The 114,434-nt window shown below is 60.2% G+C and overlaps 9 protein-coding genes across 31 annotated transcripts; 3 read left to right on the top strand and 6 right to left on the bottom strand.

Annotated features, from left to right (window-relative positions):
* The first annotated feature begins 1,617 nt into the window (after nt 1-1,617).
* NUDT18 (nudix hydrolase 18) lies at nt 1,618-4,220 on the top strand. Of its 2 annotated transcripts, XM_066983467.1 has the most exons (4): nt 1,618-1,964; nt 2,056-2,269; nt 3,272-3,873; nt 3,970-4,220. In XM_066983467.1, the coding sequence occupies exons 1-3, from the start codon at nt 1,812-1,814 to the stop codon at nt 3,865-3,867; spliced, it is 963 nt and encodes a 320-aa protein (XP_066839568.1). In that variant the 5' UTR covers nt 1,618-1,811; the 3' UTR covers nt 3,868-3,873; nt 3,970-4,220. The 2 variants fall into 2 exon arrangements, with proteins under 2 accessions (XP_066839568.1, XP_066839567.1); XM_066983466.1 differs by having other exon boundaries at nt 1,620-1,964; nt 3,272-4,220.
* Nucleotides 4,221-4,320: 100 nt separating this feature from the next.
* Nucleotides 4,321-10,282, bottom strand: FHIP2B (FHF complex subunit HOOK interacting protein 2B). 4 transcript variants are annotated; one of them, XM_066983461.1, is made up of 17 exons: nt 10,123-10,282; nt 9,944-10,022; nt 9,095-9,264; nt 8,485-8,589; nt 8,056-8,178; nt 7,797-7,952; nt 7,515-7,711; nt 7,321-7,429; nt 7,169-7,245; nt 6,799-6,988; nt 6,540-6,709; nt 6,319-6,453; nt 6,124-6,214; nt 5,883-6,026; nt 5,262-5,402; nt 5,073-5,173; nt 4,321-4,960 (listed from the first exon to the last, which is right to left on the bottom strand). In XM_066983461.1, the coding sequence occupies exons 1-17, from the start codon at nt 10,165-10,167 to the stop codon at nt 4,855-4,857; spliced, it is 2,139 nt and encodes a 712-aa protein (XP_066839562.1). In that variant the 5' UTR covers nt 10,168-10,282; the 3' UTR covers nt 4,321-4,854. The 4 variants fall into 4 exon arrangements, with proteins under 4 accessions (XP_066839562.1, XP_066839564.1, XP_066839563.1 ...); XM_066983463.1 differs by having other exon boundaries at nt 5,262-5,381; XM_066983462.1 differs by having other exon boundaries at nt 8,056-8,175.
* A 1,436-nt stretch (nt 10,283-11,718) lies between these two features.
* Nucleotides 11,719-20,191, bottom strand: LOC136786987 (actin filament-associated protein 1-like). 4 transcript variants are annotated; one of them, XM_066983471.1, is made up of 17 exons: nt 20,043-20,191; nt 16,087-16,215; nt 15,936-16,010; nt 15,753-15,829; nt 15,427-15,517; nt 15,097-15,332; nt 14,826-15,005; nt 14,014-14,097; nt 13,770-13,851; nt 13,453-13,670; nt 13,231-13,361; nt 13,013-13,124; nt 12,809-12,905; nt 12,546-12,674; nt 12,296-12,456; nt 12,046-12,156; nt 11,719-11,931 (listed from the first exon to the last, which is right to left on the bottom strand). In XM_066983471.1, exons 1-17 carry the CDS (start codon nt 20,056-20,058, stop codon nt 11,905-11,907), a joined length of 1,956 nt encoding a protein of 651 aa, XP_066839572.1. In that variant the 5' UTR covers nt 20,059-20,191; the 3' UTR covers nt 11,719-11,904. The 4 variants fall into 4 exon arrangements, with proteins under 4 accessions (XP_066839572.1, XP_066839573.1, XP_066839574.1 ...); XM_066983472.1 differs by having other exon boundaries at nt 12,809-12,902; XM_066983473.1 differs by having other exon boundaries at nt 13,770-13,824.
* A 1,247-nt stretch (nt 20,192-21,438) lies between these two features.
* DMTN (dematin actin binding protein) lies at nt 21,439-31,152 on the bottom strand. 6 transcript variants are annotated; one of them, XM_066983475.1, is made up of 17 exons: nt 31,053-31,152; nt 25,471-25,528; nt 25,194-25,250; nt 24,638-24,712; nt 24,362-24,517; nt 24,208-24,252; nt 23,976-24,084; nt 23,801-23,857; nt 23,558-23,710; nt 23,339-23,448; nt 23,120-23,225; nt 22,933-22,997; nt 22,795-22,843; nt 22,134-22,189; nt 21,928-21,987; nt 21,761-21,841; nt 21,439-21,653 (listed from the first exon to the last, which is right to left on the bottom strand). In XM_066983475.1, exons 3-17 carry the CDS (start codon nt 25,209-25,211, stop codon nt 21,540-21,542), a joined length of 1,254 nt encoding a protein of 417 aa, XP_066839576.1. In that variant the 5' UTR covers nt 25,212-25,250; nt 25,471-25,528; nt 31,053-31,152; the 3' UTR covers nt 21,439-21,539. The 6 variants fall into 6 exon arrangements, 5 of the variants coding, with proteins under 5 accessions (XP_066839576.1, XP_066839580.1, XP_066839577.1 ...); XM_066983479.1 differs by lacking the exon at nt 31,053-31,152 and adding an exon at nt 29,933-30,031; XM_066983476.1 differs by lacking the exon at nt 31,053-31,152 and adding an exon at nt 29,385-29,530.
* Nucleotides 31,153-33,349: 2,197 nt separating this feature from the next.
* FGF17 (fibroblast growth factor 17) lies at nt 33,350-37,009 on the bottom strand. Its single transcript, XM_066983300.1, has 6 exons — nt 36,965-37,009; nt 36,671-36,774; nt 36,502-36,538; nt 34,762-34,939; nt 33,749-33,855; nt 33,350-33,646 (listed from the first exon to the last, which is right to left on the bottom strand). The coding sequence occupies exons 1-6, from the start codon at nt 37,007-37,009 to the stop codon at nt 33,350-33,352; spliced, it is 768 nt and encodes a 255-aa protein (XP_066839401.1).
* Nucleotides 37,010-38,664: 1,655 nt separating this feature from the next.
* On the bottom strand, nt 38,665-42,192 carry NPM2 (nucleophosmin/nucleoplasmin 2). 10 transcript variants are annotated; one of them, XM_048047367.2, is made up of 10 exons: nt 41,723-42,178; nt 40,498-40,561; nt 40,304-40,389; nt 40,084-40,203; nt 39,901-39,994; nt 39,705-39,829; nt 39,466-39,491; nt 39,343-39,379; nt 39,126-39,190; nt 38,919-38,988 (listed from the first exon to the last, which is right to left on the bottom strand). In XM_048047367.2, the coding sequence occupies exons 1-9, from the start codon at nt 41,729-41,731 to the stop codon at nt 39,146-39,148; spliced, it is 606 nt and encodes a 201-aa protein (XP_047903324.2). In that variant the 5' UTR covers nt 41,732-42,178; the 3' UTR covers nt 38,919-38,988; nt 39,126-39,145. The 10 variants fall into 10 exon arrangements, with proteins under 10 accessions (XP_066839665.1, XP_066839666.1, XP_066839664.1 ...); XM_048047366.2 differs by having other exon boundaries at nt 39,466-39,494; nt 41,723-42,176; XM_066983564.1 differs by lacking the exon at nt 39,466-39,491 and having other exon boundaries at nt 38,665-38,988; nt 41,237-42,192.
* Nucleotides 42,193-42,330: 138 nt separating this feature from the next.
* On the top strand, nt 42,331-44,996 carry PBDC1 (polysaccharide biosynthesis domain containing 1). Its single transcript, XM_066983355.1, has 6 exons — nt 42,331-42,423; nt 42,536-42,601; nt 43,352-43,411; nt 43,545-43,685; nt 43,761-43,872; nt 44,079-44,996. The coding sequence occupies exons 1-6, from the start codon at nt 42,409-42,411 to the stop codon at nt 44,198-44,200; spliced, it is 516 nt and encodes a 171-aa protein (XP_066839456.1). The 5' UTR covers nt 42,331-42,408; the 3' UTR covers nt 44,201-44,996.
* On the bottom strand, nt 44,671-91,772 carry XPO7 (exportin 7). 2 transcript variants are annotated; one of them, XM_066983353.1, is made up of 28 exons: nt 91,617-91,772; nt 76,213-76,359; nt 74,548-74,641; nt 73,549-73,715; nt 71,586-71,678; nt 68,358-68,462; nt 65,769-65,934; nt 65,122-65,195; nt 63,598-63,717; nt 63,224-63,370; nt 62,257-62,429; nt 60,982-61,175; nt 59,783-59,888; nt 58,350-58,485; nt 57,307-57,380; nt 56,114-56,194; nt 55,538-55,601; nt 54,245-54,353; nt 53,925-54,031; nt 53,365-53,453; nt 52,541-52,648; nt 51,336-51,418; nt 50,560-50,774; nt 49,300-49,438; nt 48,774-48,934; nt 46,832-46,930; nt 46,393-46,520; nt 44,671-46,243 (listed from the first exon to the last, which is right to left on the bottom strand). In XM_066983353.1, the coding sequence occupies exons 1-28, from the start codon at nt 91,632-91,634 to the stop codon at nt 46,150-46,152; spliced, it is 3,291 nt and encodes a 1,096-aa protein (XP_066839454.1). In that variant the 5' UTR covers nt 91,635-91,772; the 3' UTR covers nt 44,671-46,149. The 2 variants fall into 2 exon arrangements, with proteins under 2 accessions (XP_066839454.1, XP_066839455.1); XM_066983354.1 differs by having other exon boundaries at nt 71,613-71,678.
* A 2,969-nt stretch (nt 91,773-94,741) lies between these two features.
* On the top strand, nt 94,742-101,570 carry DOK2 (docking protein 2). Its single transcript, XM_048047364.2, is given in 6 exon segments — nt 94,742-95,081; nt 96,540-96,836; nt 98,878-98,986; nt 99,315-99,496; nt 99,570-99,746; nt 99,749-101,570. Coding segments are annotated over 6 exon segments (1,671 nt in total). The 5' UTR covers nt 94,742-94,814; the 3' UTR covers nt 100,388-101,570.
* The last annotated feature ends 12,864 nt before the right edge of the window (nt 101,571-114,434 follow it).

Below are 114,434 nucleotides of genomic sequence, written 5' to 3'. Positions count from 1 at the left end.
CGCGGTGAGTCCGGCGCATGCGCGGGGGGCCGGGGGGCTGCACCCCGCGCCCTGCCCCCGCTGCGCCCCCGCTGCGCCCCGCAGCCTTTCCCCGTGGCACCCCGCCGGCCCCATAAACCACCCCTGGCTGCCCCCTGCGAGCCCCTCCATCCTTTCCCGTTGCACCCCGCGATCCCTTCGACCCTTCCCCGTTGCACCCTGGGGTCCCCTCAGCCCCTCCCCGTTGCACCCCGGGGTTCCCCTCGACCCCTTCCTATTGCACCCTGACGCCTCCTCAAACCACCCCCGTTGCACCCTGCAGTTCCCAGAGCCCAGCCCTAATTGCACCCTGCGATCCCCTTGGCCCTTCCCCATTGCAACCTGAAATCCCCTCGACCCTTCCCCGCTGCACCCCACAATCCCTTTGACACCCCCCCCTTTGCACCCTGCGATCCCCATAACCCACCCCTAATTGCACCCTGCAATCCCCTCGACCCTTCCCCATTGCACCCCACAATCCCTTTGACCCCTCCCCATTGCACCCTGGGGTCCCCATAACCCGCCCCTAATTTGCACCCCACAATCCCCTCGCCCCTTCCCCATCGCACCCCGCAATCCCTTTGACCCTTCCCCATCGCACCCTGCAATCCCTCAACCCCCCCCATTGCACCCTGGGGTCCCCTCGCCCCTTCCCCATTGCACCCCGCAATCCCTTTGACCCTTCCCCATTGCTCCCTGCGGACCCCGTAACCCCCCCCTAACTGCCCCCTGCCATCCCCTTGCCCCTTCCCCTCGCCCCCCCGCTCCCCCCAGCGACCCCCCTGCTGCCGTGCCCCCCTCTGCCCCCCCATCTCCCCCCCCCCCCGGGCACCCTGCAGCCCAGCAGCCCCCCGTGCGCCCTGCAGCCCAGCTCGCCCCCCTGCCCCCCGCCGTCCCCCGATCCCTTTCCCCCATGCGCCCCGCACCCCGACCACCCCTTCCCCTATAGCCCCCTGCAGTCTAGCACGCCCTGGCCCCCGCAGCCTGGCGATTTTTCCCCATCCTACAGCCCCCCCAGCTCCCCCCCGCTGAGCGAGCCCTTTTGCTACCTCCCCCAGTCCAGCAGGCCCCTTTCCCCCCCCGCCACCCCCCAGTCCGGCAGACCCGTCCCCCCCAGCGTCCCCCAGTCGAGCAGACCCTTTCCCCCCTACCCCCTGCAGTCCAGCAAGCCCCTCGCCCTGCTCCGCTTCCCCCGCGTCCTGCAGTCCAGCCAGCCCTTCCCCTACCGCCCCCCCCCGCGCATCCCCAAATCCAGCGAGCTCTTCCCCTGCAGCCCCCCCTGCGCCCCGCAATCCGGCCGCCCCTTCCCCTCCTGCGCCCCCCCCTGCCTCCCCCAATCCAGCAAGCCTTTCCCTTACCGCACCCCCCCGGCCGCCCCCAAGCCCAGCGACCCCTTCCCTTTTTATTTCCCCCCGCACGCCCTGCAGTCGAGCCAGCCCTTCCCCTGCTGCGCCCCGCCGGGCGTCCCGCAGTCCAGCAGCCCCTTCCCCTATCGCACCCCGCCGTGTCCCCCAAGAACCCCCGAACCCTTCCCATATTACGCCCCCCCGGCCGCCCTGCAGCCCGGCAAGCCCTTCCCCTATTACACCCCCCTGCACGCCCCCCAGTCCAGCAAACCCTTCCCCTACAGCCCCCCCTTCTCCCCGTGCGCCCCGCAGGCTGAGCACCCGTCCCACACCCTGCAGCCCACCGAGACGCGGCACTGGGGGTGCCCGTCCCCCCCCCGGGCTCGGCTGCACGCCTGCCGGGTGCCCCCGCCGCCCCAAAACCCCGCAGCCCCTTGAGCGGGTGCCATGGGGGACGCGACGGAGGAGCTGGACGCGGTGCTCAGCGGCCGAGGCTGGGATTTGGGGGGCGCCTACGACGGCACCCCGCAACCCGGCGGCCCCGTCCGGCTGGGGAGCAGCGCCTGCTACGTGGTCCTGGCTGTGCTCTTCAACGACGAGGTGAGGCGGCACCCCAAAAAAAAAAAATAAGCCTCCCCCAATCCTATACGCCCCCTACAGCCCCCCCCCCCCCCCAACTTTTGCCCCGCAGGACGGGGTGCTGCTGGTGCAGGAGGCGAAAGCGGGGTGCCGCGGGACGTGGTACTTGCCCGCGGGGCGCATGGAGCCCGGCGAGAGCGTGGTGGCGGCGCTGCGCCGCGAGGTGAAGGAGGAGACGGGGCTGGAGTGCGAGCCCCTCACCCTGCTGGCGCTGGAGGAGAGGGGGCCCGCCTGGCTCCGCTTCGTCTTCCTCGCCCGCCCCACCGGTGGGTGACGGGGAGGGCGCGGGGGGGGGGGGGGGGGGGAAAAAGGGGGGTGGTCTTGGGGGGGTGTCGGGGAGGGGGCGGCTCGCGTGGTGCAGCCCCCACGGTGGGTGGCGGGGTCCCCTGGCGGCCCCGCGCCCGGGTGTTGGGGTCCCCTGTTGTCATGGCGCCAGGTCCTGGCATCCCCAAAAAGCCGCAGGTATCGGGGTCCCCAAGAAGCCCCGTTATGGGGTATTAGGGTCCCAAAGAAGCCCCGTTATGGGGTATCGGGGTCCCCAAGGAGCCCCAGGATGGGGTATTAGGGTCCCAAAGAAGCCCCGTTATGGGGTATCGGGATCCCCAAGAAGCCCCAGGATGGGGTATTAGGGTCCTCTATCAGCCCCATGATGGGGTATCGGGGTCCCCAAGAAGCCCTGTGTTGGGGTATTAGGGTCCCCAAGAAGCCCCGTGATGGGACATCTGGGCCCCCAAGAAGCCCCATGATGGGGCATCAGGGTCCCCTACCAGCCCCATGATGGGGTAACAGGGTCCCCAAGAATCCCCATGATGGGATATTAGGATCCCCAAGAAGCCCCATGTTGGGGTATTAGGGTCCCCAGCCGGTCCTGTGCCAGGACATCAGTGCCACCAGCACCATCTCCAGCTTCTGCCATCCCCTAAAAACCCCATGATGGGGGTATTAGGGGGTGCGGGGTGTTAGGGGGTACGGGGTATTAGGGCATTATTGATGCCAGGCCATCAGCGCCAGCATCGCCAGCTCCTGGCAGCCCCCCCAGAAGCCCCACGACGGGAACCTCAGCACCATGGCTTGGGGTCGGTGCCCCAATGCACCCCAAAAAAAAGCAGGGACTGGCATCCCTGGCCGTCCCCGTGCTGGGACACCAGTGTCCCTGGGTGGCTCCGCGCACGGTGGCGCACCGGGGGACCCCCCCAACCTCCCCGTGCCGGGTCACCGGAGCCCCCCACCACCCCCGTGCCGGGACACCGCTGTCTCTCCCCCCGCAGGAGGGACCCTGAAGACCCTGGAGGAGGCGGACGAGGAGTCCCTGCAGGCCAGGTGGTGGGACGGGGCGCTGTCCTCCCTGCCCCTGCGCGCCCCCGACATCCTGCCCCTGCTGGACCTGGCCGCCCGCTACCGCCGCAGCCCCCCGCACCCCCCGACGCTGCCGCAGGAGCTGCCCTGCGCCCACCTCTGCTTGAGGCTCCTGGTGGCCTTCGCCAGCGGCACCGGGCACCTTTGGGTGCTGCTGAGCACGGCCGGCCCCCCCCGGCTGCCCGTGGTGGTGTGCGGCACCCATCCTGCCCAAATCCGCCGGGGGCTTCGCCTGCCCGTGCTGCGGCTGCTGGGGGGGTGCCTGCCCCCGGACCCCCCCGTCGGGCCTATGGGGCTGCTGGGGTTGCAGCACCGGGCCGGGGGTCCCGGGGGGGCTGACGGGGTTTGCTTGAATGTTCTGCTGAGCATCCCGCCCCGCGGCCCCGGGGACGGCCCCCCCGAATTGTGTGACCCCGCTTTCCGCTGGTGGCGGGTGGAGGAGGAGGGCTTGAAGGGCCGCATCCTGCAGCGGCTCCGCACAGCGGGCACGGTGCCCATCCGCAGCTAGCGGCGGGTGAGCCCCAGCACCCAGGGGTGCCGGTCGCAGCAATTTTTGGGGGTGCGGGACCCGCTCCCCGCTGCTCACACAGATTTGCTTTCCGCCAAGCAGGGCGGCAGCGGCGAGGTGCTGGGGATGGAGCGCGTTTGCCCTCCGGGTGCCAGCCCCAAAATGAGGACGGTGCTTGCGGTGGGGGGAGCGGAGCTGGAACTGCGGGGGGGGGGGGGGGCGAAGGCGAGAGCCCCACGCTGCGATGCACGGGGCTGGGGGGGTGCTTCGGGGCAGGATACGGCCCCGTGTCCCCCCCTCGTGGGGCAGAGAGCCAGCCCGAGTGGAAATAAAGCGGCCGCTGCTTCCTCGCACCCACCTGGCTCCTTGCTGGGAGTGGGGGGGTCCGGGGTGGGATTTGGGTGCCCCCCAGGTAGGAGCAGGGCGGGGGGGGGGTACAGACAGGACCAGAGCTCCCAGCTCAGGGCTTTATTGCGTCCCACGGCTCGGGGACGCGGTGCCAGCTGCACTCAGCTTGGCACGCACAAACCCAGCGCCCCCACGCACACCCTGCCCCTCATGCAAACGAGGGGCTGTAATTAGCCCTGGGGCCAGCACCCGCCTCGTTAGCCGGCCGCCCCTCGGGGAAGCCGTGTTCGTGCATCCAGTTCTTCCCAAAAAAACCCCACCGAGGGCTGCGGGGGCTCCTGGGCAGCTCCGACGCGGGGAGCAGGAACCCGACGAGGACGAGCAGCAGGGTGCACGCCGTGCCCCGAAGGGCCGCATCCTGCCCGGGGCTCAGCGCACCTCCGCTTCCGAAGGGCTCCCCGAATCCTCTCCCACGCCACGGGGCCGGGGTCCGGGGTGCCGCCGCCGTCCCCGTTTTGGGGTCGTGCCGCTCCGAGCGGGGCCGTGCCGGGGTCGGGGACCCCTCTCCGTCTGTCCCCAGCAGCCCCCGCAGCCCGGCCGAGGGAAGGGGGCTCCCGGCGGGGTCCGGGGCGCAGCGGCTCAGGGGGGGCCCTCGGGGGGGCCCTTGACCAAGGCGATGGCAGCCAGCTCCTTGCAGAACTCCTCCAGCACCACCACCCCCTTGAAGAGCGTCGCGTGCTCCATCCTGCGGGGAACGCCGGGAGCCCCGTGGGGTGCGCGCCCCGCTGGGGTCCATTTCTTCATGTCCCCCCCCCCCCCCCCCAAAAAAAAATCCCACCCCCCCTCCCTGCACTTACTGCTCGCCGGGTACCAGCCCCAGCAGCTGCTGGCGCACCAGGAGCAGCTTGGCCCTGAAGTTGGGCACGCGCTGGATCCTCTGCATCAGGTCCCCGATCACCTGGGCGCGGGGAGGAAGAGTCAGGCCCCCATTTCCTTGGTGTCCCCCCCCCAAAAAATAAAAAAAAGCACCCAGGGGGTGCCGTTACCCTGACGAGGACGGAGAAAAGCGAGCGGCAGCCGGGCGCCAGGCTGAGGTAGGGGTCCAGGAGGTACTCGTGGAGGTGGGGATGGGGGAAAGCGGCCAGGAGGGACAGCACCGAGGTCACCTGCAGGTTCAGGCTGTAGGGCTGGGGCGCGGGGGATGCTCAGCGGGTGCCGGCACGTGGCCGCCCCCCCCCCCATAGCATTTCCCAGGGGGTGCGAGCCCCCCCCCGGCCCTATAAACGGGAGCTGCAAACGGGGGAGATGCTCTCGGCTGCTTGATATGGGGTTTTGGGGTGCTGGGTCCGTGCTGGGTCCCTGCCGGGCTCGGGGGGGTGCAGGGCTGACACCGCGCACCCTGGGCGAGGCAAAGGCTGGCTGCCCACCCAGGGAGCCCCCCCCCCGTGGGGAAAAGCCCCCCCCAAGCACCGTGCCGAGGGGACACAGGGGGCTGCTGCGGGGTGGGGAGAGCAGCGAGAGGTTCCCCGGGGGGGATTTATGGGGTCGGGGGGGGCTCAAAGGAATATTGGTGGGAGCCGTCCTGCGGAGCCCGTGCGGCACCGGGGGGTGCGGCACCGGGGGGTGCTGCTGGTCCCCCCTCCCGGGGAGCCCCCAGGGTCCCGTACCTGGTCCAGGATCCGCGCCAGGCGGTCAAACAGCACCTTGAGGAAGCGCCCCTCGTAAAACTGCCCCTCGGGGGGGCAGGCATCGAGGGGCCGGGGGGCCGGGGGCCACCCCCACGAGGCCACCTTGCTGCGGCTCGCCTGGACCTGGCGGACGGGGAGGGAGCAGGGTGAGAGCAGAAAGGGGGGCAGGGGGGGAGCACCCCCCTGGCCCCGAGACCCCCCCCCCAAAAAAAACCCTCACCATGCCCAGAGCATCGTGCACGTAGGTGTCGTAGCCGCCTTCCTCCAGGCATGAGGAGGTCTTCGCCTCCTCGGGGACCAGGCAGAGGAAGCTGGAAGAAAGGGGAGCGGGCAGGGGAGGAGGGGGCGGCGCGGGGACAGGGGGACACGGCCTGGCCCCCCCCCCCTTTGTGGGGAGGCCTCCGCAGCGCCCTACCTGCTGACCACCTCGCTCACGTGCCCCTTCCCCGGGGGGATCGATCCCCCCCCCGGGGGCTTTTTCGCCATCCCGAAGCCGTTCTCGGGGAAGCCGTCGGTGAAGTAGGGATCCTCCTCGTCCTCCTCCAGGTCCCTGCGGGGCCGCCACGGGGGTGTCAATGGGGAGGGGGACACGGACATCACCGCCCGCCCCCCTCACCTTGCCCCGGCCCCGCTCACAGCCCGTCCTCATCGGGGTCCGGCTCCGGGGGTCCGCGCTCGTCGGGTACGGGGGGGCCGCGCTGGAGGTAGCCCCGCGCCTCCAGGTTCCTCAGCACCAGGCTCAGCACCACGTGCTCGTGGGGTGCCCGCAGGAGCTCCTCGAAGAGCCGCAGGCTGGCCAGGCTGATCTGCGGCACGGCCGGGGGGGGGGCAGGGGTCAGCAGCGTGCCCCCCACCCCCAAAACACCCCCTTCGCCCTCCCCAGGACGGGGCTGACCTCGTCGGAGAGGTGGTCGCAGCGGTCGATGAGGTGGGCGCGCAGAGGGCTGGGGGGGTCGCCGGGGGTCTCGGGGCGCCGCTCGGGGCCCAGCAGGAAGAGCACGAGGCGGTGCAGCAGGGGGGGCGCGCGGAGCTGCCGCACCGTGCCCGTCAGCACGGCCGTGGCGCTGAGGACAGCAAGCTCCGACCTGGGGGGACAGCGTGGGGTGCCGCGAGAGGGGTCCGTGACGTCCCACAGTGGGGGGGGGGAAAAAAGGGGGTGTGGGCAGGGGGAGCCCCATCACCGTGGCCCCAAAGGGGTTTTTTTTCCCTATAAACTGCCCCCTCCCGGGCTGATTTCGCCCCTTGCTGCAGGCTCGGGTACTCACATCTGCAGCAGCTGCGGCTGCAGGACGCCCTGGAAGAATTTTTCCTCCACGGCCTCGGCGACGGCGCCCGCCACGAGCTGCGGGAGAGGGGCAGAGCCTGAGCCCTGGCGCGGGCACCCCGTGCTCGGCGGGTCCGTTTGGGTGCTCCGTACCGGGTGGGCACCGGCCACGAGCTCGTCCAGGTAATCCAGCCAGCAGAACAAAGCGACCAGGCTCTCCTTCCCCGGGAAGTCCCCGTCACCGCCGGCGTCCCCCTGCGACCTGCGGGGCGCGGAGGCTGCAGGAACGGGGGGCAAAACCCCCCGTGGGCAAGCGGTGGCCACCCTCGCCCGGCGCGTGCTGTTACCTCCAGCTGGCCCTCTCCACGGCGAGGACGTCGGTGGGGTCCGCGCAGGGTGGCACGGCGCCGTGCAGGTCGCAGAGGTGCTCGGCCAGCAGCTGGCACAGGGCGCTGCTCCGCACCAGGCAGGCTGCGGCCGCCTCCTGGGCGAGCCCCGCGAGCAGGAGCAAGTTTTCCCGAGCCTTCAGCGCGACCCTGCTCTTCTGCGAGGAGGAGGAAGAGGAGAGAGGTGGTGTCAGCAGCCCGGCTGTCCCTATCAGCCCCCCCTTGCCAGCCCTCACCCCCTACCTGGCTCTTGCACAGCCCCACCAAGGAGGTGACGAGGTTGCTGTCCCTCCGTGCCGGGGGGCAGCCGGTGGCAGCGCCCAGGGGATGCTCCGCACCCTCTCCTTCGGGGCTGCCGGGCGGCTCCGGAGCCTTCCTCCCGTTCAGGATGCTCTTACCCTGGAGAGGAAGAGGAGCGGAGGAGGAGCGCAGCCACGACCTTCCTCCCGAAGCACCGACGCTCGTCTCGGAGCCGACCCCGCGGGGACCCAGGGCTGCGCACCTCCAGGACGTAGGCCAGCAGGGTGGGATCCTGCTGGATCTTGGCGCAGAGCACTGCCGCGAACTGCGCCTCCTCCTTCTCCGTGCCCGAGCCCAGGGGGTGCCCGCTGAGCTGCAGCAGCTTCTGGGGAGGCAGGGAGCGGGTGCTGAGCTGCTCGGCCGTCCTGCCCCCGGCGCAGCCCCTCCCAGCACCGTTTGGCAGGGACCCATCCGGCACCGCCACCCCCTGGCGCTGGCAGGATCGGCCCCGGGTGGGGATCAGCATTTTAGGGTGACTCAGTGTCTGCAACAGCGCCGGGGCCGGTCCCGGCACGCAGCAGCACCGGCGGCACCGCCGAGCCCCTGCGCATGCGTTTTTGGGGGTGAACGCGGCGTTTCCCAGCCCCGGGGGGCACGGAGCAGCCCCCTACCCGCCCCGCACGGCGCTCACCTGCACCGGCCTGTGCACGTTGAGGTAGTGCAGGAGAGGGTGCTGCACCTGGCCCAGCACCCGGCTGAAGAAGAGGAGGACCTGCTGCCTCATCCCGGGGGGGTACTGGCACGGGGAACAGGAGGAGGTCGGCCACGGTCCTTACTCGCACCTTTGGGTGCCCCAAAGCACCCGCCGGGCTCCACAAACCCCCCCTCGGTGCGGGTTTATTGCTCCCCCAAAACGATGCAACGCCCCCAGGTCCCCCACCCGGGTTCCTCTCCCTTTAGAAATCACAAATTTTGATTGCCTCTCACGCAAATAAAGAAGCCAGCAGGATTGTTTCCACGTCCCCACGGCTCACAACGGGGAGTCAAAGCCCAGCACCCAGCCACGCCGACCCGCCCGGCTGCAGAAGGGCCAGCGCACCCCCCAACACGCCACAATTTGCCCAAATTTCAATAAAAACCTATTTATAGGAAGCCTCATCATTATTAGCAGTAAAATAACAGCAGAGCTGCTCCATTTAGGCAATAATTACTTAAAGAGGCGTCTCAAAGAGGCTCGTGGAAACGCCGTGCCGCGCGCCACCGCCTCGTGGCACCCATGGGTGGCCCCCCCAGCCGCCTACCTCCGCCTTGCCCAGCGTGCTGAGGGTCTCCAGGACCTTGTGCTGCAGCAGGTACTCGAGGCATGGCCCGGCCTCCCCCGCCGGCCGCTGCTTCTCCTCATACACCAGGATGTCCAGCATCTGCTTGAGGCGCCAGGGGATGTCGGTCCGCTTGGCGGGGGTGCTCTCGTCTGCGGGCACAGAGCGGGCGTCGGGGTGGGGGAGGCTTTTTGGGGTGCCCTCCCGGCCTCGAATTCTCTCCTCCAGAGCGGGAGCGACGCTAGATGGCAATGTGAGGAGGCTGGAGTCCCAGCAGCACCCGAGGCTGCTGCCTCGGCTCAGGGCCTAGCGAGCTGCCGCCGTCCTCCCGGTGTCGTGGGCAGCCCCGGGGAGCCTCCGGCACGGTGCCGGTGGGGAAGGGGCAGGCTCCTGCTGGGGCTGAAAGGCTCAAGGCTCTGCTTTGGTGCTCCCGGGGACCGAGGAGGACACGGCCTCCCTGGGATCCGGGACAGGGTGTCCCAGGCGGAGCCCTGCCACCCAGGCCAGCCACGGTGCACCGGGGTCGGCACCGTGCCCCGTTACCGCACGGCGACCCCTCCCTGGGCACGGGGACCTCACTTCCAGGTCTTCTGACCCTGATCTGGGGCGTGGGGACCCTCTCCCAGGGCGTGGGAACGCTGCTCCCACACCACGGGACCCTACCTTGGGGCGTGGAGAACTCGGCTTAGGGCGTGGGGACCCCAACTTTGGGCACCCGGACCCCGGTTTAGGGCAGGGGGACCTCAGCTTTTGGCACGGGGACCCCAGTTTAGGGCACGGCGACCCCAGTTTAGGGCACGGCGACCCCCCCCCCCAGAAGCCCCCACTCACCCGTAGCCTCCAGGTAGTAGCCGGTGATGCCCTTCCAGTGCTCGACGAACGCCTCCAGCAGGTCCACGCTGGGCTCCCGCTGCGCACACCGGGGCCGCGGTCAGGGGCGCACGGACCCCCACCCCCGCCCCCCCCGGCCCCGCTGCACGCCCCGGCCCCACCGCCCCGGCCCCGCTCACCGTTTCCACCGCCTGCTGCAGGAGAGCTCCTAGGCGGCTCAGCATGGCTGTGCCCGGCCCTATAACCGGTCCCTACAACCGGTCCCGGCACCGGATCCGGTGCGCCCCGGTGCGGCCCCGTTGCGCGCTGGCTCCGCCCGGCGCCGTGCGGGGAGGGCGGTGCGGGCACGGCGCCTCCCCCGGCTGGGATCGGGGCGGGGGGGAGGGAGGGGGGAGACCCGGAGAAGGGGGTCGAGTTGGGGGCTGGAGGGGTCGTTGGGGTTGGAGGGGTGGGAAGGTGTCCGGCACTAAAGCGGAGCAGGGTGGGGGTGGGGATGGAGCCCTGGGGTAGCCCCCCCTGTGCGCACCAGGATGGGGACAGCCCCCCCGTGCACACCGATATGCACAAGGGGACAGCCCCCCCGTGCACACCGATATGCACAAGGGGACAGCCCCCCCGTGCACACCAAGATGGGGACAGCCCCCCCCAGACACCCATATACACATGGGGACAGACCCCCCCCATGCGCACCAGGATGGGGACAGCCCCCTGTGCGCACCCATTTACACTTGGGGACAGCCCCCCCGTGCATGCCAGAATGGGGACAGCCCCCCCCTTCACATCAGGATGGAGAGAGCCCCCCCCGCACACCCGTATACACAAGGGGACAGCCCCTGTGCACACCCATTTACACGTGGGGACAGCCCCCCCCATGCACACCAGGATGGGGACAGTCCCCCCGTTCACATCAGGATGGAGAGAGCCCCCCCCGCACACCCGTATACACAAGGGGACAGCCCCTGTGCACACCCATTTACACATGGGGACAGCCCCCCCCTTCACATCAGGATGGAGAGAGCCCCCCCTGCACACCCATAAATGCAAGGGGACAGCCCCCCCGTGCACACCCAGATGGGGACAGCCCCCTGTGCACACCCATTTACACATGGGGACAGCCCCCCCGTTCACATCAGGATGGAGAGAGCCCCCCCTGCACACCGATAAATACAAGGGGACAGCCCCCCCGTGCACACCAGGATGGAGAGAGCCCCCTCGTTCACATCAGGATGGAGAGAGCCCCCCCTGCACACCCGTATACACAAGGGGACAACCCCCCCGTGCCCACCCCACAGAGGTGGCGCCCAGCCCTGCTGCGACACGCTCCTTTTTGCAGGGAGAGCAGCAGCGGGCCAGCCCTCTGGCACAGGCCGGCTCACCTCTTCCCGTGACACGGTCCGGGAGAAGCCAAGTTTTATGATTATTTAATCCTTTTTTTTTTGAAAAAAAAAAATAAAAAAATATGTTTCTATGATTAAAAACAAGCCACGACAAACACAGCTGCCTCCAAGCAGCCTGGCGCAGCTGCAGCCACTGAGCCGAGCCCAGGGCTCCTCCGGCCCCGCTGTGGGGCGAGGACCCCCGAGCAGCCCCCCCGTGCTCCGTGGCCACCCCGTTGCTCAGTCCTGGGGTGCATCCGTGCCCACCCATGCGAGAGGGGGGTCCCTGGGGGGGAATTGGGGGGGGCCCCTTTTGGACCGGACCCACAGCAGAGGCTGCGACTGGGAAATCTGCGCCCCGAACGCACCGGCACCGGAGAAACTGCAACCCCGCAGACGGAGAGTTTATGTTTGTGCGTATATATAAATCTATATAAAATATACCAAAAACGGGTACGTGTGGCGTTGATACTGGTGGCTAAAGAACTGGCTGGTCCTGCACGATCCACGTGCAGCACGACGTTGTGCTGGGAGGTGCCCGGCCCCGCAGCGAGGTCGGCGTGGCGGGGGCTGCCCCGGTGCCGGTCACTTCGCAGACTTCATCTCCCACTCCTGCGAGGTCCCGAAACGTGTGGGGGGGTCAGCCCCAAGTCTGCTGGGCCCCCCCCACGAAGGTCCCAGTGCTGTCTTTGTGCCCTCATCACCTTAACTCTGCCCGCCCCGCACCTTTCTCTGCTGCAGCACCTTTCCCTTCTCCACGCCGCCCGCGGAGGGCGAGCGCTTCAGGGCGCTCCTGGCGGACGCCGTGCGCCTCAAGAGCGGGGAGAGGAAGGAGCCCTGCTGGGAAAACCGAGCTGGGAGAGGTGAAAAGGCAGTGTCTGCTCCCCAAATCCCCTGCCGAGCAATGCACGGAGCCCCCGCCCTCCCCAGAGACCGCCGCCGTGGCCCGGCCGTCCCCCCCCCGCGGTCCCCCCACCTCGGAGGCAGCCGAGCTGGCGGTGGCGGCGATGTGGCCCTTCAGGGACTTGCCGATGGCCAGCAGGTTCATCTCGGAGCCGGCCTTCAGCCTGCTCTTCCCGCGGCAAGCCCTCTCCAGCTGCCCCACCTTCTCCTCCAGCTTGGGGAAGGCTCTCCTCCCTGAGGGGACAGCGGGACGCTGCCGGGCACGGGCACCCCGCGGCCCCAGTCGGGGCCGGGCGCCCGAGCAGAGCCCCCCGGGGTCCTACCGATGAGGAAATCCAAACCCTCCCGAGCCCCTTTCCTCTCGGGCAGCGTCAGGGTGCGCTGGGCCGGGGAGAAATCCCTGCGGCGGGGCTGCGGGCTGCCAGCCCTGCCCCGGCAAGCCGCCGCCGCCGCTGCGGGAGGAAGGATGGAGGAAGCACGGCGCGGCACCAAGCTGTCCCAGCACCCCAAGGCGAGGGACCACGGAGGGCATTTGAAGCCAGCCGGGGCCAAATCCTGCTGCTTCCCCCACCCGAACCCTTCTCACCTGGCTGCGAGGCCACGGTGCTGCTGCAAGCACCGGCGGGCAGCGCGGACACGGGTCTCTTGCGCTGCCCTTGCACGGCTCGGTCCAAGCTCTGCTGCTGCAGAAGGAAGCCTGAGAAAAATTCATGGGCAAGGGGCCAGCGGGGGCCTGTCCCCCTCATCCCGACCCCACAGCAGGAGTCCGAGGGCTCTAGGCAGACGTTACCAGCCGGTGCAGCCGCTCCGTGTTGGAGTAGACGCGCTCGGGGGCCGGGGGCTGCCCGGAGGGGTCGTCCATGTAGGCGTTGGGGGTCGGGAAGCGGCGCAGCAGCAGCCCGCTGCAAGCAGGAGAGGGGGACCTTAATTCCCCCGACCCCCCCCAGGCGCAGCAGCAGGAGGGTTGGGGCCGGCCGTGCCCCGTCCAGCATCTCAGCGTCTCCTCACCCCGCAGCAGGGGAGCTGCTGCCATCTCCCAGCCTGGGGGGCTCCGCCTGGGGGCTGTCAGCGGCCGGCTCCCGTCCTCCCCTGGCCCGCAGGGTTTTCAGCCAAGCCTCCCTCTCCTCCTCCGAATGGGTCTGGCGTGGGGCAGAGGGGCTGTGGGCAGGGGGTGCCCCCCCCTTTGCGGGCACCCTAGGGTGCCGAGGGGGGGGGGGGGGGGCTGCTCACCTGCAGCAGGGCGAGCTCCCGGCCCCGCTGAGCGATGCGGATGCGGAGGCGCTGGGGGGAGCCGGCGGCGGCCCCCGGGGTGACCTCGCAGCCGTCCAGCAGCAGGGCGCAGACGGGGCGCTGAGCGCCCCCGGGCTCGGGGAACATGCGCAGGGCTCCCTGCCGCACCGCGCACCACAGCCGCTGCCAGCGCCCGCGCAGCCGCACCGCCAGGAACCCTGCGGGATCACCACCCCCCCAAACCCCCCCAGTAATGTCAGCAGCACGGTCCCGGGCCCCGCAGCGCTGCGTGGGGACACCCCCCGGTGCCACCTCACCTCCTTTAGGGTCCTCTCCGGGGCTGCGGGCAGCCGCCTCCTGCTCCTCTTCCTCCTTTGAGCAGAGCCGGAGCGCGGCGGCCTGAGGATGGAGACGCGGAGAGCCCCATCCCGATGGGGTCGGAGCCCCCCCATCCCCACCCTAAAACAGCACAGCCCCCCCCCCCCCGGCACGTCCCGATGGGGACCGTGGGGTGGGGTTTTGGGGTGTCCGCGGTTTCCCGGGGGAAAACAGGCAGCTCACCCTGCCGAGCCTGCTGGGGGGCGATGCTGGGGGGCTGTGGGCCGCCAGCCCGCTGGGGGAGTTGCTGCTGACCTCCTCGATCACCTGCCGGGGGGAGAGGGTGGGCGCTGCAGCCCCCTGCTCCTGCACCCGAACACGGGGACGGGACGGGAAATGGGGATGGGAAGGGAGCTGGGGATGGGAACTGGGAAATGGGGATGGGAATGGGGAATGGGATGGGAACTGGGGGTGGGAGCTGGGATGAGATGGGAGCTGGAGATGGGATGGGAAATGGGGATGGGATTGGGATGGGTTGGGAGCTGGGGATGGGAAATGGGGATGGGATGAGAACTGAGAATGGGAATGGGATGGGTTGGGAGATAGGGATGGGAAGGGAGCTGGGGATGGGATGGGAAATGGGGATGGGATTTGAGCTGGGAATGAGACTGGAACTGGGAATGGGATGGAGCTGGGGATGGGATGGGAAATGGGGATGGGATGGGAACTGGGAATGGGATGGGAGCTGGGAATGAGACTGGAGCTGGGAATGGGATGGGAGCTGGGGATGGGATGGGAACTGGGGGTGGGACTGGAATTGGGAATGGGACAAGAGCTGGGAACGGGACAGGAGCTCGGGATGGGATGGGAACTGGGGATGGGACAGGAACTGGGAATAGGATGGGAACTGGAGATGGGACGGGAACTGGGAAGGGACACGACGCCCCCACCCACCCCGTGAGCATCCCAGCAGGGCTGCGCCCCCGTTTCTCCCCCCCCCCCGCCCCCCGCCCCCTGCCCACGCAGAGCTCTGCCAGGCTGCAACACCTCCAAACCTTCCTCCAGTCCTCCGCCTGCTGCCGGCTCGGGAAGCCGATGACCAGCGCCTCGCCCGCCGGCCCCGTCACCTTCAGCGCGTGCGGCAGCTTCTTGCTGCCCGTGCCCTTGGAGGCGACGCGGCAGCCCCGCAGCTCCAGCTCCAGCACCGGCTGCGGGTCGGCGGCACGCCTGAAACCCTGGGGGGGAGCAGGGGGGAGCGCACGGAGGGGTCAGCTACGGCACGGGGGACCCCCTCCCTCTCTCCGTGCCCCCCGTCCTGCCTCGCACCAGCAGCGCGTGCTCGCGGACGATGAAGAGCTGCTTGGCCCAGCGCCCCAGCCAGCGTTTCCTCCAGAGGAAGCCGCAGAGCTGAGCCTCGGGGCGGCCGGGGGGCTCGGCCCGGGGGGGGCCGGGGGCCGGTGGCCACCGCAGGTAGTGGGCACGGTCCTGGGCACGGTCCGGCGCGCCGTCCTCCTCGTCCTCCCCGTAAGACTCGTAGTGGCTGCTGTCGGTGTCGGCGCCGCCTGCGAGCCCAGGTAGGGCGGCCTCATCAGGGCACTGGGTGCATGGGGTGGGAAGGGGGGGGACGGGGGGGGACGGGGGGCGTCGGGTGCTCACCGGAGCCGCCGCGTCCCCTGGGGCCGAGGGGTTCGGCGTCTTCGTAGGAGTCGTCGGCCGGTGGGGATGGCGAGGCGCGAGGCGCCTTGCTCTGGGGAAAAGGAGGGTGCTGCGAGGGTGCTGCTTGGCCCCGGGGTGCCCACAGGACGGGTGGGTGCCCAAAAGATGGGCGGGTGCCCAAAAGATGGGCGGGGGGCTCGTGCTCTGCCCTCCCCGGAGCTGCCCCCCCAGCCCCGTACGAGCGAGGTTGCAGCGCGGGGACGACCCCCAGCTCCCCCTCTCCCCCCTGGAGACCCCCGCGCCCCCCCTTTGCTCCCCATCCGTACCCCACCGTGCGAGCTCTGGGTGCTGCCCGGGCGGCACTCGCATCCTCTCCCTCCCCTTGCATCCTGCGCCCTGGTTTCTGGGGGGGGGGAGGGACAGGATTACACGGGGGCGGCGAGGATCCGGGACCCCCAGCCGGGGCCGTGCGCGACGCAGGGGGACGTAGGGCGTGGGGTCGGACTCACCCGAGTTGTCCCGGCCCTGGGGGGTCCCCGAGGAAGGCGAGAGGCAGCGCATGATCATGTACTCTGCATCCTCTGCTGCGGGGGGAGAGCCGGGTCACGGCCCCGCGCCCCTCCCCGGCCCCGGCGCCCCCCCCCCCGCACCAACGCTCACACGGGGGGCTCTGCAGCCGGCACAGGAGCTCGGCCACCGACTTCTTCTTGGCTTGGGCCGCGGCGCTGAGGCTCTCCCGGTCCAGGATGAGCAGGAAGGAGCGCAGGTCGGAGAGCAGCCTGTCCAAATCTGCAGGGGACGGGGACGGGGACGGGGATGGGGAGGGGGACGGGGTCGGGGATGTGCCGTCGTGCCCTGCGGCCCCTCGGTGGCAGAGGCAGCAGCGGCGGCGGTGGTTACGTGCCCCGTGCCACCGGCTGTGCCCCTGCTCGGCACAATCCCCCTATTGATGGGCCCAGGGGAGGCCGGGGAGGGGGCCGGGAGCTGAAGGCCCCTCTGTGCGCACACAGAGCGGGTTTGTTCCAGGTCGGGCGAGGGGAGAGCAGCGGCCGGGGGCTGGCTGTGCCCGGGGCCGTGCCAGCAGCGCTGCCCCGTGCCCCCACCCCCCCAGCCCAAGGCGCTGCTCCGAGGAAGAGGAGGAGGCTGCCGAAGGCTGCTCGGGGCGTGCCAAAAATGCCGAGCGTTCACCCGCTGCGCCCTCCGGGGCCGGGGAGGGCGGGGAGCAGCAGGCTCAGTGCTGGGACCCCCAGCCCGTGCCGGGGTGGTGGCACGGCACGGGACAAGGGGCTGCTTTGTGCCTCCTCGCCCCGGCTGGAGCGCAAGGAGAGGGACCCCCAGCCCCAAAGGATGCCACCCCCCGTCATCCCGGCCGGCACCCCGCACCCCAAGCCCTCTGGCTGCAGATGCACACACCCCCCCCCCCCGACCCCCGCAGCCCCCCAGCTCCTCCCTGCCGTGCATCTGGAAGCGGTTTGCAGCCGCCTCCTCCGGCCGCCCCGGGCTGCGCTCCCTGCTCCCAGCTGGGATAAAGCATTGCAGAGCCACTGTCGAAACCCACTGCAGCCTGGCGCGGGGCCTGCCCGGCCTCTCCCCCTGCCTCCCCGCTCAGCCCCGAGCCTCCTCCTCGCATCCTCCTGCTCCGGGACAACCCCAGGAGGCCGCAGCCAGCCGGGACCTCGCACCCCCGCAGTGCCCCCTGGCACCCCCCGTGCCCCGCATCCATCCCCGTGGCTCCGGACGGATGCGCTGCAGCCCCGAGGAGAGCAGCAGCCCCCCGGGGAAGGCAGGGGAAGGAGGCAGCAGGTCCCACGCGTGTTGCAGGGGATGTGGGAGAAGCCCCCGTGGAGGCACGGGCACGGGGAGCCCCGTCCTCCCCTCCTGGCCTCGCCCCCTGCCCGGGGAGCCCGGTGTCCCCGGCCGGGGCGCACGCACGCCGTCCCTGCCCCGGGGGGGGGAGAGGAAACATCTGGCAGGGCAGCGAGGCTGAGCAATGCCGGAGCTGGGCCCAAACATCTGGATTGCCCTGGAAACTGGGGATGGAAAACGGGGGGGGACGGAGCTCGCAGCTCCCCGGGGTGCTGGGGGATGGAGGGGGGGAGGCCGGGGCAGGGGCTGGCCGGAGGGCGAGGTGGGGAGCGCAGCGGGGCTGGGGAAGGGCCCCGTGCCCGGTGTGCCTGGCTCTCCCTCTCCCTCCCTTTCTCCTCTCCTCCGCCCAGGCCGAATTCCTCGGCAATGACATCTCCGTCCACTCGCTCCCCCGGCCTCCATCCTCGTCCTCCACCCCCCTGACCTTCCTCTGCTCCCTCACCCCCCACCCCCCCCACCCCACCCCGGCCAACCCCGGTGCCCCCGGGGTTTCCGAGGGTGCCGTGCCCGGCGCTGCCGGTGCGCAGCGGGCAGGGGGTGGCGGGGGCTGCCCTCGGCGGTGCCCCCGTGCCAAACCCCCAGCTCCCGGGGCCGAGGGAAGGCAGCCGAGGTGCAAACCAGCTGCCTCAGCCTCCAGGGCGGGAGGAGAACGCCCCCCCCCCCCAAACGCAGAGCCGTCTCCTAGCACAGCGCCCTGCGCCCGCTGGCATCCCCGAGGAGGAGGAGGAGGAGGAGGAGGAGGAAGGGTCGCCCAAAGGATGCCACCCAGGGGATGGGGGCTGGCCCCCCGGCGCGCACCCTACGAGGGGTGTGGGGTGATGCTGGGGGGGGGGGGTTGAGGGGGGGGGAGCAGCGGCCCCGGAGCACCCCAGGGAGCGCGGAGAGCTGCGGGCGGCTCCGGCCAAGCGCGGGACGCGTGACTCAGAGGAGGCTGGAGGCGAGGCCGCCCTCAGCCTGGAGCTGCTCCCAGCCGCGGCGTGACCCCGTGCCGCGGGGGGGGGACTCGGGGACACGGCTCCAGGGTAAGGGGGTTCCTCCTCCCCCCCCCCCCCCCCCGCCGCTGCGCCCCCCACAGCGGGGGGAAAGAAGCCCACCCTGCGGTGGGAGCATGGCGCAGCCCGCCCCGTTTGGGGGCACCCCGGCTCCTCGCCCCATCGGGGGGCACCCCAATTCCCCCCCCCATACGCCCACCCCGCAGACACCCCCTCGCCCCTTCCCTCCCCAGCACCCGTCCCACGGCCCCAAGCACCACCTCTGTGCCCAGCACCCCCCCCCTTCCCCACGCCCCCCCCCTTTCCCTGCGCACCCACCCCCTGCGCCCTCTCGCACACCACTTCGCACGCACCCATCCCCTTGCTTCTCCCCCCCCACACCCCCGGGGGCACCCCCACGCCCGGGGACCCCCCCACACACGCCCGGGGACACCCCCACACGCCCAGGGACACCCCCACGCCCTGCTGCACCCTTTTGGCACCCTGCACCCTGCTCCACCCCCGGGCAGGCTCATGCACAGCCTCTGCCCTCTCCGTTACCCCTTTGCAAGCTCGCACCCCCCCAGCTTTGCACCCCCCCAGCTTTACACCCCCAGCTTCACACCCCCAGCTTGCCCCCCCCCCAGTTTTGCATCCCCAGATTTGCACTCCTTAGTTTTAAACCCCCAGATTTGCACCCCCTATTTTTGTACCCCCAGGTTTGCACCCCCCCGGCTTACACCCTCCAGGCTTGCACCCCCCCAAGGTTTGCACCCCCTAGTTCTGCATCCACAGCCTTGCACCGTCCAGGTTTGCACCCCCCCCGGGTTGCACCCCCACGGATCACCCCCCCCCCCCGCGGTTTGCACCCCCCTGGTTTTGCATCCCCAGGTTCACACCCCCTAGTTTTACATCCCCAGCTTTGCACCCTCCAGGCTTGCACCCCCCCCCGGGTTCACATCCCCTATTTTTGCACCCCCAGCTTTGCACCCTCGGGGTTGCACCCCGAAGGATCGCTCCCCCCCCCCCCCCGGTTCGCACCCCCCGAGTTTGCACCCCCCCCCCAGTTTTGCACCCTCCAGACTTGTTCCCCCCGGGGTTGCACCCCCAAGGTTCGCAACCCCCAAGGTTCGCACCCCCTACTTTTGCACCCCCAGCTTTGCACCCTCCCGGGTTGCACCCCCAGGATTTGCACCCCCGGGATTTGCACCCCCAAGATTTGCACCCCCAGCTTTGCACCCCCAAGATCTGCACCCCCATGATCTGCACCCCCAAGATCTGCACCCCCAAGATTTGCACCCCCAAGATTTGCACCCCCAGCTTTGCACCCCCGGGATTTGCACCCCTGGGATTTGCAACCCCAGGATTTGCGCCCCCAAGATCTGCACCCCCCGGATTTGCACCCCCACGATTTGCACCCCCACGATTTGCACCCCCAAGATCTGCACCCCCACGATTTGCACCCCCAAGATCTGCACCCCCAAGATTTGCACCCCCCAGGATTTGCACCCCCAGCTTTGCACCCCCACGATTTGCACCCCCAGGATTTGCACCCCCCAGATTTGCGCCCCCGGGATTTGCACCCCCAAGATCTGCACCCCCAGGATCTGCACCCCCAGGATCTGCACCCCCGGGATTTGTACCCCCAGCTTTGCACCCCCAAGATTTGCACCCCCCGGATTTGCACCCCCGGATTTGCACCCCCAAGATCTGCACCCCCAAGATCTGCACCCCCAGGATTTGCACCCCCCAGGATTTGCACCCCCCCCCCCCCGGTACCTCCGTGCCGCGCCATGGTGCGCGCAGCGCTCACATCGCGCCGGGTGCCGGGGCAGCGCCGACCCGGCTCGGCTCGGCTCGGCCGGGCTCGGCTCGCACCCGCCCCGAGGGCCCCCAGCGCTGCCGGGCCGGGGGGGGGGGAAGCGGGGGGAAGGCGGGGAAGGGCCCCCCCCGGCCTCCCGGAGCAGCACCGCCGCCTGCAGGGCCGGCGAGCAAAGCGGCGGGGCTGCGGGCGGAGTAAAGCCAGGTCACCTTTAATCGGAAGCGAAAAAAAACCCCGGGGGGGGGGCAAAATGAAATCCGAGAAAGTGACTCGCGGCGACCCCCCCCCCCCCCCTTTATCCCCCCCCCCCCCCCCCGGGGGAGAAAATCCCGGCTTTGGCTGCAGTCGGGGCTGTGCCGGGGGGGGGCGGTGAAAGGCAGCGAGGATGCGATTTTTCGCCCCCCCCCCCGAAATTTACATTCGTGACATCCCGACGAGGGCTAGCGGCTGGAAACGGGGATGGGGGGGCGTGGGGGGGGGGGGGGGGGGGGCCGGGGGGGGCGGGCTGTGCCCAAAAAAATTGTGTCCGAGGAGGGGGGGGGTGGGAGGGGATGGGCTGCTCAGCCCTGCCCGGGGCTCAGCGCCCGGCGTGCAGCACCCCAGTGCCCTGCTGCGACCCCCCCACTTCACACCCCCCCCCCATTTCACCCCCCCCCCCATTGCACCACCCCGTTTCATCCCCCGATGCACACCCCCCCCCCCCCCCTTGCAGGGCATCTGCACTCGCAAACACACAACCCAAGCTCAGGAGCTGCCCCCCCCCAGCCCTGCCGAGCCCCCCCCAGCCCTGCTGAGCCCCCCCCAGCCCTGCCGAGCCCCCCCAGCCCTGCTGAGCCCCCCCCTCTCTGCCAGCCCATCTTTGGGGGCCCGCACCCCCCCCATTTTTCCCCCCATCCATGCCCCCCCCCCCCCCCCAAGCTGGGTGCCAGCCAGGTTTTGGCAGTGTACGAGTGGTCACGGTGCACGGGGTGGGGGGGACCAGGGTGAAATGGGGGGGGGGGGTAAAATGAGCTGGGGGGGGGTTAAAATGAGTTTGGGGGGGGGACACCCCCACCACGAGCGCAGGGTCTGGCAGTGAGCCGCATCCTGCGGGCGCTCCCCATCCCTGGGGGGGGCGAGGATGGGGGGCACGGGGGGGGGCAGCAGAGCCAGGGGAGGGGGCACTGCCCCCGCCAGCGTGCCTGGGGGGGGGAGATGGGGGCAAATTCCCCCCCCCCCGAGCTTCCCCCCCCCCGCAGAACCGTGCCCCCAGCCCCATCAGCTCACTGCAAGCCGGGCACCAAGGGGGCTGCCGGGGTTTGGGGAGGGGGGGGGGGCAGGTCTGAGCCCCCAGCCCCCTTTTCCTGCAAAAGGGGGGGGGGTGAGAAGGGTGGTTGGGGGGGGGGGGGGGCGTAATAAAAACCGGCTGGGAGCCCTAAAGCGGAGAGAGGGCGCGACGCGGGCCGGGGGGGGGCTCAGAAGAGGAAGGCTTTCTTCTTCAGCTCGTTGCGCTTCCACAGGGCCAGCTTGGCGAACTCCTCGGGGGGCATCTCGAAGACCCGCAGGAAATCCTCGGGGGAGAGGTGCCGCTGCGGGACGGGGAAAGGGGGGGGGTCAGGGGGTGCCCAGACCCCCCCCCCCCCCCACACACACACCCCCTGTCTGCCCCCCCCCAGCGTCCAGGCTCAGCCCCTACCTCCAGCCGGGTCCTGTCGACGCCGGGCGGCAGCTTCACGCGGCCTCTGTTGGTCACCATCAGCATCTCGTAGGGGTAGATCTGGGGGGGGGGGGGGGGGAAAGGCCGTGAGACCCCCCCCCCCATTTGGCCTCGTGCCCCCCCCCCCCAGCCCCCAGCCCCCTCACCTTCTGCTCCAGCATGCTGGGCAGGGAGTTGCCTCTATCCATGCGCCCGCGCTGGCCGTTCTGCGGGGACGAAGCCAGCACCATCATCATCCTCACACCCACCCCCCCCAATGGGCACCAGCCCAGCTGCCCCCCCACCTCCATCCCTCCCCCCCCCCCCAGCCCCTCGGAGGTGTCCCCAGTGTCCCCCCCCCCCCCCCCCGTACATCACCCTCTCGCTGGCTCTGGGCGCTGGCAGCCGGGTGGGCGCTCACCTGCACGCCTGCGAAAGAGGGGAGCGGGGCTCAGCACCCCCCCCCCGTCTGCCCCCCCCCCATGTGACAACGAGTCCCCCCCACAGGTGGCTTCCAACCCTCTTCTGAGCGTGTGAACCCCCTGTCCCCGGGGATGTCCCTAGGAATGTCCCCCCCATGCCCAGGGATGTCCCCAGGGATGTCCCCAGGGATGTCCCCCCCATGCCCAGGGATGTCCCCCCATCCCCAAAGATGTCCCCTTGTCCCCAAGGGTGTCCCCCCATTCCCAGGGATGTCCTCATCGTCCCCAGGGGTGTCCCCATCGTTCCCAGGGATGTCCCCCCATCCCCAAGGGATGTCCCCCCCCTGTCCCCAGGGGTGTCCCCCTCCTGTCCCCAGGGACGTCCCCTCATTCCCAGAGATGTGCCCCCCATCCCCAAGGGATGTCCCCCCCTGTCTCCAGGTCTGTCCCTCCATCCCCAGAGATGTCACCCCTTCATCCCCAGAAACATCCCCCCTGTCCCCAGGGGTGTCCCCCTTCACCCCCAGGGATGTCCCCCCCCCCATCCCCAGGGATGTCCCCCCCCCAATCCCCAGGTGTCCCCCCCAGGGGTGTCCCCGTGCCGGCGCTCACCCGGGCTCCCCTTCTCGCTGCTCGCCGAGCTGAACTCCGCCGACTGCAGCTGGCAGGGGACACGAGGGGACAGCGTCAGAGGGGGTGCCACCGCCCGGCCCCCCCCACCCCACGCGGGGAGCCCCCCCCCACACTCACCCGGGTCAGGGTGCTGCGGCCGGAGGCGGGCAGCGAGGAGCTCTTGTAGCTGCCCGTGTGCAGCGCTGCGAGAGAGCAGGAGGTGGTCAGGGGGTGGTGGTGCTGGGGGGGGGCACGCTGGGGGGGGGCGCTGGGAAGGGAAAGGGACGGGGACAGAGCCTCTGGGTGCCGCCGCGCCCCCACGTACACGTGTGGAAGGGCGTCCGGTCCGGCAGCGAGCGGGTTTTCCTCCGGATGGGGAGAGATTTCTCCATCTCCTCCTTCAGGATCAGCTTCCCCAGGTTGGAGGTGACCTGGGGGAGAAGGGACGCGGGGAGGTGGTGGTGGTGGGGGGGGGGTGTCAAGGCTGGCACGTCCCCGGACCCACCCCCCCCACCCCCAGGACCCACCCCTGGTCTCCCCTCACCTTGCTCAGCTCCTGCTTCTGGAGCTCGCGCAGGTTCTTCATCTCCTCCGTCAGGTCCTCCTCTTCCTCCTCGCCTCTCTTGGAGGCCATCCGCCTCCTCCACTCCGTCTCTGGGGGAAAAGAGGGGGATTTTTGCCCGGCCCCAGCCCCGCCACCCCCTGGGGGGGTGGTCTCTTTTTGGGGTGGGGGGGGAATAAACCATCCCACCCCAGCACCTACCCACGACGGCCAGGGACGGGGGGCACGGCCAGTAGTCGGTCTCGATTTTGGCAGGCTGGTTGGGGTCCGGGGGCTGCGCCGCGGGGAACTTGGACGATTCGATGATCAGATCCTCTATGAGGTGCTTCCCGTGGTGGGGGCCGGAATGGGGCTCTGCGGGGCACACGGGGTTGGGGGGGGTGAGACAAAACCCCCGGGGTGGTGGTGGGGGTCCCGGTGCCGCGGGATGGGCGCCCCGCTCACCTTTCTGCCGGTAGATCGGGGGCTTCTTGTAGATGTTGAGCTCCGTCGTGTCGGTCTCTGCGCGGGGAAGGGAAAGGTCAGCGCCCCGGGAAGGTCCTCGCCCATCCCAGTCTGCCCAGTTGCCCCAGTAGGGGGGGTGCAGCGGGACTTGGGGAGGGCGCTGAGCGGTGCGTACCGGGCCGGTGGAAGTGCTGGACGCTGCTGCGGGGCGTGCTGGCCGCCTGGCGAGGGGAGGGCTGCGGGGTGCTGCCGGGGGTCCGGCTCTCCAGCCACTCCCGGATGGCCTGGGGGGGACATGGGGGGGAAAAACGGGGGGGGGGGGGGGGGGGCGAGGGGCTTGGCATCGCCCCCCCCCTCTGTGAGTGCGTCGTCCCCCCCCCCCCAGTGCGCACATCCCCGGTACTCACCTCGGGGGACGGAGGAGGAGAGATGGATTTGGGAGACAGGGAGCGCTGCAGGGGGCAAGAAGGGGGGGTTATGGGGTTATTCCCGCAGCCCGGGACCCCCAAACATCCTTTGGGGGGAGGGGGAAGGCTTTTCCCCGAGGGGGGGCACCCTCACCTCCCGGCTGCGGGGCAGCTCCACGTGCTCCATGAGCGAGTAGGTGAAGTGGGGCTCGTAGATCATCAGGTCGGGGCGCTCGATGTCCAGGATCGCCTTGTCCTTGGGGATGGCAGCCAGGTCCTTGTAGCCCAGGACCTCGTTGTCCATTTTGGCCTGGGAGGGAAAAAAAAAAAAAAAAAGCCTCGTTTTTGGGTAGGGAAGGGGAATACGGGGTGGAGGGGGGGGGACACGGGGGGCATTTCCCAGCAGAGCGCGGAGGGAGCCAGCTCTTACCACGATGCTGGAGGGCGATCCCGGGACGCTGGAGCCGCGCGAGGAGCAGACGCTCCCAGGGGAGGTCAGCGGTTGCTGGAAGGAAGGGATTTGGGATTTGGGATCTGGGATTTGGGATTTGGGATTTGGGATTTTGGATCTGGGATTTGGGATCTGGGATTTGGGATTTGGGATTTGGGATTTCGGATCTGGGATTTGGGATTTCGGATCTGGGATTTGGGCAAACCTGGGCGCGGGGAGGGCTCCGGGTTGTACCAGGGGCATGGCACAAGGGCGCGGGGACACCCCCGGTGCCCCCCCCCCAAAAAAAGGGGAGACACCCCCCGGGGATGGGGCTATTCCTGGCCGGGCCCTGGGGTCTCCTCGCCTCCAACCTGCAGGTTTAGGGCTTGGGGACCCTTGGGAGGGGACGGTGACGCGTTGCCACTAGATGGTGCTGCCAGGCTGGGAGGAGGAGGAAGGCAGGGGAGGAAGGCTGCCCTGTGCCGAGGTGTCCCTGAGGGGGGGTCCCCAAAAGCCGGCCCCCCCAGCCCCCTGCCCACGACCCCCCCCTTACCTTCTGCAGTCTTTCCATTCAGCTGCGCGCCGGAGGGGCCGGGTCAGTCACAGGGTCCTGCGGGGGGGGGGGAGGGCAGAGCAGAAATTTTGGGGACCCCCCCCAACCCCCCCACGGTGGGCACGCGGCGCCCCGGGGCGAGGTGCCCGTGGGCAGCGGGGCCGTGCCGCCCTCCCCGGGTTGGGGGGGGACACACGAAGGGGGTCCAGGTTTGTCCCGGGGCAGAGGGGAGGTGCTGGGGGGGGGGTGTTTGGGGGGTCAGGACCCCCCCGCTCACCTCTGTGGCTCCGCATCCCTCTGGGTGCCAACGCGGGGCTGGGGCTCGGGCGCTGCCTCTGCAAGGGGAGGGCGACGGGGCGCTGAGCGCGGAAGGGCCCCGGGCTCTCCGCTTGCGGGATCCAACCCCGGCGCTGGGCTCGCCAAAAAAATTCCACGGGCGCTTTCCCCAGCTCCTGCCCTGAGGGACAGCACCCAACGCCCCCCCCCCGAGGGACCCAGACGGGGCTCGTAGGGCGGCAGCGGCGCAGCCCCGGCACCCCGGCACCCCGACACCGTGCCGAGCGGCTGCCTTGCACCCAGCGTGGCCGCTGCTGACGAGGGCTGGCAAGCGGGGCAGAGGTAACGAAGGCTTTTGTGTCCCCCCCCGCGGCCTCGAGAAGGCTCCAGCGGCAGCGGGACACGCGCTGCGCTCAGCCCCTGCCCGCAGCCCCCCGGCTGGAAAAGCCCCGAAGGGGCAGGCGCTCGGCTTTAAACCCCGCAAAGCCCCCGGACAAAAGAGAAAATTCCCCATTTTTCTTTTTTTTTTCCCTCCCAACTTCTCCTTTCAGAGGGGAGAGCACCTGGAAAAAAATAAAACAAACCTCGTGCTGGCCGGGCTGCGGCAGCAGCACTCAGCCGAGCCCCGAAGTCCCCAAATCCCCCCTGGGGCAGCCCGTGCGTGGGGCTGGGGGGGTGCCGACCACCTCCAGACCCCCCCCCCCCCCCCCCAGGACCCCAGCCCCGTGGCTCAGGGCTCAGCAGGAGCAGCGATGGGGGCAACGTGACAACACCCTGCGCATCCTCCAGCTCCTCGGGGGGGGGGTCGAGCTGCCATAAAGGGGCTCCGGAGCCTCCCCACGAGCCTCCTTGGAGGTCACCCCATTACAACCAGCCCCCCCCGTTTCAGCACCAGTGGGACCCGACCCGCTCGCACCCAGCCCAGCACCTCGGTGGCTCTCCCGGGGGTGGGGGCTCAGGACCCCGGTGCCGGAGGCACCCCCGGGAGCGAGGCCGGGCATGGCACAAGGCGGCTTTGTGCCGGCGAGCGGCGGCCGCCCCGCGCACCCGTGAGCTCACACTTTCCATCCTCCGAGCCAGGGCGGGTTCGTTCCTCCGGCACAGCCCCCGACACCCCCCCACCACCCACCACCACCACCCCCAGGCCCCGCGTGGACCCCCGAGGGTGCCGCGGCAAGAGGAGGGGAACCGGGGGGGGGCCGGTGGGGAGGCCGAGGAGGCCGGAGGCGAGCAGATGGATGAGCTAGCAAACATCGGGAGGCAGAGGAAGGGTGGGTGCGGGGTGGATGCGGATGCTGGGGAGGAAGGAAAACAAGCCCGAGCCGAGGGGACGGGGAGAGACGCAGCCAGCGAGGCGGCTGAGGGTGCTGGGGCTGCGTGGGATCGGCCCCCCCCCGGGTTAAGGGACGTGGGGGGCACCTTATCTGCTGCGGGCAGGGAGGGAGCCACCGCCCCGGCTCTCCCCGTGGCAACCTCCCGTCTGCCCGGCAGGTCCCTGAGATAAGGGCCGGCACGGGGGACGATGCCTCTGGGGGGGATTTTGGTGGCCAACAGCCAGGAACGGGGTGCGGGGTGGTGGTGGTCGGGGGGGGGGGGGGACGGACACATGCGCCGAACCCCCCTGTGAGCACCTGGGGCGAGCGGGAAGAGGAAGAGCGAGGATGGACGGACAGACGGATGGATGGATGGATGGATGGACGGACGGACCGCGTGCAGGAGGAGGCTTGCAGGGGTGTGGGGGGGCCCCCCCGCAAAGCGGCACCCAGCCCAGGGGCTGCGGGGGGGGGCTGCTGCTGCGGCGTGGAGAGGTCGGCTCCCGGCCCCCCCCCCCCCGCCCCGAGGAAATCCGGATTTGACTTTTCACAGCCGCCAAAGCCATCAGCGCGCGGGCCCGGGCGAAGGGCCAGGCTGCACGGCCCCCCCCCCCCCAGCCTCCCCGAACGGGGTGGGGGGAGCAGTGAGGGACCCCCAGCCTTCCTCCCCTCTCCCTCCTCCTCCTCCTCTCCTCGTTTTCCTTCCCTTCCCACGGCACAGGGCGCAGGCACCCTGCGTTTTCCACGCTGCCACGGCCGAGGCTCGCAGCCAGCGGCACGGAGTGGGGGGGGGGGGCACCCGGTGGGGTCACAAGTTCCCCGAACAGACGGTTCCTGGGAACGGCTCCGGCGCTTCCCAGCCCAGCCCAGCCTCCTCCTCCTCCTCCTCCTCCTCCTTCGCTGCTCGCAAACAACCAGTGCGCGGCGAGGCACCGAGCATCCTCCCCGCGCCGGTGGCAACTCGATCGCCGCCCGGGCAGGGAGCGCACGGGGCGCGTGCCACCGGTGTCCGGTTCCTCCTTTGTCCTGCTTCTCGCCCTTTCTGTCCCCGCTGGGGCATCGCCCGCGAGCGGGGAGCTGTTTATGGGCAGCCGGGCACTGCCGTGCCGCTTCGCCCTGCCCGTCAGGTTGCAAGCCGCAGCCGGCACCCAGGGTTTTTCCATCCCCGGCGTGGCCACGGGTGCTGCGCCCTCCGTGCCTCAGTTTCCCTGGGTGGCAGGGGGGGTGACGAGCCACCTGCCCCATCCAGGAGACGAAAGGGGCGTCCCCACCTCCTCCCACCCCACAGTTCCTCCCTGACCCGGGCCAAACCAGCGGCTCTCCTGCCTCCAAACCTCGCCAACCCGCTCCAAAATCCCAAACCAGCCGCCAGTTTTTAATCCGGGATGCGCGGCGCCTGCCCAAATGCCCCCAAACCCTTGGGTTTTTGGAGTCTGGCTATAGGGATCCTGCCCCCCCCCCCTTGCCCCACAGGGCTCCGATGGCCACGCTGCAGCCCGCTGTGGGCAGAGGCTCACGTGGCACGTAATCTGGGATTAAAATGGGATTAGCCTGCTCATCCCGCACGCGGAGGGGCTGCCGGGGACCCAGTGGGGCCTGGGCTCACAGCGTGGCTCGGGGGATGCCCACGGGCCCCCGATGAACCCCAAAATCTCCCAGCACCGTGGGACACCCTGCAGCGGGTGCCCTGTGTCCCTGGGGACCCCGAGGCCACCGCAGCGTGGCACCTGCCCGGGATGATGCTGGGGGGCTCCCCGGGGCCGAGGTGGCAGCTGGTGGCCCCGGTTTTACCGGGCTTAGCCCTGCCTGACCACCGGCCCCGCACGCCCACGGCCCCCCAGCGGGGTTGGGGTGCCCCAAACAGGAGCCACCGTGGGGCCAGGGGGGGTGCCAAAATCTCAGGGTGTGCCCCAAGACGCCCACAAGACCCCAAACGCCACGGTGGGGACCATCAACCCCATCACATCCAGCACCCCTGGGAGCAGGGTATGAGTTGTACCCCCCCCCCCCAAAAATACAGCGCTGAGACCCCTCAAACTCACTGCACTGGTGGGGCTGGGAGCGTCCAGGCTCCTCCTCCCTCGGGGGACACGGTGCCAATGCCGCTGTCCCCAGGGAGGGACGGGGACGTCCCCTGTCCCCAAACCCCTTCTATGGGGATGTTCCGGGGGGGGGCACCACGGGATAAATCAGGTGCAGGTGCACCCTGGGGAGAGCCGCCCCCCCCGGGGAGGGGTATTCCCCCCCTGAGCCCGCGTCCCCATGTCACCGCCCTCCCGTCCCCACGGGCCCCCCTGGCGAGGGCAGCTCTGCCCCAAACAGGCATGGGGACACGGGGCAGGGCTGCAGCCCCCCCCGGAGAAGAGGGGGGGGGGGACAAAATATGGGGCTGCCCCCACCCCCACAGGGACCCCCCCCTCAGCGTGGGGTGTGGGGGGGGTCCCAGGAGGGCGAGCGGGGAGAGCAACAGCACGGGAACAGCGCTGGGCAAACCACGGGCGGTGGCCACTGACCCCGCTCAACGCAGCTCTCCCCCCCCCGGCAGAGGGTCCCTACCCGCATCTCCTCCTCCCCTCTCCCCACGGCTTGGGGGGCCACTCACCTAGGGCTGGGGCCACCTCATGCCTCCCGGGGGGGTGGGTGGGGACCCCCCCCGGCCTCCTCCTCCGCTCGCCGGGGCCGAGGCACGGCGCTGGGGCTCGCAGCCGAGAGCCCGCGAGCGGCCGCCGCTTATCGGGGCAGCCCAGGCGGCGACCGAGCAGCCCCCGGCGCGCTGATAACGGGAGCTCGGCACCGGGGTGGGTGCGTGGGTGGGTGCGTGGGGGGGGGTGGGCACCCGCCGCCGCTCCCCACCTCTGCTGCTGGCTCAGTCCCTTTCGGAACAAGAGGAGAATTAGCCGGCATCATGACGAAGCACTATTGGCGCTCGCTCGCGCGCCCGACGCTTCCCCGGCACAAAGAGGGAGGAAAGCGCACAGGAACCTGGCGTGCGCGGCCCCGCTCGCCGGCAGGAGCGAGCTGGGGGGCCCCGGGACCCCCCCCCCGGTGCAAAGCAGCACCCCCAGCCAAAAGGTTTTGCCCCCCCACCCCCCGCCCCGATCCCAGCTCCGAGCTCCCCGCGGCGCAGTGGGTGGTGCATCAGGATCGTACCTGCGGCTGCTGCCCCGAACCTGGGGGGGCTCCCAGGGTGGCAGCACCCCCCCCTTAATTGGAGGGGAACCTCTTGGAAACACAGCTCCGGGGCCAAGGGTGCTCAGCAGAGCCCTGGGAGGTGCTGAGCACCTGCCAAAAAATCAAACCCTGACCTCCACGGACCTGCCCCTGGGTGCCTCCGGGGGGGAGCCCAGCGGCGGGGCAGAGCCGCTCCCCTCCGCACCCCAATTCCCAGGGGGCACCATCCAGCCCCCGGCCCTGGCGCTGAGCGCTGGGGCTGGCCCAGCGCCGCAGGGTGTGCCGGGGCAGGGCAGGGAGGCCGCGGCCTCCTCCTGTCCTCCAGCAGGGAGATTTTGGGGGTGAACCCAGCCGCAGGAGCGGTGCCGCGGGGCGCAGGAGCCCCGGCAGCTATTCCCGGCTGTGTGTGGGAGAGAGCTGCCTGGAGACGGGGGCCTCCGCTGCCGGCTCCGCTCCCCGCGGGCACGCACGGCGCTGTTTGCTGCCTCAGTTTCCCTCCTGGCTCCCGAGAGGCCCGGCTGGATGAGCTCACGGGGGGGATGGATGCGTGCACGGGGCGGGGGGGGATGCGCGCACCGGGCTGCATGCAGGGGGCTGCGCGCAGGGGGAGCGTGCATGCACCCCCGGCGCCAAGGCCAGCATAATTTGGAGGCCAAATCCTCGCGGTCCCAGCCGCAGGATGCTGACGTGCCCCATCCCGGAGGTCCCCCCCCGGGGCCGTGCCCATCGCTAGCCGAGGCTGCGGCCGCCCCCCCCCGGCGCTAACCCAGTTTCTCAAGCATGAAGACAGCGCAGCGGCTGCTCGGCGCCTGCCTCCGGCACCCGGGCAGCAGCCTCGGCACCTGATCCGGCTGCGGCTCCTGCGGCAGCACGCCCAGCACCCATGGGTGCTGGGGGGGGGGGGGGGGGAGCGGGTTGATAACGCCCCTTTCCTGCACCCGGGCACCGCGCACCCACCGAAAACCGCGCGCGGCCACGCTCCGGAGAGCCCCCCACGGGGTCACCCCGCGGTGCCCTTCAACGCCGGCTCCTGCAGGGGGGCCGGGATGGGATTAAGGGGGGGGGCACGGGGGGGGGAAAGAGGAGAGCGGGGCCCTACCTTCAAGGGAGCCCACGGCCCGCCGCAGGCAGGTTCGCCCGTCCGCCGGGAGCCATGCCTGCGCCGAGCATCCCCTCCCTGCGCCGCACGGCGCGTTGCTACAGCGACCGCCTCCCGCCGCAACCCGCCGGAGCCGAGCGATGGAGAGGATGATGTGCGGGAGCCGCCTTCGGCCTCGCGGGAGCCGGACTGGCGAGGAGGATGCTCCCCCACCCCCCCACCCCCGTGCCCCTCCGTGGGGTGGCCACCCCGTGCCCCTGAGCCCAAGCCTTGCTCCCACGGGTTGGGGATGGAGAGGGGCACCCCTGGGTGCTCAGCGCCACGGGGTGCTGGTGGGGCCGGGGTGGCAGCAGCCTGGGTGTGGCGTGTCCTGCATCCCCCCCCCGTCCCCAGCGGGTGCCCCCGATTCCCCCATCGCCCCCTGGCCAAGCCCTGGGGAGAGCAAAGGCTTGGGAAAGGCAGGGCGCGTGGGCCGGGGGCTGGCGAGACATCCTCCAGTGCACTTTCTCCACCTCCGCCCCCCCCGCCCCGGGTCTCACCTCAAAAAACAAGAAAGAAACACAGTGTGGGGTTTTTTTTTTCTTCCCCGGCCATAATTAAAAAGGACTCACCCTTCCGAGCCCTTTCTATCCCGGGAGGTCGAGAAGAAAGAGAGGGGAGGAAGGGGAAAAACCCTGAAAGAAAGGAGAGGAAGGGCTCGGGAAGGAGAGGAGAAGGGGAGAAAAAGGGACGGGGAAAAATTAAAAGCGGAGATTACACAAAAGGGAACTCCTCTACCTTTGAAGCTTTGGCTAAATTGGGGAGGGGGCGGCGGGGGCAGGGAGGGTACAGACAGATCGGCCCCTTTCTCAAAGCCCTCTCCTTTCAAGAATGTCTCGAATTCCTGCGGAAACAAGGAGCCGCGGCTGTGGGGCCGAAGGAAACGGGAGGGGGAAAAAAAAAATAAAAAAATTAAACCGGCCGCCCGGCTAATTCCTGCCCGCCACACCTGGGCAGGCAGCGCCGGGCGCATTGTTCGGCCCTAATTGCTGGGTGTTGCATTTCTCTCCTGCTTTAAAGCTTCATTTAACTCAAACTGTTATAATTTTCTCCCCGCTCCCCCCTGGCCGTGCCCCCCTCCATGCCCGCATTACGCTCGCGGGGCTTTGTAGCGGCCAAGGGGGGAGACGTGGTTAAGGGATTACATCCTCCCCGCCGGCCGGCCGGGGCATTGTGAGAGGCAAAAGTAATTACGGGGAGGGGGGCACGGCACGGGCTGGGGGCCGGGGGGGGACACAGCCCCAGAATTGGGCACTGCGTCAAGGTGATGCTGCCCCGGCCGTCGGGATGCGGGGAACGGGGAGGCGGGGACGCGCCAGCTGCCATCGTGGTGCTCCGTGGGGACACGCGGGCTGTCCCCAAGCACCGTGGTGTGCACCCCAGGTGGCCCAGGGCACGGAGGGCTGGGTGCCCCCGTGCCAACGGGAGCGAAGCCCCTGCCCGTGCCGGGGTCACGCCGGAAGGAAAACTCACCGAGGCCGGGTCCGTCTAGACGCTGCTTTTATTTGCCTCGGGGCTTCCTCCTTTACACAAATGAACTCCAAAGTCTAAGCGTTTAGGCCTAAAACCGACTCAAAGGAAACAGCAGAGCTCGTAAAAACGCACAACCGAAAATACCAAAAAAATACATCTAAAGGCGTTTTCTGCCTGTGGCCTCGCAGGCACCTACGCACGTCCCTGTGCCGCTGGCACACCCCCGGTGCCACCGCGGTGGCCAGGAGAGGGGCACGGAGCTCCCCCTGCAATAAATAACACCGAGACCTCATGGCCACGGGGTACAAGTGCTGGCCCCCGGGGTCTGCGTGCCCGACACCCCTCCCAGAGCTGCTCGGGGCAGACGGACGGACCGGCACGCTGCAGGACCCCCGGTCACCCCGGTCACCTCGCAGGGTGACAGCCGGGTCACAGCCCGGGGCTGCGGGTGGCCTCGGCATCCCGCCGGCAGCAGGACGGGGTCGCAGACGTGGCCGGGGTCTCGGTGGCACGGGGAGAAGTCTCTAAAGGGGGGGGGGCGGAAGCCACCCCAGCCACCGAGGGCGATGGGCAGAGGCATTGGGTGGTGAATTTGGGGTGCCACGGGGTGCTGCAGGGGGCCACCGTACCCACAGCCCTCCACCCCTATCCGTGCCACCCAAGTACAAAAATAGAGCATCTTTAAAGCAAAAACAAAGAGAACCAGGGAGAAAACAGTGCTGGAGGGGGGGCAAGGAGAAGGGGCAAAGTCTGTGCTGGAGGCCAGGAGGAGGGCGGCAGGGGCACTACGTGCGGGCGCGGGGGGCGCGGGTGCGCCGGGTGCGGCGCGTCGGGGAGGACGAGCCCACAAACTCGAACTGCTTCTGCCGCTCGGCGTTGTTGGGGAAGGGCAGCTGCCCCCGGTACAGGCGCTTGATGAAGTGGGCTTCCCGCTGGTTCTGGCGGCTGCGGGAGGCTTTGCGGGGCCGGCCCTTGCGGGTGAAAGCCATGTACCAGCCCTCGTAGCGGGCGTTCTGGAAGGCCGTGTAGTTGTTCTCCAGCACGATCTCCGTGAAGACGCAGTCTTTGCTCTTGCCGTTGGGCTGCGCGAGGGAAAAGAGGGGCCGTGAGCTCCGGGAGGGATGGGGATGGCTCGGGGACAGCGGGGACCGGGGACACGCTGCCACCTCCCCGCCCGGACTCACTTTCCCCACGAGCTTGCCCCGCTTGCTCATGCAGATGTACTTCTCGCTCTCGGCTCCCTTGATGCGCACGCGGCTCCCGAAGGTGTCCGTCTCCACGATGAGCTTGGCTGCAAGGAGGAGGGCGCCGGGAGATGTCCTGCCAGGGCTGCAAACCACCCCAGGCACCCAAACCTCCCCATCCCCGTGCCCGGGGTGACATCAAAACCCCTTCTCCCCGTCCCCCGTTTCGCTCCCCCCATCCCTCGCCGCCCCTCGTGCCCAAGCCCCCGGGACGGAGCACGGCGGCGCTCGCCGGAGGCTGCCCCCCAGCCATGATGCTAAAGGGCTTTTGTTAAAACCCAGCAGAGTCAAACCGGGCGTTTGATGAAAGCCCCGTGGAGAGCAGCAGCCCCTTTCCACCCCCCCCCATTTCATTGTCGGGGATTCAATGGGTTTTCCAGGGCCAGACCGAGCCCAGCGCCCGGCGGGTTAATTATCCTCGTCCTCATTGTCTCACCCCGCGGCGGCTGCGAGGGCTGGGAGCTGACACCAAAACCCATGACCCCGGCAGGTCCCGCGCGTGAGGCCGGCAGAGAGAACTCAGGGAAAGCCCTGGGAAGGCGGCAGGGACCTGGCGGGGCTACAACGGGGCTGGGGAGCCCCGTAAAATACCCAGGGATGGCGCCAGGACTGGAAGGGCTCTGCCCGCTGCCCTCCACCCATCAATATTTCAGGTGCTGGTGCCGGGATCGGGTGGTGGCGGATCCATTTCTTCACCGTGAGAGAGCAGAAGCCCTAAATATCATGCTTATAGCCACATGACATTGGAAAGAAATAAGTGAATTTGGGAGTTTTGAGGTCAGAAATGGCCGATTTGGAGCCACGCTCCCATAGGAGGTTTTTTTGGGGGGTTATAAAACCAGCATCCAGCTGCGGTGTCCATCTCCCCAGCCGTTCCCTGAAGTCCCACGAGGGTATCTGTCCCCCGACAGGCACCCACCTTGCCCCCCCCGGGGATGGCACGGGCCCCTTACCGAATTTGTTGCCGTCCTCGGCGGTGGCGGAGATGCGCTTGCCGTTCACCTGCACGTGCTTGCCGCTGGTCCGGCTGTAGAGCTGGTACTCCCTGATCTGCCGCCGGCTCAGCTGGTCGCTCACGGCCCCCTGGTCCCTCACGTACTGGTTAAAATTAGGAGACGGTTGATTCTCCCCCTTTGTTTACAAAGGGAAAAATAAAATCAATTTGTTTTGGACAGCCCACGGCACGGGGACGGAGAGGGGGGACCTGGTGGGAGCGCCGGGGCGCCCGGCGGGGCTGTGCTGCCGGCACGGGACAAGCCCTCTACCCCTGTACAGGGTCTTGGAGGCGGCTCCGTCCAGGCTGGAGCCTTTTGGGGGTGCTGAGACCCCCCCCGAGCAGGTGCTTCAGGAGCAAGCGGGAAGAGGGGCAGGGAGAGGCATGGACCTCGCCTGGCACCCGCGCAGGGAGGACGCGGGGAGGACGCTCAGTGCGCAGCCGGGTGATCCCTGCCTGCCTTGGGGACGGGGTCAAGCCGCTGCCCCTGGTCGTGCCTCGAGCCCAGTGGGCGCTCACCAGCCTCTCCTCCCCGGGGAGCACCCCCTGCATCCGGATGGGTGCTGAGGACGGGCTGGGATGCAGGGACCATGCTTGGTCCCCAGGGCAAAGCGCCCCAGGACCATCCGCCTGTCCCAGGAGCTGCGGACAGAGCTGTCCCCTCTGGTCTGCCCCACGCCGGGGGGATAAAACACCGTGTGGACCCCAAACGGGGTCACGGTTTGTGCCAACGGGGCGGCGTAACACCCCCGAAATGAAGGGTTATTGGATGTAAAGGGGGTACGGCCACACATTTTGGGGTGCTGCCAGCTCTGTGAGCGCACCCAGGACCCACCTCTGCACCCCAGGGCCCTGCCCGCTCATCGGGGGCAGCAGCGGGACCATGGGGGCTCCGCTGCCCCCCCCCCCCAGGCCGGGCAGGGCCCCGGCTCCCCACCACCTTTGTGTGCGCCTCGGGGACTCATTTCCTGCCAGGATCCACTTTAAAGCCTTTGGGGCTGGCCGGGGAGGTGGTGGGCTGGGGGGGGCGGCCCCTCTCCATCAAAGGCGCTTCCCTTCCCCTCTCATTTTCAAAGAAATAAAAGCATTTACCTTGGGAAAAAGAAAAAAAAAAAATAAAAGGAAGGAAAAAAGGTCCCGAGCGCGTATTAAGGCTGCTGGGGATGGTTTTGTTCGGGCTCGGGAGAAGAGGGTGCTGATATGGAACAGTGCATTTTAATAGCCGCGGCCTTTCTGAAGCGCACAAAAAGGGACGGTGCGGCCCGGGAGGGGGGGAAAGGGGGAGAAGGGGAGGGGGGCACCGAGCCTTCAACCCCCCCCGCCACCCCGTTAACCCCCTCAGCTGGCATCGAGGGCAGAGTCTGGCCTGGAGAGCTGGAGCCCGAGCAAGAAATGTCCCCCCTGCTGCAGGGGGGCTCCCCGTGGCCTTGCCTCGGGGACATAGGGAAGGGTTCTGGCACCCATGGGTGACCCAACCCCGTTGGCATCCTCCAGCATCGCTGCCCTGCCCCGGGGCTGGCCCCTGTCACCCACCCGCGAGGGATGCCCCCAGAATGAGCGAAATTAATTAACGGCATCCCCTTCGCACAGCCCCGTGTCGCGGCGAGGCGAGACCCCGGCAGCAGGTAAAGGCGGCCAGGGCGAGCCGGGGTCCGGCCGCTACGGGGTCAGGAAAACATCCCGCGCGTCAGCCACCTACCTGGGTCTGACAGGAGAACATCAGGAGCTGGAAACATCTGCGTCGGGAGAGAAAGGGAGAGAAGCAGGGGGGGTTGCTCGGGGTTAGTTTGGGCGAGGAGCCGCGCCGGGCGATAAAACACCGATAAACCCGGCCCGCAAAGGAGCGCGACGACGCGCGCGGCGCTTACATGGAGAGGTTCTGCAGGCTGAGGGGCTGCATGGTGCTCGCCGAAACCCCCCGGGCGCGGGCACGAAACGCGGGCAGGGAGCCGGGCTGCCACCCTCCCGGCCGCTACGGCCCCGCCGGGGGGCTGCCAGTGCCCCCCTCCTCGCTCGGGTGGCCCCCGCGCTCGCCGTGCCTCGCGCGCCGGTGCCCAGGCGTGGGGAGCGGGGTTGGAGCCGGGGCATGGGGCAGGCGGCGGGGCTCAGCTCCTCTCCTCGCCCCCTCGGCGCGCCCCACGCCGTGCCCCCCGCGCCCCCACCCCATCAGCCTCCCATCCGGGGGGCAGCTCCTGCCTCGCCGGCATCTGCTGGGGCGGGGGGCTGCTAGTGGGAAAAGGGGCGGCGGGCTGGGCAGGGCTCCCCAAAAAGCAGGGCAGCACCCGGAGCCCTGCGCTCCACGCAGCCCCTGTCCCCTTGCCGTCCCCGCCGGTGGCGGCCTTTAAAGGTGGGGAGAGCCCGTGGCGAGGGGCTGAGCCTCCCTTGGGAGGCCGTCGGGGCTGCGGAGGGAAGGAGGATCGGAGCTGGAGGGGGCCCGGGAGGAGGAGGAGGAGGAGGAGGAGGAGGGGAAGGGGGGGAGGCTGAGCAGGGCTCGGGGGGCTTGGGGTGTCCCCATGGTGGGGGGCGGCGGAGCCCCACGGGGACGGGAGGAGATGGAGAGGAGGCGGGGGGGATGCTTTTGGGGCATGGCAATAGGGTCAGGGGGTGGGAAGAGCCCCCCCCCCTCGGGCCTGGGGGAGATGGGGAGGGATGCGCTCGCCTTGACGATGCTTTTTGGCACCCTGCTTCCACCAAGGTGCCCCCTCCGGCCGTCCCCCACGGAGAAAAATCACCACGAGGGGTTTTTAACCGGGCTGGTTTAGCACCGGGGGCCCTGCCACGGCCCCCCCCCCCAGCTCCCACTCCCAACCCCATGGAAGGGAGGGATGCGATTTCCCCCCCCCCCCCCCCCCCAAAAGCAAGGCTGCGGGGTCGGGTATCGGCTCCCCCCCGGGAGGCAGAGGATGCGCACCCCTCCACGCTCCATTTGCTGGGCCGCGGGGGTGCTAAGTGCTAATTACCCCCCCCCAGGCAGCCGGGGCAATGCCCCCAGGGGAAAAGAACCTCGGCGGGGGGGGGGTCCTGGGGGTGGCTGCACACCAGAAGGGGGTTCGATACAGGAACCGCTCCCCACCACGCTCGTGCCTCAGTTTCCCCAAGGAGCAAGGGCAACGCCGCAGCCCCCGGGGGGAGGAGGCGGTGGAGAGGGGGAGACCCCCGCAGCCCCCAGCCGCAGAGGGGCGGGGGGGGGGGCTCAATCAGTGCTAACGACCCCAATTAAACCTCCCCTGGTGCTCTCGCACCTCCCAGGCCAGGAATTCAGCCCAAAGCCCAATTTGCAGCCCCCAGCGAACACCAGCACCGCATATCCCAGGGTTTTTTTTTGGGGGGGTCCCAGCTGGGGAAGCGCCGACACCTCCCACCCCATGCGCCCAGCATCCCCGGACCCCCAGCCGTGGCGGGTGATCGATGGCCACGGGGCCGTCGTCACTCCCCTTGTCCCCTCCTGGGCTAGGGCAGGGGGGTCCTGGGGAGCTGTCATCACACCGGGGGGGGGACAGCTTGTGCAAGCAGCCCCCACCAGGAGGGGAAAGGCTGAAGAGGGCTGGGGAGGGCTGTCAAAGCCCCCCTGCGTGCGGCCACCCCCATGGAGAGCTGCTCGGGGCCGTGCCACCGCCGGCACCCCTTGTCCCCATCACTGGGGGGGGGCCTCCCCTTGTCCCCAGCACGGGGGGGGCTCCCCTTGTCCCTATCCCGGCCCCAGCCCCCCCGGCCCTGCCGCCCCCCACCTGGAGCAGCCCTAAAGCCTCCCTTTGTGGCGGGCTCGGCTCCCCTCTTGGGGCCAATCTGGCGGCACAGCGGTGCCCCGCGCGCTCCCGAGGGGCTCCGGCCCCCCCGCCAATACCTGCTGGCCGCAGCCCAAGGCCAGGTCAATGGGTTACAAAATCCTCCCCCCCCCGCTGCTAAATAATCCCCCTTTGTCCCCATTCACCCGCCACTTGTTACCCCACTTGCGGGGAGGGGGCTGCTGCAGGTCCCCCCCCACCCCAAACGGGACCCCCGAGGCTGTCGGGGAAGGACGCAGCGGGGTCCTCGGAGCCCTACACAGGGCTTGGGGTATCCAGGGTGGGGGACAGCCCCGCAGCCCCCCCCGTCCCAGCACGGAGAGCCAGGAGCGCAAAAGCAGATCCTTTATTGGGGGAGAACACAAAAAGCAGCAGGTTTCCGGCCTCTCCTGCGCCAGACCCTGGAAAGGAAAGGGAAAAAAGGTCTTAAACGCGGGCACCCCGGGCTGGCCCTGCTCCGGGGACCCCCTGAGCCCCCCCAGCAGGGACACGGCAGGGGGGGGGGGCACACAAGTGCCCGATCCCCCCCACCCCTCACCTGGCAGGGCGCAGCCCCCGTTACTTCTTCGCCGCTGCCTTCTTGCCCCGGCCGGCTCCTCGGCCCTGCAGGGGATGGGGCTGAGCGAGGGGAGCCCCCAGCCCCACGCTGCTCCCCCCCTTTTTGGGGTTCGGCAGCAGCCCCTTCCCCTCCCTGAGGGCCTCAGCGAGCCCTAACCCCGTGGGCCACCCCGAGGGCCACCCCGGCCAGCTCCTACCTTGCCGGGAAGGGGCTCCTCGGGGGCGGCGTTTTTCCTGCTCGGGGGAGACGAGGGGGGGGGCGCTGCGGTGAGGGGCACGGGGGATCCCCTGCCCCACGTCCCCCCCTCTGCCATACTCACTGCTCGTCCTCCTTCTCCAGCCTCCTCTTCTAGGAGAGAAGGAGACGGGAATGCGGAGAGCAGGGCCAGGGGAGCGTGGCGGGGGGGGGGGGGTCTTGCTGCCCACCCCACAACTCTCCCCCTTCGAGGGAAGGGGGAAGTTGTGCGGGTTTGGGGTCGGAGCACCCCACCCCCAGGGTCCCAGCCCTCCCCCCGTGGCTCGGGGACCCGTCTCCATGCCAGGGGCACCGTGCCCATACCTTGGCGGCGTTGCCCTTCCTGGCGGCTTGGCCCTTGGGGGGCTTCTCCGGGGACTCCTCCGCCAGCTCCTCCTCTTCATCCTCCTCCTCCTCCTCCTCTTCCTCCCAGGACAGGTCGGGCATCACTGCGGGAGAGCTGGGCTGAGCACCGGGCGCTGAGGCAGCGGCACCCCCGTGGCCCCCCCCCGGCACTTACGGGAGATGTGCTGCCCGCTGATGTAGACAGGGCCGGATCCTGCCCGCAGGTGGAAGGTGACCGGGGGCGTCAGCTCCACTCCCACCAGGGTGGCCTGCGAGAGAGCAGGGTGGCAGCACCCCCCCCGGCGCCAGCCCCTCCTGGGGGGGTGGGGGGGGCAGCCCCCCACCTGTGGGTGCTCACCATGGGCAGCACCGAGGGCTTGAGCGTGGCGAGCGGCACGGGGGCGCGGGGCTTGCCGTCCTCCGGCGGCACGATCTCCACCACGTGGAACTCGTCGCGAGCCTTCTCCCCCAGGCAGATCTGTGGGAGCAGGAGGAGCCCCCCCCCACGGAGCACCCCAGCACCGCCGGGCACCCCTGATCCAGCTGGGGGGGGACATGTAAAAGGGGGGGGCACCTACCGTGCGCAGGGCCAGCTGCTGCTCGCACTGCCACTCCTCGGGCACCTGGAAGGTGTAGGAGTCCCGCTCGCTGCTCAGCTCGCACCCTACAGACAAGGGGGGGTCAGGGGGAGCCCCCCCGTGGGGTGGGCAGGGGGCTCGGCCCTATTTAGGGACAAGGCGGGGGGGGGGGGCACACAGCGCAGGGACCTTACCCCAGATGAGGGACATGGGCTTCTCGGACTTGCTGTCGATGCTGTCCGTAAGAGACATCGCTCCCTGGGGACGCACAAGGTGGTGCTCAGAGGGGCTCCCCCACCTGGAAACCCCCCCCCCCCCCCCCCCCCAAACTGTGGGACCCCCCCCCAGCCCCACGCACCGGGGGCTCAGCCCCTTTTGCCCCCCACCCCAAGCAGGGGAAGCCTCCTGCTCCAGCACCCGGTGCTGCACAACCCACCCCAGGCACTCAGCAGGGACCAGAGCAGCCCCATAGGCCCCCCACCCAGCACTTATAGGGGCGGGGGGGGGGGCCGCAGCCTCCCCCCCCCCAATCACCACCCCCTCAATGGGGGCAGCAGCAGCCCCTGGGGAGGGGCAGGGCCCACCCGGGGCCATCAGCGCTCGCAGCTGTGCCGTGGGTAACGAGGGGGGGGCTCGTTAGGAGACGTCGCTGCCGCCCCCGGCTCGCTGTCATCATCCCGGGGGGGTCGCCCCCACCTCGGGGGACCGTGGTGGCACCGGCCTTGTACCCCGGGTGACACCAGCGTGGCACCCTGGGTGGCACCGGCCTTGTACCCCGGGTGGCCCCAGCGAGCGCCACGGGGTGCCCGGTGTCCCTGGGGAACGGGGAGGGGGTCACAGCCCCCCCCCCCGTCAGCGTCCCCAGCCACGGTGCTGGGGTTCGGGGGGGGTCCCCCAGCGTGTCACCAGTTGGCTTGGGGAGCTCTGTGTCACCCCGCAGCGTGTCACCGTGCCGCAGCTCCGTGTCACCCCGCACTGCCGCGTGCCACCTCCGTGCGCCCCGTGTCACCGTGCCCTGCCCCGTGTCACCGTGCCTTGTCCTGTGTCACTGTGCCCTGTCCTGTGCCATGCCCCGTGTCCCCGTGCCCTGTCCTGTGCCACCATGCCCCGTGTCACCGTGCCCTGTCCTGTGCCACCGTGCCCTGTCCTGTGCCACCGTGCCCCATGTCACCGTACCCTGTCCTGTGTCCCTGTGCCATGTCCTGTGCCACCATGCCCTGTGTCACCGTGTCCTGTCCTGTGTCCCCGTGCCCTGTCCTGTGTCACCGTGCCCTGTCCTGTGTCACTGTGTCCTGCCATGCGCCACCTCGTCCTGCCGAGTGTCACCGTGCCCTGCCAAATGCCACCGTGCCCTGCCGAGTGTCACCGTGCCCCGCCACGTGCCACCGTGCCCCACTAAGTGCCACCGTGCGGTGCCACCTCTGCCATGCGCCGCTGGGCCCCGTCCCTTGTCGCCGTGCCCTGTCCATTGCCACCTCACCCTGCCATGTGCCACCCGCCGAGTGGCACAGCGCCCTGCCAAGCGCCCTGTCCCTTGTCACTGCGCCCTGCCATGTGCCACCTTGCCCTGCCGGGTGTCCCCATGTCCCATACCTTGTCCCCAAACCCCATCCCCTGTCGCCAGACCCCATTCCCTGTCTCCATGTCCTATCCCTTGTCCCCATCCCCGGTCCCCATCCCCTGTTCTCAAACCCCATCCCCTGTCCCCTGTCCCCATTCCCTGTCCCCTGTCCCTGTTCCCTGTCCCCAGACCCCGTCCCCTGTCCCCATGTTCCATCCCCTGTCCCCATCCCCTGTCCCCTGTCCCCAAACCTCGTCCCCTGTCCCCAAACCCTGTCCCTAGACCCCATCCCCTGTCCCCTGTCCCTGTTCCCTGTCCCCAGACCCCATCCCCTGTCCCCTGTCCCCATCCCCTGTCCCCTGTCCCCACGCCCCATCCCTTGTCCCCAGACCCCATCCCCTGTCCCCATCCCCCGCCCCCGCCCCCTGCCCCCTGTCCCACTCCCCTGTCCCTGTCCCGGCCCCGTTCCCCCCGCCCCGGACGCAGCCCTTGGAGGGGGGGGGTGGGGGCGGGACCGCGGCTCCGTTTCCGCCGTGGCCGCGGGATGGCGGCGGCGCTGGTGGGGGCCGGGGGGGGGCCCGGGGGGGGGTTCGGGGCCGGGGGGGGGGGGGGGTTCGGGGCCGGTCCGGGGGTCCGGGTGCGGGGGGGCTGAGCCGCTTCTGCCCCCGCAGGGACCCGGCGAGGCCGCCGCGGCCGCTCACGCCCTGACGCTGCCGGCCGAGGCCTACGGGAACGACGTGAGGGGGGGCACCGGGACCGGGGGGGGGCACCGGGACCGGGGGGGGGCACCGGGACCGGGGGGGGCCACGGCGGGGTACGGGGACCCGGGGGGTACCGGGGCCGGGGGGGGGATTGGTACGGGGGGGGGAACGGGGAGGGGTCGGTACCGGGGGGGGAGGCGGTGCCAGGGGGGGTATTTGGGGGGGGGGGACCGGGGGGGCACCGGGACCGGGGGGGGCTCTGGGAGTGGGGGGGGACCGGAGGGGGTCGGGACTGGGGGGGGTATTGGGGGGGAGGTGGGATGAGGGGGGTACTGGGGGGAGGTTGGGACCGGGGGGGGGTCGGGACCTGGGGGGTATACTGGGGGGGGACTGGGGGGGATCGGTACCGAGAGGGGGTATTGGGGGGGGGTCGGTACTGGGGGGGGCTTGGTGCCGGGGGGGGCTCAGGAGGCAGTATGGTGGGGTTACTGGGGGGGTTGGTATGGGGGGGGGGTAATGGGGGGGTCTTGGTACGGGGGGGGTGTCTTGGTACTGAGGGGGGGGGTCTGGGTACCAGGAGGGGGTGTCTCAGTACTGGGGGGGGGTCTTGGTACTGGGGGGGGGGGGTCTTGGTACTGTGGGGGGGGGTCTTGGTACCAGGGGGGTGTATGTTGGTACTGGGAGGGGGTCTTGGTACTGGTAGGGGGTGTCTCGGTACTGGGGGGGTGTCTTGGTACCGTGGGGGGGGGTCACAGAAGACGCCTCACGCCGCGCTCCGTCCCGCAGCCCAACGTGGAGCTGATGTGGGCCATGAGGGCCTACCAGCACGCCGAGGTCTACTTCAACGTAAGGCTGCGCTAAATTGGGGAGGGGGCGTTTTGGGGAGCCCCCCCCCCCTCAAAACAGCACTATGAGGGGTGGCTGGGGGGGGGGGGGCACGGCCCTACAGCATGCAATGCCCCCCCCCTCCGCCCCGCAGCTCATCTCCTCGGTGGACCCCAAGTTCCTGAAGCTCACCAAAGCGGACGAGCAGATCTACGGCGAATTCAGGAAAACCTTCGGAGACCTGAAAATCGACGTCCTCGACCCCGAGGAGCTCAAATCGGAGCCGGCCAAGGAGGTGGGTGCTGAGTTGGGGGCCGGAGGGGGGGGTCCTGGTGCCCCCCGCAGCCCCCCACAGCCCCCCTGTCCCCAGAAGTGGCGCCCGTTCTGCATGCGCTTCGAGGGGGTGGTGGAGGACTTCAACTACGGCACCCTGCTCCGCCTGGACTGCAGCAAGGGCTACACGGAGGAGAACACGATATTCGGTGAGCCAGCACTGCGCCGGAGGGCTGGCACCATCGCGGGGACCAGCACGGTGCCAAAAACCTCATATCTGCTTGTTTTTACCCAAAACCCCCACCCAGCATCCGTGCCGTGCCCTGCGGGCTGGTAACGGGGCTGGAAGAGGCGGCAGTAGGGACGAGGCTGCACCCCCAGACCTGCTCTGAGCCCATTTTTCCCCCCCTTCCAGCCACCAGAATCCAGTTTTTTGCCATCGAAATAGCTCGGAACAGAGAGGGCTGCAACAGCGTCGTCTACAACAGTGCCAAGAAGCCAGCGGCGGCCGTGGCAGAGGAAGCGGTGACGGCGTGAGGACGAGCTCGGCTCCGGCGTGCGCCCGCTGGCAGGATGAGACCACCCGGCCCAGGGGGCTGCTGCCCCTTTTCCCCAGGGGACGCGAGCAGCGCGAGGCAGGGCAGCATGGGGCGTCCCGTCCCTCATGGTGCAGCGCCCCTGGAGCTCAGCCTCCGCTTGCGGACTGTAAATAAAATGTTTTAAAAAAAAAACCCTTCCTCGTGCTGCGGGTGTTGAACGCTCCCGACCTGCCGCTAGTGTCAGAGCTCCGCAGACCTAAAAGCTAAGGGGCCGTCTCTGAACCCGCTTCGGTTTCACTGCCGTGGTGGCAGCAGGCTTCAGCACTGCTGCTGGAGGCTTAGAGCCCGCATGCGAGCTACCCGCTCGACTCCAAGGTGCTTTGCGACCCAATAAATGCCCAACAAACCCCGGCAAAGCGCGGGCCAGCTCGGCGCGGGGCCCCTCTCCCAAGCACAGGCCAGCCCAGCTCAGTAGAAACCATTGAAGTTTATTTGCAGTCACAATGCTTACACTGTATGCAGCAAACACCCTTACAAGTCAACCAGCAATCTGCTCACGCGAAAAAAGGACCCAACACACAATCGCCAGAGGAAAGAACAAAAAAAAAAAGGGGGGGGGGTGGGAAATTAAGAGTTAGGTGGTGTCTGGGAAGAGAAACTGAAACCCTAAGGACTGAGCGTCTGTGGGTAGAGCTGAGCAAGAGAATGCACACGACTAGCAGCAACAATAGTGGAAAAAGTACAAGGCAAACAGGTTCCCTCCCCCATCAGCTTTCCTCTGTAAGTAAATTTTATATCCAAAACATTTATTATGGTGACTTAGAAAAAAATGGAATCATTTTAAAGGGGAGGAGGGGGGGGGGTGTTAAATACTTCATGCTAGGCAAACCTTGTTATTAAGAACCCCGGGCAGCAGCCCCGTGCCCCGGCCGAGCACCCACGCGCTGCTCACGCTCGCTGCTCGGTGGCCGGGAGCACGGCGGAGCTCGCCCTCGGCCCGGCAATTCCTCCCGTGCCTCCTGCTTGACTGAGGTGGGGAAAAAAACAAAAAAAAAAGGAGCAGAGGCTGGGGAGCGGGCGCCCAGCGCGGTGCCAGCCCCGGGGCTCGCCCGGAGGGGAGGCGAGGGCCCGGGCGGCAGCGGGGGGACGAGGGGACAGCGGGTACTGCTACACCGGGGGGGGGGGACAGGAGAGACACCCACGAGCAAGCACGAATGAAGAAGATCACGCGGCATGGCTTAGAGTTCCTAATAACAAGGGCAAGACGGTAACAGGAAGTCGTGATTTCGAGGGGCTTAATAAGAAAAAATATACATTTGGAATTTTACAATGCTTTCTTGTTGTCTTTTTTTTTTGTTGGTTTTTAGTTTTTTTTTGTTTTGTTTTTTTGTTTTTTTTTTTTGCTTCTCTCTACGCTTGTCACTAAATATATCTCTGCACTTTCACACACCCACCCCTCGCCCAGTAAAGCTTCAGGCCTGCAGGACACGCTTTCCTCACTCGCATACACAACCCTCACGCCAGCACCGGTGCACCAGGACTCTGTAAAAATTTCAATCACACTTTTTTTTTTTTTTTTAAACTGAGTCAATATAAACCTTGTTCAAAATGTTATGAAAAAATGTACATGTTTATACAAGGCAGGCTGCAGCAGAGCGCTGGCGTTCCACGCAGACGTTCGGGTAGGGAGACGCTGGATTCTTGCACCTGGCTTTTGCCCTTCCACCCCCTCCCACGGAAACAGAAGCACCCTGCCCCCGGTGAGCTCAACCACCCCTCCTGTTCCCTCCTCCCTCGGGACGTGGAGTACGGCCAAAGCGAGCGCCGCAGTCCAGCCCTGGGGAAGAGCAGGGATTAGAAACGCCCTCTTTTCTTTCCATCGGAAACGGTAACCCCTCTGGGCCAGGCCAAAGAGATGCTGCTCTGTACAGGTGGAGCTGGGAGACGTCAGCTCATCATGTCGTTGCTGTTGACCCCGTAGGTGGAATTCTTCATGGAGTCGTTCACCTCTCGCCGGAACGCCGACAGGTTCTGTGTAAACCTGAGGAAGAGGCAGGGCAGCGCGTTAGAGCCGGGGGCCATCGCCCGTTGCTCAGGGGTGTTGCTCTCCATGAGGCCGCCACGAGGTGTGCTGGACTCTGCGTTAAACTACGGGCTCGGCCCAGCCGCACGTTTTTGGTGCATACCGACCTGTCCCTGTTCTTGGTTAGGAGGTTGCGTTCGATGCCTTCCATGAGGTTCTCGAAGCAGAGGTGCATCGCCTGCTGTTTCTCCGGAGGCTGGCTGTTCACTATGCTGTTCCTCAGGTCAGAGAAATACTGCAGGAGACACGAGAAGGCCGGGTTCGCTTTTAGAGGACTAGCTTGGCTTTAGGACAGAGCATACGCAACAGGAAAGAGGGAGGAAATGCGCTACAGCTCTTTGGGTGGCTCCTAGTGCTCTTATAAACGAGAACTTAACGGGATTCATTAGAGCCACAGCTGCTCGGGGAAGGGCTGCACACCCTCCTCTCTCTTTCTCTCTCCAGTCCTGATTTCCCTGCCCTGCCAACTGTGCTGCTCTGCTCAGCCCAAAGCATCACTCGAGCCCAGAGAGCCCTCCAGCTGCGCGGGGAGGTGGGGACGTTTACCTTCTCGTTGAGTAGTATCAAGCCGAGCAGAGGCCGAGACATTGACCACTGGTTCCTGCAGTCCTCAAAGATGATGATGTTCAGCACTGTTGACAGCATCTGGAAGAGGGAAAAGGGGGCTTAGATGCAGCCCTTCCAGTCCAGCTGTGTCCTCACCAGGACAGAACGTGCTCAGAGCACCAGTTCACCTCCACGGCTTCCTTTCTGCAGGAGGAGAAAACCTCCTTACATCACACGAGGCCACAGCGTGCTCATGCTGCCAGGATGAGCCTCCTCTGAAAGCTGGCTGCCTTCTGTTCCCAGCCAGAAAGCCCAACAGCGATTTCAAAGACTCCCAGGCACCGAGCTTAAAAGCCAAGCACATACAAAGGAGAGCTCGTGCTTGTTTAATGCTTCCAGGGTGATCTCCTGTCGGAGCCTCAGTGCCACCGTACTCCCAGCATCAGGGGACAAGAGGAAGGCCTGGAGCCCCCCGAGCTGCTGGAGAACCCCGCACTGAAGGCACACCTCAGCACCTCTCACCACCTACGTATTTATTCCTGACACAACCTACCCTGCCCCAGGGCAGCCAGGGGAAGATTGTCTCACCTTCACTTAAACAGGGTAACAGCAAGAGCTTAAACGCACGGAGAGCGTGCGAGCACATGCTCTGGTGCCCTGGGAAGCTCCCTCAGTCCACGCCAGGGGTGTCTGTGTTCCCTCCCATGGCCTCATTAGGCAACGGCAGGAATTGAAGCCAGCATCTAACCTAGTTGGTTTGGGAGACGCAGTTTCTCTTTTATCCTCGGAAAACACAGCTTCTGGCCCCAAAAGAGCCTGCTTTACTTTGCATTTGATCTACCAGCAAGGATGGAACAATACTCCCTGCTTCCACGTGGGAGTCGTGCTGACACTTTGACAAGTACCAGCGAGTGAGCTTGGCTAACGCTGTCAGGAACGCAACGAGCGCTGCTGTTGAAAGGCAGGCAGGAGGCATATAAAAGCGTTCTGCTGCAAGGTGTGGATGCTCAGATCCCAACGCAGGGCCCTCTGGAGCAGCAGAACCAAAACCTGTGTGAGCAGCAGCACCTGTCATCAGGAAGCAGCACACAGAGGTGCCTAAACTACAGGGTGCGTGTACGTATATGCCGAGCTAAGACTGATCTAAGCAAGCAAACCGTCTCAGCTCCCTACAGATCCTCTGCCATCGCACACGCTCCTGACCAAGGCAGACAAAACCCAGCGAGCTCTGCGTCTCTCAGAGGCGTGCAGATGGAGGCAGACGGCAGATGCGCTGCCAGCTTGTAGAACTCCATTACCAAATTCACCCTGCAGAGGCCTTTCCGAACGCAGGGCCGAGCGGTGCCAAGGCAGCGCGTGCTCCAGCAGGCAGCGAAGCTAACCTGCACGTGCTCCCAACCTGAGAGCTGCAGCAGAGATTTGTTCCTGGATGCTGAAGTCTAAGCACAGCCTGGTTAAGCACGGGGACCCTGCGGTGCCTGCTCTGCTGTGAGTGCACGTGTACCCCTGAATTGTTCCAAGGCTTTCAAACAAATCATGTTTTGCAGCAGCAGCAGACTGCATGCTCTGTGGTTGGATGGATGCTGCCTGGCTTCCTTTCCACAAGCTGCCAGCACCACCTGTAACTACATTTCTTTTTTTTTTTTTAAGAGACGAAAGCTCATTTTGGCTACTTCCTTTCACGCTTGAAACACTGAAAGGGTGTTCCTTGCACAGGGAGAACCACGGCCCTGAAACGTGGCTCTGAATCAGACCTACCATATGATGAGTGCGTAGGATTTTCTGGCTAGTGCTGCACCTCTTCTTTCTCCTCAGGAAAAGCCCGGAGGTCTAGAGCAGGGAGCACGCAGCCCCCGTGTTACATCACGCTAAGACGATTCAGGGCTTATCAGGGAGTTCACCGTGCCGTGCCACAACAAGGCCCTCCGCCTTCGGTCTTTACCTGCTGAATCATCTCCGGATGCTGCTGCATAATGTGCAGGAACCGGTCGCTCTCCTGGGTCAGAGGTGTGGTCCTCTTCTTGGTGCTGCGGGACAGCTGCTTGAAGAGATAGGTGACGATGTGGTCCAAACAGGAGCAGCAGCCTGTGCAAACCATGGTGTCTGCAAGAAGGGGAAAGATGGAGATAGTGGGACATCGCCAGCATTTACCTTGCTCAGAGGCACCTGGGCAGGCTCCCAGGGAAACACCACCATTTATCCGGGTCCTTTTAAGGACTTTTTAGGTCCTTTTAAGGACCTTTTAAGCACCAAGAACCACCTAACCCTGAAACAATCAGCCACTCCTCACTGACATATTCATTGTCTCTAGTGTTGCAGCTTCAACAGGGGTGGAAATCCTCCTGAAATCCATTCACAACATACATCTTATCTGTCATCTGAAATACCAGGCACTTAAAGCAACCCAAATCATTCCCCACTTCCAAATCAAAGCCCTAAGAGCGTTAACAGAGAGCAGAGGGAGTTACCTAGTGCAGTGAGGCCTTCTGAAATGGAAGAGAGAATATACATGATTACATGAGGCTCCAGACTGGCAATAAAGTTCATGTGGTCCTGGGTAAGAACTTCCAGCAAGGAATAGTAGGACTGGCTGAGTTTGGGATAATCCTGCAGAGAAAGAGAGAAAGACTTGAGGCCTCTTGCCTAGCCTTCAACCATCAGCTACCTTCTGCAGCGGCGCGTACCCAACCCACTCATTAACGAAAACTGCTTACCGAACCTCCTGGAAAGAGAACAAACAAACCTCTCGCACAGAATAACTTCTGGGCCAACACCTTCTCCCCCCTTGTCTCCCACCAACTACCTTTCAAAACAGGCTCCGGCAACAACGGCCCAGCAGGTTCCCAACACTGCTCTATCAGAACATCTTTCCCCACTGCTTCGCTCACTTACGACGGGGAGCGTTCACCGACTACTGCCAGTGCTGGAGATGCAGAGATAGGAAAAAGCTCTCCAGGTGTCCGCTGCAGCGTGCCAGATCACCTACAAATACGCAGGCACGGTGCCGGGCTCAGCAGTCCGTGCTGCCGATTCTTCCTGCAGCCAGTGCCACAGATCTCCTGGCAACCCCAGGTTGGGGGGGGGGGCTCTCCTGGCAGTCCTGCAACCCAGCCCTGTCTCAGGAATTTGATTTGAGCTGCCCACGAGCCGCGTGTCTCAAGAGCAATGGTTTGGCTACCAGCATATTGGATTAAGAACGTGCTGAATGCAGTCACAGAGATGGCAACAGCTTTCACATCCTGCTATGAGACGAGTAAAGGCTTGGGGGGAGTACGCTGCCCTCTCTCCTCAATATTTTGAGGACTAGGACTGCGCTGAGAGGGCCTCAAAGTTCTGCTGTAAAATGGATTACTGCAGTTGAGTTGATTACGGCTGATGCACTGAGATCTCTGCCCACAGGCAATACAGAAAAGAACAATCCTTCGCTCGTAGGAAGCGTTTTGCAGGTAGAGAAGCAATTATTTTGGTAATCGCTTTGCTGGGACTTGGAGCGTACCCTACTGGAGAGAGGAGCACCCGTGGGTGCTGGGGTTGCAGCCTTCACATGGGCCCTGCTGCTGCACGTTCCAGGAGCTGCAATTTCCCGCTGGCCTGTGCCTTGCTGGGGTTCCAGGAGGTGGCACAAGCTCATTCGTCTCTGTGATTAAAGTATTCCTTTACCGTATAATCTTCCAACCCTGTCTTTCCTAGCCGTGTGCTTACGCCGCTAATCACAGGTGTCGGCTTACCAGGAGGTCGCTGTGCGGGATGGAAAGCAGAAGCTTGATAAAAGTTTGCAAGGCATTGTCCAGTGCATCATCCCCGTACAGGCGGAAGACCCCAAAGTTGACGTAGCTCCCGCTCAGTGCAGCCTTCAGCATAGAGAAGCAGATGGAAATCCCCTTGAGCTTCAAGGCATAGACTTGATCCTTTGGGACCTCCCCAAGCGTTAGGATACGATTTCCTGCATGAGCACAGAAGCGGACTCAGTATTTCAGCAACCACATCCAAACCCCTTCTCCCCCAGGGGGCAGGAAAAACACAAAGGTAGAGCCCTAAGGAGCGACTGACAAGTCAGCCACAAGCACCAAAGACTTGTTATTTCCCAGGCAGCAGTTAAGGACCCCATTACAAGTTAAAAGCACGGCTCTACTAGGAATCGGGGAAAACATCTGCAGGGAGTTTTGCTGTGGAAACAGGATGCACACCGACAGGATCGCTCTCCACTTGCTTTGCAGGTCTGCCCGTGTCACCCCGCAGGCCCACACGGGGCTCAGCTGGGCTTCCTGCTCATTGTTGTCACTTTCCTCCTTGTTCGCATGGCAAATGCCCTGGCGGTTCTGTTTGCCCGCCCACCCAGGACTTCAAGCAGAAGCACCTCCCTGGATCTGAGCATGCACTCAGCAAGTGATGTGGCACTGCCTGCCAGCCCGGGATCATTCTCCGAGCTGGCAAGAGCCCAGCCCTCACTCCCCAAGCGAGCAGAGGAGTCAAGCGCATCCCATCCCACCTGCTGCACACTCACCATAAGTAGTTATCATTTTACTTGTCTCTCGGAAGAGCAGGATGCCATTTGGTGAGGACACATCAAACTGCAGCCGTTGGGACCTAACGGGAAGACAGAAAATAAACTGGACCTCAAACATACCCGCAGAGGAAAACAAAGCCCACACACCAGGACCTCCAGGTGCCGCTGTGTGCTGGGGCAGCCTCCTCCCCAGCTCCCCGAAGGCCCCGCTCTGGTGGAGTGCTGCTGCTCCTTACCACCACCAGGCAGGACACAACCTCTCAGGGACAGATGAGCTCTGCTGTCGCAGAAGAAAGGGCCTCTACGTCACAGAGATGAGGAATATTACAAGTCTGAGGCTGGAAACCCTGTCTTGGCAATAGTCACTAGGCTACTGTACACAAACACAGCGAGCATCTTGGAAGCCAGCATTGTCGGGCAGGCTGACTGGCTCCTATTCATAACACGACCAAGAGTTCAGAGCTTGGCATTTCTTCCCCTGCAGTGAATAGATCTGAAAATTGATGTGCAGTGAGCTGTCCGGTTCACCTTCGGAATAAATGAGCGGACGTATTCCAGGAAGGTTGCTCCTGCTGCAAAGATGCCATTCAGCTGGGGTAAACACCCTGACAGCACGGATTCTCAACAACTCTGAAACGGCTGCGTCTGAACCTCGTGTCCTTTCCACTTGGCTGTAACAATGGTCCCTTCCTATAGGGTTGTGTTCAGCTGGCTGCAGGCCGAAGCAACGTCTTGGCAAGCTTCCACTGCCAGATTAGACAGCCTCTGAATTATCTGAATAGCGTCAGAGTACCTCTCTGCTGGCAGAAAGAGCTCGTGGTCTAAAGCAGAAGCGGTCATCTGGTTGCCAGACAGAACAGCACCCGTTTGATTTTAAAGCCAGGTTTTAAAAACTAGCGCAACTCGCCTGCTTCCATCTTATGGTGCCATCCTTAGAAATGAATGCTGAAGAAATTCAGAACGCTTACTGATCTCGTCTCCTGGTCTCACTGACTCGTGACACAACTGCTGTCTGTGAACTATCAGATTTTCCTCCCAGCTGAAACAATGCCAGGCTTCCCACCTCCCACCCTTGGCAGCCTGCGGAGCATAAACAGACCGGAGCAGAGAGAACACGACCGGGCATCGACACCCACGCAGTGGCTGAAGCAGCAGACAGACAGCAGCCAGACACACATCCCTGCCAGCCTGGAGGCTCATACCTGTTATGCACCAACTCCGCCATCAGTTTGAGGACAGGCGTCGTGCAGGCCGGGTCGTGGTACCAGAGCTCAATTGCCCGCTGCAGAATCGGCATGTAGGATGGGTAGCTGCAAGGCGAGAGCTAAGGAACTTCGGTGCTTTGCGTGAAGGAGGAAGGTCACAACTCTGACCAAAAGGCACGTTTTGGGCACTGCATCCGAGCCTGGCAAAGCAGCTGATTAACGACGCTCAGCAGAGCTGATGCTGCTTGCCAGGGTCTGCTTTAGCAGAGAAAAATCTTAGGCCCACTGAAGGAATTGCACACATACTTCTGGTAGGACAAACCAGAACCAAAAACGTTTTGGACAAAAGGGAAGACACACAGAAGTCTGTCAGTGCGGCAGACAGCTGACCTTCACCAGCCAAAGAGAAATTTGGAGTCCAGATACCGTGCTCTTTAAGCAGCTCTGCTCTCATCAAGAGGACAAAGATACCAACCACTGTTGGCTTTAGTGAGCAGAATATTTGTTGCTGCTGAGCTGCACGTATCCCATTAAAAACCACTGGGCGTTACAAGTCAAATCTCTTCAGGGCCACTTGGAAAACCCCAATGATTCAGCCTTGAGCAGATTTCTAGGTTGACCTGGTTGCAGGCAGACAAAGTCAAAGCTATTTTAGGGCTCACAGACAGGACACCGCGTACTACAAAAGTGAAGATTCCTCTTTTCCCACCCCAGCCAGGATTTAGCAGGGAACACAGAGCATTTGGATGCATTCAGCCAGAGTTCCCCCCACCCCAAAGGACAAGAGGGCTCAAGTTCACAGGCAATGAACGGAAGGATACATCCACTCAAAGAGCATCATGAAGCTGGTCTTGGCATTGAAGGCAAAGGCTATTCCCCTCAGGTCTCTCACCAAACCAACCAAAGTTCTCTGCATTGCAAAAGAAGCGACGCGTTAAAACGTGACACAGGAATGGATCCTTCCCTCCCCGGCTCCACCAGCCCAGGGCCACGTCCCTTCCTCCCATCCCAGCAGCAACACAACCTTTCTGTGCTGGCTGCTGATTCCAAATTAGACAGTTCTTCCCCTTTGGGGTCAGGAACCCTTTTTAAACTGAACCAGCGTAGTGACAGTACTGGGGTATTTCATTCCCAGCAGAAGGAGAGCTGGCTGATGAGCCTCACAGCTTAAATTATGAGCCAGACCCCAAGGAATACAGGGAACACCACCGCTTCCCATCATTCCAGCCATCTACTTGTCTTGTTCAGAGGGGAAACGGGCTCTCTCTCTCTCTGCAGGAATTATTTATTCCCTCCTGTGTGTCTGAATTGAAAACATCAAAACCCTGAAGGGTAAGAGTGCAGAGAGCACGGATAGCAGGGAAGGTCCTGCCCAACTTACTTTTGCCTCTTGTTCATTGAAAGTATTTGTGCTGAACATTTGTGCCACGGTCTCAAAGGCAGCTGTTAGGGGAAGCATGAACTGCTCATACTGATCCTCATCTTCCCCTGAAATAAAAAAGAAATCAGGAGGAAATAGACTGCACATCCCTGCAGATCGGCCTGTGCTGAGACACTCAGACACCGGTCACCCACGCAGCTGGAGGCGAGGAGACCACGTTTCCAGACAGGTAATCTACCGCCGCCAATATCCAACTTGCAGCACCCAAACCACAAAGTCGTCACTTTGCTCTGGATCTGAGGAAAAGACCTAAAAAGTACCTAAATCCACCATGAGAAGACGCCCAAGTGCAGTGTAGAACGTAGTCCGACATCTCATGTCAGTCAGGTTAGACTGATTGTTAATGCCCAGGAAGGAAAAGTGCTCACTCTGCAAACAGAAGAGACGACACAGGTTAAAGGGGAACCACCTGCTTGAACAGCATCCTGCATTAGGGGCTGGCTCAGTGACGGATCCCTCGTTCTCCCACCTAACCCTCATCCTGTGCAGGGACGAGGACAACCAAGCTGTGGGTTGTCTCGGAGAACGTGCCACCAGAGGGCAACACGCACCGCGCCGGCACGCTTGGAGCAGCGCTGCCCATGGAGCTCTCCTGGCTGCAGATATCAGCACTATCATCTTCCATCTGGGAATTTCCCAGGACCCGGTGAACAAGGGAGCCTTGCTTTCCCTCCTGATCAGAGAAGCCACCTGCCCCTCTTAGTCCTGCGGACCCTCCGGGTGCTAAAGCTGCTGGAAATGGGCTTCTGCAGACAGATCCCTGGTTACCCTGCCTACACTCCCCGTGGGAAGAGGCGGCCCCAGACAGAGCAGTCTCAGTGCAGTTTCTGGACCAGCACATGCGACTCTGCCAGTAGAACATCCCCCAGATGAAGGAACACAGTGCCTCGCTCAACCAGTCCATCCAAACCTTCTGGATGCGGTTGCAGGAGCCCTATCGCTACAGCGTCAGAGCAGCGAGTGACCACGCGCTCCCAGAGGCGAGTCGTAAATCTGATGTGCTCTGCTGCTTGCTTCTAATCACACGTTCTGATGTTTCTGATTTCAAGTCAGTATTCCAGATCCGCACAGGGAGTACCGTGCTAGCAGTGACCATGGAACAAGGCTGCTGTCATCCTCACTGCTGTGAGTGATGGCACTCCCTCCAAATCAGCACTTTCGGAATGAAAGCTAGGGCATTAAAATTTGCTTTAAATTTCACGAACAGCGTCACTGCTCTCTACCTGCCTGCGCAGCGATATCATCTGTCTCCCACATTTCCCACTGGAGATGGCTGTCTTTTGGTGGAGAGCAAGGAGAGCCCCATATTAACCCTTCTGGGATGAAAGGTACCACGTAATTACCACCTCTCAAAATCGAAGGGCAGGCTTTGAACAAAGAGAGATGGAACAGAGATCCCATTTTCTAGAGGCTTCCATCAGTGTATGAAAGCATCTGGGAGATGGGTAAACTTCAAAAGCATGCCCAGGTGTTAAAATTAGGGGATTACCTAAGCTGCAAAAAGGCCGATGTAGTTCTCTGTGAGATAGGAAGCAGAAGGGGAAAGGACTTACCGTGTGATTGTTCAGCATAAACTGTACGGCGCTCAGCTTCACCAGCTTTCTAACACTGCTGTATGTGAAGGCGGTGTTAAGGAAGCGGCAGAGTCAGCAGAAAACGTCTTGCAATGCTTGCAAAGCACTTTCTGGGGCAAAACTGGAAGGGAACTTACATCTATTCTATTTAATATGTTCTAGGTTCTCTTTAATACGTTTCAAGAGCAACTCTTACCAGGTTGCATACATCTCTACTGCAGAGGCGTGCAGTGACCATTTTCATTTACTCTGGCAAGAAGAACAAGTAGGACAGACTATGACTGTCAGCAAATTAACACTATGAATGGTGAGCTACAAAGCAATTATGATCCAAAGTTAAAAATCCTACAGTACTACAGCCATCCACTGTCACACAGCAGATAAATAAGGCACTGACCACGCACTTGCACTCTGCTATCTTCTCACTACCCGAAAGATGAAGGGGTTCAGGAATCTGCTAGGTGCAGAGTGCTCCTGTTCCAGCCAAGCATCTGGGTCGCTCTTCCCCCATCCTACAAGCGTCCTGCACACCCACAGCTCTTCTGAAAAGGATATCCAATGGAGAGGTCATTGAGCAGCTGCAGTGTCTTGGAGGTGATAGGCTCGCACCGACCCCAGTACTTCAGGTTGGTGATGCTACGGAAGAGGACAACAAGGACGGATCAGAGGGGTTTGCTCGGCCTCCCCTTTGCTGTGCGGCGGATTCTTCCAGGCAAAAGTCACCCAACATCATCAGCTCCACCCTCCACCGAAACCACAGACATCACAAGCCACAAAATATTGGTATAAAATCACTGTACTTACATTTGGTTGACTAGAAAAATTATCCTTCAGATAATCTTCACTACTTGGGTCCCAAGCTACACTGGCCCATACCCAGGCCCTTGGAATTCTGTGGCACTCCAGGGCTGGTTTCTGCAGCAAGGGTAAGAGAATTCTGCGGCAGTGACTACATGCAGACGTATGCAATTCTGCACCTGCACCATCCACTGTCAGCTGCAGAATTCTAGTAGCCCTTGCTTCTTCCAGGAGAGCCACTTCACCCCTTGCGGACGCGCAGCTCGGGTGCGCGAGGGTAGGCAAGGCCCCATACGGGTAAAGAGGGGGCGATGCTACAGAAATCAAGGGGGAGCCAGAGGCTGCGCGTCTCCAGGAGCACGGCACTGGGATTTATTCAGCCCTGGAGCTAGTGAAGTGGTTCAAAATGCTAACGGAGGCTGCCAAAGGCGTGACAAAAGCCAGTTGATGGGTTCGGTCCAGAGGAGAGCTGCCAAGGAGCAGGCCGAATAGGGTGTCCAGCAGAATTTGAGAATTTTACAAAGAATTTTGGGAAAAGGACTTGCGCTACTCTGGTACTGAACAGCACAGTTTGCAAAGAAAACCTTTGAAGGAGCAGTCCCCTCCCCATAGAGCTTTCGTGGCTGGTGATTGGCATGGTACAGGGCACGAGTATTTGAGGCTGTCCCCTCTCTGACTTTGCTTTTACTAAGCAGGCACTGGAAAAAGAATCCATTATCCTGGTGTGCGGCTTATTTTTGTGTCTCCATAGCCCAGGCTAGATCCACGATGGATAAATCAATCCCGGATGCTGCGCGTGATTTAAGCCCCTGATCACAGCCTGTAATTCTGGCAAGCAGCCAGATGTTACAAGCTTCAGACTGAACAACACTCCCTCACGTTCCAGTTTTCCTGGTAACACCTTCAGATAAACCCTGGAACCTCTGATGCCTGCAAGCAGGAACACTTACATTTTCCCTATGAAGACGCTCAGGACCATGGTCTCATCATTCAGCCCCAGGACCTCTGAGAGACGGCGGTACAGCTGGAGAGAAAAGTAACACCAATTTATAAGCTGCCAACAACACAAGCAAAGGTCAAGGATTATTTGATTTTCACTTGGCCTCAAATTGCAGCACTCATCCTTGGGAAGGTGTAAACTCGGGGCTTTCCCATACGAAGCAAAACAAAGCAGAGAGATGCTTGTGATCTGATGAATACCTGCCCTAATCACTGCTACCTCTTTTTGAGAGGGTCACTAGTCAAATCACTGGTCATAGCAGCTTCTAACACTGTTTCCAGAAGCTGGGCACCAGATTTTCCTAGGGAAAGGAGACATAATAACTGTGCTCCTCCTCCCGCAGATGCACGTGGCACCTTACTGAGTTTGTCTGAAAGTCTAATCCCCTTGTCACATCGCTGCTCTGGAGTCTCCGGGGGGGACAAAAGGCCACAGGCTACTGGAAGGGAAGAGAACCAATTTCTGCAACATGGATTTTCCCATTCTTTACATCATTTTTGAAGTATTTTGCAACTCTGAAGATGCAAAAAGTGTAAAGATGCAAAAAGGCGTTTAGAGTCCAGTGCATTTAAAACTACCTTGTAAGAGTAGGGGTATTTATCTTCACTTCAGAGCTGAGGAAGCAAGGCTCAAATGGAAAGGCTTGGGCTCCTCGTGTATTTACGTATCGAGTGACTTTCACATGTATGTGGGCTTAAGGGACTCATATGAAGTCACAGAAGGAACCAAGTAAGTAGATAACAAAACCGAACCCAGATCTCAGGTTCTACGGGTTCTAGGCTACTGTCACAATCACTGGCTCCTTCCTCAGGCATACAGAGCACAAAGACAGCTCAGGGTTTGCAATAACACTGGACATACGCCTAGGAAACAGAGCAGACAAGTCTCAAACATTTCAGCCATCAAGAAAAGAGAACAAGTAGTGCAACCTGCTTTCCTTTAAAGAAGTGAGGTTATTACTGTACCTGGCATGAAGAGACAGAGGGAATTTACCTTGGAAGACTTCTGCACCTGATCTCCAATATAGATCTTGCGGAACTGCTCAAAGAAGCTCAGCATGGCAAGCTCTAGCTTCTCATTCCCAGCCTGCGCCAGCCGTGAGTCCGTGAGGTTCATCAGCTGCAGCACCCTGGAGAGAGGACGGAAAACCAGACGTCACTGCTGCTGGCTGCAGGGAGAGCAAAGGGCTTCTGGCCCACGGCGGTGCTTCCAGGGTGTGTGATTTTTACTTTCTGAGGTGCTGTTTTGGGTCAACAGCTGACAAAACTGACAACGAAACGCTGACTAGGGTGCATTCCTCTTCTGTGCAAGGCCATTACGAGGCTTTTGTGTCCCTTCTAACAGGGATGCAAGGCCTTGGTTTCAACTTGCTGCAGAAGTGAGCTTCAGGTGCTTTAGCACACTGATCCAGCGACCGGCCCAACTAGTTCTCAAACCCACCGGAGAAACCACTACCTGCTCCGCACTGTAAATGACGCTCCCTCCTGGATTTTGCTGGGCGCCCTGTGGAAACAACCTGTGCGCAGGGTCAGTGCCAGGGTCCTGCACAAGTGGACCTCGCTGGTGAGGAAGGGGTGGAGGGATTGCAGGGCAACACGTGCAACAGAGCAGGGGGCAAAAGAAATGATGCCCCTTTTTGGCAAGTGCCACAAGGCAGGGTGGGACAGAAGATAAACAGATTTCTCTGCACGTCTATCATATACGCTGGCACTAATTGTTACTGAAATACGTACAAGGTCTCACCATTTCCCCTTCAGTAACTCATCAGCTACTTGGGAAGCCAGTGCTTGATGTTATTCGTTAGCCATGGCTCACCAACAGGCCAAATTCCTTACTTTCACAGGTTAGCTTCTCTTCCTACCCTAGCTTCCAGAGCAGAGCAATCAGGCTCTGGACTAAGAGGCGTTCGCTGTGACTCAAGGTAGTTCACGAGCAGTAGGCTACGTGTTCTCACATCCATCTAATAAAGCTTGCACTGCAAAGGATTTACAATCCCCCAAATCCATCAGGTGTCAGAAGACAGCATAAAGTTTTAACGGCTATAGAAAAACTACAATACTTGCAATACATTTAAGGACAAAACCCATTTTGGATTATTAACTAGGAAAAAGACTCCCCCCACCCCAGAAAAGAACCATCATGCATTTAGCTCTACTCCAATGCATGCATTTAAGCCCAGTATAAATTCCCCTTTTTCATGCTCTTCCCCTCTCGTGGTCTTTCTTACAACCCAGACTTTCCAATTTAGTCAAGCTACAGCAGAAATTTGCTGTGTGGCTCCATCCAGTGCCGCCAATCTCTTCTCTCAGGATGGCCAATTCTGTACTCTTTTCAGTGAAAAGAGGGGAAGAACATGGTGGCAGCTTCATGATAGCAATTCTTCAACTTCAAGAGTGGTGCAGCCAGAAAACAGTCAGTATCCCTACCGACAAACCAACTCGCCATCCATCGCATCCTGCTCATCCGTGCTGGCGAACGAGACCCTACCACCAATCACTGCCCCGATAATATAGACGAGCCACGTCAGGCGCCCTGAAACCAACAGAGGACATCAGAACCAAGCACGTCACACAGTACAAGGAGGAAGCTGGGGAGACTTGCAGTTTAGTTTGGCAAAGACAGGATTCGCGAGGAGTATCTTTCTGCTGCAGTGCCAAATACACCAAAATTACTCAGGTCTCCACTCGGTGGAGAGCAGGCATGACTTTACTAGAAAAGAAACCAGAATGCCAGGTCTGCCTACAGGATTTTCATTATCTAAAGCCATTCCACTGCAGAAAGCCGCTTTCTTGCAAAAGTGCATTCTGTGTATTTAAACAAGTGGAGAAGCCAGCAGGCAGCGTTATTCTTTCACAAAACACATGCGGCTGATGGAGAAGTCAACATCGTACGGAGTTTTGCCCACACAATATTGCACTGCGTTAGTTCAGACAATATTGCTTCAGAAGGAAGCTGTAGTTTCTATAGTTGTGCTGATGTGCCCAATTCCTGCAAGGAAGGATAAGCCAGCTATAGTTATTACAGAAGGGGCATAACACAGCTATACCTGAGCCTCCGAAGGAACTGCTTCTTACAATTCCTAAACCAAAGAGGTGTGCAAGTACAACACCTGCATGCAGAGCCCGCCCAGCGCTGCAGACAGACACTCTCCTTCAGACACCGGCACCAGCTGAAAACCCCACTCCCGGTTATTCATTATCGACCACTAGCCGGAGGCTTCTGCCGTGTAAGCAGTGGGGAGGTTCAGACGAGCACTTCGCACCCTCTCTCAGCCAGAAGGCAGGTTGGGCAGGTGGTTGTGGACAACCCATAGATTGGGCAACATCCTCGTAACTCGTCTCTGAAAGACCGGTCAAGGAGATGACTAAATAATTTCCCCCAAGAGTTGTGCAGTCAGTTGCAGGACAGCAATATCTTCAGCCAGCAGTGCTGTGTGTGTTGGGAGTGTCTGTCCACAGCCAGGGACATTCAGCACCATACAAGCACCTCCCCAGGGGAACACCTGCGAGGTCTGGCTTCCCACTGTATGGTGTTCACCAGGAACGCAGGCTTCTGGAACAGTATTTTGGAGGACAGGGACAACCCACCGCAAGCTTGCAGGTCATTGTTTCCCAAAGGTGCTCACCTTCTTGCACAGCAACATCCATGGGGCTGGCGGTGGCGCTCTGCAGCAGCTCCTGGTAGGACTGGGCTGACTGGTCGAAGAGCTGCACGAGCAGAGCGCAGGTCTTCTCATACTCGCACCGGCCGATGGTGGAGAGCTGGTCCAGCTGCTGCTGTACGAGACCAGTATCATCCAGTGGATCCTCCAAACCATCCCTGTGCAGCAAGAAAGAAGATTAGAAAAGGACTTAAAAACATAAAGATGGCCTAACCCGCGACATCAGCTTATTTCTGTCAGACAGGAGACGCTTTTCTGAGGCACGCAGCAATTCCAGTGAGTAAAGTCTCTGCCTCTAGTGTTTGTCATGATGGAGAGCTACAGGCTGATGTAATAATCTGACCGTTACCGGAGCCATAAATCAGAAAAACATGCGTGGTTCAGGTGGAAGGGCCATCAGGAGCTGGGATGAGTAAGCTCTTCTTACATCGTTATGTTTATCCAGATCTTTGAACGGAACGTGCAGAGCCAAGAGCAAGTTCTCTGTCTGGCTGTCTTTATATAACAAAGCTTTCCATCTCAATGCTTTAGTCTCCTTTTCCTCTAAATACATTAACCTCAATACTAAGTTGTATTGTGATCACCAAAACTAAATAGACCCGCTGTTCCACCCATGCATTGTTAGAGAGCTAAAAAGGGATAACTCGATCTGTCTTCCCTTAAAAGAGGCACTCAGATTATTTTTCTATACTTGACCATTTGTTTTCATCCAACACACACAAACACAAGGTGGAACTCATCCCACACAAATACAGGCACTGCAGCAGAGTCCTCCAGGCTGCCTTCACACTCAAAGGAGGGAAAAAAAAAGATACTTTTAGGTCTAATTTATGCCATCCTGCAGCAGATACCTAAAAATTAGGTGAATCATACTTTGCATACTTATTCCTCTCTGTTACGATAGCAATTCAGAGTGTAAATGGCATGCTGCAGATGTATAACACTGGGTAAGATGAATTCCGCCCATCTCCGAAACCACTCAGATCAATCTCAGCCATTTGAGACTGACTAAGGTCTAAAGAAAAAAGAAAGCTTTAAAAAAGTGCATGCTTTCTTTTGTATAAGACACAGAATATGCAGTCTAGGTAAGTCTCCCTGAAAAACCCCTCGGTGACTCACTAAGCTTCCTGCAGTCACATCCATTTTGGAAAGACAACTCGGAACAGAACAGGCTAGAGCCTTCTGCACTAGGTTCTGGTGCCTGCAGCAGAAGCGCTGCCATCTCTCTGCTTCCCTTACCTCAATATGATGTGTACAGATTCCAGTCTGGACGTGATGTATGCTTTTGTGACTTCTGGTGTGTACGTTTCCAGCATGTGAGGCTCTGTGGCTTTCACATAGGGCACCGACGCCGCCAGCCGCTGCCACAAGCTCAGGAGATAGTGAACACTGTTGGGCGCAAACTCCCAGTGCTACCGAGAGCAACAGAAAGAAAAGGAAAGGAAATCAGCCAGTTGCGATCTTGATTATTTTATGCACATCATTTTGACTTACACAGCACATAAAGGGCATCATCTAAAAGCTTTAGTGATGCGGTTGCCAATTTTAACAATGAATTTCAGCACCTAAGTTCAAAGGGCAATCGGTAGAGTGAAAGATGCTGCGTGGCTGAGCCAAAGTCTTTGGTCCCAAAGAACTGCTGAGCTCATCCTGTAGCATGCTGCAGACAGATCCCCAGACAAACTGTACACTTTAAAGCCCTTCCCCAGACAATGACTTTGTTAAATTTTTATTATTTATGTGAACTATAACATTTTTTAACCATATTCTGTGCAGTGGTGTAGTTACAAGTTATACACTGGTGGAAACCTCAGTGGGAACATGGCAAGATATTCCTATTACTAGTGATGCTGGCAACTGCATTTTAATAGTGAAGCGATACTTAAGTCTAAAAATAAGCCTTTTTTAACAAGTTGTGATTTTCTTTCCCCCTGCTAGGGCATGGGAAGACTCTAGAGGCATAGCAACCCTGCCTTCCCCCACATACTGTTCTCATTCCATTCAGTAGGAATTCACAGCATAATCAATGCTACACTGCAGGATTCTGTCACAGATACCGCAGGGCTTTTTTTTGGTTAAAACAAACAAACAAAAAATATCGACAAATCTGCAAAATAAGGGGCTAAGAACAGACAAAAGGGTTACAGTTTTGTTTTAAGAGACAGCAGGGGGAATAAACACCCACTTAGGGCAGATGATTTTGTACCTGTAGGCTGGTCACGGTGAAGTTGGCAATGAGCCGGATGACCTCGGGATAGTTCTCCACCTTCACCAGCTCTCCCAGCTGGTAATTGCTTTTCAATCGTGCCAGCAATCGGCAGAACTCATGGTAGTTATTAGGGTCTGACAAACTCTGAGAGGAGGAAAAAAGGAGAAGAATTAAGAAACAGCACTGCTCAGCAACAGGAAGGGGCACAGATTTATGGTGGAACAGTAGAGAAAAGAAAAGAAAGAGCAGCATGATTTTGCTCCCTTCTCCCAGTGCCACAGGTGGGACACATGCATTAGAAAGTATTTGTGGTGAAGAAACCTGATGCAGAGGAAGCAGAGAATTCCACTGACTGCATCCAAAACACTCACCTGTGGGTTTTCCAGTATTCGTTTAACTCCATCAACCAGATGAGATAGAAACTTTGCTCTTTCTGCATTGTTAAAGAGGGATCTGCGTACAGAGGCTATCTGCACTAAGCAGGATAAAACCTAAAAGGGGCAAGAAGAAAAAAGGGAGGGATTAGAACACTAAAATGAACACCGTGTGCTTCCTTTTCATGACACAACAAATCATTTAAGTTTGATGCTCATGCCACACATCAGCTCCTTCAGTCCAAAAGAGGACTTGAAACAGCCGCCATCATCTTTGCAATTCTGTGCAGTCTACATAAAAACACAGATAGAAACTACAGCAGGGATAAAAGCACAACGCCCAGAGGGATAACGTCTCTGTCCTGACAGTCAAAGGTGTGTTGCAAATTCTGCTACAGGCCCCCAAAACAATGAGATTTCTTTGAATGAAGAACAGAGATCATGTAAGTCTGAAAACACACTAACAGAGGGAGGAAAAACCAGTCAATTTTACACAGACTTGGAAAAGCATTTGCAGATGATACGTAAACCTCTGAAATTTAATTGAGAGCAAATTCCAAAGGTACAGTAGTGAATAGCAGGCATGTGAACGGGGCCATGAACAGCAGAGGCAAGTCAGTTACAGCCACTGCTCTGGAATCCGTATCTGAAGGCAAAGCCCCTTCCCTCCGACCAGCGTAACAACTACCTGCCTCACCGTGAAGCCCCTCATTCTTGGTGGATCTTACATTTAATGATCAAAGACTCAGGACAATTAAAGGCTTAATTGCTTCAGATTTCTGTTCAGCAACAAAAAAAAAAAGTCTCTCGCTTAAAAATCTCTCGTGAATATCTGAGGCTCTAAATTCAGAATTAGCAAGTAACCCTTCAACGTAATGAACAGTGCTGAGTCTCAGCGGAAAAAGTACTTCTGAAGGACCCTTCCCTTCTTAGCCAAAGGGCGTGTTTTCATTTTAACATCAGTTATGAAAAATATTTATCAGCTAGATAAATGCCTGGCAGGCAAACTTTTTTTTCCAAGAAGAAATAATAAAACTTTTAGTTCAGTTGTGCTGTTGGCCATTTCATCCATCTGGGACATGGCCTCGTTTTAAAGCGTGGAAAGAGAATTATGAATTACATTCCTCGGTTGTGCTCCCAGACTTGGTACCTACTTGCAGAACGGTTTTAGGATCAACTAAGTGATACTGTGGAAATAACAAGCTACAGCTCTCAGAAAGGGCTTCCTGGCAGATTTAGCACAGACTCCAGGCTATGCAAGGATAAAAGCAGCAGACTGGACTTCCAACAAACAAGCTGCTCTTAGGTCGCTTCCAAAACCTGCAGATGCATGAAAGCCATCAGCAGTGGCAGAACCAGAGCAGCCTCCCGTTTGTCAGGGCAACACAAGGCAGTGCCATCAAAAGTAAGGGACTGTCTGAAGCCCTTCTGTGACGTTTTAACCACCAGGAAGCCTCCCAGGTGAATCCTACACCACCTTCTGGTAGCGGAGTCTGTAAGGAACGTAAACACTGGACTTACCAGAGGAGAAAACGAAGGAGGGATGGAATGATAGAGATCAAAAAACAACTGAAGGGTCGAAGAATCCAAGAACGCTGAAACAGAAAGGAGCACTTTACTGACAACACAGCCTTATCCTGCTTTCCACACCTAATGCTCATCTGTCCAGATCAAGAATGGCGTGCATACTTGTCACATAAAGGACTACGCTCAAAGAACATTTCCAAAGGATTTTACATTGTTACATAATTAAATTGGCTTTCCCAGAAATAAAGTAAATCCATTGCTACTAAGATAAAATTACAGGATAATATTTTTAAAAAGCAATTTGTAAAACTGCCTGCAAAATGACTGGTGAGAAAAGCAAAGATATAAAGAACGGGTCCTGAGTTATTATTTTTATATGTATATATATGTATGTATGTATGTATTTTAAACAATTTACTGTTTCTTGAATGGCAGGTTAAAGACTGAAAGGGTAAAGGAGCGTTTGTACAGCTCATGATAGGCAGCTCACACTGGACTGCATCTGTAAGCACGCTAAGGAAAAGCTGGACTTTACAACTGGCATTGTATGCAGAAGTTTAAGTAAAGAGAAGGCTTTATCAAGTCACCCCTACTTTCAGCTGATATGCTATAGATTAGCCCTCTTCCTCCAGCAAGGTTACCTGATCTCCAACTGGTTGGGATCTGCACCGTGCAAAGATCATCTGAAGACTCATCTGTTGACGTGCCAATGAAATCAAAGTTCAGGCAATTATGCGTGAGCTTTAGAAGCTGCATAAGCAGGCCGTGCTGGCTTTCATCATTCAGGTTCAGGTTCTTCCCAGAAGCCTATAAAATGCGGTGGATTAAAAAAGTGAAAGTAAAAAAAATCAAGTGATGGCTGAGTGTGAGACACTAACTCACCTTTAACAGGACACAGCAGTCCTAAGGATCATATGCCACAGGCACCAACCCCAGCTATCCCATACTTTTACAGACGTGTATATTTACATGCCTTGTCTTTACACAAGATGGATAAACTCAGTGCTTCCTTTTTCACTTGGTTTGCACCGCACAGCAGAGAAGCAGCCAGGCTTGCCAGCTTGCAATTATACCACGAGATTCACGAGATAAGGAAATTCTTATTAAGGTTAAACAGAAGAATACATTTTCTGCTTGACAAGCACTTAACAGCAGGGAATCCTGTTGCTCCACCTAACCCTCATATGGAAATGAGCACGTTCACTTTTGTTGCACAGCTGATCTGTATAAGCCCTGCTCCAGTTACAGTGCTCTGCTACGGACCGGGAGAACACGAATGCTCTCAAAGTAACACAAAGCTCGATGGCCATGAACCATGAGGTCGTTTCACTGCAGATTAAATGCAGCACTCAGGTCCGTACTCCAGGCACAGGCCAGCCTCTCTGTGCTTTGTGTCACTGCTCTGGGCCTGAAACAAAGCAAACCTCTTCCAGCTGAAGTCTATTGCAACTAACACATTGCATCGCACTGCCACTGCCAAGACCCGTGCCAACGGTCACTGGAATGTCTTCCTCACTCCCTCCACAAAGACTCATTCTTCTGGCGCTGCCTAGCTGCATGTGTTTTATGGATGCTGCTACAAACGTGCCCACAGTTTGTAGCAGCCCAATCCATCACCCTCCCTCCCCACTTAAACGATCACCTTGGAAACTTCTGCTTTATATAGAGAAGCTTGAGAGAGCTACTATTAGATAAAAGAGCTAACTCGGGTGGTAGGTGTTTAATCACAGGAAACGAGGATGTTGCAGGAGACAACAGAAAACATTCCCACCTGCCTTAGGCTGCAGCATCCCAAGAAACAAAAGCAGGACGATTAAGGGTTAGGGTGGAAAACCAGAGGCTTCCTCCTCAGACAAGCCGTGTATTTCAGGCCTCTGAGTTCCCATGGTCACAGAGCAACAGTAGTGCTGGCAATAGCTTGGCCAGAGCTACTCGAATAGGAGAGCAGTAGAAGTGCAGTGCTGGGGACAGCAGGCTAACAAAGCCTGGCTCACGCCTCCTGGCTGAGCACAGGCACTTGTGGGAGTTTCTCCAGCCAGTCTGGGCATTTCTAAGGACGCTGTCCTGCCACATAAATACACGCAAGTCTGCACCACAGTCCTTTCCCCAGCTGAGCCACCTCCCCAGGTGCTTTGTTCCACAGAACTGGAGGAAGCCCATTACTTCTGGGACCTCTAATTGATCATCAAATGCATCTGAAATAAGCCATCGAATTCAAATTCCTGGAGCTGTTATGGTTCAGGAGGATGGGTGCACCGGGAACAAAAACCAGCATAACTGTACAAGCCTTGCTTCCTTTGCAAACCAGGATATAAAAAAAAAGATCAAATCACACCCACATACCCACCTCTATTACTGAGGGAACCAGGGCTGCTCATTTTGAGAGATCTTTAAAATAAAACGTGCTTTGCACTCTTGTGCTATTTGTCAACTTTGACACTTCACTCAGCTGGAAGGATAAAAGTTGAACTAATCCAACCTGCGCAACTGCCGCTACGTTTACCGGAGTGGGCTCCCCCATAAAGTGCTACTATGGAAGGCACCCTTACAACCTTCAGAGATGAGCTTCTTAGAAAAGAAATGTGATGCACAAGCAAGAATTTTCTTCAGATACTCTGCCTGCTAACAAAACATACACGTGCTACTGCAGCTGGAATATTGTCATCTGGTTCCAAGGTAAGTTTTCTGAAAGCAAGTCAACTCGTTCGATAATTAGCATAAGATAAAAACACAGTGAACAGAAGACAGCCTAATACTTATCACATGTAAACAGATCAAGGACGATCTTCAGTCCTCTCTTCACTTACTAAACACATCTTCACAAGTATTTTTTCCTCCCACCATGCGGGTTTTAAACTGAAGTCAGAAACAAGGACTTATTTTACAGGAAAACTCTTGGCCAGTATTGCAGATCAAAGACATCTGAAGCGTAAAACAAACATCTCATCTCTCTCCTGATTTTTTAAGCCAGGGAAGTTTAACCCAAGCCTCATGGTGCAGGCACATAAATTCAAACAAAATCTTTGAAAATATTTACGATATCTCCATATTTGTGGTTTTTTTTTTTCTTTAATATAATCCTCAAAGTTTTCCTGAACGGCAGCTTCAGAACATTGACTTTTAGAACAAGAGTGCTCATTCTGAAAGTTTTATTATAGGGAACTTCAGCCCGAAGCGTGTCACCCCAACATGCAGCCCCCAAGAGAGGTGACGAACGACAGTTTCCTTACCTGTTTCAGTAAATTGCATGACAGTGTGAAAATATCAAATAAAGACGAATCTCGGAAGGAAGAGGCTATTTTCCTGTGCTTGGTCAGTGGATGAGTAGTGTCAGCCTGAGCAGAGAGAAAACCAGCGCTTAGAACTGATGTGCACAGCTGGAACAAGACTGCAGAACATGCAGGAACCCTACGGTAGCACTGGGACATCGAGGTTTCCCTCTCCAGAGTGACATTACACCAGCTGCCTAAACCAGGGGGATGCATGACCACTGTGGTAGGTGTTGTGACTCCTCCACTGCCCTCAACTCTTCCACAGATGAAAGCATACGGCTGCTTTACAATGGAACGTTCCACCTAAAATATTTACGACACGGTTCCACTCTATCCTTGATAGAAAGCAGGGCTGGTCTACTCTCAAGTTCAGTGAAATCTCTTCCAAAGCGGGGTTAAAGGGAGTGTTTTCAACAGAAGTTTATCATTTAGAAACCTGAACACTGCTTTCTGAAGTGCTCTGAACTCCTGAGAGTCAAATCCTACCTGAAGCCGTGGGGCAGACACACAGTCACCTACTAGCAATTATAAGGCCACTTACATATCCCCTCCTGAACCTGCACAGAGGAGAAGAAAACTAGAAGGAGAGTTAACCAGTGACAGGCAGTTTGGACTTTGTCATATCTATTATGAACTCCAGTTCTGGACCTCTCACCATATCAGAATAAAAAGATGACATGATCTAGGAGGCAAATACACACGAGATTGCCTTCCAGTGGATAACCAAGTCTTACATCAACTCAATCAATGCATTCTAACCATGGACTAAGGCTCCTGACAGCGCAGGTTACGTCACCTTGTAGGCTGCTTGCTGGAACGGGTAGAAGAGCAAAGCGATACTTCGTCTGTTTGAACACAGGCTGGTAAAATTCCACTTGCCCAGGCTGAGTTATTTGAAGGGCAGTCGGTTACCGCAGTGCATCTGGGGTGGAGCAGAAGGGCTTAGAGCCCAGCGGAGATGCACACGGCTTGGATCTCTCATCTGTTTATGCCTCTGTTCGCAACGAGGAGGATAGAGGCAAACACCCTCGTCTCTCATCTTATCAATGAAAAAGAGAGGGCCTGCATCTCCTGAGAGCTGGTGGCAGATCGGAGCTGGACCTAAATCCGTCAGATGCTCTAACGGCTGAATTATCAGTCCTCAACTGACGCGATTAGATTTCAGGGTCTTTAAGGAAACGAGCGTTATTCGCTGTCTCCATGGTCATTACAAATCTCACATATTTCTGGGCTTGCAGCAAACAAGCATTTCCCTTTTCTTCACCATGAGACCACATGACAAATCAGTGAGCTTCTACAACACATCGAACGCTCAGCACACCCCTGGGCAAGTCTGTGCACTGCTTCAGGAGGAAAACCGGTGCTCCAGAACAGTGACTAGCACGCTACTTTATGTGTGCTGAGCTTTTAAAGCATAAGCGTTAGTAAACAAAGCTCTAGCAAATTTTGCTCTCGTGCAATGTAAACGGAAGTTTAAATAACCAGAAAAAGCTGGAGGATAAGCCCCAGAAAATTCTTTTTTTTTTTTGCTACCTACGTGTACATGACCCCACTCCGATGAGTGAAAACACTGGCAGAGCTATTGTTTTGCAAGTAGTGGCAGTTTTAAACATTCCAAGATGAGTCACTGCATCCAGCCCCGTGCAATGGCTGGCACACAGCGCATTTAGGGATGAGTAGTAAACTGTGGCAGATCTAATATCCACAGTATTTGATCAAAAATCTCTTCCTAAGTCTTTAACTTCATCGCTTTTTTTTTTTAAGTATCAATCTGAAGAGGCTCTGGAACTGAAGGGGAGTTTCTGCTATCGTTCTGGTGTGAGCAGAAATTGTAGCCCTGTACAGAGATGCTGGCAGAGGCATGCTAACTGACAGAGGTAAGCAGACTTGCTTCCACCATTTACGCACGGAAGGGAAGGACCAGCTCTCTGTGGAGATGAAGTGAGGATGGACAACAGGTTGGGCAAGGAAATTGTCACAGTAACGAGACGTGGCATGAAAGGGAGGAGGGCTACAGGTTGGGATTTACTGATCAGGCCAGGCTTAAAGAAGGAACGCAAATTTAAGTCTGAAATGGATGCAGAAGCCATTCAGGTTACAGTGCAGGACTTGGGAAGCTCAAGGGTGCTGAAATTCATCAATTCCAGCACGAGAAATCAGTGTTTTGGCCTGGCCGGGACAAAACCTCCTCCAGCATCTCCATTCGTGGAACTGTAAACGATTTGTAATCATCTTTCAAATCCCACACAAGGATCTCTCCATTCCGATGCCAGGATTAGTCAATTTATCAGCAAAAATAAGAGATTAGCTTCCTTAGTAAGATATAAAATACACAAAATCTGGTCCTCTTCGCAAAATTAGAGATAATTATTCAGCTGGTAACCCTTACAAAGTAACTTCTTAGGGCAGTGGTAGCCATCAACGGTGCTATGGCAAAGTCTGTGTCCGTGATTAAGAAAGTGATGTAAGATAGCACCAAGAAAAGCCACTTATTCCGGTTTTCAAGATAAATACTGGGAGGCAGAATCACATTAGAGGGAGATGCTCCTGCATCAACAGAGCAGTACGCCTTGCTGCAGCCAGCACCGCTGGGTGCTCAACCCTGACGAACTTTTGTTGTCTGAGAACTGTCTGCTGGGAACACCACGGAATTTAGTGCTGGATGAAAAGGCTGCTTTAAAAATCTCCACAATTTGACAAATCCTCTTTGTTTTATCTGCCTGGTCAGAGGAAGGGATGCTACGTTCACTTCTTGGCACAAGAACACTGTGAGCTGAAACAATGCACAGGGGCTGACAACGGGAGGTGCTAACGATGCCCTCATGTTTGGGACTTGGTCCTCACTAGGTAGGCTTGACTGACTGTGCAGCATTGTTCCTTCCTTTTGGGTCTCAGAAGATTACATCCAAGAATGAGAGAAGATGGAAGATGCCAGTGAAACGACACAATTCCTCAGGACAGGAGGTTTCAGCATCTTACCACAGAAGCAAATGATTGTGTAAAAAAAAGCAAAAACCAAAACAAAACAAAAAAAAAACAAACCAAAACAAAACAAAAAACACCCACAACAACCCAAAACACCCACTACACAACACCCCCCTACAAAAACAACCGCCAAAAATAAAACCAAACAATGCACAGACACAGCAGGACACAACAATATGAATGAGAAAATTGGACACTTACTTCACTGAGGAAGGCTGTAGCACTTACTTGATTAATTTCATTAGTTAGTTGGGACAGGATTGTCACTCCTATGATGCAGTGCTCTACACTATCCTGAGGAAGGAGAGGACAGGGAAAGGAGTTAGCAGTGGTGGGATGTTTTCTTTGAGCTTCACAGTCGTTCAAAGGATTCTCTGTTTGGAAGATTTCTAGACACGTTTCTCTACTAGAAATGATTTACCCTTGTAGTATTATGGCTGGGAAAAAGCCTAGGAGCAATACCAAACAGAATTTAAATGTGCTTTTGAAATACTTCATCTTATTAACAATGCAAAGGTTTCTAAAGAGTTTGGCAACACGAGCAAACAAAAACAGACTTTTTAGAAAAAATTGCTTAATCCACATTTTTGTGTTATATCCCAACCCTGAAAAGATTTATTTACTTGTTATTTTTTTAATCAGTTTGCTTAATTTTAACAGAGGCTGTGGTAAAACGTGCAAAAACGTCTGCGACATCCTGATGGTGCAGATGCCCCACTATTAACGTTGCCAGATGAAAACTCTGGGAAATAAACATTTCTTTTTAAACTACAGACCCTGAAGAATATGAGTAGCAGCTGACCAAGATTCTCCGCACACCAGCCCTACGACCCTACAGCTGAAAGGACACCCTATCTTCCAGTGAAGGGAGTCCATTCTTCGCAGCCTTTTCAGCCTCTGGCTTCACTTGAGACTGCCAACAAGGGCACAATTGTGAAACGAGTCTGTTACAGATACCTCTTCGCTAGAAATGGCATTTCATTTATCAACTGGTTTAAGAGGAACAACCTGTATTGTTCCTTTGCCCCAGTTTCTGCTCTGTAGCTAATAACTTTTTTTTTTTTTTCCACCTTCTGCTCAAATTGCCCTGATCTCTTCTCCAATTCCAAAGACTGAACTCACCTGAAATATAGAAGTTTAAGAATATTTAGGCCTGGAACCTTGGTCACTTCTTTACTGCAGCCGTCTCTTGATAACAGCCTTCGTATTTACATTGTATCTACACAGAAGCCACTGGAAAACCTTGCTGAACCCACGGCTTAAGAAAATAACACACCCTCCTGTCCACTGGTAGCCAAAAGAGGTAACTTGAGCAAACAGGAACGGAAGGGAGCATGATCTTTAAATCACTTAACACCTTTTAGATGCTACTCACTGCAAACATAATCTAAAATTCTCAGAATTAAAGCCTTGTATACAACGTATCTCCTTTTCCACGCTTGGAATTTCTGGTTATTTCATTCCCTTCTGCTGTATTCCTCCAACTTCCCATTTTGGTTAAAATTTCAGAGCAAATAAATCAGCATCCGTACTGTTACAGGAAGTTCTGATCTCTCTGGAACTAAGTTTCAGTTTGGGGAGAGCTGTTGATAGAAATGAAAACATTCTACCCGCATGGTCCTTTGGGTTGGGAACAAACCAGCACATAGGTCTATGAAACTACACCCAAGACTTGGAAAGAAAACCGTTCACAATAACATTTGTGGAATGGGCTAATTTTAAGCTACATTTTGTTATGGTAACTCAGATAAAAAGCCACTTGCATGACATATCACTGCAACAATCAATGGAAGGAAGTCAAGCATGGCACACGCTGCCCTTGCAGACAATAAGCTCATGTGTTTACCATTCTGCACCGACCAGCACGGTATATTTAAGTTTGAGGGCTTTAAAGGAGAGTTGTGCACCTGGAACACTAAACTACTTTTCTTACCATTGAATACTAATGCTGGCAGTTTCCAGAAATAAATCCCCGTCCCACCAAGCTTTAAATTATGGCAACTGGCAGGATAGGTCAGTTTTTAGCTTCTCAGCCATAGGAGTCATTACTCAGCCAAGGACAGAAGATGAAATATTGGACAGAGGATACTAAGGTGCAAAACGATAATTGAAAATACATGAACTTCCAAATCCCACAACACGTGTATTCATCTTAAATCCTGACCTGTAAAAACCTTGTGACATCTGTAATCACGTTCCTGAAGACATATTCATCCTTCTGACAGTCAAACCAGCCCAACTTTGTGATCCTGGCATACAACTGGATTAGTGCCTGCGTGACAAACGTTGCCAGCTTTGGCCTAGTGGCAAGGTAGTTGAGCACATAGTTCCCTGAAACACAGAGAAGAGGTTTATCTGTAGGCAAAAACACTGCAGCTGGTGCCGGGATGTTAACGCTGTTAGGAAAAAGTATCTTTCCGAAAGCTGTTTCAAAAAAAAAATCCAAAAAACGATCATCACTGCAGACAGATGAAAACACTGACCTTCTATTTGTGCTTTTCTTTAAAGCACTAGAGCTGTGGAACAAATCCGGGAGGAGGTTAGAGAAAGGTATTAGTTCCTCCCCAAAACCTAACTAATTTTGTATTACCAGATTAAATCCAGTCCTCCGAACGCACGTGTAAATAGGAAGAAAAGCTGAAAAGGTTTACAAGACCTCTCCTCAGGGATGATCATTTATCACATCATTTCTAAAAATGAAAGCAGTCTGAATGGCATTCAGGCTTCTTCCTTGGAGGAGAGGAAGCATCCGTCATTCTCCAGGAAAGAGTGCTGTGACAGACTGACTGCTCCCCTAGGAAATACTCCAAATGATATTTCAGAGAGCCATAAAGGATTTTCAGTTTTGAGAGCATGTCCTCAGAAGGGGAGAGCACCATGCATATTTTACCTTCCAGAGAAACGTTACAAAGATTTATTCACAAGCCACAGGGCTGTCATTCCCTCACATCTGGAAGAACTCTAGATCTTCAGCCTTGAACTCTGCTAGCTAATAACACAGAAGATGCCATCTAAGAAAAACATTTCTTTTCACTCCACACCTTAGGATGCCCAAACAACTGCAAAACACAGTAGGTTGCAGAAAGCCTCCCACTCGTGGATGAAAGCGTGCACAACAATCATTAACGTTCATTTGGTAAGAAAAATTAAGTCTTATACTTACGAATATCTATTCGTTGTTCCAATGGTAAAGGGTTGTTTGTGCGTGACACGAGCTTCGTAAGGCATGTAGCTGCCAATAGCTGGGAGTAGGACGACTGTGAAGAAAAAAAACAAACAAGAAGTCATTTATTGCACATTTCAGAACAAGATCAAGCAGCAGTGCTGAACGTTAAGCTAACTGCTCGCTGGAAATTCGAGTTTAAGACATTAGTTTAATTGTTAAGTCTAAATCCTCTCCATAGTGTTTATTCTATGTTTTTGCAGACACTAGAGTAAACCAAAACACTTGAAGAAAGTGCTCAAGAAAGGAAAAGCTTATGAAGACAGGAAGACAATAGAATTGAACACAAGCAGAACCCAAGCAGAACCAGGCTGCCTCCAGGAACACAAAACGGGGCAGGCAAGAGTTGTACCTGCTGCACTATGGGACAGGGAGTGCAGTACCTGTTACAGGGTATTTACGTGAACGGAATAACATCGGGAAAAATAAGCACTCCTCCCTCCAAACCAAAATCCTGCAGGCTTTATTCTGGCAGCTTTCAGGTAGCCCTGGTTCCTTAAAACTGCAAACCTGGTCAAATTGCATGAAGTCAGCTAAAACATCATGCCCAAAAAAGACTATTAGCACTCTGAGTCATAGCAGTATGATCCTATGCATTAAAAAGCACTTATGACTTCCACTTGATTACTAAATACAGGTTCAAATGTATTCCTTATGGAACAGCACACAGACTGGTGAACTGTAACCTAATTCAGGGACGCAAACGGTGGCATTCAACCCCAAAAACCCTTGGCTGCAGCCGATTCCACCAATTACAGCCTGGGAAATGGCAAGGATTTTGCTGGCTAATTTGTGTAATATGTAGCGGTATAGAAAGCACAGCACCTAAGATGCAGGAAATCTATTTATTCCAACACTTCCAAGGACTGCCTGGTACAGAGCAAGTCAGAGATATGATGAAAAAATCCCTCAACACATTGGCAAGGGTCAGAATTGCAATAGATTATACAGAATGACACCAGGCTTTAGAAACTTCCCTAAAAAAAAAGAGTCATTTCTCTTCAGGTAAACTAGTTGCTAGCTCCCAGCAGAAGAGTTTCAATTCCACTTCTTTTGAATTCGTTGGACTTCACATTTTTCACTCAAAATAAATCCAAAAACTTATAGAGAATTCCTTATAATAAAAAAACAACTTTGCTTTGTACAAGTTTGCCAAGCCTGTTAAGTGTCACTCTTCTCCCCCTCCCTTCACCACCTCCTCCTCCTCCTGGGGGACTGATTCTTTACGACACGCTGCTTAACGTTTCCTATTTTTGTGAACAAGCTGATCGATAGGAAAGCTGGGTGCACATTCTGCCAAAAATCAGATCTTGAAGGATCACGTGGCAAAGCAATTAAAAAAAAAATAATTTATTTCTGCTGGAACAAAGTAAAAATGAAATGGTCACTTAAAAAGAAGACAGCTAAGAGGTTAGGCAGACTTTACTGCTGGCGTATTCCGGTTACTCTCAGATCCAACACTTTCTTTGGCAGAGATGTCCACAAACAGAGATAAAGCCACTCGAGTGCACTGGGTGTGCAACATAAACCCTGCATACCACAGCCTGGGGCCAGCACCCACACCACCGGGGTCCCTTTTGAACAGTTTTTTTTTGTTTTACATACACTCCCTCTCTCGAGAAGAAGCTGGCACTTGCTCAGGCAGTCTGGGCTGTTGGTGAATTCAACCAAGGCTTTCTCTGCCTGGAGCCGTGTCGCAGTGTCTGTGGTCTCATACAGCTGCTTGCACAGGTTCTCTAGCTGGGCTAGGCTCTGGAACAGAGAGAAAAGTGAATCAGAAGCGAGGTTTTACAGCTTATTTACGCAATAGTTTAACCCAGGTTGTTATGTACATACACACACGTGTAATTTTACCTTTTGCAAAAAGCAAGAAAATCTCCTAAATGCGTTTAACCTACTAAATTAGCAGCTCGGGAGTTTCACAGCCACCTCTTACGCCACACACAGCGCCTCGTCGCCTCCCCACCACTGCCTGGCCCTAGGAGCAGGAGCTCGTGCCCAGGGTCTGCTCTCATCCTGCCCGAGGGCACCGCAGCATACTGAAAAACCACCCTCACGTCTCGTTTTTCCTCTCATACAGCAGCAAAACCCTCGTGAGCCTGGTTTGCATTCCCTCTGCAGGGCACCGTAACAGACTCCAGCATCCCAGGATGCTGGAAGGATCTGACATTCAATCTTCTCCACTACACACGCCAAAACGACCTAAAGCAGAAGAGAATAAATGAACAACGGGACGGATGCCTTCGAGCAGCGTCTCCGCGAACGCATTAGGAGGAAATAAAACCACCGGGCGGATTCTGTGTGTGCTCAAGCAACTGGAAAATATTCGCCATAAACTGTGATCCGGGCAGATGGTTTCCCCCAGTGGAATCTTAGGTGTCCTAGTTTAAAAGTGGCTTCGCAGATGGATACGAATCCTCCCTCGGGTTCTTGCTGCTCAATTAATACACAGGTATTTTCAGCGCCTTCTTGTACGAGTGCAGCATCTCCCCACCAAGAACACCCAGGCCTGCTGCCAAAGACGATCATCAGGTAAGAGGGAGCGTTACAGGAAACGCAAGGAGGGACGCTCTGCAGAAGTTTCTGTACCTTGTGCCATATTCAAGGGTTTTGTTTGGTTTAAAACGTAACTCGATGGAAAATGGTGCCCTGTCAGCTTCGCTGCTTCAGAGAAAATAATCGGTGCACCAAGAACAGAAGCGCTGGTGAAGGAGAGCTGTCTGATCAGGAGTCCAGGAGTTCTCTTTTGGGGTTAACGCCACTCCAGAAAGCAGAAACACCCTCAAAGGGCTGTTTATACAAAGCCCAAATCAATCTTTTATAATGACTGCAAACACATCCTTCTAGGAGCGTGCAAACGAGGGCGGACGAATCCAGCTGCAGGCGTCTTGTCTCTGCAGAAGGCAGCACGTCCCGGCATCTCCCACTGCCCTCCAGTATCGAGCGCGCACTGCCCCAGAGGAGGCACTCCCTCCGGTGATTTCTCCCTGGCTGTTTTTTCCTGGAGGGATACACAACCTGTGACAGATAACTGGAACCGTCTCACAGCCCAGCCCAGGGCAGCGAACAGGGCGATGGGTTTTTGGATCCCAGCCTCGTGCTCAGTGGTGCACCACACCCGAGCGTGCCAAGCACCACGCAGACGAGCTCAGCGGCGCAGCGCGCACCGGTTTGCTTTTGGGAAAACCAAGAGCCAAAGGCTTCAGCTCTGCACAGAAAATCCTTTGAAATCTAGATAAACGTACACTATTATAAACCACATTAACTACAGGCAAGCGTTTGTCAGCACTCACGTTTTCTCATAATGGATCCATTTTCATTACAAATCCACTTTTAGCTATTTAAAACGGGGTGGCAACGTTTACACGCAGGAGGTGCCTGCTTACGTGCACCTCTTCAGCACGAGGACGATACCAATTCCTCCAAACATCCCAAATCCTCACGACCACTTATTTCTGGGAATCTTCCCGAGCAAGTCTACCATCCGCCTGCCTTGTCCTCCCCCGAACAGGAGGAAATACCCGTACCTGGGGTGGAAAAACCCAAAGGGCTAAGGGTATTCAAGGGCAGCCTGCAAACCTTCCCTAGGTAATGAGCACGTCTGGGGGACAGAAGTCATTCTGCTGGCAGCGCCCTTGGCAATGAAAGGCTTTCAGGAAAGCATCGCGGCATCCTTCGCGCCGGCGTTTCAGCCCTGCTGAGAAAACAGGACAAAGAAACTAAAAACAGGGGAGAAAAGTCCCACGAACGACTCTACTTTTTCTGCTGCAAAGGAGCTGGGAAGCTGGTGGCTCACAAACAGCTCGCGGGGAGGCGTCAGCCTGGCAGCACCACGAGGACCCAGCCGAGCGGCAGCGATCTCGAGCGGAGCTGACACCTTCGGAAAGAAACGTCTGTTTGTTTTTTTTTTTTTTAAGATCTCTTTGCACCGAGTTTTACACCACCCTGCATTAACTCCTCGAGCAGCTCGGGCAGAGGATTTGCCAGCAGTGAGCACTCCTCACACCTCCGGCAGCGATCCCCCGCGGCAGCCGGGGGCTCGGTGGCACCAACATGGCTCCTTTTGTTCGGCGCTGGCCCCGACAGAACTCCCTTGTTTGTGCGGCGCATGATCCGTGCCAGCCTCGGTGCGCATCGCGCTCCGTTAACTCCCTCGGAGCCACGGCAAGCGCTCGGCCTGCGGGGCTCAGAGCAAATATCTCCGGCAGCTCCGCGGAGAGCAGACGTGGGTGCTGCTCCCGGCGGGTTCAGCCACGCACCCGGGCCAGGTATCAGCACGCTCTTAACGTCACGGCTCCTGCCGCTCCGTGTCCCTCCTCCTGCGTCCCCGTGCGGACGATCCTCCAGCTCGCTTCGTGCTTCGTCCTCGCGCTGTCCCCCAAAACGCAGCTGCAGAGGCGGCTGCAGGACACCGAGTATTTTAGGGCTCATAAAGAGAAATACCAAAGCCTACGAGGGCAATTCAAAGGGCGAGCTGGGGTCCAAATGCAGAACTTCCACCCATTTTCCAAGGCTGCGAAGGGTCATTTCGTTTTATTTTTCTTTAATTGGCTGTGCTCAAACACCCCAAAACGCTCACGACAAGCTGTAATCCAAGCGAAGCGCTCTGACGACAAACCTTCAGGCACACTTCTCAGGGACATCCCACCAAGGAGTTTGTTTTCTCCTCCTGTGCCTTAACCTGCCTGTCCCGCTGACAGGCAGAGGCACCGAGCTGTTGACACCACATTCCGGGTTTGCACCGCTCCATTTTCAGCACGTTTCAATATCGCAGCGACGAGAGCAGCGCATTCCCTTCCTCTCCACCACGGGGGGAGAACTCAAGCTACCTTTGCATCCAGCTCCCAAATGCCACGGACGGTCGGGGCAGCAAGGAGGTGGGGATTATTTCACTACAGAGACCGAGCTATACCTACTCCTCCAGCCAAGATAAAAAAAAAAAAGAAAAAAAAGGCATTTAGTGTAACGACTGTGCAGGGCAAGAGCCCTGCGCGTTGCAGATAAGCACCAGAGCATGAGACAGCAGAGCACGGGGCACGCGGAAACGCCCCGGCACCCCGCTGGCGCTGCACGCCAAGGGTCCGAAAGGCGAGGCAAAAAGAAGCAAAAGCACCAAAAGCAATCACAACTAACCCAAATTTGAGTTTTTTTTACTCTTTTCAGGACAAACAGCTCGGAAAAGGCTCTATAAAGCAAACTTCAGGAGCCGGCTGAGAAGCTGGGTGCTTGCACCTGGAGGTGCCCAGGCAGCGGGCGAGCCATCGGGGCTGGGACCTGGGATGGCGCTTGGCCACCAGCAGTGCTGAGTCTTGGGGACAGCCCCGACCCCAAAAGCCCCCCCTCGTCGCTGCCTCCCAGCCTCCCCGACTGCTCCGATCTGCTCCTCTGGTGGCGGCACCGAAACCCGAGGATTTTCGGTCGCGTTAACGCACATTGGTGCACCCAAAGTACTTCTGCGGTAACGAAAACCCTCCTGGTCCCATTTCTCTCAGACTTCGCACCGTACCCAGGCTGAACAACAAGCAGCCAGCTCCCAGACAGGAGCATTTATCTTAAACGCACGCTTAAAAGCCCCAAGCTGCCACCGTACTCCTCACGGCAGCACTCACATCAGCTTCCTCGGCTCGGAGCTCAGCACGGGCTGCCACCATCTGCCCACCCCTCCTGTGCGCACACATTTTTTCCCCTTCTGAAGTCAAGACCCAAACAATCCCGACACTTTTTCCTGACGTCCACGGGGAAGATTTTATCCCAGCGTGACGTTTGGATGTGTTCAGTTACATTTTGCTGGCCCGCAGAGCTTTAAATAAGCAGGTTCAGGGAGGGAAAGCAGGGTGGGAAAGCAAACAGAGGTCATCAACACCCCCGATACAAGCGCTGACCGACAGTGCGGCGTTTGGGCTCAAATCATCCTCGGACGACTGCTGGACACGGGAGCCAGGCAAACAAGCTGTCAGCGAACGCTTTTCCCGTACAGCCTTTACAGTTTCCGTTACAGAGATCGGTTATTTTTTAATTTAATGTTAAATATTTTTAAAATTTAAACGTCGTTTTGGATTATTTTATAATCCGTTTCTCCAGCCAACCTGTGCCGAAAAAACAACTGACTCAGGGTGCCAAAAATAAAGGAGAGAGAATCTTCTCTTGTAGGTCAATTTACTGCGGCTATTTATAATTAAATATTTGTGCCGCTGCAAACGGAAGTCAAATAAGTTTGCGTCCCTACAAGAAAACAAAGCCACACGACAGAAACCCCACCAGCTTTTGCTCCATCCCCCCAGGCTGCAGCGCAGCCCTACCAGGGCAGGATCCACAGGAGGATCCCAGCCAGCACAACACGAAACGCACGACATTTTACCCAGACGTGATTGTTTTGTACGCAGAAGCAGCGTTTTTCACCAAGGGAATGTTTATCAGAGCCCACCCAACTCGACAAACGATTAGCACAGCTTCCACTCCCTTTCCTCCTGGCAGCAGGAGCTCGGAGGAAGTTTTGCTGCAGACCAGCGTCCTCCAGAGCCTCCGGTTGTCTTCTCCGCTGGGCTCAGCACGACGTGTTCTCCTCCACGGGCGAGCGGGAACACCTGTGAACCCAGCAACATGTTGCTGCTTATTTCTTTAATGTCAAACGCCGGGGAGAATTGAGTCTTCCTCTGTATATGGCGTCCCCTTTGTAAGATCTCGGCCTCAGATGCTTGCCCACCAAAAGTAGCTGTGAAGCTCAAAACACGGAAGAAAAGCAACCCATCAATCTTATTTATGCTACAAGCTGCAAATAAAACTCATCACTGCTCGGTGTTTTCCCCATGGTGAAGATAAACAACGTGTGATCATCTTTAAAATGATAAATACTACAAGGAAAACAACAGCTACCTGAAAGGAGTCCCCGGGGGACGGCTGTGGAATTGATCTTATATTACACGGTTGCTTAAGCAACGCTCTTTACATCCAAGGGCTGCAATAAGCTCTAGGCAGGTTTAGTTCAATAGAGTTTGACTTCGCCACGCTGACAGTTCCCATTTCAGAAAACTGAGGAACCGCACGCTGCGTTCGGCACGCTCAAGATGGCAGAGCCAGAAAGGAGGCAGGAGCGCGGAGCGAGCCCTGACGGCTCAGGGGGAGGAGGCGAGCAAGAGGCTCGCAGATGCAGACGTCTAAAATGGAGCATTTGGCTTAACGAGATCAAGCCAAACTTCGCTGCTGCCTGGTGGTTCTTATCCTGAAGGATGCGCGCTGCTGTGATTCCTCCAGACGCACATTGTTTCCAAGCCATTCCTTCTTCCTGCCTTCTGGTTACTGACTCCCTGAGCCAGGGATCCTGCGACATGTTTCATACGGTTATTTTCATCCCAAGCACACTCAGCCGTTCTCGTATCCCCCGACCGATTCCCCCATATGTTATAATCGCACTCAGCCCCTGCGAGCGCCGGGAAACCAGAGGGCATGCAACGAGATCTGTGTGTCCTTCATCACTGGGAGCACACAACAGGCACCAGAAGCAGAGTCACCACGTTCCCACCTCCAGCCTTGGCACCTCCGGGGGTGGGAAGGGGGCCACCATCCATTCCTGCTTTCCTTTGCAGGTTTTACGGCCAAGAAATGTGGATTTCTGTACTTGCCATATGCGTACGTACTTCTGAACGCTCATGTGGTGTTAAACGGAGCCGCGCAAGAGGCAGGGGCTGCGCACGCTGCTCCAACGCAGCACCTGAAGCCTGGGGTCCGATCCTGCGCCGGGTTTCGGAGCTGCAGACAGGAGCTGGCTCCCCCCAGTCCCTCGCTGGCTTCTCGGCGAGACCAGGAGGAGGGAGATGCGGCGAGCAGTCAGGGCTTGGAAGCGCTGGGATTTAACAAATGCAGCCGTGCAATGAAGATCCATCGCAGCAGTCAACGGGCCCCGGTGATTGAAGCGACTGAGGCTCAGAGAACGCCTCAGGTCACTCGATGAATGTCAGGTATTTCAACCAAAAATAAAAAAGCTTTTAAGCTGAGCGATGCAACTGTTAACTGCCAAGGACCAGTATGATGCACTCGGTAAGTACTCGTCACTGTAAAATCGAGGTCTCATGGCTCATCACCCTCATTTGTTAAGAGAATCTGAGCAATAAATTGCCCGTTTCCATTTATCCTACTAATAACAGAGAAAGCAAACTTACTTATGCCCTTCCAGCACATCTCACAAAGTTATTTATTGCAGCGGTACTTTCAGGCAGCTCCCCGCATCTCTCCGGGTATCAATAAAGCTCTCATTTCTTTCTCCAAGACAAATGGTCGTCGAGCCAGGCTGGAAGGGGATTTCTGTCGGGATTCAGCCCTGCCATTTTACTCCACGATGCTGCAGAGCGACTAGAGAAACGCTTCGAATTAACACCAGCATCCCCCTAACTCCTGCCACCACGCAGCCTCACGCGGAGATGAGGATGGCTTCCAGCCCAAGGAGCCTCAAGAACAGGAACGCGATCCCCTTAACGGCTGGGGAGACGCAGCTGAAACTCTTCAATATTCTAGTTGGGCGCAAAGAACGACTGCTGCATAATGTTAGAGGCTTAGCCACACACGTGGCTGCGCTTAGGGAGCTATCTGGTAGGAAGTTAGGAGGAAAAAGAGCTAGTGCTCAGCTTTCACACACACGGCATGTCCTAAGTGAGCTGTCCTGAAGCCGGTCATACCTCTGAGGTATGACGGCTGCACTTGGGCTCCATCGGGACGTCAGGTGCAGGCAGAATCCACGTGCGCACACACCCACAGCCATGAAATATTAACAGGAGGTTTGACAGCACATCAGAACTGGTTTTAAGGACAAAAGGCTGCGGTGGAAACGGGATGTGACCCCGCTTTTGGTGCCGACCAGCTGGCTGTGCTTATTTCACCGCGTCGGGGGGCTTGCGCTTTTCACTTAATCCACCCCAAATAAGCTCACGAAGCTGGTGACCCCAGCTCCCAGCGCTGCTCCCCTGCGACGACACCTGGATCCGCTGCACGAGGTGCTGCGAACGCCGATAAAGCAAGGAGCCTTACGTCCTTCCTCTGCGCCTCCTCGCTGGCGCTACGTGCTGGAGCGACCTACGTGGCACCACCGCTGAGCTCGCCCAGGTACCAAGGGCGAAATCCGGTGTTTGTGCTGCCTGCAGGAGGACGAACTCAGCCCGCAGCCTGCCGAAATCAGCTACGCCTTAAAAACGCCCAGGGGAACACAGAATCTCGAAACACGGGGTGAAGCTGGAGGTTTTCAGCCCCTCGTGCCACGCAGCCGCGGGGGTCTTTGCTCTGACCTCGGGAAACCCAAAGCAGATTTGGCATCTCCCAAGGCCACGGGCACAACACCGCTTTTAGCTGGGAGACGGAGGGGAAACCAGCCCGAAGGAATGGTTTCTTCTTCTCAGACAGGCGCACAGTTTGAGCAGAAGTTCCCCGTGAAACAAGCCGTAACATTTATTTATTGCAACCGAGTAATATTTAATTTCAAAACTAAAAAAAAAAGGCAATAAAAACAATTACTAAACTCAAGTTGCTAAATTTCTCTGTCATAATGTTTGCCTGAGCGGTTTCATTACCTTTCCCCAAATGACAAATGTTCAGGCAGCATCTTGGCTTCCCCTCCACGTGCAGCACTGAGCCTGATACGATGCACACGTTTTTTTTTTTATGCTGCTAATTGGAAGGTCTGACTCCTATGGAAAAGTGGTCACATATCCATCATCTCCTCTGAAGATTACGTCTAATTGTGCAGTGTTATTCACCGGAATACGTAATTTAGGAGAGGAGGGAAGCACCTTGTCGTAGAACAAATGGGAAAATAAAACAAGTGCAGAGAGCTCTTGGGTGAAAATATAAGAATAAAAGAAGAGCAACGATCCCCACTGATGCTGGTGAAGCTGTAAGGAGAGCTCCCCGGTGCTGTAATCCAAGCCCACATCTAGGAGCGGATAAATTACCGAATTCTACCCCAAGAAAAGCCTTTCTCCCCGTGGGAGGACCCGGCAGGGCCGCAAGCGAGGGCCCTGCAGTGCCCCAGTAAGCGCAGCACGCAGGTGCTCCTGCGATTTCGGAACAAAACCGGGCGGCTGGAGCGGCACCAACACCTCTGCTCCAACAATGGGAGCGTGAGTCACGCCTGCTTCTCCTCACCTTTTTGTTTATACGCCACAGCCAACACGCTGCTGCAGAAATCACACGGTTTCGACCTCGCTTTGTGAGAGCTGCGTGTTCCTTGTGAGGCTGAGGGCTTTTCGTCTGGCAAAGGCCGGCCGTTTCCTAACGAGCAGCAGCCAGGAAATTAGGAAACAGCAAGCACAGCACGCACGTGGGGCAAACGCGGTGCTGAAGGCACCGAGAAGGGAGAGCTGCGACCGTCCGGAGGAGCCAAACCTGGCTAAGATCCCCTCTACCTGTTGCTAACGAGCAGAGAACACATTCCAACAAGAAAGCTGCTTCGGGGCTGCCCAAACGCACCGTCCAGCAGCAGCAAAAATGACTCGAGCGCTGCAAGTTGCCTCCGAGTCGCCGGCTAAGCTGCAGCTACGGACATTATCTGCGGCTAAAAGAGAAACAACCGAATTAGCTCTTGCCAGTACAGCGTCCTTGGACTGTAACTCCTGCAATCACCGCGTTCACAAACACCGAGCTGGCGATACGAGGGCACCGCGGCTTCAAACGGGAATCCAAAACACTCGGATGACACAGAAATAACATCCTTGTCCGGGGGGTTTAGCAGAGCAATTGAATCAGAACATTGGGCTGAGGAATAAACCACGTAAATAGGTGCACTGAGGAACCACGCATGAAAGAAAACGCCACCGCGGGCCTGACATAGATCCTGCGCAGATCCGAAGTTGTGAGTCCACAGGGTACGTGGATGCAGAGCTCATTTTAGTGGCAACAGATAAAAAAGGATGGAAAGGATTTAGAGCTGATCCCAAAGTGGAGGTATTTAGCAGAAAAAGGGAGGCTTTTCCTTTCATAAACTGGTCTTACAACGTAAGGCACATGGGCTGTTGACAATCCGGTGACAAAATAAAGAGGTGAAGTGACACGTTTCTCTACCAAAAAAAATCTTCCTGATGATCTTACCCAGTAGGCAACCGGATTTGTGGGGCCTTAGGTAGTCCGGAGCAAGAAACACCGCGCCAGCTGGGACAGGAGCCCCGACCCTTGGGGGCAGCAGCGGTCCTGAGACCTCGGAGGGACTCCTGAGACCACGAAGGTGCCTGGCTGAAGCCAAAAGGTTTATCGCCCTCTCCCTCCCGATACGTTCTCGTGTCCCGAGGCGTGACAAAGCCCGACAGCAGCGGGCTACAGCCCCTTCTCCGTTCCGAGCCACAACCAGAGCAGTTCCAGCCACAGCCGGGATGCCAGTGAGCAGCACGGAACCGTCCACGGGATGCTTCGCCACCCTGCGTCTTTTACATCACTTTAATATCTCTAGAACAGATTGACTTGCCTGCCTGCCGCATCGGGAGAGAAACCTTCAAAACATCACCTTTTTGGGAAAAAAAATAATCCACCTTTTACAGAATTCAAGGTTTCCAGATGACAAGAAATCAAATCAAGCTGCCCTTCAAACTAGCAACGAGCTTACTTGACATTGGCGGGTAAGGACACAATTTGCCTATCCTATTCTTGCGAATATCTTCTTGTTTTATTTTCTTGTTACTGTTAAGCATTCCTGTATAATTCATTATGTTAAAAGGAGAACTGTAAAAATTTATAAATTAAAGTTCAGCTAGAAGTGTTCCTGTATAATTTATGTTAAAAGGAGAACTGTGAAAATTTATAAATTGAAGTTCAGCTAGAAGTATACTTGTATAATTTATGTTAAAGGAGAACTGTAAACTTCACTTTAGAAAGTTCAGCTACAATTCTACATTTGCACTTGAAACTACCCACGTGTAGCAAGCAGAAAGAAGTGCAGTCACACTTTATAAGCTGTTTGAATGATCTCGGAGAAGGAAAAGGGCGAGAGCAGAGCATTAAGAGACAAACTGCACTTGTACCGCAGCGCCAACACAGCCCCAGCTCTGCCCCCAGCAGGGCGCCGATCGGCACGCCGGACTCGCAGCGGGTGAGCCTCCAGCTCCCCCCACGAGCACCCGATGTAATGTTTAACCGGCACTGCTGCTGCTGCGGCTCCGTCTTGCACCCCGTGCCCACCCGCGGCACACCAGTACCGCACGAGGTGCGGCTCCGGCCAGCTGCGAACGCCACGAGCACCAGGCAGGACGCAAACGTCGCCCCCCAGTACCCGAAGGCCAGGCTCACGAAGCGCGCCCCTCACCGAGACCTCGCGCCGCCCGATTTGCAGAGCAGGGCGTCAAGCAGCAGGGCGGGGAGCTGGCGTTTCACCCCGACCGCACGATGAGCTCCCCTGTGGTGAGCCGCCACCATCCGAGCGGCAGGAACCTCGAACAAAACCTCACGTTTTGTCCTTGTGAATAAAGGGAAAGACGTCAAGCTCCTGCCGAGGTGCTCTGGGTAGTTCAGCGACTGCCTGCCAGCAGTACCTTTTGTTATTTCGTTCAAATTAACACACCCTAAGCTTAACCGCCAAGAACCCCACCACCGGCTGCACGCACCTTGCAGCTACGTTGCCCATCGCAGCCGAACACACCAACAACTCGACAAGCGACAGATCCTCACGGTCTATTCCGCCTCTGAAGTTGTCAGAAGCGTTTACGTGCAGCTTCCCACCGCAGCCCTGAGCCCTGCGCTCACGGCACCGGGACAGGGAGATCTCCAGGGAAGCCAGGACGTCCCCACCACGCACCAAGCGCCCGAGCTGCGAGGAAGGCCGCAAGCAACACCTTATCATTTAATGGCTTGTTTGTTCCGCGTGACCCCAAGGAAGTCAAGGCAGGACGCATCTCACGCCTGCGGCACGATGCCGCGCTTGCTGGGCACGTTTAGGATTTTACACAGACCTGTTTGGCCCCCACATTTCCAGCTTACACCAACCAGAGCCGGTCACTCTTCCAAAAATCAGCCCCTTGCAGCTAAGTCGCACAGCCCTATCACCAGAAAAGCGTCACGTGCTCCTAAATGTCTGCTTGAAACCACAGCTGAGAGAGAAGCAGGAAGACAAATTCACATTTGCACCAGCAATCTTAAGCAGTGAAAGTTCTTAAACTCCGCTTTAGCCCTTCAGGCTCCGAAGAACCACCTGCACTGCCCCCAGCCCCGGGCGACGAGGCATTATTAACAATAACAAAGTTCCTCAGCTACAGAGCAGCCAGCGTTCTCTTAAAATGATTAAAACGAACAAATCCCCCCTAATTGCATTAGCGCCGGCTATCAGAGGGAACACGGAACATCTTCTGGGTGGCTCGAGCAGGGAGAGGAGACGGGGCTGCTGCAGCCTGCCCTCGGGGCACGGCGTGCGGCCGGCTCGCGCCCGAGGAGCCCCGGCCGTGCTACGAAGCCTGACAAAAAGCAGCAGCTCCCCGAATCCAACGAAGGCTCTCACAGATTTGCACCAGGCAGGGGTTTCACCCCGAGCCTGCCTCTCGGCGGGCTGCTAATGAGTGTGAAAAGCCACCGAGAAGGCAGCTCCCACGCGGGCTGCTTCAAAACGCCGGCGGCTGGAGGCGAGGGAGAGCGAGCGGAGCCTTACCTGCCGCCGAGGAGTCCTCCCAAAATCGCTCCAGCCAGCAGGCAACAAGAACTGCTGCTGGTGGAGCCCCCAAAGCTGAAAAGGGTTTGTGCTTTTCTATTCAAAGCTTGGCTGCCGAGACCAAGAGGGACTGAGCTTCTGCTACCGCAAGCCTCGACGTTCCAGCCGGAGTCCCACTCTGCGGCTCCAGTGCCGAGCATCCAAGCAGCAGCGTGGCTTAAAGAAGTGCATAGTTAAAAAAAAAAAAAAAAAGAGCCTAATTTGCAAAAGAAATGCTGCCAGCTCTATTTTTAGTCCGAGCAGTGCCTTTACCCTCCCCAGGCCCGGAGCACTCCCTTGGGCTATTCTGAGATAAATACAAGTCCTCCGCGAGAGCTTGCAGCGCCTCCAATGACACACACGGAAGGTAAAACCTTGAACTAAAACAACTGAGAAAGTATTCTGAGCAATTTGCAGTTGGGCGGCGGGCTAAATCGTGACTCTTTTACCAAGCGAGGGCAAGGTTACAGAGATATCAAATGGGAAACACGCATCTCAGTCTCCAGGGTTTCCTCCGGAGCAAGCCGAATGTTATAGATTTCTAGAGCCAAATTAGATTTTGTGTTTGAGCCAACACAATGTCCTTTAGAACACAGAAACACAAGGAAAAAAAAGGCAGGTTCTATTAGGGATGGAGCAAAACATCCCGGGAAGTGGCCTCACAAAGTACCGGGAGCAGCAGGGCGTTTGCCGAGCCCTCCAGCACCGGTAGGAAAATCGAAAACATCCCCAATCCCCACATCCACCCCCGTGCTCACACGTGGGGTGCCTGACTCATGTATGGCACCAGAGGGCAAGGGGGAAAGCGACCTGGGAGCGCCTACCTGAGCACTTCTGGGGGCAAATTAAGGTTTTCCAAAGAGCTCCTTCTGCTACAGCTGGAAGGGAACTGGAAGGGAGCTCCTGATGGCAGCCTGCCCCAGCACAGCACCTGCACCCACCCAGAGCTGCTCCCGGCACAGAAGTTTCCCAGCTGGGAGCAGAGCGCTGTCAGCTTGGTAAAAAAAAGGAAAGCTTGGTGAAAATCTCCGGGATTTGGAACACCCTGACCTGAGCCTAAAATCAGGTAAAGAAGGGAAAAAAAAAAAGGTGTGATTTCCTTTAAGATACCAGATTTCTTACTTGTCTGTTTGAGCACCCACCTCAGTACCTGTCCTTTTACATCTCACGGGCACCAAAATCCTTTCAGTTCAGCCTGGAGTCAGCTTACCAAGAGCAGGCAACATGCCACATGGCAGCGACGACGATTTTTAAGTGGCACAAAGCTACGTATTTTTAAAAAAATTCAAAACGAACGGAACATCCGACCCACAAAGCCACAGAACCGATCGCCACCCTACAACGAACACTCTCCCACAGCAATATTCACTCCCAGCAAGCGCATCCCGTTTTAGGGCAACAGCCTGGAAAACATCTAAGAGGTAAGAAAAGCAGAAGGAAGATGAAACGAATCGGTTTCCAAGGCAGAGGGGGAAAGGGGAACAGGATTCATATTCGCCCGCGAAGCTAGTTCTCCTGCTGTCCTCAGTGCTTTCCTCTGCTTCTGCTGCGAACAAGTTTAGGCAACGCTTGCAAGCCCCGGATCCGACAGAAATATGCATTCAAAAAAAGGTCGCGTAAGTTCTTGGAGAAACGGACAAGCCGGCGTGCAGCAATTCACTTCAAGGCTGGAGGAGCTCTCAGCCACCCAAAATCGCCCGATTCTCGCGGCCCCTGCACCAGCACCACTTCGGTTCCAGACACCGAGCGGCCTCCCCTGGAAGAGGAGCTCACCGGGAAGGCATCGCGCGGTATCACCAGCGCCACGCGTGGGCCCTCTGACTTCGCATAATCTGCAGTTTTTAAAGACCTACGAGAACGCGATGTTCTCCCTGGGTACAGCCCTAAAAGTTCATCACCCTAGCGCTCCGTATTGCGAACGACTCCAGCGCAGATCCAGTCCCAAATATCGTTTTTGTGCCCCATCGGGTGCTGGCAAACAGCTACAACTCCAGACTTCACGCACAACCCAACCAAAGCTCTCACAGGGCAGCAGCACGACTGTAGGAACCTTCTAAACTCTGTTGTATTTATCCGCAAGCCCCAGATCCTGTTAAAACAGGACCAAATCCCACAGCACGTGCCATAGAACCAGCCCTCGGTTATTCACACCGAGGGACAACATCTCCTGGTGATGCTGGATAACTCAACAACCGATCTGTTAAACGAATATTATGCCTGACGGCCTGCGCAACTTCGCTCAAATAACGCCAAGATGACCGGAGTTTCACGCGAGGGAAAGACCTCTCCCCCCAAAAATTTAACCTATCGACAAAACCACTGCGTCCTCCTGCCACAAAGCGATCCAGAGCCAGTTCTGAAGCCAACCTAGCGCTCTCTTTGCTGCCGGGAGCTACATGAGGGCTCTTCAGAGCTGCTGCTGGCTGCCTTTACCTGCGGCGGGGAGAAGAAAAAGAGGATAAAAAGCGCTCAGAGCACCCCCAGCCACGACGCCGAGCGATCCCTCCGCCTCCGCCCGTCCCACACAGGCACCGCGCCAGGCTGCAGGTGCCTGACCCCTGCTTGCAAACAAGTTTTCCCTGGGAGCCAAACATCTCCCGAGCCCCCGTCGTTAAACTTTAACCCCCGGAGCCGTGACCCAGCGATGGCGGAGCCCAAACTTCCACTTTCTCACCCCAATATTTAACAAAGAGCCAGGCAGGGCTTCGGAGCGGCGAGGGCAGCTTTACCCAGGCCTGCAGCAGGGTTTTGAGGGCAGGGAGACGAATTTTGTTTTTTTTTTAGTGAAAGGAGAGCGGGTTTTTAAAGGGAAAGAGGGGAATTTGGAGGACTGGGGGGGAAATATGGGGGGTAACGCAGCGACCCCCTCCTCACCCTGGTGTCCAGCGCCCCCACACGGGGCTGAGCAGCGGGGAAGCAGCTCCTGAGGGGGTGCTGAGGGGATCCTGAGGGGGGTGCTGAGGGGGTGCTGAGGGGGGTGCTGAGGGGATCCTGACGGGATCCTGAGGGGGGTGCTGAGGGGATCCTGAGGGGGGTGCTGAGGGGATCCTGAGGGGATCCTGAGGGGGGTGCTGAGGGGATCCTGAGGGGGGTGCTGAGGGGATCCTGACAGGGGTGTTGAGGGGGTGTTGAGGAGGTGCTGAGGAGATCCTGATGGGATCCTGAGGGTGTGCTGAGGGGATCCTGACGAGATCCTCCCCCCCCCCTTAGGCCCCGCCGCCCCGCCGCCCCTTCCCCGCCCCCCCCCGGGCCCCCTTTCAACCCCGCGGCCGGCCGAGGCCTCGCCCCGGGAAGGCTCCGAGGCCCGGAGGAGAGGCCGGGCGGGCCGGGGCGGCCCCCCGGGGCCGGGCGGGCCCCCCCTCACCTGCACATGGTCCGCCATCTTGCGCCATTCATGCTCCGCTCCCCCCGCCTCCGCCGGGCCCCGCCGCGCGCCCGCCTCTCCCCCCCCCGCCCCTGCCCCTTCTTCCCCCAAGCGCCGCCGGAGCCGCTGCGCATGCGCGCCGCCCCGCCCCGCCGCCCCGCCGCGCCTGCGCGCGCCGCCCGGCCGCGCCCCAGCCGGCGCGCGCGCTGCTGCTGCCGCCGCTGCCGCTGCGCCCCGCGTGACGTCACGGCGCTGCGCGGCGCGGGGAGGGGTTGAGGTGTGTGGGGGGGTGGGGCTTAAAGGGGACGCGGCCTGCGCGCCGTGACGGGGCCTGAGGGGAGCCAGTGCCACCAGTGTAACCAGTACACAGCCCCAGTGCCCCCAGTGTCACCAAGGCCCAGTATCAGTGCTCCCAGTGTCCCCAAAGCCCAGTATCAGTGCTCCCAGTGCCACCAGTACATAGCTTCAGTGTTCCCGGTGCCCAGCACCAGTGCCCCCAGAGGAGAACACCAGTGCTCCCAGTGCCTGCAGGGCCCAACGCCAGTGCTCCCAGTGCCACCAATACACAGCTCCAGTGTCCCCAGTGCCCCCAGAGCCGAACACCAGTGCTCCCAGTGCCTGCAGGGCCCAATACCAGCGCTCCCAGTGCTTCCCAGTGCACAGCTCCAGAGCTCCCAGTACACCTAGTGCCACCAGTGCACAGCTCCAGTGTTCCCAGTGCCCACCACCAGTGCTCCCAGTGCTTCCCAGTGCACAGCTCCAGTGCTCCCAGTGCCTGCAGGGCCCAACACCAGTGCTCCCAGTGCCTGCAGTGCCCAGCACCAGTGCTCCCAGAGCAGAGCACCAGTGCTCCTAGGGCCACCAGCGCACTGCTCCAGTGCTCCCAGTACTCCCAGTACATGTAGAGCCCAGTACCAGTGCTCCCAGTGCCCAGGACCAGTTCTCCCAGTGCCTCCAGCGCTCCCAGTGCCTGCAGGGCCCAACACCAGTGCTCCCAGTGTCTGCAGAGCTCAGTGCCAGTGCTCCCAGTGCCTCCCAGTGCCTGCAGGGCCCAACACCAGTGCTCCCAGTGTTCCCAGTGCCCCAAGTGCACAGCTTCAGTGCCCCCAGAGCCCAACACCAGTGCTCCCAGTGCCTCCAGTGCCTGCAGGGCCCAACACCAGTGTCTCCCAGTGCCTGCAGAGCTCAGTACCATAGCTCCCAGTGCTCCCAGTGCCATCAGTGCACAGCAACAGTGCTCCCAGTACTACCAGTGCACAGCACCAGTGCTCCCAGTGCCTGCAGGGCCCAACACCTGTGCTCCCAGTACCCCCAGAGCCAAACACCAGTGCTCCCAGTGCCCCACACCACTGCTCCCATTGCCTGCAGGCCCAGTACCAGAACCCAGCACCAGTGCCCCCAGTGCTCCCAGTGCCCAGCACCGGCGCTCCCAGTTAGCGCAGGCCCCGCCCCGCCGCCCCACCCCAGTGCTCCCAGTGCTCCCAGTGACCCCAGCCCGGCCCCCCCAGTCTCTGCCCGGTGCGGGCCGAGGCGGAGGCGGCCGCGGGCGCCCCCTGGCGGCAGGAGACGGGAGGCACCGGGGGGCGGGCAGCGGGGGGGGGGGCAGGGCTTTGCATGCACCTAGGGATCCAATGCATGCACCGAGGGATCCAGTGCTCTGCATGCATGGAGGGATCACACGTATGCACCGAGGAATCCAGTGCTTTGCATGCACTGGGGGGTCCCCTTCATGCACCGAGGGATCCAGTGCTTTGCATGCATGTAAGGATCACATGTATGCACTGAGGGATCCAGTGCTTTGCATGCACCAAGGGATCCCATGCACGTACCAAAGGATCCAGTGCTTTGCATGCACTAGGGGGACCCCTGCATGCACCGAGGGATCCCATGCTTTGCATGCTCCGAGGGATCCAATGCATGCACCAAGGGATCAAGTGCTCTGCATGCATGGAGGGATCACACGTATGCACCGAGGGATCCAGTGCTTTGCATGCACCAAGGGATCCCGTGCACGTGCCAAGGGATCCAGTGCTTTGCATGCACTAGGGGGACCCCTGCATGCACCGAGGGATCCCATGCTTTGCATGCTCCGAGGGATCCAATGCATGCACCAAGGGATCAAGTGCTCTGCATGCATGGAGGGATCACATGTATGCACCGAGGGATCCAGTGCTTTGCATGCACCAAGGGATCCCGTGCACGTGCCAAGGGATCCAGTGCTTTGCATGCTCCAAGGGATCCCCTGCATGCACTGAGGGATATGCATGTAAGGATCACACGTATGCACTGAGGGATCCAGTGCTTTGCATGCACTGGGGGGTCCCCTGTGTGCACCGAGGGATCCAGTGCTTTGCATGCATGAAGGGATCCTCTGCATGCACCAAGGGATCCAGTGCTTTGCATGCTCCAAGGGATCCCCTGCGTGCACCGAGGGATCCCATGCTTTGCATGCTCCGAGGGATCCAGTGCTTTGCATGCACCAAGGGGTTCATGCCCTGCATGTACCGAGGGATCCCGTGCACGTGCCAAAGGATCCAGTGCTTTGCATGCATGTAAGGATCACACGTATGCACCGAGGGATCCAGTGCTTGGCATGCATGGAGGGATCCCCTGCATGCACCGAGGGATCCAGTGCTTTGCACGCCCCGCGGGGTTCATTCCCTGCACGCCCCCAGCGGCAGCGGCCGCGGTGCCAGCCCGGGGGCAGCCCAGCACCCCACGGGCAGCCTGCGGGGTGGCAGCCGGGGAGCCCCCGCAGCCGATGGTTGGCGGGAGCACACGCTTCCCGCAAAACCTGAAACGCTTCCCACCCTGGCTGCAGCAGAGGTGTAAAAACCAGCCTGCTTTTGGGAGAAAAAGGCCTGAGTTTGGAGGCGCAGAGGAGCTTCCTACGCGCTGCGCCTCTCTCCAGAGCGATCCCCTCCGCCGGCGCCCAGTCTCAGCCGCCCCGCACCCCGCAGAGGTGCTTTTAGGCCCATTTTACAGATCGGAAAACTGAGTCACGGGTGCGATTTCCAAGCCCGTCCTTTCCCCACGGGGCCGTGCAGCTGCAGGACCGCCGGCACCGCGTCGCAGCCGGGACGTGCGCCCTTTCCCCGGGGGGTGCAGGCTCCCACCCCTCGCCCCACGCCGGTGGGACCGTCGGCGGCCGGGCGGGTGCTCAGCGCCATCCCCGAGCTGCTCCGGCGGCTGCCCTTTATGGTAACATCGGCGGCACAGGAAGCCGGAGCGCGAGCTGAGCATGTGGAGGAAACAGAAGCAGCCGACCGCACGTCACAGCGGCGCAGAGCGCGGCGGCGGGCGGGCAGGGGCACACGGGGGGAACCGCCAGCCCCACGCAGGAGGGGTGCCGGGGGAGCCAGGTGGGCGAGGGGGGCGAGGGAGGATGCTCCTGGCTGGAGGATGGAGGAGGCGGTGGTGAAGCAGGGCGCGCTCTACCTGCAGCTGCAGCAGACTTTTGGGAAGGTGAGGATGCGGTGGGGGCGTCGCGGGGCATCGCCCTGGCGCCCCGGTGTCGGTGTTGCGCGGCCGCGTGGTGTGGTTTTTGGGGGCTCCTCTCGTGCAGGGCGCGGAGAACCAGGGGGGTTGGGGCAAGGGGAGGCTGGCCGTGCCCCCCCGGGGCTGGGAGGAAGGGCTGCCGGGGGCGATTTGGGGTACACGAAGACAATTTGGGGATGCGGGAGCCTTCCCCAAGCCAAACCCCGAGCATCCTTCGGCCCCACGGGCTGCAGGGACGAGCTGGGGGGGATCCAAGGAGCCGGAGACACGGCGCAAAGGGACACCAGCCCCCCCCAGGAGCTCTGCAAGCCGGGCACAAACTGATGCAACGCCCTGCGCGTCACTGCTTCGGCCGGCTGATAGTGCCCGGGGCTTGGCAACCGTGGCCACCGCTCTTGAGCAAGAAGGGGAAGGATTCTCCTGGGCGGCTCCGGGTTTACGCCCGGCGAGGGAAGAGGCAGAGCCAAACCCTGCTCTCGAGGGCCGTGCTCGAGCACCCGGAGCACCCAGGTCTCTGCGGGGAGCCGGCAGCCCTGCAGCCCCCGCGCGGGGTCCCTCGTGGTGCCGGACACGGGGCAGGAGCAGGGGGTGCTGAGCAAAAAGGGGGTAAATTTGGAGCGAGAGGCGGTGGTGGTGCCTTCGTCCCCACCATCTTGGCGGTGCTGTGAGCAGGCAGAGCAGAGCAGGGGAGCAGATAACATCGCCGGCAAGGCAGCAGCCACCGCGCCGGGCGGCTGGGAGAGCAGAGCCCGCGGAGGATGGGGAAGAGGCAGAGGGGAGGCCGGGCTTGGGCCCAGAAACACGCCCCAGAAAATGGTGCTGGCAAAGCCTGCCAGGCCCCGCAGGTTCCCCTTGCAGCTGACGCTGATTTCGGTGCAAAACTTCCTCTGCCTCCACTCTCACCCCACCGTTGCGGGAGCCAGGCTGCGAAACGCTTGCGCTGAACTTCTGCCTCCTCGGAGGGCGTGGGCCAGGGATTGCTCCTGAGCTCGGTGTTTTCAGGGGCAGGGGAGTCCCCTGGGGGCTGTCAGCATGGATCTCAGGTGCTGTGGGGTGGGGGGAGGCGTAGGACAGATCCCCCAGGGCAGGGGGATGCCGTGGGCAGGGGGATGCCATGGCCGGGGGCCTCCCACACCTCGTTCCCCCCCCCCAGGCAGGATGATGCTGAGCGGTTCCTCTTTGCAGCACGGCACGCGCCTCCCCCCGGGCTGCTGGCTGCGCTTGGTGCCAGAGACGCTTCCCCCCCCCCCCCCCCCCCGCCCAGTTTAAATCCCCCCAGGACCCAGCTGGGCGCTTTGGCCAGCCCGTGTGGGCAGAAACAGAACGCAGAAACCCGACGGGGCGAAAGCTGGACGGGCGAAAGCAGCGCTGGCTAACGCTGGGCTTTCCCTCCTTTCCCCGCTTCTCCCCCGGGGCGGGGGGCAGAAATGGAAGAAATTCTGGGGCGTTTTATACCGGGAAAGCTCCTGCTCCACCGCCCGCCTGGAGCTCTTCGAGGGCTCGGCGCCGCCGGCGGCCGACAAGCTGCGGAGGAGCGAGGGCGGCAGGCGGCTGGTGAAGCTGAGCGACTGCGTGCACGTGGCGGAGGCGAGCGGCGACGCCGGCTGCCCCAAGGACACCGTCCCCTTCCTGCTGGAGACCACCGACAAGCGCTACCTGCTGGCTGCTGAGAGCTCCGAGACGGCCGGCTGGGTGCTGAGGCTCTGCGAGCTCGCCTTCCCGGTGAGCGCGGCCGGGGAGCCTCCGGGGAAGGGGGGGGACCCTGCAAGAGGGAAACCCTACGGGCGGGATAACCGTGGGGAGGGAGACCCTATGGGGTGGGAGACCCTGTGGGTGGGGTAACCATGGGGTGGGAGATCCTATGGGGAGGGAGGCCCTATGGGGAGGGAAACCCTATGGGTGGGATAACCGTGGGGTGGGAGATCCTATGGGGTGGGAGACCCTATGGGGAGGGAGACCCTATGGGGAGGGAGACCCTTCGGGGTGGGATAACCTTGGGGTGGGAGACCCTATGGAGTGGGAGACCCTTTGGGTGGGATAACCGTGGGGTGGTAGATCCTATGGGGAGGGACACCCTATAGGGGGGAGACCCTATGTGGGGGATAACCATGGGGTGGGAGACCCTATGGGGAGGGAGACCCTATGGGTGGGATAACCGTGGGGTGGGAGACCCTATGGGGTGGGAGACCCTCTGAGGGGGATAACCATGGGGTGGGAGACCCTATGGGGAGGGAGACCCTATGGGTGGGATAACTGTGGGGTGGGAGACCCTATGGGGTGGGAGACCCTATGGGGAGGGAGACCCTATAGGGAGAAGACCCTATGGGGAGGGAAAACCTATGGGTGGGATAACCGTGGGGTGGGAGACCCTATGGGGTGGGGTAACCATGGGGTGGGAGATCCTATGGGGAGGGAAACCCTATGGGTGGGATAACCGTGGGGTGGGAGACCCTATGGGGAGGGAGACCCTATGGGGAGGGAGACCCTATAGGGAGGAGACCCTATGGGGAGGGAAATCCTATGGGTGGGATAACCATGGGGTGGGAGATCCTATGGGGTGGGAGACCCTATGGGGGGGAGACCCTATGGGTGGGATAACCATGGGGTGGGAGATCCTATGGGGAGGGAGATCCTATAGGGGTGAGACCCTATGGGGGGGAGACCCTATGAAGAGGGAAACCCTATGGGTGGGATAACCATGGGGTGGGAGACCCTATGGGGAGGGAGACCCTTCGGGGTGGGATAACCGTGGGGTGGGAGACCCTATGGGGTGGGGTAACCATGGGGTGGGAGATCCTATGGGGAGGGAAACCCTATGGGTGGGATAACCGTGGGGTGGGAGACCCTATGGGGAGGGAGACCCTATGGGGAGGGAGACCCTATAGGGAGGAGACCCTATGGGTGGGATAACCATGGGGTGGGAGATCCTATGGGGAGGGAGACCCTTTGGGGGGGATAACCTTGGGGTGGGAGACCCTATGGGGTGGGGTAACCATGGGGTGGGAGATCCTATGGGGAGGAAGACCCAATGGGTGGGATAACCGTGGGGTGGGAGACCCTATGAGGAGGGAGACCCTATGGGGGGGAGACCCTATGGGGAGGGAGACCCTATGGGTGGGATAGCCATGGGGTGGGAGACCCTATGGGGAGGGAGACCCTACGGGGGGGAGACCCTATGGGGTGGGAGAGCCTTTGGGGGGGATAACCGTGGGGTGGGAGACCCTATGGGGAGGGAAACCCTATGGGGAGGGAGACCCTATGGGGAGGGAGACCCTATAGGGAGGAGACCCTATGGGGAGGGAAAACCTATGGGTGGGATAACCGTGGGGTGGGAGACCCTATGGGGAGGGAGACCCTATGGGGTGGGGTAACCATGGGGTGGGAGATCCTATGGGGAGGGAGACCCTATAAGGGGGAGACACTATGGGGGGAGACCCTATGGGGAGGGAAACCCTGTGGGTGGGATAACCATGGGGTGGGAGACCCTGTGGGGAGGGAGACCCCTCGGGGTGGGATAACCATGGGGTGGGAGATCCTATGGGGAGGGAGACCCTTTGGGCGGGATAGCCATGGGGTGGGAGACCCTATGGGGAGGGAGACCCTATAGGGGGGAGACCCTATGGGGGGGAGACCCTATGGGGAGGGAAACCCTATGGGTGGGATAACCGTGGGCTGGGAGATGCCAGATCCATGGGGGAAACCCCGAGCTGCTGCAGGGCTGGTGGAACTGAGGGTCACCCCTTGCTTTTTTATTTTTGGGCAGAGGAGCAGGGAGGAGCAGGCAGCGGGGAAGGATGGGCAGCCGGGCTCGCTGGGCGCCGACGGCGAGTTCTCCATGGAGGAAAACTCCTTGTACAGCTCCCGGGACAAAGGTGGGCGTCTGGGCGCGGGGAGGGTGCAGCTTTCGGCACCCGGGCTGCTCCTCGTGGGCGAGCAGCCGCCCCCGCAGCACCGTGCAGGCGGTGTGGTGGGAGGCCTGGTGCAGAAATAGCCTCTGTGCGCTCTTCCTGCGCTGCGGTTTGGTTGGGTTTTGCCGCGCTATCGCGCTCCTCCCGCGGGGCTCAAGCCCTTATCGGCCGGACACCGCTTCCCCCCCCCCCCCGTCCCCCCCTGTCCCCCTGCTCGGCCAGCGCGGGGCCGGCTCGGGGTGGGCGCTGCGGGGCTCTGCTCCCTGCAAACGCCGCCCTCCTCTGTGCCCAGCTGGCTTGGAGAAGGAGTTCGAGGTGATGGTGAGGGCCACCGAGTCCTCCGAGCGCTGCCGCCTCTGGGGCCGGTTCGTCCTGCGAGCAGGGGAGGAAGCCCTGGAGCTGCGGGACCTCCAGACCAGGGAAATCCTCTACAGCTGGCCCTACCGCTTCCTGCGGCGCTTCGGCCGGGACAAGGTACGGGGGGCGCCAGGAGGGCGGGCTGGCGGTGGTGGGGGTGTCACGGGGACCTGACGCTGTCCCTCTTCAGGTGACCTTCTCCTTCGAGGCCGGCCGGCGGTGCGCCTCCGGCGAGGGCAACTTCGAGTTCGAGACCCGGCAAGGCAACGAGATCTTCCAGGTGATCGAGTCGGCCATCGAGGCGCAGCGGGGCCGGGGCGCCGAGGAGCCGCGGTGGGGCGGCCCCGGGGACGATGGCCCGCGGCCGCGCGCGCCCAAGCCAAGGTGCCCAACTGGACGCAGGGCCACGAGGAGCCCGGCGGCGAGCCCCACGGCGGCGGCGGCAGTGGCGGCACCGCCAAGTGCCTCTACGCCCAGCCCTGCAACTCCCTCCACCGCGCCGCCCCCTCGGGCGCCGGCAAGGCGCTGGAGAAGGGCAGGAGGCAGGACGCCCCGGCCAAAGCGGCGGCCGAATCCGAATACGCCGTGCCCTTCGACACCATCGCCAAGTCCCTGATGGGCAGGCAGCTCGGCGGCCTCCTCCGCGGCCCCGAGGAGGCTCCGGACCCGCTCTACGACAGCATCCACGAGGCGGGCGCGCGGCCCCCGCTGCCCCGCTCCTCCGCCGCCAAGCCCGAGCACATCTACGACGAGCCCGAGGGTCTGTGCGCCCACACCGTCTACGACGAGCCCGAGGAGGTGAAGGGGGAGGCGTGGAGGCTGCAGGCGGCCCCGGAGGAGCCCTCGGGCCACGAGTACCCCTACAACCCGCAGCGGGACGACTACGCCGTGCCCAAGCGTGCCGTCCCGCTCCGGCAACCCTTCGTGGCGCAGGGCAAGGAGTGGCTCGGGGACACCGAGTACGACAACGTGGTCCTCAAGTTCGCCAAGAAGAGGAACCTGCAGTGAGGGGGCAGAGCCGGGGCAGGGGCTGGGGGGGCCGGGGGAGCTCTGCGTGTCCCCCCCCAACCCCATAGCCGTGCGCATCTGGCCAGCTGCGGCCGGGAGGCGCCCGCTGGAGGGCAGTGTCCGCCCGTGGTACGGGCAGAGGATGGGGCCGGGGTCGCTGCTGGGCGCCGGGGCTTTGCCGGCCCCCTCCCCAGCCTCCGGGGGAGCGCCCTGCTCCGGTGCACCGGGCCCCAAACCCTGCTCTGCTCCCCCGGCAGGAGCTCGGGACCCCCCCTGGCTCCGCGCGCTCGGGGGCTGGCCGGTGATGCGCGGCCCAGGGATGAGCAGCGGGTGCTGCCAGGGGTGGGGGGCGAGGGGTGGTCCCAGGGGTGCACGTCCCGCGCCGTGGGGGCTGGCTGGCGAAGCACAGCCCAGAGGGTGCACATCCTGCACCGCGGGGGCTGGCTAGCCGTGCACAAACTGGGGGTACACATCTCACACCGTGAGGACTGGCTGGTGGAGAACAGCCTCAGGGGTGCACACCCCACCCCACAAGAGCTAGGTGGCATTGCACGCTCCAGGGACCCCCACCCCACAAGAGCTAGGTGGCATTGCACGCTCCAGGGACCCCCACCCCACAAGATCTAGGTGCATTGCACGCTCCAGGGACCCCCTCCCCACCCCATATTGCACACTCCAGGGATGCACACCCCACCCCATAAGAGCTAGGTGGCATTGCACGCTCCAGGGACCCCCTTCCCATATTGCACACTCCAGGGACCCCCTCCCCGCCCCATATCGCCCACTCCAGGGACCTCCACCCCGCACCACGAGGGCTCCCCGACGCACATCCCCAGGGCCGCGCACCCTGCTGGGTGTTGCACACCCGCCGTGCAACCGTTCCAGCCCTCCCCCTGCAAACACCCCCGGGTGCAGGTTTCTGTGCACCCAGGGGACGTCAGCACGCCCAGCCCTCGCTGGGACAGGGCCGTGGTCACGCTCAGCACCCCATCCTGCCGCCCCCACCGTCAGCCGGCGCCGTGCCGGGGCTGGGCACGGCACCTCTCCGAAGGTCGCGCCACGTCCCAGCTCAGCAAAAACAGCGGCATAAATTTCCACTGTCTCAGCCGTGTTTTATCTCGCATAAAGCCACTTTCCAGCTCCTCTGAATTATAGATGAAATGCTCAGCTTTATTGTCGTGGTGATTTTAGTGGCTGGCTCCTCTCTGTCCCGTGCAGCAGGACCAGGATGAGGCCCACCACAGCCTGCCCTGCCCCGGATCAATCTGCTCCCGCTGCCGGCCGCCTCCAGCCCCGCACAGCCCCTGGGTGCCCTTGGCAGTGACATCGAGGCCCAGCGAGAGTCACAGGCCCTACCTGCCCCTGCCCACCTCAGCTGTTTCCTCTGTGCTCGCTTATCTCACGGCAGCAGCCCCGTATTCAATTTATCCTCCTAATAAAAGCAGCAGGACCTCGCACCAGCCGGCCGCCCCGCGGCGTGCAGCTTCCCTGGCGCGTTGCTGGCCGGAGCTGGGAATTCGGGGGCAGTGAGAAGGGGACGGGCACGAGCCCCCCGGGGGGTGACAGCTCTGCTGTGACCTCCCCGTCACGCACACCCCTAAAGGGCTCACGGGGAGGGGAAGAGGAGGTGGTTTGGGGAGGCAGCTGGCTTCACGCGCCGCTCACACCGCTGCTCTGGGAGCTGGCCGCACCGTGCCTGGCACCTCCGTGTGCAGCCCCCAGCTCCAAGGGGCACAGGGAGCCCTGGAAAGGACAAATGGGGATGGGGCTCTGCACCCCAAGCTGGTGCAAGAGGGCAGCTCCAGGGAGCACGGGGTGAGACAAGTGGCACGAGGACACTGTGACAGAGGGGCCTCGGGAGGTCCCTGAGCAGGGCTGAAAGGCGCCGGCGCTGGGAGCGCCTTCCCCGCCACCCGGCAGGTCTTCCACTGGAGGCGAAGGAAAGGCATGAATTATTCATGATCTCTTTCAATCAAATAAATGGTTAGGTGCTTGAGTTAATTTCCTGGATCCTGAAAATCCAAAGTGCAGACTTTTAATAAGGCAAATTAAGTGCTTTATATATTACACTGATTAAAGCTCCGTATCAATCTATCTATCACGCCGTGAATTGGAGGGGCTGGGAAACAACCAGGTCACCGGCAGCCACGCTCCCCTCCGCGGGCAGCAGCGGGCTCAGCTGCCCCACGGGGCTCACGCAGGGCACAGGGATGCTCCTGCACAAGTTTGCTTAAAACTAAAGTTAAAAAAATAAAATAAAGCAAAATCTCTAGCGTGCTTGTGCAGCAGCTGAACGCCGGATCAAGGAAGAGGGCGAAGCAGCGCGGAGCTCGGTCCTGGCTCTGCTGGCTTCTCTCCCCGGCTGTCACCTGGCTCTGACTTCCCATAAACGTGGCTCCCGATGGAGCTGACTTCCCATAAATGTGGCTCCCGCAGCCCGTCCCGGTGACATCTGAGCCTTCGGGGACCGCCGTGCCTTGGACACGCTGGCAGTGGCACCGCTGCTGGCTGCTGATGGGCAGGGGTTTAGGAGGCAGCAGGATGCGTTGCCATGCTCCTTAGGCTTTTTCCCATCCTTTTTGGGGCTGTTCCTGTGGCGGTGAGGGATGATCCCCATCCCCATCCCGCTCCCATCCCTGCATCCCGCACCCTCCAGCGATCCCAGTTGCTTGCTGCACTGGCGGCGCCACCAGCTCCGTCAGCCGGAGCACCAGGGACTTGTAACGGCATTCTGCCATGCGCCGGGAATCAATTCCTTAAGCATGTGCTATTATTAATTAGGGCTCATTATGGCGGTTATTTATTATTAATCAGTGTTAACACAGCCCTCTCTCCTCGCCCTCCTCCCTGGCTTCCGCTCCCCGCTGCCATCCCGGCGCACGCACGCCGCGCGCTCCCTCCGGCCGCCTCCGCCGCTATTTCTCTTCATTAAGGGGAGAAGTGGGAACACCTTCCGGACCTCACTTAAAGATCCCGGGGCTCTAACGAGGTTTGTACCGTGCCAGCCAGGCTAACGAGGGACTCGCACTAATCAAATTTCACAGAGGCAGCGGCACGGCCGGGTGAGGACCGCGGTGTTCAGCTGTCCCAACACCTTCAGCTTGGCTTCTCCATCACCTCCAAGCTCCCCTTTCCCCTAAAATGGAGTTTTAGGGTGGAAAATGGGAATACAAAGTCCAGGCGAGGAGGATGCAGAGGCTGGAAAACCCCTCTGCGATGCTCAGCTGGGCACAACTCGAGCCGAGGAAACAAAAATCGATGGCAGGGAGAGGAGGAAGAGATTACAGCGCAAAGCCCCAGACAAATGGAGAGCGGTTTAATCTGATTAGGGAGTCATTGTCATTATTGTATTATGCTGATTATAAATCATTTAGGAGCACAGCTAATCAAAACAGAGATTTGTTCGGAGCTTTAAGGGGCTCTTCCTCCAGCAAATGCCCCTGCCCTGCTCCTAGCCGGAGGGGCGGGAAGGGAAACCCAAACCCTAACCCAAACCGAAACCCAAACCCAAACCCAAATCCAAACCCAAACCCACCCTGCAGCCCCTTCAGAGGCTGGAGAGAAGAGGTAGAGTTGCATCCCAAGGCACAGACCGGGGACACGGCCCCGTGGGGACAAAGCAGGGAGGATGCCAGGGCTCAGCTGGGCAAGGCTTGGATGGGCAGAGGGATGGAAGAGGGGTACGGGCACTTGGGGATGGGGAAATAAGGAAATAAGGAAATAAATAAGGAAACAAGAGCAGGTTGGGGGTGTTGCCCACGTCCAGGAGATGCTGCAGCTGCTGGGGCCGTGCTGTGGGTGCAAGGCTCGGGTGGGCGCTGCCACCTCCAGCCCCCGAGCCCCCGGGGAGGTGCAGGGGTGCGCGGGGCGCCTCGCCAAGGCAGCTCCTTTTTCCCTCGCTGCCTGCTCACGTCAGGGACCTGCTCCTTCTGCAGCGCGCTCGCCGCTCGCCGGCTGAATCCCAGGCGCCACGGTGCAGCTGCAAACTGCATTAGCGTCTCGCCGAGGAGGCCCTAATACTATTAGAGGAGAGGCATTATAGGTGCTAAATGACAAGCCCCTAATCAGCCCGGGGATTTATGTCAATCACCTTCCCCGGGCAGGGCGGAGCAGGGCCCTTCATTCAGAAAAATTGCCTAATTGGGAGGCTCTGGATTCTCTCCGCCTGTCTCGGTTCTGGAGCGCCGAGGCTCCCGGCCACGTCCTCGGGATGGGGAATGAGGGGAACCGGTGGAAGGTGCGGGGGGAGAAGCCAGATTTTGGTCCTTGGTAAGCAAAGTGGAGCCGCAGCCAGCTCCTAGCCCAATCCCGTTTGGATTTGGATTTTCTTCCCTGCTCACCTCTGGACACCGCCGTGAAATTGGGGGGAATTAGCTCGGGAAGAGGAGGGGCTGGTTGGGAAAGCCTCAGGAGTTGTGCACAAGCCAAGCTCCGTCGTGTCCAGCAGGGAAAAATAAGAGGGAAAAAGGCTGTCCTGCGCTCGCCCACCGCTGCACGGGTGCTCTGAAAGAGCTGGGCTGCTTTCCTGCCCTTGGCCTCAGCGAAATTAATTGGCAATTACCAGAAGTCTATAAAAACTAGCCTTTCTTGGGGAGGAAGCCGTAAAAGCCGCGTGTCCTCAGCCGTATTTCCTTCACTCTGCATTGATCCCGTGGCCTCTGCTGGCCACGGCGCAGCTCTGGGGCGCTGCACTTGGTCGACCCTCATCGATCCGGGGAGATTTCGGCGGAGATGTGGGCAAACAGGGCAAGGCCACGACCCTACAACCCCCTGACAGCCGTGGGGCTGAATTCCTGGGCAGAGCCGCTTTGCCTCCTGCCCATCTGGTGATATTTGTACTGACAGCTGCTGGGGGAAAAACCCCGGAGCCGTGGCCGGGAGCGGCGCATCGCGCCCAGCGAGGACACGAGGTGGTGCAGGGCCCAGTAATCCCAGTAAGCTGCACCAGAGTGGAGCCCGGGAGAGTCTTTAGGGTCTTTGGACACCGCACCCTACTCCTACACCTTCGTTTCGTGCATCCCATTAACCGGCTGGACCCTAATGATGGCAGAGGGGGTGCAATTAATGCCCGCTCGTGCTGTGGGGTGGGCAGGGAAGGGTGCCCTGGATGGAGAGCATCCACGCACCGGGTGCGCCTTGCTCCTCTCCATCACTCTGCAAAGCAAAGCAAGGGGATTTTGGGGGGCAGGTCCCCCCCCTGCTGCACATCCCCCCCATTACGGCCACGTCCCTGACTTGCTCCCCGCCCTGCAGACGGCAGCAGGCACGGGGCAGGCTGAATTTAAAAGCCTGGATTGAATCTGAATCCCCAACTCCTTCCCGTCTCCGAGCGGCGGACGCGCTCAGCACCTTCCCCTCGCCTCAGCGCGCGCTGTTTGAGCAAAATAATTCTCGGTGTATTTTACAGAGGGCCCCCGCACGCGAATTTTGTCAGGGCTGCAATATAAATATCCCCGCCAACCTCCCGACACCCACCTGCCCAGACTGCTGCCGAAGCAAGGATAGATAAAAATACACCCCGTGCGCTCATCCGCTGCTGACGGCAGCAATTAGGCAGCAAACGAGCTCCCAAAACCTGCCCCTGATGGGCTCCGAGGGGGGCTGCAGCCTCCGGGGGCTGCTGCCGCACGGCTCCGCCGGGACCCCTGGGTTTTGGGGCAACCACGGCGTGGGACGGGTTGGAGACCCCGCACTTGGGATGCGTGTAGCCCGTAATTAAAGGCCATCGCCCGGCCCGTGTCACACTGTCCCCAGCAGAAGGGACACCTTTCCCGGGGATGCGCGCTCATCTCATTAGAAAAGGAGCCAGGACGCGGCTGAATTTCCACCCTGCTGCTCTCGGTTATCTCTGCGAAAGGGGAGCCAATTACCAGCAGCTGGCGAGAGCCTCAAATTATTATTAATTTCAAACAAAGCATATGCTTTGTGTTAACGATCCTCGGTGGCGTGGCAGAAGGGCCAACACCGTCCAGATGGCTCCGGCGTGCCGCGGGAATGAGTAATGTGCTGCTGCGCCGCCTCGCCGGGGAGCGCCTGGGGACGCGGGGCAGGGGACGTGCGTGGGGCGAGCTGGTGGCAGCGGCGTGCTCCGGGGACAGAAGCGGCACCCGTCGCCTGCTCACCGCCCAAAAAAATCCTGTGCATTTGTGCTAGCATCCTCCAGGTGTCTCTGCATGCAGGGCAGGGGTGCTGGAGGCCCCAGGGGGATGCTGGAGACCCCATGGGGATGCTGGAGACCCCAGGGGGATGCTGGTGGCCCCAGGGGGATGCTGGTGGCCCCAGGGGGATGCTGGTGGCCCCAAGAGGATGCTGGTGGCCCCATGGGGATGCTGGAGACCCCAGTGGGATGCTGGAGACCCCAGTGGGATGCTGGTGGCACCATGGGGATGCTGGAGACCCCAGTGGGATGCTGGTGGCCCCATGGGGATGCTGGTGGCACCATGGGGATGCTGGTGGCCCCATGGGGATGCTGGTGGCCCCAGGAGGATGCTGGTGGCCCCAGGGCGATGCTGGAGACCCCAGGGGGATGCCGGCCCTGCAGCAAGCTGCCCCAGCCTTGGTACACACAAAACATATTCGGGAGGATTTAGGATTGAGTTCCCAGGCTGGCAAGGAGCCCGCTGCCCCGCCAGCCAGACGTGAAGCAGCTCCTGCTGCTCAGCCCTCTGCAGCGAGGGATGCCAAAGGCTCTCAAGGTCCCCGTGAGCAGGCTCCCTCGCTGGATTTATGCTCGAGTAGCAGGCGAATGGCTTCCCTTTTCCTTTCCCTTCCCATCCCAGGCCTGGCCTGCCCTTTTTCAGGCTGATTTCTGCAGCGGCAGGAGGGTCGGTGCGAGCCCGAGCCGTCCGTAGGCACCTTGGCACACCCGGCTGCAGGTGCGGGGAGCGCTGAGCGCTGCTTCGCTGCCGTAGCTTGCCGTGTGGAATTACAGGGACGGCGTTAACGCAGAGCTCAGAGCAGCCTTTCCTCCCTGTAAAGCAGCGAGAGCAGCCCAAAGAGCTGGTGCGAAAGCAAAAAGATTGCTCTGTTCTCACCCAGCAGCAGGAAAACCCCGTGTGGGTCTCCCCAACCCTCCTGCACCCCGCTTTTCCCCACCGAGATCAACGCAACGCAGCCCCTGGGGACCCCGCTGAATTAATTGGGGGGGGGGGGAACCAGGCAGCTCGGAGCACCTCCTGCAGGAGGAGGGCTAACGGGGCGCCACCGGGGCGCTCCCCGTCTCCTAACCGTGGGGACACAGCGAGGTGTCCGCGTCCCCGGCGGGGCAGGATGGCACCAGCGGTCCCCAGGGGCAGCAGCGCTGCTTCGAATCCCACGAATCTCCGGGGGGAGAGGGGTAAAAATAGCTGCTGCGCCGTGTCAGCCACACGAGGAGGAGGAGGAGGAGCAGCCGGGGGCTTCGTCGGGGGCAGGCTGCGTGGTTGTAAATAGGAGTAATTACTGCAGCGGGGGCACGCTGCTTAATGAGGGCTGGGGCTGACACCGGCCCCGTGAGCTCGGGATGCTCGGGGTGGAGGAGAGGTTGGCACCGAAGCCCTACGGGAAGGGCACGGGGGGTGAAGGGGTCCCAGGGATGCTCTGCGCCCCCCCGGAGGGCAGGAACATGGCTCACATCTTAATTACAGCCCCTGCCAGCGGGGCCAACGCCAGGCGGCTGGCTAATTGCGTCCAGGAGCTGCGGGCAGCGGTTAATTTTAATTAAAGCCTGCGGCCGCCTCGGCTTTCTGCAGGGGCAAAGGTGGTGCCGCTGCGGGTGCGGCCTGCAGGAAGAGTGCCAAAAGCTGGGGATTTTTCCCCAGAATGGGATTAGAAGGGAAAAGAGGGCTGGGGGGAGGCAGCGCGTGGGGCTGGTGCATCTGGGGAGGCAGGGCAGGAGGCTTCACCCGGGCACGTGGAGGGATCAACCTGTCCTCGTCGCGGCCCCATAAAACACAGGTTTGAGTGATAATGGGGCGAGAAGCAACCGAGCACAACCTCAAAGAAATATCGGTGCCTTAAAAGACAGAAGAAGCTGCTGCAGATGTTTGAAGGATTGCAGCGGCCGAGTCCTCTCCCCGGCAGCTGGCTCGCCCGCCCTCACCCCCCCTTGTCCTCAGCCCCCCGAAAATCAGCGTGGCTAACGGGGATGCTCGGGAGAGGCCGAGGGCAGGACCAGCACCAGCCGCCCGGCAGAGGGGCTGCTCGGAAGAGGTTTAATACGAGGCTGAGGCTGAGCAAAGCCCCAGCAGTAATTGCGTTAGAGCCCATCGCCGGCTCGCAGATCCACTTTTCCATGAGTTCTGCGCTCGCAAGCGCCCCAGACTCCCTTCTGCTTTGCATTAGCCCGGCTCCCACGGCCCTGCTGCCAGCACGATGGCTTCTCAGCTCCCGCTGGTGGTGGCGAGCACGTCCTCACCCCGTCCCCCCGATACTCCTGCGGGCAGCTCCCGGTCCGTGTGCAGGATCAGGCCCTTCCCTCTGGGGCTGCCACCCACCCCTTCCTCCTCCAGACCCATTACCCACGACCTGATTGCTTTTCTCCCCATTAAGCACAGTGCTCCCCCCGCCCCCCCCCCCACAACCTACTGCACATTATCGCAGCCCTCATCAATCTGCAGCCCCCAAAGCCCCGTTAGCTGTCAGCCCCGGCCCATCCGCCTGCACTTTGTGCCCTTTGCTCCTTTGGGCTCGCTGTGCCCCCGTTTCGCTCCCATCAGCAAGTTCCAGGGCTGCTGCACTCTCTGCTTTCTGGGTTATTGATCCCTAAGTCGCCCCCCGGGGGGGACTTTCTCTTGCTCCAGCCCTCTCCCCAGCTGCTGCGTTACAGCTTCCTGCAGCCCCCCGTGGCGCGCATCCTGCCCTGCTCCCCAGCACCACGGCTCAGCTCTCTGTCTCCATCTCCATCTCCATCTCCATCTGCGTCCCCGTCTCCGTCTCCATCTCCGTCTCCGCTGCATCAAACTCAGGAGCACGCAGAGCACACAGCACGAGGCCTGGGACAGCCGGGCTTTGGTGGAAAAACAGCAAAAGCATTAAAGTTGCTGAGGACGGGCGGATTAGAAACGAGCGCTGCTGGGCAGGGAGCGAGCAGCATTTCGCCCGCACAGCGCAGTGCCGCAAGCTTCTGCTTCGGCTCAGCCCTAAGAGGAGAGCAAGAAGGGCTTTTCCTCTCCCCCATGGAAAAAATAAAATGAAATAAAATGCAACCACCAGCCCTGCCTCGCCCCCTCCATTTCATAGCCCCCCAGCTCTGAGCGGAGATTTGGCCGCTGGTTCTGCGCACGCTCAGCCCCAAAGCGGCTCTGAGCCGGTGCACCAGCAGCGGGGACCCGCACGCTGATGGCTCTGGGTTTTTGTGGTCATCCTCCCACGAGTGCAAGGAGTTGTGGGGCAGGAGGGAGACTCAGCTGGCCAAAAAGGCTCTCAATGAATTACAAACGTGACCCTAAAGGGCTGCCTCCCACCGGAGCCTCGCACCCGCCGGGCTCCGCAGCAGCCCCAGCCCTCTGCTTTCACATTTGTTTGTTTGTTTCCCCTCTCTCCGGCGTCCCAGATGAGAGCAGATTGCATGCTAATAAATTCTGGCTTGGCAGCCGCACCCGGAGACGGGGGAAAGCAGCTTGAGTTGCAAAGGGAGAGCTTCGCTTCTGCACCTGGGCTCCTCAGCCCCACTTTTCCTCCACGGGCTGGGGAGGGAAGGCAGGAGGTGGGTGCAGGGAGCGGGACGGAGGCGAAGCAGGCGATGGGGTGCGGGGTGCTGCGTGTGCAGCCGCGTGCACGCCACAAACAGCCCCTATTTACGCCCTCGTTGCTTGTGCACGTTTGCACACATGCACCTTTCCCTGCCTCCATGGCACGCCGGGAGCAAAACCAGCCCCGGCCGCTCCGAGCCCGCTTCCCCGAGCCCTGGGGATCCGGCAGCCAAGATTAGGGCTGCTTCCTTTTCTCCCGCGAGGAGCGTAATCCCCCCTTTGAAAGGCGCCTCCTCCGCTTGATGCTTCCTGACACGAATATTATCATCTCCGAGCAGCCGCAGAGCCCGGCTGTCGCCTGCGATTAGGGCGCTGACACGGATCGGGGCGAGATTTCGCCGGCGTCTCATCGCTGCTGGCTGCGGCTCCGCGCGCCTTGTGGAAGTCATCCTGCACAGACCCGTCACCGAAGGCACGGCGAGGGGGGGGACGAAGGCTGCAGCCCCCCCCCCCCCCCCCCCAGCTTGGGTCCTGCCTCTCCTTGCCAGGAGGATTTTCTCCCCCTGTGTGCTCTGGGAAGGGAGGGTGGATAAAGGGGAAAGCAAGGATTTGGCCTCAAAAAGGCCAAAATGTCTTTGGAGGCTCGGCGCAGTTTTGGGATCCGGCATCCCGAAAAGCCCCCGGCATCCTGGATGCTGCCCGGGTTCGGCTGCAGGCAGAGGTGGTCCTGAAGCCTACCCCAAGAGCATCCCCCTGCACGCTGCTCTGCTGCTCCTGCCCATCCTAATTGCAGAAGCCGGGGAGATCTTAGGAGAAAGAACAGAATTAGCGGGGCTGGAGCAGGGCCAGGGCTTTGCAGCGAGCACGGGGACTCTTTCAGAAAGCGCTGCGGGTTCGTTAATGGCCTCCGAAAGCCAGGATTTCTCTCTCTGTTTGCTGTGGGTGGATTTATTTTTTTATTTTTTTATTTTTTTGTGTGTGTGTGTGTGTTCCTGGCTCGCCGGGGAGCTGCTGCCTGCAGCAGCACGGTGGCTCCCGAGCGCTGCCGCACGGCCTCAGCTCGGGGACCTGTGGCACCGCCGTCCCCGCAGCCTGTGCTGGGGACCCCCCTGCGAAGGCTGGGTGCGAGGGGGAGGGTCCCAGCTCCCCTCACTCCTGCTCGTTCTCACTTTGCAGATGCAGGGTCCTGAGGGTTGTGGCCGGGCTCACAGCCTCCAGGAGCAGGACCAGACGCCACCACTGGCACAGCCGGGTGCTCCCGCGGTGCGGGATCCGTCCCCAAAGCCAGCAGCTTGCCCAAGCGCAGGGTTTTCCAGGGTTTTCCAGGCAATGCATCCCTGCTGCCGGCTTGCCCTGCCCGCGGCGGGTGTGATGAGCACGGGGACCACGCTTGGATGTGGTGGCTTCATCCTGGCAGGGACGGGGATCGGTGACACGAGACGGGCACCCTGGGGAGGAGGGAAGGAGGTCAGCACCCACGGCACAGCCAGCAGAGCCAAACGTCGCTCCAGCCGTGCTTCTCCAGAAGCGGATCTCGCAATGTGACCCTGCTCCCCGAAGGGCTCATCAGCGATGGCAGGAGAAGCACTTCGCCCCCGCGCAATTAATCAGCGGAGCTATTTGTAAATGAAGACAACCGCTGCTCGGCAGCTGGAGAACGCCTCTGACGCTCCCCGTGCCAGACGCTCGCCGGTGAGCCGAGAGCGGCAGACAGTTAAAATGAGGTGTCTTGGATCCCTCCTGCGGCATTTTTCCCCCCCGTTTTCAAGCGTTTCAGGCTTGCAAGCACACAAAGGGCAGGGAAACGGGGGACAGGGACGGGTGGGCACCGGGGGTCCCCACGGCAAGGCTGTGCCCGTGCCGGGCGCGAGCACCCGGAGCAGGCGGTGGCCGCGCACAGCTGCGTGTTTGCCGTATCCGTTACGGGGAACGTTTGGGATCGGGAGCCCAGCGAACACAATTGCTCGGCGCCATCCGAGCTCACCTCGTTGCTATGTAATTATTTCCACGCTACCCAGGCGGGAGGTGGGTAATTCATCCTCTTGCCAATACCTTCGGCGTTCCCAGACACCTCGGTGCCGAAGATGCCGGAGCATCGCTGCGACGGACAGAACAGCCTAATTAAGAATAAATCGTTAATGATGAGCCGTGCCCTGCTGGCAAAAAAAAAGAGGGGATGAGCTCCAGGTGGGCTCCTCCAAACGCTCCCTCGCCCTGCTGCCATGGGGAGGGTCGTGGCACTGCTTCCACTGCCTCCGTGTGCACCCCGTGTGCTTCGTGGGCATTCCCTGGGGAGGGCTGATCCCTGTTCCTGCCCCCCACTTTGCTCTCCCCCCATGCCCCTCCTGCTCGGCTCTGCCCAGCACGGGGAGCAGCGCTGCTATTAGAGCTCCGATCGGGTGACATCTACTCAAAACACCCGGCCCTGGCCTTATCATTAAATGCAAATGCTGGGGAGTGATTGTTGGCAGCGAGGGGAGAACAACGACAGCCAGCCCAGGAGCGGCTATTAGGTGGGAAGGCGGAAAGTGGCCACAAAACCTGGGCCATTAGCCTGTAGTAAGGCTGGCCGTTTTCCCCCTCCTAATGCCTGGCAGAGCTCGTTGGGGTCTGATTAGTGTTTTTACCTTTATTGCTCGGAAAGGAGATGGCAGGAGAAGAGGGGCAGCACTTCACCACAGCGCCCAGGCCCTGCTTGCCTCCGGGATGGGCAGAAGCTCCTTTTCCCCTTTGAATTTAGAAGCAAAACCCCACCTCCCGCGCACCCTGGGCACAGAAGTGGATAAGGGGGGGGGTTCCAGCCCTGTCCCAGCTCAGCACCACTAATCTCTGCTTGTCAGCGCTGCCCGGGCTGTCAGCTGCAGCCAGCGGGGCTCAGATCTGCCTGCTAAATCCGACAGGGTAATTAAAATCGGGTAGGGAGATGGCTATCACCTAGCTTTTTGCAATGCCCGTCCCTTCGGCTCCATCCCAGCTCATCCGCCATCCCTCCCTGGCAGTCCCTGATGCCTCCCCACCCTCTATCTTCCTCTTCCTCCTCCTCTTCCACCTCCTCTTCCTCCTCCTCCTCCTCCTCCTCCTCCAGGGAAGCAGAGGGGCTCACAGAGGATGCTGAGGGTTCTGGGGGTTCCCCCGTGCCCCCCATCCCCTCCCCACGCAGGCGGCCCCGAGGCTTGCCCCAGCCCTGCCCGGAGCACGTTCCCCAGGGGAAGGGCAGCGTCGCAATCAGTTAGAGCATTGCAGAGCTAATTCCATCAACGGAGAAATGGGAGGCAGGGCGGTGGGATTTTCTGTTCTGGGTAATGGGAGCATCATGTCTCCAATTAAAGTTGGGAGGATTCATCTCGGAGCCGGGGCACGTCAGGCACTGACATTTATTAGGCTGTCAGAGGCAATCTCTTTCAAGAGCCGCTTCCCCAAGCGCAGAGCGTGGTGGATCATTGATGTCTTCTCAGTCGGGCCGCTCAGATTTGGGTGTTTTGGTTTTGTGTGTGGTGTGTTGGTTGGTTTACATCTTGTTTTGCTTCCTCTAGCGGGAAATCAACCCAGTTGCACCAGCGGATCCCAGTTCATGAAACCATTTGCAGTCAGTTCCCCGTCCTGCTGTGTGCAGACACCCGGAGCAAAAATCAGGGTGTCCTCGCTCTTGGAGCAGCACAGACACAAGCAGCAAAGGGACCGGGGTTTTCCTGGGCATTTCTAGAGGGACCAGGGTTTTCCTGGGCATTTCCAGAGCCATCTGGCTGGGAACCAAGGGGACAAGCTCTGGATGCTCCAGAGACGCACAGAAACACGGCATGGCCGATGCTGCCCGTTGAATTGATCGCAGCGAGGGAGGGCGTTTTCTCTTGATCCTGGGGGAGAAAAATCACCTTTGTGCCTGCCTGCCTGCCTGCCACCCCGCGTCCCAGCCAGCTCTGGCTTCCTCCTCCAGCCCACGCCGGCAGTGTCAGCCTCCCAGGGAAGGCAGCTGGATTGACGGCTCAGGCTGCTTTCTTTGCTGGGGAACCTATTTTTATCCTCTCCTTTCACTGCTCCTGCTCCCCTACCTGTGCGAAAGGACAGGAGGGGACGGGAGGTGTTTAAAACGCAGCTTTTAGCCCCATGGGGGTGTGCTTTGAATCCGTTCTCCCCATTTTCCCCACCCAGCGTGTCCCGGTGCCGTTTTGGGATCTCTCCACGTCCTCCCCTGGTGGAAAACCCACCCCCACCCCAGTGCTGGGGGATGCTGCCCGGGTGCAGGGGATTTGGGGGGGGTCCTGGGCTGAGCCCCCCATAAGGCTCCAGCCCCTGGGCTTGCTCCCAGCCCCGCTGCTGCGAGCGAGGCTGATCAGACACCCTATTACTGGAATCCAGCCTCCCAGAAGCTGCCTGGA

The sequence above is a fragment of the Anser cygnoides genome, chromosome 26 (assembly GCF_040182565.1).
Source record: "Anser cygnoides isolate HZ-2024a breed goose chromosome 26, Taihu_goose_T2T_genome, whole genome shotgun sequence".
Lineage (NCBI taxonomy): Eukaryota > Metazoa > Chordata > Aves > Anseriformes > Anatidae > Anser > Anser cygnoides.
The sequence above is the reverse complement of the archived record's forward strand: the minus strand, read 5'-3'. Positions and strand labels throughout refer to the sequence as shown.

Bases quoted from the DNA above. Each gene is read 5' to 3' on its own strand.
- NUDT18 (XM_066983467.1), top strand. From the start codon at position 1,812: ATGGGGGACGCGACGGAGGAGCTGGACGCGGTGCTCAGCGGCCGAGGC. The intron at 1,965-2,055 runs GTGAGGCGGCAC...TTTGCCCCGCAG, and splicing joins CTGTGCTCTTCAACGACGAG to GACGGGGTGCTGCTGGTGCA. The intron at 2,270-3,271 runs GTGGGTGACGGG...CTCCCCCCGCAG, and splicing joins CTTCCTCGCCCGCCCCACCG to GAGGGACCCTGAAGACCCTG.
- FHIP2B (XM_066983461.1), bottom strand. From the start codon at position 10,167: ATGCTGAGCCGCCTAGGAGCTCTCCTGCAGCAGGCGGTGGAAACG. The intron at 5,403-5,882 runs GTACGGGACCCT...CCCGCGCCCCAG, and splicing joins TGGCGCGGATCCTGGACCAG to CCCTACAGCCTGAACCTGCA. The intron at 5,174-5,261 runs GTAACGGCACCC...CCCCGCGCCCAG, and splicing joins TTTTCTCCGTCCTCGTCAGG to GTGATCGGGGACCTGATGCA.
- LOC136786987 (XM_066983471.1), bottom strand. The intron at 16,011-16,086 runs GTGAGCGTTGGT...CTCCCCCCGCAG, and splicing joins CCGGCTGCAGAGCCCCCCGT to CAGAGGATGCAGAGTACATG. The intron at 12,675-12,808 runs GTGAGAAGGGTT...TTCCTCCCGCAG, and splicing joins CACCGTGGCCTCGCAGCCAG to CGGCGGCGGCGGCTTGCCGG.
- DMTN (XM_066983475.1), bottom strand. The intron at 23,226-23,338 runs GTGAGGGGAGAC...CTTCTCCCCCAG, and splicing joins AGAAGCAGGAGCTGAGCAAG to GTCACCTCCAACCTGGGGAA. The intron at 21,988-22,133 runs GTACGGGGGGGG...TCGTCCCCGCAG, and splicing joins AGAGCCAGCGAGAGGGTGAT to AACGGCCAGCGCGGGCGCAT.
- FGF17 (XM_066983300.1), bottom strand. From the start codon at position 37,009: ATGCCGGCGAGGCAGGAGCTGCCCCCCGGATGGGAGGCTGATGGG. The intron at 34,940-36,501 runs GTAGGTGGCTGA...TTGTAAACAAAG, and splicing joins TGTTCTCCTGTCAGACCCAG to GGGGAGAATCAACCGTCTCC. The intron at 33,856-34,761 runs GTAAGGGGCCCG...TCCTCCTTGCAG, and splicing joins CGAGGACGGCAACAAATTCG to CCAAGCTCATCGTGGAGACG.
- NPM2 (XM_066983560.1), bottom strand. The intron at 40,204-40,303 runs GTAGGTGCCCCC...CTGCTCCCACAG, and splicing joins AGCAGCTGGCCCTGCGCACG to ATCTGCCTGGGGGAGAAGGC. The intron at 39,191-39,342 runs GTAGGAGCTGGC...CATCCCCTGCAG, and splicing joins AGGAGCCCCTTCCCGGCAAG to GGCCGAGGAGCCGGCCGGGG.
- PBDC1 (XM_066983355.1), top strand. The intron at 43,412-43,544 runs GTAAGGCTGCGC...TCCGCCCCGCAG, and splicing joins ACGCCGAGGTCTACTTCAAC to CTCATCTCCTCGGTGGACCC. The intron at 43,686-43,760 runs GTGGGTGCTGAG...CCCTGTCCCCAG, and splicing joins AATCGGAGCCGGCCAAGGAG to AAGTGGCGCCCGTTCTGCAT.
- XPO7 (XM_066983353.1), bottom strand. The intron at 71,679-73,548 runs GTCAGGATTTAA...CTCCTTCCTCAG, and splicing joins ATGTCACAAGGTTTTTACAG to GATAGTGTAGAGCACTGCAT. The intron at 54,354-55,537 runs GTAAGTCCTTTC...TTCTGTTTGCAG, and splicing joins TTATGCTGAACAATCACACG to AGTGAGCACTTTTCCTTCCT.